A 130,150-nucleotide genomic window follows, 5' to 3' on the forward strand; every position below is an offset into this window, starting at 1 on the left:
TCATGTAGTTAGTTGTAGCCTGGTGTAACGTTTCTGTTTCAGGGGCGGGTCCACGGGGGACTTATGAGACTTCTACAAAATCTATCATTTTTTAGAATATTTTTCAAATATTTAACATTTTCAAGATAATTAGTGAATTTCAGACCGGTAGTGCCCCTAATATTGCCGTAGTGGACACCGCTAACGGCCTGGAGAAGGATATCTGCGATACAGTTCTAGATTTGTCCTTCGTGACGACGCCTTCTATTAATCATAATTTCGACCAGAGCGATGAAATACCCGCTTACAATTCCGAACAACAGATAAATCGCTATCCCCGAGTACGTGGTTAGTTCTAGAGGTCGGAACACCCCCGGCCCTCCTTCCGATGAGCCCCTGGGCCGTTCAGCCACACCGTCACAGTCCTCTCCCCACCAAATCCTTTTCAATTCGTCAATTTTCCCGCTTTCTATAAGTTCCAAAATCGCCAAATTGATCAAGTGTAAATACTTGGATTCGATGGGCAACGCGAACGCCAAGCCCGGCACGGAGCGGATATCACTGACGGCCAGACCCTCGCCGCCACAAGGCCAACCTCGTCGTTTCATGTGATACCGCAAACTGGCGCCGTTGTCTACCAGCGCGAAGGATTCGAACCCTACCCTACTCAGACCGGACTCGATAGATTTCGATAGTAGGGTCGGGTGCTCCTGCATCTTGGCGAATACGCGGCCTAGGCGACTCGTCTCGTATCTATAGGCGCCATTTCGGTGCATCTCGCTACCCGCAACCATCCCGTATCTGAGTCCGGGCACTTTATCGGCGACGATGTCGTCAAAACTGGGTATCGCGTAGGTCTTTATCCCGACCGGTTGTTCAGCTTTTATCGTGGCGTACTGATTCAGAAATACGATATAAATCGAAAAAGTAGCTACGGAAAACCCCCACCAGGTGGTCATCAGAATTCGCGTCGACCAATTCGAAGCGTGGTCGTGATTGCCTGAAAATAATAGACAAAAAGGAGTTTTGATTATTCTGTATCCTATTGCGCATGCTCATACTTTACTCAAAAATGGTAAATTTTTCAATCAGAATTGTGGTCTCTAGGGTCCAGAGGGTTAGGGTCTAAAGAGGGCCCAGAAGGTTAGGATTAGAGTTACGGGTTAGGAGAGACCCCACTAGTGCACGGGCAGCGGGTAATCCCTGGTCTAGGGTCATTGTAATAGGGTTTGTTAGGGTAAGGCCATAAATAGTGAAACCAGTGCTGTTCTGGTAGGTTGCCTCATGGCTCAGTGGGTAGAGCGTTATGCTTGCACGCCGGTGCTTTTCAGATCGAGACCCTAATTTTCACAATTCTCTTAGAATTTTCTTAGTCCAGTCGATTCGCGCATGCGCACTAGACTGGGGTACATGCAAAATATAGAATATTCTAGGATAGGCTACAACTTTTTCATGTGGCAATAGATTATGGAAATAGCGTTGTTCGTGATGGAATCTGCAAAAGTTTCATGGACTGAACTACGGGTCATAGGTGTATGAACGGGTTACATCATTTAGAGGCGTCAGAAATTTGGGTAACGCCAAAATATGGGTTGCCCTAAAGTTTAGGGTTAGTGTCGACAAGACCAATAGTTTGTAGAATTCAAATTCCATTATATTGTATTCCTATTTAGTTTTTTCTTGCCATCCACAATGTTCATTTACATACCAACACATTCATATAAACAAGTTTTGTTCAGCACTAACCATAGATCGGAGCGCTCAATGTTTTTTGCTTTACGCAAAAACAATGTCGGAAACTGCGTCATTGAATTGAAGTCAAGCGTTACTGGTCAGGCGTGTCTTATTCGCCACCGGTTACACTCATAAATGACAACAAGTATTATATATCATATCTAGTAAACAGGACACCATTTTTCACTCGAATTCCGCGACGAAGCGCCCGTTTCTAACAACAAGAAAGTAATCGTATACCTAGTAACACGTTATACCTTGCAAACTGATGCTGGACATAGCAAACCAGACGCTGTCCCTGAATCGTTGCTCTTTCTGCGTCTCATCATCGATTTTCTCTTCACCGCCGCCGTCTGCGTCGTTTTTAGAATCGGCGCCTGTCGCCGGTTTCCGCCGAGTTCCCGCGAAGTGAACGATGTACTTTAAACACGTCAGAGCCACGACGAACTACAATCGAAACGAATCGGGAAAGATTTTTTTTCAATTAATATTGAGCCGTATAACCAATAAACGAACCCAGCCCATACGACCCAGTTCCGGCACGTTATCGATCGAATAATCACCGATGGAAAGCTCGTACGATTTGGATCGTATATCGGGATCAAAATCTTTTATTTGAGAATATCGATGATTGAATTGAATTGACCGGCAACCAGTTTAACCCTCTCAAAATAGTTATCAAAATATATCAAATATAAAATAAGAGTCATGAAATATATCTAATTAGATAATATTGATGACTTAGTTTCCATCGACTCGCACAGAACCATTCATATAACGCATATTAGGTATCGATATATGTAAACATATTGTAACAATTGTTTTTTACCGGGTCAGGAAAGTCTAAAAAATGTTTCAGTTCGTCAGACTTCGTTGAAACATTTCGGACTTGACTTTTTATTACTAGCGCCTGGATTTTCTATCGCATTTCCATTTGAAATTTGAATCAAGACTTGAATGGTTCGATTCCGAGGGCGATTCAAATTACAAATATAAAAACCGGGTCGAGAGAGCTCTGTGAAAGTACTCGTGGCATAGGAGAAATTCCCAGAGTCAAGTATCGGAGCCGATTTTTTGCAGACACGTGGGAAAATATTTGACACCATGCTAAAACCTGATACCAAACGTCAGTAGCTACGTCGGTATCGTTTTTGCATTTGAGATAGAAATATGTCATCCCTGGGAATAGTGACATATTTTCACCTTAAACTATGACATTACAGAATTTGTCATCGAGATAGAAACTTACGACGAATACGGAAACCATGATCAAAACCCAAACTGTGGCCGAGAACGGTTTGAGAAAATAAAGCAGGTCGACACCGCCGCCGGAAGGGATCAGTTTTACGCGGGTCACGTAAGCTACGCTGTCCGGAAGTATGGTCTCTGTGAATTGAACGACTCGGTTGCGACGACTCGTTATATGGATCGGACCCAGGGCCATGTCCGCTTTCTAAAGAACAAAAAAGACGAGAACAAAAAAGTTAGATTCCGCTCATGTCGTTGTTGAGATTATTAGATCGCGTGTAATATCAGTTTCCGTCTATTTTTTACGTATTTGACTGTGAATTGATTGGATTCTTAGCAGATCAGGCCTGGGAAAACAACAACATACTTATATGTGAATTAAGTCATGGAATAGTCGAGGAATAGTCGGGGTAAAGGAACTCAGATTAAAGTGGCCACCCTGTTTAACTCTTATGATGAGTCAATCGTCTGCCAACTAGAATTACCTCGTTCACTATTTGACCGACCATACCGGTCCAAGTCCTGTTGACCAGTTTACCGACCTGTCCATCTGCCATCAGCTTTATCTTGTACTCGAAATTATATTTACGAGAAATCTCGTTCATAACATCGATCAGAAATCCTTTAAATCCCGCCGGCGAATCTGTCGTCTGCTCAGTCGCCATTACGAACGGTTCTTTCTATTCAAAAAAAAGTATAGCAAGATTAGGCGGTGATAATCGTTTATCCATCGAGGATAAGAAAAAAATGAAATGTGTTCTGGGATTTAAAGAGTTTTGGTCGCAGTTTCCGTTTCCGTGGTTTTCGATAAGGACTTTTAGGCGTATGACCTGCATGACTATAACTCTACATTCGAGAGAACTGTGGCCTGGTTTAGAACCCGGTCCCGCAGCTATTGTGGGTTTAAGTTGAATTAAGTCAAATGACCGTGTATCGATCTGGGCCCATAGGGTTAAATTAAACCTCAACAACTGTAGAACTGGATCCAGAGTCAAATTAAACCCATGCAACTGTGGATAGATCCAGAGTCAAATTAAAAACCCACGCAACTGTGAAACTGGGTTCAGAGTCAAATTAACCCCGCACAACTGTGGAACTGGATCCAGAGTAAAATTAAACCCACACAACTGTGGAACTGGGTGCAATAAGATATTAACAGTGGAGCTGGGCTAATTATGACACACACCCATTTAATTAAATAAGCCAAGCAAATTGATAAAGCTTGAATAAATTGACGCACGCCAATCCAATAAGTCATATTCAATAAGTTTTACTACGTGAGCAAACGTACCAAAATGGCAGTGACAGTTAGTTTCGGTATTACAGATAAATCATCTTCTTCGGCTGCTGCCGCTGCGGCTGTCGCTTCTGCAACCATTAGCGGCAATATTCCTAAAATAAGGAATTGATTAAAGCCTCTTCGCGAGATGACTGAGTGAGATGATTAGTATCTTCTCACGGCTTCGATTTATGAATAGTTGTACCACTCACCGGTGCTCGCTAACAAGACGAAAACGCAGCCGATGACAACGACGATATTGCTGTTGCCCATTTCGAACCTATTCTTTGACGCGGAGACGATAAAGTACACCGAACGATTTTGGAAATAAACAGGGATTGTCAAAGTTGGTTTCAATAGACACGTTACTCTGATATCGATAAAGTGGAAAATGATGATAATAAAATTTGATAGTGCTATAGCGCAGGTGTCCTAACAAGAGTGAGGTCAGATGCGTTCCAAATTTGGTATAACCCTCAACCTATATAGTCAGCCAGCCAATCATGGAAAATTCGACGATCACGGCATTTTTTGTTACAGCTTGGCATCCGGGCTCATTTGATAGCATAGTATCTGGGCTATCATGTGTGGTGGATGCCTTTAACAATTTTTTCGTTTTTTTGGCCTACAGGGGGCGTCAAAGTCAGACATTTTGAAATTTAAACATCTTCATTTTCATAACTCTGTTCCATGTATCGGTCATCTCTCCCACGGGAGAAGTAACATCCGAGCAGCTACTAGGCGCTTAGGATCATCTATCAGAGCAGGTACCCATTTACCACAAAAAACCCACAAACCCACGAACCCACAATAAGAAACTACTAGAAGAGATCTGACGTCCCGACTCAAATCTATATGAGCCATTTTCTAAATCTGGATAAGCTTAAAAACAGTTAGCTTATTCAAATTTTTTAGCTATTGAGTCAAGTTTCAACCATTTATAGGCCTACTCTGGAACGGGGGCCTGGTATTTCATTTTCATCGCAGAAATAAAGTCGATCTATTTCGATAAGTATAGGCCTACCAGACCCCAACTCCACAGTTCTCCTCTTAGGTTTTTTACCATGCACTCCTAAAGAGTCCTAAGTTTGACCTTAAAGTTCAAATTGGTTTACAGTGTTTCAACCGCAGAACCGACAAATCTTAACCGTGAACGGAAGTGGAATTTGTCTATTTTCAAATATTCTTCGCTGCAACTTTTGTGCTACAATAAGCGGGTCTAGTTCCGCACAGATAGGACCGAGGCTAAACCACAGAGTCATGAAATAAGACCAGCACGGGCCCGGTTAAGTCAAAAAATCGTCGCGAAAAGCTGGCTAATAGATTGGCTATACAACCAAAATGAGCTTAGACTGGTCTTAAGTTGTTAGATTAGCTATAGAACCAAAATGAGCTTAGACTGGTCTTAAGTTGTTAGATTAGCTATAGAACCAAAATGAGCTCAGACTGATGTTGTTGTTATACGTATTAGCTGGTATAGAACCAAAACTTCTAAAAGCCGCAAATGCACATTAGAGCCCAAGAATCTAACCAGAAAATCCAAAGCGACGTGTGAAAGTCTCTCCAATGTGGAACTGACTGAAATCCTCACACTTCTACTACTAAATCCGACAAACTCGAGAATATGTATCACAGATCCGAATACCTTCGTTCGATGCCGCACTATAGACGCCTATATATCATTATTTTATGATACATAATTACAAGAGAAAGTAATGCGCACCCCAAACGTTCAGATTATTAGCCTAGATACAATGTATACTTTTTGACACTAATAGATTTGTGTCAATGAACCTAAGCTTTTTACTCGTTATTTGAGGGTATAATCAAAGCATAAGTTCCCCTGTAATGAACTATTAAGTTTTTTATTTGATGTTGCCAGTGCAGGATCTCGGAAAACTAAAGCCGGTCCCTTATTTCTTGCTCGAATGGAAAATTGAAATAAAACATCTTTTTCGCTAGAATTCCCCGATGAAGTTTATTACATTGAGTGCAAATCTCAGCTGTAATATAGTTAGCATTGTTGACGAATGGTGGCAGCACTTCCTGGCAAATGTGGGAATCCATGAATCCTACTGGGACCGTCTCATAGATATGACTTAGTTATCATTATTAACGAACCGTGACAGCACCTCCTGGGTCTGGGTTTAACAGCCGATATAGCTTAGTTGGGAGAGCGTTGGAGCGAAGATCTAAAGGTCCCTGGGCGATCCCGGCAGATATATTTTCTGGCTGGGATATATTCCTGTTGAATTTTGATATCATTCTTGTCTATTTATTTCAGTTTTGTAAGTTTTGATATTTTATTGTATATGCATGTATATTGTATGAACCGCCTTAAACTTAGGGGAATAAAAGTTTAATCTAACCCAATTTCAAACTAATTCTATTTATATCTAGTCAAAATAAAGTTCTTTCTTCAAAACATAGAAATCTGTGAACCCAACCAATTTTCCATAAGGGCCATCTCTGTGGTTTGGCGACCCTTTTCTTCGTAGCTTCGGGTTTACCTGGAACATCTAAGCAAAAACAGACTCCTGGGCACGATGCCAACCGGATTGACAGTGGAATTTTAGAATACCATCTTTAAATTTCATTCCTGCGACAACCGAATAAAGTCAAACGACGAAACAATTCTAATATTTTACTTCTGATAAATTCTTTTTATTTCTCTAACACAAGATCGGATTAAATTTGAATGTTCCACAGTTCCGGTATATATCATTACCATTTCAAATCATTTTCGTCGTTACATATTCAAATAGCGTAGTCTCTTGAACGCGGCGCGTGTCGGCAACTGCCATCATTGTTGTAATAACTATATAATATAATCACATATGATTACTATGGAAACTGTAAAAAATATACACCTGTGGGGCTAGTTTCCCGAGCTGGCTGGCGCGCACGAGTGCTACGCGCATTTTTGCCAAAATACCGAATTGTGCGCAAAGATTTATGCGGTATCGACCAGCAGCTAAGACCTGCCGCACCCCTATTAGACATTTTATAAGTACTTTCTAAAACTGTTCAGTACTTCACCTCAGACATTTTTAATCGAAAATGAACTACAGGTACATGTACAAACACCAGACATTATATATTTTATCGGTACACTTTCAAAAACTGATCATCCACACTTCAATCAAAAATGGTGAATGTCTAAAGCAATGCAGCGGTTTATTGGCCGCAGATTGATCGACGCCTGCACGACACAGAACACACGTTGCACCGCTAAATACGCGTACGCAAAAAAAAACCAAACCAGCTTTTTTTCATACATATAATTTTCAATATGTACAGATACATTCTTTCGTTATTCTCAATACATTTTTACAATGTACGAAACGCGTACGTTCAGTATGTGAACATACAGGTTTAGAACGCCCAGATCTCTGCTAGCTGTACAGCCCTTCGATAGACATTCCAGGCTAAAGCCCTATCAAAAAGTTTTTAGCCCTTGGTGCGGACTTAAGCCCTCGAAAGGCTAGTCGGCTCACCAGGTAACCCGGACATCGCCTAAGGCTAGACATCATCTCGGCATGGGGCTGCAGTTGCTCAAAAGTTTGTTAGAGATAAGTGTAGTAACGGTGAACTTTTAATTGTCACGATGTCAACTATCCACTTTTGAGCGACTGCAGCCCCTGGGCCCGGTTTAATAGACTTTTAACCTGGTTTAACTAACTTTAACCTGGAGGCTAACTTAATTCATTTTCAATTGAGTTAACCCCGGGTTAAATGTAATACCTGTCTATAAAACCGAGCCCTGGATTTTTTCTCCGGGCAGCCCAGACCTCATGTACAAACACCAGACATTATACATTTTAGACCTGGATCTCTGCCGAGATCACACCTCGACCTGGGAGTCGATTTTCAGTCAAAGTTCAAAACAAAACGTTTCACAGAATACAGTTTACTTGCTACGATACATTGTACAGAATACAGTATACTGGATACAATACATTGTACGAAATACAGTATATTCAATACAATACATTGTACTGAATACAGTATACTGGATAAAACATTGTACTGAATACAGTATACTCAATACATTAACATTCTACGACTTTTAAAGGATAATCGGACATATTTTTTGTTACGGAATTTCATAGCGTTTTCATTCATTTTTTTTGGTTTGTTTTTCGTTTAAAATAATTAATTTTCTACCTCTCTACTCTCGCTACAAACTTCCGAATGACGATTGGAACATCGTTTCGTCTTCATTTTCGTATAAAATTTTTACTACAAAAAACATAACTTTGAAAAAAGGGCCAAAAAAGAACAAGTTATACCTAACACATGCCATCGAACGCGCGCATACGTACATACTACGATACGGAATCGCACAAGCAGACTGGCTTTAAAAAAAAAAACAAGAAACAACACAAAAATATATAATAATAGCGCTTGTCTCATTACAAAAACGACAGTTCAACGATTAACAAATTAAATTTCAGCTTTAGTTTCGATATTGATTAGCAGACAGTTTCGCGCAGTAGACTCAAATCTGTTACTTGGTAAAATTCTACCCCGAGTTGGTGTCAAATACAGAGTAAGAGTTTGTGAAATACAGTAGACTCTGTCTCTTACTGCGGTAAAGTTGAGACTGGTAAAATTCTACCCCGAGTCGGTGTCAAATACTGAGTAAGAGTTTGTGAAATACAGTAGACACTGTCTCTTACTGCGGTAAAGTTGAGACTGGTAAAATTCTACCCCGAGTTGGTGTCAAATACTGAGTAAGAGTTTGTGAAATACAGTAGACTCTGTCTCTTACTGCGGTTAAGTTGAGACTGGTAAAATTCTACCCCGAGTTGGTGTCGAATACCAGAAAGAGTTAAGTACAGTAGACACTGTCTCTCACTGTTGAGTCTGGTAAAACTCTACCTAAAACTAGCGCGCATACCCAACATTAGCAACTTTTTAACGCCCACCTTTTATGTCACACACGAGAAAGAAAAAATATTCAAAATTTCCATTTTTAAAAAGTATCAACGTAATAAATTCAATCACAAATTATCCAAAATTAGCACAGACTTCCAGACGCACGTAAAATAATCCGTTAAAACCCGACCGTTGAATCAAAATTACGAATCGCCAAATTTATGCGGACGCACGCTCCGAATAAGCAGTACACTTAGTAGACTCCGCTCGAGTCGGATCAGATCAACTTGGAGAGAAATGTTTTTCTCAGAGTGATAACTTTTCGACTTGGACAATCTTCGTCGTCGATGTTTTTAAACGATAATCCGAAACTTGTTTTTAGGGAAAGCTTACTTTTACGGTGCTATAATGTCTCTTACAATTCATGTTCTTACAGCGCTGACAACCTCTGAAAAGTGCTCAGTTACGAATCAATTTTTTTTCAGTAACATTTCATTGAAATATGAAAGAAAATGTTCAAATTAATTAGTAATCAACAGTAAGACTCTCATTAACGTCTTTTATATTTCTGTATTAATCAAACAAATCGAATCAGTATTTCTTGTTATAAAAGAGTAACAAAATACTAAAAATCAGTAACAGTTGCCAGCTCTGTTCTTATTGTATTTTAACAATTCTATGACCATCTATCCCCGAAATATTCTTCGAGACGCTGTACACGAAAAATACAACATCCGCCTCGATGATATCGCTCTCAAGTCGCAACGTAAGTCAGACTCGAGCGGGGAGTGTACTGGAGGAATTCAACGCCGCGTAGGTGGAATAATATTTGCAGGCGTCGACGGAGACGTATAAACCATACGCGACGACAAAAATATATAAATTTCTGAACAAATCCAAGCAGCAAACTTATTATGATTATGATTATCATATTATTACCGTTCATAAAGTGTGCGCGTAATTGTTATCATAAAAACACGAAGCTGCCTAAACTAATTTTTCGCCCGGGCTCGATAAGCAGCCTGGAACCTGCATCCCAATCAGACATAAGATATTTCATTTTCCAAATTTTTGACCATCCACACTTCAACTGCGTTCAGAACTTTGCCCAAGACATTTTGTATTGAAAATGAACTACAAGCACCGGACATTAGACATTTTATCAGCACACTTTCAAAAACTGATTGTCCACACTTCACATGTGTTCAGAACTTCAACTGAGATATTTTCAATTGAAAATGAACTATAAACGCCGGCAAAAATTCATAAAGACTAGTCTTTATGAATTTTTGACATCAGACATTTTACCAGCACATTTTCAAAAACTGTCCAAGCTTCGCACGACTTCAAAGATGAATGTCTGAATGGTGGATGGTCCCAGACTGCAGATTGATCTAGCAACATTCTACAAGTTAGATTGAAAAGCCATAAACACTCTCATACCTGAACCAAAACTTCTTACATTATATTGCTTAAAATTTCGGGGTTAACAGATGATGTTTCTGATGAAACCAACAGACTGAGGGCATTTTCTTAAACGACCGACTACAAGATTCAACATGAAGCATTATAACCCTTTCAGTGCAATTACACCTCAGTGCGGTGAATTAATCGATGTTTGACTTTGCTAGTACACCGCAACATGGTGTATTGATGAAATTTGCCATTATCTCTATTTAAAAGATGGCAGCACCAGTCTAGCAGTTAAATATTAGCAACTAACGATACACCGCACCGCGGTGTAGACGCACTTAAGCCGCATACCCATTATTCAACTCACCGGGGTGGAATTTTCAAAACTTTTCAAAACACATCTCTAGCACTTTCAGGAATTAATTAGTCAGCACTGAAAGGGTTGGCGATTTAAGAACCGATCTCGAGAAATCCGCAGACTGATTTACGAGATCTATACCGTTGTCGAGGGATCTTTTAAAATCCGAGCAAACCAGCCGCAATCCGATCGGTCTGAATGGAATAGAATTCGGATTTTCCAAACTGAATCGCTTTCGCATCGAACGAACTATCGACGTTCGCAAAAAAAGGCCGCCTTTTAATCAATAACTGGATAAATTGCTGTCTTATAATAAGCACATTCACACTGTATATCGGAACTAATAGAAATCAGTTATCGTTATATCGAGATTTTGAAGATATGAAATTTTTTTTCAACGCTCGGAATCGTCAAAAGTCATTCTAGAAATATTTACACCACGCAAACAAACCCCCCACACATTCACCCCCCCCTTTAGAAGAAGGGAAACACCCCCCTCTCTCTCATTAGCAATCACGCGTTAAAAATATCACAACATTTTATTATTATTATTATTATTATTATCATTATCATCATTAATTATCTTAATATAATAATAACTATTATTGTTATTAATCTAAATTATAATCAATAATCAAGTGGGTTGATGTAAGTAGTAATTGATGACCTATTCAATAGCTGTTTGTTTAGTCTAGTCACACGTACACAGATAATTTAAGCTGCCGGGTAAAATCACCGTTTTTTAAATCCGATTCCGTTGATTCCGTTTCCGCGCGTGCTGTCTTTTACTACAGGAACACGGCCGGACGATGGTCGAGGCCGTTTCGAGGAAACGCCGGCTAAAGAGAAAACATGCGTCCCTGTTAACCGTGATTCTCCCGAGTCCTCATCTCTCCTCGCTGAAAGGCCGCGATCACCGACTCGGCAGTGATCACTGACTCACGGCAGTCCTCTGTATTTATAAACGGACATACATCACGGACTCCCTAGAGTCCTTTGTACCTGGTAACGGGTAGCGATCACGGACGTTCATGATTCATCCGTGGCTTATTACCGGCAGCGATACGCGACTCTCAGCTGAGTCCTCGTATTTCAACACGGATATCAATCGCTGACTCCCGCGAGTCCTCTGCAGTTGATAATACGCAGCTATCACTGACTAGCGGGAGTCGTTGGTGTTTGTGAACGGACAGCGATCACTGACTCTCGATAGTCGTCTGCGTTTGCGTAGTAACCGGGTGTTTAACGGCGAGTTCTGATTGGCCGGCGGTGCTGCCACCGCCGCTCGCGCACATCTGGTTTAATGTACAGAATGCCGACCCCGCGCTCGGTTTCAAAACGAACTGACTTTGTTTCAACGGGTTAAACAACAACGGTTCTTTCACTACAGGTGGCGCTCTTCTGCAATGAAAAGAAATAAATAAATAATATATACGTACACCTGTTTATCAATAGTAGAAACTTAAAGATGAAACTTTGATGATCAATTTCAATCGGGACCCACGATGACTAGCAATGGATGATCACCAGGTGTCTCTGGTGTGCAGTAGGATATAAACTACTGCAGCAACAGAGGGTTCTAATTGTTGCAAGTAAGGATCCACCAGGTGTCACTAGTGTGTAGTAGGACATCAACTACTGCAGCAATAGAGGATTCCACTTGTATAAGTGAGGATCCACCAGGTGTCGCTAGTGTGTAGTAGGACATCAACTACTGCGGTGATAAATGATTAAATATAAGCCTGAAAAGTGGCGCCATCAGCACTTACTTTGGTTCAGTGATGATATTGACTTTTTCGCAGCCATCCGGCGGCTCACGACCAAATGAATACGACTTGTTCGGCCGCGGACTAATCGTGTGTTTTGGCAAGCTAATTAATTCGGGACTATCTCCTTCTGCTGAAAGACTTATGGGACCTGAAAATACATAGACACACAGATTAAATACCAGAAATTAGACATTTTAACAGCGCGCTTTCAAAAACTGATCGTCCACACTTCACATTTGTTCGGTACTTCACCCGAGACATTTCTATTTGTAAATGAACTACAAACACCAGGACTCAGTTCCACAGTCATGAGTTAGAGTTAACTCTGAGTTAAAGTTAGTTCATTTTCAATGTTTTTAACCCAGAGTCAAATCTTAACTCAGAACAGTGGAACTGGGCCCTGACATTAGATATTTTATCAGCTCACTATCAGAAACTGATCATGTATATAACTATTGGTTCTATACATTACCACCGTTACTACCAGTACTACCTGTGAGATCATCATGGCTCCCACTACTTTAACATCGTTTTTGAAATATTTGGAAAAGTGATATTTTTCAGTCAGTACAAAAATCCGCGGAAAACCGCTGATCGCCGCGGGGAATTCCCATCCCTGATTTATCAGTTTTTAAGTACCGGATTTTCCTCTCGGTCTCTCACGTACCTTTAGATTCAATCTCTTTCGTTTCGGTTTCGGTGTTCTCCGACGACCGGCTCGACGGACGAGACAAATCCATATGACCGGGAATAATCGGCGGGAACGACGGACTGATCGACTGCGACCGACTGCTCGTGCCGCTGTCATGGTCGACGTAGCCAGAACACGGCGTCTGAGTATCGATGCTGCGCGTGCCGCTGCCTCCGCGTATCAGTTCCAGTACGGGAGCGCGGTGTCCGTCGGGCGTTGGCTCCTGTATATGCTACAACGATACAATCAAAATAATAATAACAATAATAATATGCAATCGATCGAAGCAGCATTGCGAACGACAGGATTTACATCTGAAAGTAGTCCCCAGGCTGGTGTCATAGTCATGGCTTAGATTCAAGACACAGTCTTAGCTCCGTTTGGTTCTATAGCCAATCTAACAACTTAAGACCAGTCTTAAGCATGATTCCCACAGTTATATGAATAAAAAAATCCATTCAAGGTTTTTCCCAAGTATTTCATGGATTTCAATTTTCCCAAATGGAATGAACAGATACCATCATGCTACAGTAAACATTTTAGTGGTGACTGGTTGATAAAGGTGATTCTTAAGGGAAATCGCTGAAGAAAGTTGCCCTCTGCAAATGAAATACATGAAATGTAAATGAATTTCCCAAATATTTCCCCGATTGGAGGAAATATTCCCAAGTTTTTCCTAATTTCCCTGTTCTGTGGGAACCATGCTTAAGATTATCACGTTAGGACTTGATTTTTGACTATGGCACTGGCCCCTGATACCTAAGACTGGTTCTGTCGGATCAGCAATAGAAATACGAAGGTCTTATGCTGGTCTCAAATGTAAGCCATTACTGGGCAACTAGGCCTCGGGCCGAGTTAAGATGCGAGTCCAGAAGCGGTCTTAACTTCAAAGTTCGCTAAGTCGTTAAGATCAAATACGCTTTGGCTGCAGTTCTTAAAGCTAAGATTTATTGACCGCGTGACTTCACACCTCGGAGAATCGAGACCTTCGAAGAGATTTTTACTAGCATGAAGAAAGATAGAAACTTTAGACGGGTTCCCGACTGACACTCACCCGATCTAAATCTATGTCATCATTCCCTGAGTGACTATTCTTCAGCACCAACCTTTCTATCTCCTGGAAATAAAAAAACAGCGCCAATTCAAAAAGTTATTTCGACACAGGGCGGCATCCAGGTATCTACGAGATATCCTTAGCCGAGTCATACCATCATATTTCTGAGTGCCTCCTTAATAATTCTGATTTTGAGCATAATTTGTTTTTCATATTTTCAGGAGTGATATCCAATCTAATTTTGAGCATATTTTTCATATTTTTAAGGAGTAATAGCCTAGGGGGTCATTCATTTATTACATATGCATTAGGGGAGAGGGAGGGGTCAGTGCAATTGCGTACTGTAATGCTTAATGTATATGAAAAAATGGCCGATTTTGCGTACAGAGGGGAGGGGGGTTGAAAAATTCAAATTTTATGCGTACGTAATAAATGAATGATCCCCAATCTGATTTTGAGCATATTTCCAAAATGTTTTGTAGCAGAGCTTAACACGTTGGTTGCCAGTTCAATACGGTGTCAACTCCCTCCCTACCCCACATGTAACTAAGAATATACTCGTAGTTTGGCACCCGAGCTTTGCTCGAAATTAACCAGAGCATTGATAATGAAGCCGAATTTGTTCACATTGACATGTCTCAACAATCGACACCCCGAGTTCACAGTCAGGTATCCACAATCCCTCACCTGCGAGTACAGAATCCCCCGGATAGTCAGGTATCCACAATCCCTCACCCGCGAGTTCAGAATCCCCCGGATAGTCAGGTATCCACAATCCCTCACCCGCGAGTTCAGAATCCCCCGGATAGTCAGGTATCCACAATCCCTCACCCGCGAGTTCAGAATCCCCCGGATAGTCAGGTATCCACAATCCCTCACCCGCGAGTTCAGAATCCCCCGGATAGTCAGGTATCCACAATCCCTGAGCTGCGAGTACAGTATACTAACCTGATTAAGACCCTCCACGCTGCCGCGTATACGAGGTACCCCGGTTTTCGGAATATGCGGAACCGGTATTCCTATCGCTTTGGAAGTTGTGATGATCAGGTTCGCGGTGGCGAGCGCCAGGTGGTGTCCGTGGATCGGCGACTGTCTCTGCTGGGCCGAACTCGACTTGCTGCTCTCTTTACTTCGCTGTAACCGTTGACGATACAACTGCAACAATACAACGATAGCAGACGTCATTCGATCTGCGGGCGGAAAACGAACGCGTCGATCGCACATTTTTGAACACGAAGGAAGGTGTGGTGAGGTGACTGAACTGTTACAGAGGGTGAGGGGGGCAGACGGTCAGATTATCTTCAAATAAACACAGGGTCCCTACGGATCAGTCATTCCTAATCCTAGATATAAGGAGTTTTTTAAGGAGAAAATTTCATATTTCAAAGAAGCGTCTGCATCGCTTTCATATCACTTTTACTGTAGACTAAATCAGTACTGTTTATCTCGGTAAACTGATAATTCAGTGGTTTTTTAAACAAATTTTTATCCCTAAGACTACCTAAACTCGATTTTTTAATTTGCTAAAAATTCAGGTCCAAACATTATCGATTAAGAGATAGTCCACTCTAATACTACAAACTAGACAAAAATTTCTAATTGCCCATTTTGTAGGTAAAGGGGTTTAAATTGAAGGGGCTTCAAAGTTCAAGGAGCTTCTGGCATTTTGCTCGAATGAGTTTTTAAGGAATGACGGGTTTGTAGGGACCCTGAAAGGGATGGACGGTGTTACGAAACTCATGCGAGGAAATGGTACAGGATGGAAGCTTATTCCAAGGGATAGTTTGAGATGATGACACAGATAGTTCATTCCAAGGGATAGTTTGAGATGATGACACAGATAGTTCCACAACGATAGTTTAATAGAGTTAGTTCGAGATAGTATCAGACAGATAAGTGAAGACAGTTTCGATGTAGAATTCGGTAATTACAATCGATTATTTCCGATGGATAGTTCAGGAAAGTTAGTTCCAGAACGGCAGAAGGATTACTCCTGCCGGATGGGTGGTTGGAAAGTTAAAGAGTTAGTTCAAGATGGCAGTCACTTGAGAGGGATGGTTTCAGGTGGATAGTTTGAGATAGTTGGTATAAGGTGGATGGTATTGAGATGGATAGTTCAAAGAAGTTAGTTACAGATAGATAGTTTGGGACAGCTAGTTTCGAAGGTGGATAGTTTAGGACAGTTACTTTCAAAGGTGGATAGTTTGGGACAGTTAGTTTCGAAGGTGGATAGTTTGGGACAGTTATTTCAAAAGGTGGATATTTAGGGACAGTTATTTCAAAGGGTGGATAGTTTGGGACAGTTATTTCAAAGGTGGGTAGTTTGGGACAGTTAGTTTCAAAGGTGGATAGTTGGGGACGGTTACTTTCAAAGGTGGATAGTTGCAGAGTTAGTTTCGAAGGTGGATAGTTGCGGACAGTTAGTTCAAAGGTGGATAGTTAGGAACAGTTAGTTTCGAAGGTGGATAGTTTGAGACGGTTAGTTTTGAAGGTGGATAGTTTACGACGGTTAGTTCGAAGGTGGATAGTTGGGGACGGTTAGTTTCAAAAGGTGGATAGTTGGGGACGGTTAGTTTCGAAAGGTGGATAACGGGTACTTGACGGTTTACCGGATACCTACTAATAAAGTGATATTTTCACGGATATTACCCACCGATGCTGAGCGTTTGTGTTTCTTTTTCACTTTCTCCGAAACCGATTCCTCAAAATCCTCAGTCTACGAAAATAAACCAAAACAAACGAGAAAATTAAATTCAAGGGTCATTTCAGTATATATAGGATACCAGCAGGATACACGTCTTTGATGGGTTGGTCGATGTGCAGACATAAAATAAGCGATAGTTGTCAATAATATGTTCCTTAACCCTTTCAGTGCGTCTACACCGCAGTGCAGTGTATATAAATCAGTGATTGATTTTGCTAGTACACCGCACTGCGGTGTATTGATGTAATTAGTAATTATCTCTCTTGAAAAATGGCAGCACCTGTCAAACATAGTGAACTATTAGTAACTACCGATACACCGCACAACAGTGTAGACGCACTATAGTGGTATTCCCGTTGTTCAACACACTAGGGATGAATCTTCCAAAATTTTTAGATTATCTCCAGCACTATAGGGTATTGATTAGTCAGCACTGAAAGGGTTAACACAGGTACAATCTCCCAACTCCCAATTGTATAGTTCACTAATTCCCACACACATACATCCACTTCACATGTTACCACCGCTAAAAATGGGGTACCCGCAACACCGACTATCACGCCAGATGGCGTGCCGAGCACTACGTTGTCAAAACGGTTCATTTTCTATGAATTTTGAACTGGATCAAGACCAAATATACGATACTTTCATTCCTCTACTCAGATATCGGTCTAGTTTTCATTAATAATTACAGATTCATTCATGAGAAAAGTTCATTTAGATCTAATTGAAATGTAGCAGAAATTGAAGCGCGGAAAACCGAGTAACTACTAGTGAACCCAGTAATACTAGCGAACCTGGTGGATCCTCGCCTGCCATACGTGGAATCCTCGATTGCCACAGTAGCACCACACACAAGAGTGGGACTGCTCCTGATTGCCACAGTAGCACCACACACAAGAGTGGGACTGCTCCTGATTGCCACAGTAGCACCACACACAAGAGTGGGACTGCTCCTGATTGCCACAGTAGCACCACACACAAGAGTGGGACTGCTCCCGATTGCCACAGTAGCACCACACACAAGAGTGGGACTGCTCCTGATTGCCACAGTAGCACCACACACAAGAGTGGGACTGCTCCTGATTGCCACAGTAGCACCACACACAAGAGTGGGACTGCTCCCGATTGCCACAGTAGCACCACACACAAGAGTGGGACTGCTCCTGATTGCCACAGTAGCACCACACACAAGAGTGGGACTGCTCCTGATTGCCACAGTAGCACCACACACAAGAGTGGGACTGCTCCCGATTGCCACAGTAGCACCACACACAAGAGTGGGACTGCTCCCGATTGCCACAGTAGCACCACACACAAGAGTGGGACTGCTCCCACAGTCAGCGAAGTATTGCCGTTTCTTTTTTTGTTCGTCTTTCTTTCCAGTATCTCATAAAGCCAGTCATATTATGCTTTCCACCAAATAATTTCGAACTTGAACTTTTAGGCCTCATGTATGCTAGCCAGTAACCTAAAACCTGGCGCAATTTACCACCTTTTTGCCAGATCGCCGAGCCTACACAACAACAAAAAAATGCCCCGATTTGCGCTTCGAAGCATAAAAACAAAACGAAATTGTCGCCAAATGAATCGTAAAAACATCCCCGACTGTTTCATGTTTATTTTATACGCGTAGGGACCAGCTGTCATTCATTCGTTATATATCATTATTCAAATTCAAACAAAGTCAGATAGTCAATATATATATATATATATATATATATATCTATCGGTATATGTATTCCTGAGGCGTAAACACGCGATGAATCTACATCGTAAATTACATTATCAGCCGATCTCTTACTGCGGTCACGACGACATTGCTGACCTAACGGGCCGCATCGTTCCAAATCAAACGGAAATTCCAAATCAAAAATTCAAAAAAATCCACAAAAAAAATCGGAAAACTCGAAACGATGAGGGGCAGGGAGGGCGAAAATGGATGGTGGTGAGGGTCGTAAGAAAACGACGCTATTGTTTTCCCTGACTTGATCGACTAAGAATCCAATCAATTCACACACAGTCCAATACATTTAAGACATAGACATGAACTGTTTGATCTTATGACCCGCGATCTCAACAAATTTCCCCGACTCGCAGCTTTTCTACGGAATTCCCAGACTTTTTTCAAAGAATAATCCCTGACCATTCCCGTTTTAATACCATCAAAGGCCTTGAAAAATATTTCCGCTCCCTCCCTCCCTCCCTCCCTCCCTCCCTCCCTCCCTCCCTCCCTCCCTCCCTCCCTCCCTCCCTCCCTCCCTCCCTCCCTCCCTCCCTCCCTCCCTCCCTCCCTCCCTCCCTCCCTCCCTCGTCGGTTTCACATACCTCATGCACAATCGATCGGTTATAGCTGAATCGTGGGGTTATAATGAGCTCAACGCAACTAGAGTCACGAACATCATCCTGTTTATCGAGACCACATCATCAAAAATATATATATATATATATAAATATATATATATATATATATATATATATATATATATATATATACACACATCATAAACAGGAAAAAATGTAGGCCACGACTGATTTTTTTGTAAAATTGTTGGTTGATTTTAATATTTTCAGGCTAATATTTCGCAACCAGCAGAGTTACACGCCTAATGTTGGAGTGAGGGCTGTTTTTTATCAAGAGGCTCCTCGTGTCACTCGTCACCAGCAAGAACAACAAGACACCAAAAATTCAAATTCGCAAATCAAATTATAAGTTATCCTCACTGAGGGTCATTCTTTCTCAAAGAGGTTCCTCGTCTCACTCGTCACCAGCAAGAACAACAAGACACCAAAAATTCAAATTCGCTAATCAAATTATAAGTTATCCTCACTGAGGGTCAATCTTTCTTAAAGAGGTTCCTCGTGTCACTCGTCACCAGCAAGAACAACAAGACACCAAAAATTCAAATTCGCAAATCAAATTATAAGTTATCCTCACTGAGGGTCATTCTTTCTCAAAGAGGTTCCTCGTCTCACTCGTCACCAGCAAGAACAACAAGACACCAAAAATTCAAATTCGCTAATCAAATTATAAGTTATCCTCACTGAGGGTCAATCTTTCTTAAAGAGGTTCCTCGTGTCACTCGTCACCAGCACGAACAACAAGACACCTCAATAAATCGAAAGTCCGAGATTTCTCTGAAGAAAATACCTAGTCAGAATTCGCTGATTTTTCCCTCCGGAGACTCCCCTGGTTAAGATTGTTTTATTTTCAATGAATAAATAATAAAAAAAAAGATCCGGAAATCCCCCGATTTTTGGTAACCGGTACGAACCCTAAAACGTTGTTCGACGAGATGAGTGTGAACTCACATTATTGTCGAACTGGATCGCGTTTATTCATCGGAACGGATCCTGAGCCGCCGGGTCGACGATGAGCGTTTGTCGTCGTGTAGACAATGACACAACGCCGCTGACAGTCGACGGGTCTAAGCGTTGTACACGTCACATGTATCGATCCAACGCATACACACAACAGAGACACACGACTGATACAGGAATAAAAAACATTACACGACGCACGCGAGCCTAGATTTCTATTCCGACCCCCTGCTGTCGGAACCCCTCCCCGCCCCGACCGATAGCGAATTCATTCGGACACTCTTAAGCCCCCCCCCCCCACCGTCGAGGGCGGCGTCAAAATCGTAGGAATCTCGTCGCGACAGATTTCGCAGGGTCGAGACACGTCACGGGAGCTGCCGTAAAAAATCTCATTACAACTGATGTGTTTCAAAATTCATACGAAATTTCAATTTCCCGATCGAAATCTTAAAATATCCTGACGTAGCCCCCCCGGGTTATTTGCGCCGTATATTCCCCCAGTATAAAGCACGTCTGAAAAAACTCACTCTCCCTTTTCCCAAAGCCTCCGAACGAACCCCTCAACCCGAAACCTCCTACCTGAATTGTCTCATCACCTCGAAACATAAAACGTCGCGAGACAGCCAGGTGCGATATATATACGTCCGAAATTTCAACTGAGAAGAAAATGTGGTCGTTCCTTTCGGCGAGAGCTGCCTGCGTCTGCTGCTAATAAAATACTCAGCACCTGCAGTCGAAGCACTGCGTTTTACAGAGCTGCAAGCTGGCACCGTGCCAACGTGCATATTACAATAATGCCTACCCGATCACCCCCGTCGACGAGTGGACCGCCCCGAATTGGCTACCCGCGTAACGCCGCTCGCTCGAACGGCGAGGGATAGCAGGTGTGCCAGCGAGATATTGACCGGTTTAGAGAGAAAAAAAAAGTGTCGATTTTATTCAAGAAGTTCAATTCTGATATATTTAGGCAGGTGTCAGATCATCGCGAAAAAAAAAACAGAACCGTGTTATAGACCGCGCGATTGGAAAAAAATATCATATGAAACTTTTTAAATCGTTTTCCTGCACGAGTGGAGTGGAGAGGGAGGGGAGAGAAAGGTTGTAGCCTAATTACAGGATATTGAACCTGGGAGAGGGAAAGGGAGAGGAGAGGGGAGAGAGGAAAGAGGAGAGAAGAGGGGAAAAAGAGGGGAGGTAATGAAAGAGAAGGGGAGAGAGGGGGGAGGAGAAAGAGGGGAAGATAGGAAAGAGAGAAGGGGAGATCGAGGTTGTAATAACAGAATGTTGAACCTGGGAGAGGGGAAGAGGAGAAAAAGAATGGACGTAAGAAGAGGAGAGAGGAGAGGGGAACAGAGAATGGGAGAGAGGAGAGGGGGATCAAGGTTTCAACAACCTGGGAGGGTGAGGAGAGGAGGAGATGTTAATAACATAAATCAATACAATCTCATTTAAAACTGGTTTTGAATTTTAATTTAAAGTTTTTTTTTTTTTTTTTTTTTTTTGCAGCAGCAGCAGCAGCAGCAGAGAGCGGCAATTATAGGGTCATGCTTATCGGAGGAAACTCCCATAACTGTCGTCATAGCTTGGACGATCTTTGACCACTTTAAATCCAAATGACGAATTCATCAGAAATAAATTATTAGGACTCAAAAACAGTGAAGAGTTGAGTAATGCAAAACCTTATCCAATGAAACCTCAACAGAGTTTGATTGTAGGGGTTTAATAGCATTTATGTAACAGGGTCCCTACAGATCTGCCATTCCTGGATATACAGGGTCCCTACGGATCAGCCATTCCTGGATATACAGGGTCCCTACTGATCAGTCATTCCTGGATATACAGGGTCCCTACAGATCAGCCATTCCTGGATATACAGGGTCCCTACAGATCAGTCATTACTGGATATACAGGGTCCCTACGGATCAGCCATTACTGGATACACAGGGTCCCTACGGATCAGCCATTCCTGGATATACAGGGTCCCTACAGATCAGCCATTCCTGGATATACAGGGTTCCTACGGATCAGCCATTCCTGGATATACAGGGTCCCAACAGATCAGTCATTCCAGGATATACAGGGTCCCTACAGATCAGTCATTCCAGGATATACAGGGTCCCTACGGATCAGTCATTCCTGGATATACAGGGTCCCTACAGATCGGCCATTCCTGGATATACAGGGTCCCTACAGATCGGCCATTCCTGGATATACAGGGTCCCTACAGATCAGTCATTCCAGGATATACAGGGTCCCTACGGATCAGTCATTCCTGGATATACAGGGTCCCTACAGATCGGCCATTCCTGGATATACAGGGTCCCTACAGATCAGTCATTCCTGGATATACAGGGTCCCTACAGATCAGCCATTCCTGGATATACAGGGTTCCTACGGATCAGCCATTCCTGGATATACAGGGTCCCAACAGATCAGTCATTCCAGGATATACAGGGTCCCTACAGATCAGTCATTCCAGGATATACAGGGTCCCTACGGATCAGTCATTCCTGGATATACAGGGTCCCTACAGATCGGCCATTCCTGGATATACAGGGTCCCTACAGATCGGCCATTCCTGGATATACAGGGTCCCTACAGATCGGCCATTCCTGGATATACAGGGTCCCTACAGATCAGTCATTCCTGGATATACAGGGTCCCTACAGATCAGTCATTCCTGGATATACAGGGTCCCTACGGATCAGTCATTCCTGGATATACAGGGTCCCTACAGATCGGCCATTCCTGGATATACAGGGTCCCTACAGATCGGCCATTCCTGGATATACAGGGTCCCTACAGATCGGCCATTCCTGGATATACAGGGTCCCTACAGATCAGTCATTCCTGGATATACAGGGTCCCTACAGATCAGTCATTCCTGGATATACAGGGTCCCTACAGATCAGTCATTACTGGATATACAGGGTCCCTACGGATCAGTCATTCCTGGATATACAGGGTCCCTACAGATCAGTCATTCCTGGATTTTTTAAGGAGAAAACTTAAACTTTCAATGAAGTGTCTGCATCCCTCTCAGATTCTTATTACTGTAGACTCCTCCTAAATCGGGACTGTTTATCTCGGTAAACCGGTAATTCAGTGGTTTTGTAAACAAATTCTTCTTATCCTTTTATACAAACCTAAACTTGGTAACTAATTCAGTAACCCCCAAGTAACCGGTTAATTGGATGAAAAAAATCCTGGTCCCAACTGTACTGACTTTTATAGGGGGTAATCAACAACATGCTGTACAACAATTTCTAATTTCTTATCCAATTGATTCTATTTAATTGTTTATTTCTCAAAATCGAAGGAGTTTAAAAGGAGTTTCTGGCATAAATTTAGTTCAGTTTCAAGCGCGTTTAAAATCATTGAGTTTTTAAGGAATCAAGGAATCGATGGGACTGTTAAATAATTAGGGGGCGGCACGGGGGGGCGGAGTTTCACGACATGTAATCGGTTAATTGTAAAGAAACTGGTTCTTCGAGGGGCTTCAATAACATTAAACCCGATCGTCGTTCCATCGCATTAAATAAAACTCAATCTAGGACATATCCGAAGATCCCCCAGTTAACCCTTTCAGTGCTGACTAATTAATACCCTATGCTAGAGATAATTTGAAAATTGTAAAAAATTCCATTGAATTGAATAAAGGGAATAGCACTATAGTGCGTCTATACCGCGGTGCAGTGTATCATTTATCACTGATTTATACACCACACTGTCGTGTAGACGCACTGAAAGGGTTAAAGGACGCGCGTCGGCAATAAATTTCAGTCTTATTTAATTTTAATTTAACATCAAACGCTACTACAAATGATATAACAAACATTATCATTGTAGTTCGCTGAATGGGAGCTTCAGTTCTCTGGATAGGAGCCAAATTTCACGAGTGTATCTACTAGTAGTACACAGTCAGCGCGGCTGCTGGGTCTAACGTTTTCGTTGAGGTGTATGTGGGGAAGATTTAAAGTCAGACAAAAGCATCGATTGCATTTTTGGCCCATGCCAAATTAGGCCCGGAACAACTGTGCGTTTAAGCCTGTTTGGCCCCGGCCTATTTGGCATGCCCAAAAATGTTGGACCAGCCCTCCGATATTCACTCCAGAAACTCAGGGATGGGTCGAGGATATTCACTCCAGAAACTCAGGGACGGGTCGAGAATATTCACTCCAGAAACTCAGGGATGGGTCGAGGATATTCACTCGAGAAACTAAGGGATGGGTCGAGGATATTCACTCCAGAAACTCAGGGATGGGTCGAGGATATTCACTCCAGAAACTAAGGGATGGGTCGAGGATATTCACTCCAGAAATGCAGGGATGGGTCGAGGATATTCACTCCAGAAACTCAGGGATGGGTCGAGAATATTCATTTCAGAAACTCAGGGATGGGTCAAGGATATTCACTCCAAAAATGCAGGGATGGGTCGAGGATATTCACTCCAGAAAATCAGGGATGGGTCGAGGATATTCACTCTAGAAACTAAGGGATGGGTCGAGGATATTCACTCCAGAAATGCAGGGATGGGTTGAGAATATTCACTCCAGAAAATCAGGGATGGGTCGAGGATATTCACTCCAGAAACTAAGGGATGGGTCGAGAATATTCACTCGAGAAACTAAGGGATGGGTCGAGGATATTCACTCGAGAAACTAAGGGATGGGTCGAGAATATTCACTCGAGAAACTAAGGGATGGGTCGAGGATATTCACTCCAGAAATGCAGGGATGGGTCGAGAATATTAACTCCAGAAATGCAGGGATGGGTCGAGAATATTCATTTCAGAAACTCAGGGATGGGTCAAGGTTATTCACTCCAAAAATGCAGGGATGGGTTGAGGATATTCACTCCAGAAAATCAGGGATGGGTCGAGGATATTCACTCCAGAAACTAAGGGATGGGTCGAGGATATTCACTCCAGAAATGTAGGGATGGGTCGAGGATATTCACTCCAGAAACTAAGGGATGGGTCGAGGATATTCACTCCAGAAATGCAGGGATGGGTCGAGAATATTCACTCGCGAAACGCGGGGATCAGTCGAGGATATTCACTCTAGAAACGCGGGGACGGGTCGAGGATATTCACTCCAGAAACTCAGGGATGGGTCGAGAATATTCACTCGCGAAACGCGGGGATGGGTCGAGAATATTCACTCGCGAAACGCGGGGATGGGTCAAGGATATTTACTCTAGAAACGCGGGGATGGGTCGAGAATATTCACTCGCGAAACGCGGGGATGGGTCGAGAATATTCACTCGCGAAACGCGGGGATGGGTCGAGGATATTTACTCTAGAAACGCGGGGATGGGTCGAGAATATTCACTCGCGAAACGCGGGGATGGGTCGAGAATATTCACTCGCGAAACGCGGGGATGGGTCGAGGATATTCACTCGCGAAACGCGGGGATGGGTCGAGGATATTTACTCCAGAAACTCAGGGATGGGTCGAGGATATTTACTCCAGAAACTCAGGGATGGGTCGAGGATATTCACTCCAGAGACTCAGGGATGGGTCGAGGATATTCACTTCAGAAATGCAGGGATGGGTCGAGGATATTCACTCCAGAAACTAAGGGATGGGTCAAGGATATTCACTCCAGAAATGCAGGGATGGGTCGAGAATATTCACTCGCGAAACGCGGGGATCAGTCGAGGATATTCACTCTAGAAACGCGGGGACGGGTCGAGGATATTCACTCGCGAAACGCGGGGATGGGTCGAGGATATTCACTCCAGAAACTCAGGGATAGGTCGAGGATATTCTGATTAAAAGAGCATTTTAATTATCACATTCGTAAACGAAACCTGAGAGCACGATCAACTAACTAACTACTTCTGAATGACAACTTCCTTTCACGACATTTCGCGTAAACACTTGGATCTAGTCCAAGAATCTACACGACACCTTATAATACATTATAATTTACACTGGTTGACACCGACAATACAGAAATAGAGAATAACACCGTTAATAGAGAATATTATACCTAGACCCCCGGGAATCGCGGTAAAATGATCTCTTCTCGCTTTTCGACAAAAACAGCCGACCGACCGGATAGCACCTTTAAATTATTCTACGCTGGAGTAAGGCTGAAGGTTGCAGTCCCTAGGTTCATACTTATTTGAGTTCTTAGCCATCTAGGCCTTATTGATATTGACAGTGTCTGTAGAAGTTAGGCTCAGGTTCAAAAATGCACCTTTAAGTTACTGACCCATTCAGCGTACTGGTATCATCAGCAGGTTTGAGGTGTCTTTTATCTCTCCACACTCGAGCCCGCTATTCACAGCAGCACTTTAACCCTTTCAGTGCTGAATAATCAATACCCTATAGTGCTGGAGATAATTTGAAAATTTGAAAAAATTCCACCCTAGTGTGTTGAATAACGGGAATACCACTATAGTGCGTCTACACCGTAGCGCAGTGTATCGTTAGTTACTAGTATTTCACTATGCTTGACAGCTGCTGCCATCTTCCAAGAGAGATAATTACTAATTACATCAATACACTGCAGTGCGGTGTACTAGCAAAATCTATCACTGATTCGTACACCGCACTGCGGTGTAGACGCACTGAAAGGGTTAAGGAGTTTCAAGGTTTCTCTTTTCCCTCAATTCGCTGTGGACACTCAGGATAGGTCGCAAATTTTTCCTGCCACGAAACCGAGAGATGGACCTTTTGACCGTCAGGAAACTGCTTCCCGAATGAATCCAGGATTCCCGAGAGACCAGTAACTCAAAGACCGGTACAGTATCTCATTAGACCTCGGTTTTAAGGCATATGGTCATTAAACCCGACCGACCACTTGGTTCTAAATGAAACGCTTAGACAGGTTTTGATCCGTCTCTTCTGACATTTCAACGAAAATACGTTCAGTTGCGGAATAACACAATCGGTTATTTAACTTGATAAAAGTGCCTGATAGAGAGTTTGGTAGGTTTTGATCGGTCTCTAGCAATCAAGGAATTCTCTTCTGGGGCATTCGTTTCAACGAGAATACGCTCTACCTATTCCGGACTAACGTACTCTGTAGGCTTAAATCTGTTAGAAACAGCTGGTAGAGAGTTTGTAATCTGGAATTGCTCTAATCCTAAATCGGACTGTGTTAAATTTGAAACGTGACTTACAGTTGCAGTACGATAGAATACGCGTATTTACCTGAGTAGACTTATCGGTCATAACAAGCTGACAGTTTTGAAAACTCGGCCATTGCCCGGTGAGGTATGGGCCGGCGATGGCGTCCAACGAACCAGTGCGTTTAATATTACTGGGACTTGATCTCAATGGTTTCGGACGTTCAACTGAAATCAAACACAAATACATGAAATCAATTTTACAAGTTAGTAATGACATAAGGCTCTTCAAATCCCTGTGATGGAGGATGTGTCTAATAGGACAGGGGTTTGTACTGTGACGGGAGTCTCATGATGCCACCAGGTTCAAATCCCTGTGAAGGAGGATGTGTCTACTATGACAGGGGTTTGTACTGTAATAAGAGTCTCATGATGTCATCAGGTTCAAATCCCTGTGAGGGAGGATGTGTCTACTAGGACAGGGGTTTGTACTGTGACAGTCTCATGATGTCACCAGGTTCAAATCCCTGTGAAGGAGGATGTGTTTATTAGGACAGGGGTTTGTACTGTGACAGTCTCATGATGCCATCAGGTTCAACTCCCTACGAGGCGACTTGAAGAGCCAGGCTAGCTGATGGGCCTGCGGCCAGACAGCTAATAGAGGCCTCTTTTTGGGACTGACTTTTTTCACTATTCAGGCTCCTGAGGCTATAAGCATCAACTGAGGATATAATGGACCTATTCCTCACACAAACTCAGACCAAATAAAGTAACAAATCACTTCAGATAAAACGCAGGGTAATAGATCAGTAATGCCAGGATAGGCCTAAGGAGTTTTCAAAGAGAAAATTTCAAATTTCAAGGAAAAGAGTTTCAAAGACTTATAAAGGCATTTTTCGTTTAAAAGTTTTTCAGGAATTGAGGAGTCGTCAGAACTGTATGCCAAACTGTTCCTTACAGGCATCACTCCACTTCACCAGAAACAACCGATGTCTTGTGTTGGAGTTTTCAGATTCGTCACAATGAAAGGGGCAGACTTAGGGTAGTCTCAGGGGTCCGGACCCCTACCTTCTCTTGTCGTCAAGACAGAGATTGTTATAGACTTAACCCTTTCAGTGCTGACTTAATAATACCCTATAGTGCTAAAGATAATTTGAAAATTCCACCCCAGTGTGTTGTGGCATGCTGCTAGGCTATAGTGCGTATACATCGCCATGCGGTGTATCGTTAGTTACTAATATTTCACTATGTTTGACAGGTGCTACCTGCCATCTTTCAATGGAAAATAAAAACTAATTACATCAATACACTGCGATGCAGTGTACTAATGTCTATTTCAACCTGACTTGAGAGCATTCCGGTTGGCCTAGCTCGCTCATTTTTGGTAGTAGCCTACATACCTGATAAAAGTCTTATTAGGACCAGAATGCATTGGCAGTCGACCTAAATCATCATTTTTTAATCCATTTGAAACCGTATTGAAGGATATCCAAAAAGTCTTCACTGAAAGGGGTTAAATGAAGAGAAGTGACTCCATGATTTGAAAGTTTAACAATATGTTTCCATGCCTACGTATCAAATTTCAGTTGGTAGGCATGGAGACATATTGTTTAACTTTCAAATCATGGAGTCTCTTTTCTCTCAGGAACCCCTCTCAATGCAGATTTTTTGGATATTCTACAATACAGTTTCAAATGGATTAAAAAATGATGATTTAGGTCGACTGCCAATGCATTCTGGTCCTAATAAGACTTTTATCAGGTATGTACTACTGAAACTGACTGAGCTAGGCCACCCTGTATGCTCTCAAGTCAGGTTGAAATAGACATTAGCAAAATCATCACCGATTTATACACCACACTGCGGTGTAGACGCACTGAAAGGGTTCACCGGCAAATTCGAAACTCATCCTATTTCGAAAATTGCATATTTTCGGATTTATTTCTTGAAAATATCTAGTAATGAGTGCTGGACTCGGCAAGTATCTTAAGCAGTGGCTGCTCTAGCTGATAAATGCCTTTTCTCTTCTTCCGCACCCCAGCCTTGCAAACATCCGAGATCCATCTCAGATTGTTGGAGAATATTACCTTTGATAACGTTAGCGGGTGAACTCGAACTTCTCGACGACGATTCGACCGCAGGACCGGATGTGGCTGCTGCCGGTGAAGACGTACCACCACAGCTGCGATGATTATCCGGCGGAGATCGACGAGGCGGCTTCGCGACGCGCTCCCACGGCGAAGCCATCGTCGGCGACGACGACGGGCTGCCAACAACTACTTTTCGGCCGGCGTTATTCGTCGGGCCCGCGCGGCTCGACGTCGGGCCCGACACGCCACTGCCCTGCTGCATCAGCGAATGAAACTGAACGGTAGCTTTCATCGGACCCTGTTTACTACAGCTACCCCCAGCAGCTGATGACGACGAAGTCGACGCTGGGGACACATTTCGGCGCACTCTTTGCGTCGGTAAATTTGACATTTCTAGCGATTTAACTCCTAAAAGCGTTCGAACAAATATTCATCTACCAGTGTGAGCGATTTCGGGTCGATTCGACGAGTTTTCGGCGAGTTTTTCAGCTTTTTCGGCGCATACTTTCTCTCAATTTCTGTCGTTCTGTAGAAACTCTCAACTCTCCGGGATCCGACGAGGAATCTCGCACCGGCTCGTCACGTGTTCCCGATCCGCGTCGCTGATTCGTCGAAGCGCTCGACCTAGTTATGCAAATCAGGGAAATCCCCGCAATGACGTCGCTACTGATTACTGTCGCAATGCGGAAAAAATGAAGAACCACGTTTTTTTAGAAATTAGAAATGAATTTTTGATAATTCTCTCGATTAAAACCGTTATCCTAGTTGCCAGTATTAATTGATAATTGGGGAAAAGAACTATTGGTTTTAAAGCGAAGAATTAAATTTCATTGAGTGGAAATTTCCCGACTTGATCCACTCGATCTGCCATTCCAATTTCTTCTGAAAGAAGACAGATCTTTCTTTATTCGGCGTTTCGATGGTGTCGGAGGGTATGACACAATTCATGTTGAAATACATTTCGTTCAGTCGTACCTAGTAGTTTTGACCAACAGAGCTAAAATGTACGATTATACTACTCAAATACAGTTAAACAAAGAAATTATAATATTTGCTGTCTGCTATCCTGGCACTTTGCCAGTTTTCAATAGATGGCGGAGCTGAACTTGAATATTTATTTTGGTATAGTCTACCGTATTTAGGCCGTGTTGAGGATTGATTGCTATCATTTTTTTAAATATCGAATCAGGTCGAGTTGGTCAGTCTATCGATATCTTAAAAGATTATGCCTATGGCATTTGGTTGTGTGGGGTGGCTCCGATGACTACTCCGTCACTCAATTGCCGCTGTATGATATTTAGGAGGCCTCCGGTAGAACTTGTTATCCATCCATGCATGCTATTCGCGATTTGCTCTCCATCAAAAGAACTCTTCCTCGGCCAAATTAATACCACAGAAAGACGAAATATAATATAATTTTGAAATTATTTCAATTTTATTCTTCACAACATATTTTACAATACTATGTTCATTTCTCGGCAAAATACTAACAAAATCCAACAAAAGAAAATTCTGGTATCTGGCCAGCACCTGCCACTACAATTTTTTGAAAATTTTTTCAGTTGGCCCACTCGCAAAAAAACATCGTAAAGACTTCCAACGAAACCAAATTTACAAATACTAATTCACTGTACAACGCTCTATTTCACTAATTCTTCATCATCCCTTCTACGAGGGAAAATGATTCCCGTGAGCACATCAATTAATGCAAGTTACTTTCTACAAATCCAACATAAAACTTGTACACACGCAATGACGAGTTGAACTCCAGCAGGCCACCGTTTAAATAAGTGCGCATTACTATGTTAGCATATTATATTTACAAGAACTTGGTCAGGAATAGGTGCCGGGTTATCCTAGATACGTCCGCGGCGCCGATCTCCCGCCAAATTCGAGCCGCATGTCATATGCCAGCAACATTTATCTAATATACATCATAATATATATATATATATATGTATATTCATTATTTATAGGTATTTACAAATATTCATCGTACATATTTATACGGTTAAACAGGTCTCGAGATGATATTTATAATATTTATAACATGAAGTTCATTATCGTAATCATAATTTTAAAGAAGCTTTTTATTTCGAGAAACGTTCGATCGATCTGCCTACGACAAAAGAACCATCCGGAAAATAATTCCGATATTGAAAATAAGTATCATTCAAATTCACGTTAATTCTGAGCATCTCCCCCCCCCGATTAAAGGATGCCGTTAAAGGCAGCGGATCGATTGATTATTGATACCTGCATATTTGTCTAATTAATTCAGGTGAAACCGTTTTGAAATTTATTAGCGTGTGACCTTAGTTGCCGAGTTCGGCTCCGGCCCCTTAAAAAAGACCCCTTTTGATGATTCCTAGCCCGGCAATACTCGAATGATATTTCAACCTATAAAAAAACAAAGCCTTATTTCAAAGAGATTGTCTCTTATTACCCAATGATCGATGAAACATTCCACGATACGGGGTCAATTTTTGACACGCCCCCTAGGGGCAAGTATGCACTTTATGAACAGCCCCCCCCCCATACTGGAAATCAGAGCCGCGATCACGCCAAAACGATTTGCCCGGGACCAGACCCCGAGTCACGCCTAATTTGGGAGAAAAATAACTCGCTCATCACTGAAATGCTATTAAAACAATGCTGCGGCAAGTGAGGAATCACTTCCAGAATCAGTTAGCGATAATTCGACCTGCTCTAAAATTCGGCACGGGCCCGTTCCGAAGATCATTGCCAAATTCGGCCCGCGTCAAACAGGCACGGGCCCATTTGGCACCGGTGTGAACGGCGCGATCGCGGCTTAAACCGATCAAATTAGTTGAAGTAACTAGTTACATCGAAAAAACGGCTCGCGTAACTAGTTACTTAAATAGGGGAGGATATCTGCATTAAAAAACTAAGAGGACATCCGTCCTGCGGATACAAATACAGTATCGCCTGAAATCGGTGAAATTATCATCCCGTTTTTATCCACTTTACACGAGAGAGAATATCGTTTAGAGACCGAAAGTCAATTAACACACTAACGAAACTAACAAACTAATTAACAAAACGTTTGCTTAATTTATACATAAATATTCACTTCCTAACACATGACTATACGATCATTTTTTTACACAGCCTATTATTCCCTACAATACACTACAGCAGAAACCGGCTTAATTCGGGCCGGAAAAATTCTTCCAGTTTACGAGAAATCTTCATTAGAAGTCTTTTTCTCATAGTCAACCCCTGATATACTGCCCTCCGATATACTGCCACCCCCAGGTTTACTCAATGTACATCTCTATACAAATACATAGTAAAACACCCCCGATATAAACCGCCATACTCTCTATACTGCCAAAATCTTTCCGCGCCGATTTGGGCGGTATATCGGGGTTGACGGTACATGGATGAACGAATGGACTGCAAATAATATCCATAAGAGACCAAAATCCGGATTAAGTCTGTCCGGATTAAGTGGGTTTGACTGTATTATCGTCGTTCATCAGTGCTGCTTGCTCGCCACCATCCTGCTGCCCTAAACACAATTTGGACAGAAATTACAATTCACCGGATTTACGGATCAACGCGCCATCTTTTGAGCGAGCTCGCAATTACAGCAGAACGTCGCACTGATACTGAAACAACGGCATCATGCCCTTATCCCGCTGAGTCACCGCTTTTTTTTTTTATAAAAATGATTTCATACTGGATATAATCGACTAACAGGTCGACTGAAGTACGTTATAATGAGTTACGCAGTAGTCAAAGGCCATCTTTCTGCATCATTCAACCAAGCATCGGCGTTAGTTCGATTGAGTTTTCGTCCTTCGATAGTACTTACAAAAACAGACAAGCTCTATGAATCGAAATTTGTGCATTTCAAACATCCAAATGCGCTCCAACCCTCTAGACAAAATGATCTTAGACTGTTTTTAAAGTAAACTAAGTTCAAATGTTTAACCCTTTCAGTGCGTCTACACCGCAATGTAGAAATCGGTGATGAACTTTGCTAGTACACTGCACCATGGTGTATTGATGTTATCAATAGTTTTCATCTCAATTGGACAAGGGAAGCACCTGTCTAACAGTGGAATATTAGTTAACGATACACTGCACTGCGGTGTAAATGCACTGTAGCCACATGCCGGTTATTCAACACACTGGAGTGACATTTTCAAAAATTTAAAATCATCTTCAGCACTTTAGGGTATTAGAAGATGGGTTAGAAGTCGAATCCTTTACAGGGTGGAACTGGGTGCAGTGAGTTGGATTTAGAGTCAAAATTACTTTTTCTTTACAAATGTCTTTAAAACCCAAGAGACAAATCTCAACCAGAGATCTATGCAACTGGCTACAGAATATTTGCGGAATTTCACGTCGTTCTACAGTACACCCTAGTGCGTTCCACTGAAATGGGCGAGTTGCAAAAAACCTTCTACGTCCCTGCCGATCATGCTCGAACTGATTCTTTCTCACGTTGAAATGTTACATTCGCAAATGAAAATTAAAAAAAACAAAAAAAACATAATTTTTTAAAGGTCTGAAAGACATATGTAGATTCGAATATCTATAAAATAATAGCACATTTCATTTCTATTTTTTCAATGCGTTAAGTTTCTTTCAACCGCAACAAAATTCGTTAGTTCAAATATCAATGCCCTTTGAACTGCCTTATCAAAGGCGTCAAATCCTGCAGCTTGGGTTCGGATACTGTGGCTACATTTTTCAAAGCAAGGTTGAAGTCCAAGTTGGTGGTATTTTTAAATGAGCTTGCACCGGTCATAAGTAATTAGATCGGCTATAGAACTAAAATGAACCTAGACTGACCATGTTAAATTGGCTATAGGAATAAAATGAGCTGAGACTGGTCTCAAGTTTTTAGATTGGCTATAGAACCAAAATGAGCCTAGACTGGTGATAAGTTGTTTGATTGACTAAAGAACCAAAATGAGCCTAGACTGGTTTTAAGTTGTAAGATTAGTTATAGAACCAAAATGAGCTGAGACTGGTCTCAAGTTTTTAGATTGGCTATAGAACCAAAATGAGCTTAGACTGGTCTTAAGAGTTGTTAGATTGGCTATAGAACCAAAATGAGCCTAGACTGGTTTTAAGTTGTTAGATTGATTATAGAACCAAAATGAGCTGAGACTGGTTTTGTGTTGTAAGATTGGTTTTAGAACCAAAATGAGCTTAGACTGGTCTTAAGAGATGTTAGATTGGCTATAGAACCAAAATGACCCTAGACTGGTTTTAAGTTGCTATATAAGTTGCTATATCAAATCCAAGTCTTGGCTGCGTGCAACTGGAATCAAGGACTAGCTTTAACTACATTACAGGGGCCAGTTTAGTCGCGGCTACCTGGAACAGTAAGGACTGGTTCATCGACTGAAAAATGTAGCCCTAGTGCGATAACCCGTAAATATATATATATATAAATATATACATACATGAAATGCTACGATCATTATTATTACAAAACAGTTTCAGAGCCCTTTTTTATTTCAATTAGGCCAGTGATTTCTCACAAGCCAATATGAAATTTTGCCCAAGTTTGCCGATTGGGCAAAACCTAACCGCAGCAGACGAACATTATATATTACGCAATATACATAACATAGTACAGCTGAGCACGTTTTTTTTTTCAATGTTATTTCTACATTGCGCATCGGAGTTTTTTTCGTAACAAATTCATTTGCAACTTTCAGCGGGAATACCTTCGCAATATCTTCGAACGTTAAGGCAAGTTTCGATTGAACATATTGCAGTTTGGGAGGAATATAGCAGATCGTGACAATGACCCGTCCCTGCTCCGTCTGGCCTTGAATACGCATACGTGGGAGACGATTTATCGGCATCTCAAAACGTCTGATCAAGTGGAGTGTATTGCATCAATTCGGCATTACTAACTCTCTACCGGCCGCTTCTATCAGGTTTACAGATTACAAACTCTCTACCGGCCGCTTCTATCAGGTTTACAGATTACAAACTCTCTACCGGCCGCTTGTATCAGGTTTACAAATTATGCTATTACGTAATAGATAGAGCGTATTCTGGTCGCGCCAGTAGAGAGTCTGGAATCGGTACAGACCAATCGAAACCTGCCTTACAATCACTCGATTCAGATATCAAACCGTTTATCGGATAGGCACATGTTTCATTACAAGCAATTCAAATCTGCATAATGAAATTAACAACGGGGAAAACTCTATATATACATTTAGGCTGTCGTTGATTTAAATGCTTCAAACAAAATCTAATTAAACCCTGCCCAACGCCTATTTTCCCTGTTTATACTGGCAATCAACAAATTTGTTATAAATATAAAATCTTGTCCTTTTTATTTCATCGACAAATTTTAAAAGACGAAAAAGTTGATATTACGATTTTTCGAACGAAAAAATAATTCGTTTAAGAAAACTTTTCTCGCATTTTTTGTTTGTTTAAAGGGTAGAATCCAAACAACGTTCCGCGACTTAGTCGGTTTGCACAGTAGACCCCGACTTAATCTGGATCAGGATTTCGATCTAATCCGGAGACATTATTTACAGTTACTTTTTCTCCCTCGAACTGCATCAATTTCAACTAGTCCTGTTCCAGATTAAGCGCAGTCTTAGGCAAGATGACCCGGTTTCACGAAAAAGTTAAACTCAAATTTGCGGTTTAGCGACAACCGATGACTTAGCATTTTCAAAATATTTATACAACAATTAAAACTGTTTTTGATCTGCGGTTCCGTTGCTATCGGTTACTTCATACTTTCAGAATATCTACAACAATTTGAAACGGTTTTCAATTTTCCATTTTGTTGCTATCGGTAACTTAATTTCTCCGAAGTAATAACAACAATCGAAACTTTTTTGTTTCCGTTGCTATCGGTTACATCATATTTTCAAAATATCTACAACGATTAAAACCGTTTTCTGTTTTCGGTGCTATCGGTTACTCGGTATTTTCAAAGTATCTACAACAATCGAAATGGTTTTTTTTTTTCAAGGTTTTTTTTTTTCAAGCTCAATCTCTTTCGCGAAACCGGACCGAGCCGATCCCGAATCCTCGGAAGTATCTTCGCAGACGGTTGGAAAACTATAACGCCGCGTAGACAGCGGCGCGCTCTGTCGAACGCGGGTGTCAGCACACGGGTGGCGCCACCGGCCGGTCGCCGTCGTAGCAGCGGCAAAGGTAGCGCAGAATCTCGAGACTCACTCCGCCGGTCTCCGCGGGTCGGCTATCAGGACGTGTTGCTCGTGTCGAGGTCCATCGTTTCGGCGGAACTTCGCGCCGGGTCGAGGAATTTACTCGACGGTGAGGTAGATGATGAGTCATCTTCGTCTTCGTCCACTGAAAACAACGACAAAATCGGTTAAAATTCGAGCGTTAATTCGAATTTTCAAGATTTTGAACTCTCACAGGGTCACTAAACCGCTGAAAAATGCTAACGGTACGAATACAAATATTTCCAGAAATATTTAATCCGAAAGTGAAAGAAATGTTCTAAATATTCGGTAAGGGGTCATTCATTTATTACGTACGCATTAGGGGAGGGGGAGGGGGGTCAGTGCAATTTCGTACTGTAATGCTTAATATATATGAAAAAATGGCCGATTTTGCGTACAGGGGGAGGGGGGTTGAAAAATTCAAATTTTATGCGTACGTAATAAATGAATGATCCCTTAGCAATCATGGATAATAAGACCCTCGAAGACATTGTATGAAAATCTAAAACAACAGCTATTGTCTTTTTCGTTATGTTACGGGTTTAAAGGGGAACTGTAGTGAAAAATTTTTTGTATCTAGATGTGTTAGAAACCTTTATAAATACATTTTCAAAACAGCAGAAAAACATTTCATCCAATACTTTATCCAAAAAAGAGGGTTTTGTAAAGTGACTGGCCACCGCCATTTTCTCCAAGTAGCAGATGCTTTTCTCTCGGCTGTGATGTAGTTGCGGCCCACTTCGATACATGTTACTGCTGCTATTCATAGTGTTTTCATCACTTAAAGTTCATTAACAGTTCTAAACTGCAGCATGATGCCACATCAGCAATTATTTGGATATGTTCACACAGTGAGTGGAAAAATAAATGTAAAGTCCCCACTGGCAGCCCAGCAGGTATATTTTAATCGCAATTTTCAACTGAGATCTTCAATGAGTGTATCTATTTGTGTACACACTGGAGTGTGTGATGGTCCGGGATACGTCATCAATGTTTACATGCCTCGCTTTGGAATTAAAATATGGCGGCTCTCATCTGCCGTAAATTCTGCTGATAACAGTATCAAAATCGTTGTATACAAGTTTATTAGGAAGAATTGGAAGTTTCAACTACCATTATGCTAAACAACAACAGTAGAAATGAATGGCCAATTAAAATTTTTCGACTGCAGTTCCCCTTTAAGAGCTTATTTGAAAAAACTTTGATTATGTGCATTATTTTTTTATCAAGGGGGTTAAACCCTCAGTAACACCGTTCATATTGCTGTTCAATTTAATCAGTAATCAACAGTAAGACCCTCGGTAACATCTTTCATATTTCTGTTCAAATTAATCAGTAATCAACAGTAAAACCCTCAGTTACATCTTTCATATTTCTGTTCAAATTAATCCGTAATCAACAGTAAGACCCTCAGTAACATCTTTCATATTTCTGCTCAAATTAATCAGTAATCAACAGTAAAACCCTCAGTTACATCTTTCATATTTCTGTTCAAATTAATCAGTAATCAACAGTAAGACCCTCAGTAACATCTTTCATATTTCTGCTCAAATTAATCAGTAATCAACAGTAAGACCCTCAGTAACATCTTTCATATTTCTGCTCAAATTAATCAGTAATCAACAGTAAGACCCTCGGTAACGGCTTTCAAAGACGAGCCCGCGGGTCGACGTTGTTTAACTCACATTTCGGATTAAGCACCAGGAAATTCAGAAGATCGGACAGCGATAAAATTCCGACGACTTTTTTCTCATCGTCGACTATCACCAGACGATGTACCTGCAAAATAAAAACACATAAATACATGATCGATAACAATCTTCAACGCGGCTTTGTTTTAGCCGCATTAACTCGTTTGCGACTATAAGTGACGCCAGTCACACGTGATTTATTTTTCGCAACACGACGCGACCATCTCCCCCGGTCTAACCGGGCGGCCACTTATATTTGACTCGCTATTTCCCCGACTATTCCATGACATGCACAATACTATCCCCGCGTCTATATCGTCAAATACGACAGACATTGATGGAAACTGTTTGATCTTATGACGCGCGATCTAGTAATCTCAACAAATTTCCACGACTTTTCCCTGAATTTTAGCTTTTTCGTCAAAATTCCCCGACTATTCCCTGTGGCCCACCGATCAAGGTTTCAACGAAAGTTGCTACCATTTTTTTTCCTTCTAAAGCAACGTGCGTGCAACTCAAGATTTCAGATATTCGACGTACCTCCGCTTTGACTATTCTCTCTAACGTAGCTGCCAATGTTTCCGATAATTTGCAAACTGCCACTCCTTCGAAAGACCCCTAAAAGAAATAATTCGAAACGCGTTCAGCGTCGATGGTCATCATTCCGTTAACACAGCCGCACCTATTAATCGATTCTCATTGTTTTAAACCCATTCGGCGTACCTACGCTTAATATCAAAATTATCTCCAGGGTCCAGTTTCACAAAAAAGTTAAACTAAAATTTTTGGTGTAATTGCCATTGGTTCCTTTATGTTTTCATTGAGGACAACAATTCGAACTTAACCGTTTTAGGCTTAAACTTTTTCGTGAAACCGGGCCCAGCACTTTTAGAAGTTGATTAGTCAGCATTGGAAGGGCGGTTAATTATCACGTACCTCTTTGGAGCGATGTTGTAAGGCCTGTTTAATCGTCACGTCTAAGTTGTTATAAGTCTTTTCAGCAGCTAAATTCTGAAACGGAGTATAAATTCACCGATCAGGAAAAATCATGTTCCAAAAAGTACAAGTTTTGGCAACAGGGGTGGAAATTTTTTCTAAGTTTTAATTAACAATATGAGGACATCGATAAGTCAGCACTGAAAGGGTTTTAACTGATTACTTACAATGGTATCAAATTTTGCATAAATATCGACGACGCGTCCGTGCTCGTCGACTACGGGCAACGCTGAAACTCGCCTCGCGACGAATAAACTTAAAGCCTGGATCAATGGCATATCCGGCGTCGCCTGCAAAACCGTTAAGAGAAATAATTAAACTCTTTCCCGACGAGCAGACAGGGGATGGAATCAATTGCCGTTGAAACTAACCGTGGCGATATTTTCGTATGTTCCTATTCGAAGTTCGCCTAAAGTTTTCTGTAGAAAGTTCGGAAGCGGCAATTCGTGTATCTGCAATGAAAACGAACATTCATCGGTGTTAATCGCCAAATACAGAATGGTGTGCAGTTGGACATTGAGGATATCACTTGTGGCAATTGAGGATCCACCAGGTGTCACTAGTCTGCAGTAGGACATAGAAGATTCCACTTGTGGCAAGTGAGGATCCACCAGGTGTCACTAGTGGACAGTAGGACATAGAAGATTCACCTTGTGGCAAGTGAAGATCCACCAGGTGTCACTAGTCTGCAGTGGGACGTAGAGGAATTAACTTGTGCCAAGTGAGGATCCACCAGGTGTCACTAGTGTACAGTAGGACATAGAAGATTCATCTAGTGGCAAGTGAGGATCCACCAGGTGTCACTAGTCTGCAGTAGGACATAGAAGATTCACCTAGTGGCAAGTGAAGTTCCACCAGATGTCACTAGTCTGCAGTGGGACGTAGAAGAATTCATGTGTCAAGTGAGGATCCACCAGGTGTCACTAGTGGACAGTAGGACATAGAAGATTCACCTTGTGGCAAGTGAAGATCCACCAGGTGTCACTAGTCTGCAGTGGGACGTAGAGGAATTAACTTGTGCCAAGTGAGGATCCACCAGGTATCACTAGTGTACAGTAGGACATAGAAGATTCATCTAGTGGCAAGTGAGGATCCACCAGGTGTCACTAGTCTGCAGTAGGACATAGAAGATTCACCTAGTGGCAAGTGAGGATTCACCAGGTGTCACTAGTCTGCAGTGGGACGTAGAAGAATTCATGTGTCAAGTGAGGATCCACGTGGTGTCAATAGTCTGCAGTAGGACATAGAGGATTCCACTTGTGGCAAGTGAAGATCGAACATCGAAAATCAAGGATGACAGGCATGCTACCGAGTACTTACATAAAGATAAACAAATCTCAGAATTCGTTTGTGCGTCAACACGTAGAGGGCGTTACCGGTCACCGGGTCGATTACGGGCAGACGATGTACTTTACAGTCGATGAGTTTTTTGATGGCGTCGAATAAACAGGCGTCCGGGTGAATGTAAATAAACGGTTTCGAGTGATCCTTTAGAGCATCTGAAAATACAAACAAATAATCTATACAATACAACGCTGGGGTGGCGAAACACCTCACGCAGGGCGGTCACTTTCCACCCATTAACAAACAAAGTTCAACTGCAATCTGCATTTCCGGGAGCGTCTGCTCACGGTAATTCATAATTTCCATAAAACTGCCGCAAATAAAAAGACATCTAAACCTCACCTTTCCACGTAACGATTTTGTGTTCTTCCAATTCTTCCATTTTCACCTAAAAATAGAACGACAGATCGAAATGAAATTTCCGCAACTACAAATATCGAGACGCACAATCAATCACCGCTAAGCATAAACGGTTCCTAATCAATCAATGAATCAACGAATCAAAGAATCAGATCCGGTTATTTTTTCGCGTTCAGAAATTATCAATTTTTCTAATCGAACGGAAAAAAAAATTCAAATGAAACTTCAGCAAAATCAACAAAGCTACAAAAAACCACGACGATATCATGATAGAAGAAACAATAAGAGTCCCGATCAAGCGGAGGAGAGGGTGGGGTGGGGGTTTAACTTCTAAAACTACGAATACTTCGGGCGCAGACTTTTTTTCGGGTTATAATGGGGAACCGCAACACCTACTATCCCACCAGATGGCGTAACGAGCACTCCGTCTTTCGTTGCGAAAATAAGATCCGTCATTGATCAACTTTGATCCGAATTATTAGCTCATCATGAATCCATACGTTATTACAAGATGCACCACCAAAAATCAACATTTGAATTCCTTTTTCTACTCAGTGATTGGTAATAGTTTTTGAAATTATTCATCGATCTAAGAAAAAGGTTCATTTGATTTCAGCTGAAACGTAGACGAAATTGATCACGAAAGATCGAGCAACTACTGGCGACACCTGGCGGATCGCCGATCGCCACCTGAAGTGTTGGTGGCACCTCCTCGCAGTCATTAATCGGTAAACAGTTGTCGGAAATCTATTTCAATCGTAGCTAAGAAGAACGAAACAGCCGAACATGCACAAAAATCATTCACAGGCTACCACACAACGATATTTACCTACTACACAATTTTACCCCGGTTCATCGTTCATCATTCAGACGTGGTTACCACATTCGCAATTCCGTTCTCTTTTCACCGGGGACACGCAGAGGGTGGTATACTAGGGTTCTGATTCTGAACACTTCAAAGAGGGCGCCGGTTGAGCCGATCGCCTCTGGATTAAGCTGATCCGTATTTGACTAGCGGTAATTTCGAGATATTTTTTGCTTAGATTTGACATTTGCTGAGGCATTGATTTCAGGTATCACCCCTTGTAGGGGCGTGGGTTTTGTGCAAGTAAGGGGTGATATACATTCTGGTATTTCAGGGGGGAAACCGCGGTCGAGCTCGGATTGGTGTATGAATCATTGAGATAAAGATGAGAGATGGCCTTACCTGCCAGGGACTGCGTCCGGAGATCGCATCCGTCGTGTCAGACGCCTAAACAAAACACATCGTTAGTGACTAACCGATTGTACGGGGGAAACTACACAGCGAGGATGGGTATGTCGTCTGCTGTGTTACATCGATCCGCTGGTTCTAATAACTGTGTTTAAGCGATAATCTCGCGGGCGGGGTTTGGGGGATCGTGGGTTTCATAAAAACAATCAAATCGATTATTACGATTTAACCCTTTCAGTGCCGACTAATTAAAAGTACTGGAAATAATTTTTAAGTTTTCACAAATTCCATTCCGGTGTGTTGTATAACAGGCATACTACTTGTAGTACTCATTACACCCACTACACCGCCATGCGGCGTATCGTTAGTTACTAATATTGCACTACATTCGACAGGTGCTGCCATCTTTAAATAGAGATAAAGACTGATTACTAATATTATCAATACACCGCGGTGCAATGTACTATTACCGATATTTCATGTTTGATAGGTGCTGCCATCTTTCAATCGAGGTAAAAACTAATTACTAATAACATCGATATACAGTGATGCGATGTTTTAGCGTAGTCCATCACGGATTGTAAACATCGCGTTGCAATGTGCTAGCATAATCCATCACGGATTGTAAACACCGCGTTGCAATGTGCTAGCATAGTCCATCTTTGGTTGGAAAACCGTAGTGCGATGTACTAGTGTAGTCCATCAAAGACCGTTAACATTATAAACACTGCACTGAAAGGTTTAAATTGAACTGAATCCAGTAAAGAAATGGGTCGATTCGAGATGTTCTTTATGAAACCAGGGCCTTGGCGGCTTTTTAAAAATTGACGCCTGGCTATAGTGTCGACCAATGAACTTAATCCGGGCCAGCGTGGGTCGGACTTGCAACTGCGATTCTCTTGACCGTAACCCGCCCATATATTGCCAGTCGACCTGCGCTCGCGTCTCAAGTCCACCATTGTACAACAGCCATTTTGGTTAATGTTGTTGCCCGGTCCAAATTAACCGATCTACGATTCGTAGTTGATTTGTTATAGACGGAATTTTTCCTCAAAACATTGATTCTAGTTTCAACTCCCCGCTAAACCATGTATACACACTACACAATGAACGGCACGACACGTAACAAGGAGGGAGCACCGGAAGGCGATTATAGCTAACTAAACAACATAAGCCGCGATGAAGTTTTTTATTTTTCGGCGTAGTTATTTCGAACCAGCGAACCATATAACGAAGCAGACGCCATGATAACGAACTACAACAACTGCGGTGTATAGGTGGGGGTGATGATTATAGGGGGAGGCTGGTTTCATGGATACGGGCGCGAGGGAGGGAAGGGCAAATTAACCCCCCTGCCCATTAGGAATATATCAAGATTCTTCGAAGATATTCCAACGTAAATTGGTCGAGATATTTTGAAGGTATTTCGATAACTTCAAAACCCGTTCCATGAAACCGTTCCGCCGCCCAGGGGGCAGTTTGTCAACGATCTATCACAATTTCGATTCTAACTTTTTGCAGGAATAACGATCAGTAAACACGGAGCCCGGAGAAATAATGCTTGGATCACCAAAGCCCTGTTAAATCATCGCGTTACCTTGAGGACCAGCTATTTTCAAGAAACAATACTATAACAGGGAATGACAATACCAGCCAGCTATTCCACCAGGTGGCATGGCGAGCACTCAGTCTGACAATGCCGGAATTAGTTCAATTTAAGTTAACTTCGAACTTTTAGATTCCTGAATCAAAACATACTCGGATATAGGCATAGTTTTCATTGATATCTGATTTAAGAGAAAATTTCATTCTATTTCAACTGAAATGTGCAAGAAATTGAACGCCGAAGACCGAGTAACTACTAGCGACACCTGGTGGATCCTCACATGCCACAAGTGGGATCGGGGGTTCCCCAATGTTTTTGTGCAACGGATAATGATCGATAGCTCTTAAAAGACACAAAGTTAAAATCGAAATGGAAAATATAACTCGTCGATATTTCGTTGAAAAATTGCGACGTTTAATACGCGAGTTGGAGCTGGGTTTTTTTTTATTCCTTTTTTTACGAGTGGGTAAAGAAAAGAACGATAAAATAGATGCAGGAAAATTAACAACTACTAAAATTGAACTCAATTAGAAAACAGTGAACAACCGGAACAGAATACTACAGTAGACCGCGTTCACCTCGGAGTAGATCATCGCTCCGGTTATTGCGCGAGCTCCAGAAAAACATGATATTAATTTTCTTACTCCGATTCATTGCGACGACGACGCAAACCGCCGCAAATTCGAATCCCCGGAATTACGCGGTAACGCGCGAGATACCGAGGCAAACGCCGTCTGCCGTATTCATCAAACTCGAACCGAAACCAAATTTTCAAACTCGAACTGAAGTTAACGCAATTAGCTTTTTAACCCTTTCAGTGCTGACTAATCAATACCCTATAGTGCTGGAGATAATTTGAAAATTCTAAAAAATTCCATCCTTGTGTATTGAACAACGGGAATACCACTATAGTGTGTCTACACTGCGGTGCGGTGTACTAGCAAAATCTATCACTGATTTATACACCGCACTGCGGTGTAGACGCGCTGAAAGGGTTAAGTCATTATCAATTTGCGAGTTTTTCACTGGCTTCCTATCATGATTTCGAAGTACGATCTGCCTACACGGGTCACATCTACTCACCATAGATGAATCATAGGAGCGAACGAAATGGAAACTTTCCCAAATTTCAATTAGTTACAAAGATTCCTAATCCCACATTTAGAATATGAGTCTGAAAATTTCCGAGCTAACATTTTTTTCGACGTAAGGTTAGAAATAATTGATACCTCGTTTCTTATTTATGCCGAGCTAGAAAGTTGACCCAGTCGGCCGCCTATCTACCCCGTACATTACCTTTTTTTTTCAAAATCGAGATCAAGCTAACAGTAACAGGCCTGGCAGTTATAGAAATGAACTGACGACAAAAGTGACCCGGAAAAAGGTATCAATTTTTTTAGCCTTACGACTACATCCTTATGGTTGTCTTCAGGAATACTGGTGTGTATTAAGAGTTGAGATGTCAGACAGTAGGCAGATAGCATTCAGCAGTGAGTGTCAGACGTGAAACACAATAGCCGCCATATTTCTACATTATAAGCTGTTGTAGGCTTCGGAAGGAATGGAAACCCGACAGAGCTCACAATGCTGCTCCGTTGCAATATTGTCATCACTATTTGCGCTATAGTTGTTTCCAATTTCAGGAAAAACACAAGATCGCCATTTAAGCAGAGAAATCTAGAGTTTTGAAACATATCAGCTCTGTACTTTCCAACATGGCAGAGCCATCGGGTTCAAATCTCTGCAAGGGAGGAACGTGACCGTCTCATGATGCCAGCAGGTTCAAATCCCCGCGAGGGAGGAACGTGGCATAAACTCATCAGGTTCAAACCCCTGCGTGTTACCCTCGCTCCGAGGGAGGAACAGGGCAGAATCTAACGACGCCATCAGATTCAAACATCTTCTAAGCGGTAGGATGCAACTATCCGATGGCGTTTGGTTTTTGCCCGACGACATTTTCTAATATCTCTTCGTACTCATTCTAAACACCGACATAATTCATCGATACCTACGCGACTGGTGTACGCTCACTTACCAGGGGAGACTTGTAATATTTTTGAAGTATATTGATGAAGTCAGTGATTGTTAGCATGCCTGAAAATCAGAGACAAAAAAAATTCAATTTCACGACAATACCCGTAGGGTATTCGTCATCGATACACAGTCCGAGTCATCTATACCAGCCCCCATCACGATGGATATATTCCCCTTACTACGAATTACCCAAGTTTTCCCCGATTCTTCCGTGTTACGACAAAAACTTCCCTGAGGGAATCTTTTCCTGGTTTTAAAAATGTTATAATTCATTCATTTTTCATTGAATCACGTATTGATAAAGAAACACGCGTAGTCAAAAGCATCATCAAAATTCCCTGAGTTTTCCAGGTTTCTTTATTTTGCAAATATTGTCAAATTCCCAGATTTTTTTTCTAGATTGTTCTGATTCCTAGAGTTTTCCGGGTCAGTGGCGCCACTGATTCTTACCGACGAAGTGTTGACTCGTGCTATCCCAGAGTGGCGCGGCGCGTACGCCGTTATAGACAAGCGCAAAAAATGCTTTTTTAACCTGAAAAAAGACAAAAACGCGATTGAATTATAACCTACACGACAACCGTATATAAATGATCATCACACCGGTTCGAACCTGTTATCCCCATTTACTTATCAATAGCGATGTCAAGCAGGTTGCATGTTACTTCTGGTTAGGGGTGGTTAAGTGGGTAGTATTCACGGTGGGCGCTGTGTCTCGAGACTGCAGGGATATGTTTGAGCGATGTGTCCAGGGCTTCAGAGGTAGTTTCAGCAAATATGTCTAGGACTTTTAGAGGTCCTTTTGGGCTACCGCTTGTGTCCAGGACTTAAGAGGTACTGTTGGGCGATGTGTCCAGGGCTTCAGAGGTAGTTTCAGCGAATATGTCTAGGACTTTATAGGTACTTTTGGGCTACCGCTTGTGTCCAGGACTTTAGAGGTACTTATGGGCAATGTGTCCAGGGCTTCAGAGGTAGTTTCAGCGAATATGTCTAGGACTTTATAGGTACTTTTGGGCTACTGCTTGTGTCCAGGACTTAAGAGGTACTTTTGGGCAATGTGTCCAGGGCTTCAGAGGTACTGGTATTGGGCATCTAGGGTTTTAGACGTTCATGTACTTCGAGGAAATTCATCTGCGGCTTTCGAGGGGCTTAAGTAAGAGGTACTTATGAACAACTAGTCAATGTGCTGGTCTACTGGGGCCGGTTGTGAAGTCATGGCTTAGTCTAAGACTGACTTAGTTCTATAGCTAATCCAATAACATAAGACCACTTTCGGACTGTAGTCACGACTGCGCAACTGGCCGCGGGTGAAATGTACATCTGCCGGTGAAGACACTTACGTTTAGTTGAGTATCGAACACGACAAGTTTTGAACTGGTTGGAATTAAGTCGTAACATTTATGAGCGCGTGTGAACTTCGCGAAGACTTGCTCTAGATTTTCATCTGAAAAAAAGATGAAAAAAAATTCAACGACAAATATTCAGATCAGAAATATTTCCGATGAATTTTTCATAAAAATGTATTTTATGAAGCCTAAACTTCCGAGAGATTTGAATGACTAGACGAATTTTCACTTTTTATCGATCGTTAGATCTTTATGTGCTTCAAATTAACCCTTTCAGTGCTGACTAATTAACTAATTAAAAGCGCTGGAGATAATTTGAAAATTCCACCCTGGTATGTTGAATAACGGGTATACCGCTATAGTGTCTACACCGCAATGCGGTGTATCGTTAGTTACTAATATTTCAGTATGTTTGACAGGTGCTGCCATCTTTTAATACAGATTACAACTAATTAATAATAACATAAATACATTAATACACCGCCATGTGGTGTATTAGGAGTCAATCACTGATTTATACACCGCCACACGGTGTAGACCCGCTAAAAGGCTTAAGAGAAGTTTTCAAGGAATTGAGTAGTATTTGAATGTAGCGATGAACTGAATGGTTAAGATATTCTATTTACCGGTCAAGACCGATTAATATTTTGGATCACTTTCTCTGTAAAATTTGCTTGCGCTACGAAACTTTACAGCTTAAGTTTATAGCCATTCGAGTTAACTGTTGTGCATTCAATTTTAATTACCTAGGTCTTCGATTTCCATATTTTGCATATCTGATTCCAGGCTGCATATCTGAAATAAACGATATAAAGACAACCTTGAAATAACCAACAGGCAAACGAATAAACAATCAATCATTATAGCGCGCTGACTTATTTGGGTCAGGAACGTTTTCAATGCTCGTGGGTATCGAAGACACCTGTTTATAGATATGGGCAATTAAAATCATACGTGCCGCACGAGGAGTTGCGTACCTGCCACGTAAAGAACTGCACCAGATGGTAAGACTTACTACACGTTTTAAGGCAATGAAGGCTCCGGCAATAGAGGATTCTACTTATGACAAGTGAGGGTCCACCAGGTGTCGCCAGTGTGCAGTAGGACATCAATAACTGCGGCAATACAGAAAAGTGGCAAGTGAGGATCCACCAGGTGTCGCCAGTGTGTAGTAGGACATCAATAACTGCGGCAATACAGGATAGTGGCAAGTGAGGATCCACCATGTGTCACCAGTGTGCAGTAGGACATCAATTATTGCAGCCATAGAGGATTCCACCTGTTGCATTGAGGATCAACCAGGTTTCGCTAATTGGGTAGTTGGATATCAACTAATGTCGCAATTAGGGGAGTCCATTTGTGGTATCGGAAAGTGAAGATCCACCAGGTGTCGCCAAGATTCAAGTGCATCAGCAGTGGAAGTTTTCAGCATGGATGTGTAGCGAGGGTCCACCAGGTAGAACTAGGGAACATGAATTGTGGAAATTTCTTCTCACGATTAATATTAAAATCAAAATAGATCCATTAATTTCTCTTACTCAACAAATGACGAATAAAAATCATGCCATATTTGATTGATTATCAATGTAACCGAGTTCGCCTAAAGGGGGGCTTAATCTAGAAATAAAGAACAAACTCCGAGAGTATGTCCTACTACTGTTTGGCACGCCATCTGGTGGCACAATGATAAAACACCGACGCCAGATGAAACCGGACTTGTATCACAATGGTTAGGTCGCGTCATGATCTTACCTTATCAGGATCGCGGTATATGATATAATTCTGTCCGATCTCCCGCGCCCCTAACTGACTCGACTCCAGACTGCGGCTGTGCACTAGAGAGACATAAAACGTCGAATACATTATATTTTCATTAACGAAATCCTAAACCATCATCACCATTGCAACATTCATTAGCATACGTGCCAACGAGTCATCGGTTCCTGGTATCGTAAAAATAGCGAACCAGGAAATAACCGCAGATAAATCGATCAAACAATAGACTCGGTAAACTCTTTCATTCAATTTAGCTTTTTCAAAAAAAAAGAAAAACTTCTGGAGCCAATTCCATAGATCCGTCACCTACTATCTTAATTTTTGAAAATGTCTCATAGAAAATTGAGTCTAAACGTCGCTACTCTCCTAGTTTTGAAAACGTCTGATAAAAATTGAGTCTAAACGTAACTACTCACTCAGTTTTGGAAATGTCGCCTACGATGTCTCGTGCCATAGGGTGGCAAAGTCAAATACTTTCTCTGATCTTTTCATAGTAATGGCATTTTTTCCATCGATTAAAATTTAGGACATTCTGTAGCCTACGGCAACCGAAATAGCTATCGTAATCTGTATAGGCCTATCAGAGATCGTAGGCAATCTTAGAACTATAAATTTTATCTGCGTTATTATCTTTTTTTATCGATACAAAGTTCACCACTGCCGCGATTTGAAAACTATGTCAACATTTTAAAAATCGTGTCAACAAACGGTGCGCCCGACGATAAGAGAGCTAGAGAACCAGTGCGAGGGCGCAAGGTAAAACTCGATAAACGGGTAAGTGTTTTTTATTTAAACACAACTTACAAACATGTTTTGTTTCAAGCGGTAGTAGAGTAGCTCAGTTGAGATAAGGCGTGATGCTGTTGCATCCACTAACAGTGCCAAGTGACAAGTGGGTTCATGTCCTGCTTGCTGCTTACAGTGGACACTTCAATGATCCCATTGTGAGGTTAAATGAACAATCTAATAGGGTAGGCCTAACTTAGTCGTAAACGTAAAGCCAAAACAAACAATCCTCAAATTTGTGATCGCGTTCAAATAACGTAATGTATAACAGGATATTTTAAACCTAGATTTAGATTACCTGATTATGCCGGGCATGAATAAGGACATTAAAACCTAAGTTAATCAGATCACCAAGGGCCTGAATCAGGTTATATATAAACCTAGCTACTAAAGGTTATATGGGTTAAGATTACGTTGGCTGTAAATAAATCAGGAAATATAAATTGTGAAGATAGATCGGCGGAGTTAAAACCGCGCGAACAATTTTAGAAGAATAAATCTGTGGGTTCACTTATCAGTATTCTGAATGATATCGCAAACTGCTGCCATATGAAATTGAAAGTCAGTCAGTGGTCGGGGTGTGGTGTAGTCAGTAACCTGACTGTGGTTTAGTTGGACTGTGGAAGGAATTTTGAAGGCGGAATCTATCATGAATAAAGGTTTCCAGTGGAGAAATAACCAGGCTACAGCCGAGAAAAATAACTGGAAACTAAAATTACGCAAAATATTAGGGTTGGGCCGCGGCAATTTCGCAATTTATTTCATCATCCAAAAATCAGTCAGAGAAATCAGACTGTCTGTGGTTGTCTCACAAATTCAATCCAATACCGGTGCAGACAGACATTTCAAACATTTATCAACGCCATACATACTCAAACCGGTCAGTAAACTATCCGAGTTAGCCTGTACCATGTCCATCTAGTTTAAAAACGCCACAAATTCGCCGGAAAACCACCGAAAACAGGCGAAATAAGCGAAAATTTCGCTATATTTTGAGCTGAATTTGACAGAAATGGAGCTCAAGGTCGCCAGCCTCGTTCTAGGTGGTTTGTTTACTGATGAAGGTGAAGGTCGCCGCCGAGCACATGGCTACTCGTGGGGGCAGAATGTAAACAATAACACAATTCAATTCGCTTTTTATTGCCCCAAATAATTGACGACACGAAAACAATATTTCAAACCGCTTTGAAATTGTATGAAAGCTGGTGTGGAATATAATAGCCTAATAAATACATATTTCAAAATTACAAGGCCATATTTTCTGACAGGCTGTAATGTTTTAACAAATTGTTTTAACAAATTATAACATTCGTTATCTTACTGTATTCAAAGATTACTATGTAAGATATTGTGCTTTCTCGAGAAAATAATGAATTATTATCATCGTTATTATAATTTTTATTATATAACTATCATTATTGCCATAAAACTCACCTAATTGTCTGTGTTGAGTCCTCGGCGAGCTGGATGGGCTGATCTGTCAAAAAGAACCAAGTCAATAAAGTCAATAAAAAGTAATTACCATATGAATACGACAACAGAAACATTCATAATTTATAACGGGGTATAATAAAATAATATCGGTAACTAGCAACTAGGTCAACTTTCAGGGCATGATTTACAAATCATTTTGTTTACTTTGACAAGCTACACGCAGTGGAGCGAAATAAAGGCAGTGTATGTTTGTATATATATATAAGCATGAAATGAATTAATGTCCGTATAGTTTGTTTAAGAAAAATAATTCTAAAATTTTTCAGTTCTTCATCTATTCAGTGCTTTTTAGCGATTCAAATACGGATGGACTCCTCAAATGAATATGTCTCTCAAGGGTCGATTTTGGGGTGGACTAGTCCATCTACTTCATAATTCAGATGTCTCCTCCAAAAAGTCGGGGATATTTTTTTGGGTAAATTTCAAAGGAAAAAGTAAATCCAAATGGGTTATGATAAGGGCCAGAAAAGCCTTTTTGTCCCAATTGTTCTGCAGGAGGGCCACCAGAAGCTAGACACAAATTTTCATGCTTGCAGCCCTCGCATAGGATTGCTGAATATGCCCTTTTCAAATTAAGTTTTGCACATTCCTATATTCAGGTCCATATCCATCAAGGAATCGTAGATCCGCGCTTGACTCACGAGTTGAAATATTGAAAATTAATTAATCTTTAAACTCGAGAGTTTTTATCGAACTCGCAAAACTGCGGAACTGGGTCCAAGTACTATGAATCACTTTGCGCGAGATTGAATAATTTGTAGACAATATTCCAATCGCGATAGGCACAAAAAATTCTCAACAAACAGCCACCAAATTTTGCGAAGAAAGAAATAAAATCATATTTTTTACAATTTTGGAAAGCGTAAAATATGATAATTCAAGCGAAATTTGGCCATTGAAGAAGAAAAATTTGAAAAATTTTAATCTACGCGACCGTAGCATTTCTGTCTCCAAAAAGATTTCAGATATCAGAATTTTTAGTCTACAATCTGCGAGTGGGATTTCACCACCTTACTCATATTTCAAGTGGGGTGATTTTTTAGAATTCTTGAAAAAGAACTAGAATTCTGAAAAATCGCCCATTATTTTTTGCCGAACCAATTGCCAACCTTGAGGGCACTATTCTCTGATTTCATGTCGAATCAAGACCGAGGACCAGTCACACATTCTTCATGGCTTAGATTTAAGACTGGATATAGAACCAAAATGAGCTCGGAATGGAACAATCTAACAACTTAAAACCAGTCTGTGCTCGTTTCGGTTCTGTAGCCAATCTAGCAACTTAAAACCAGTCTAAGCTCATTTTGGTTCCATAGCCAATCTAGCAACTTAAAACCAGTCTAAACTCATTTCAGTTCAATGACCAATCTCACACCTAACAACCAATTTTAAGAGTTTAAGGCCGCCTTTTGAACTTAAGTTTAGTGGTGCGAAAGTGGTCTTAAATCTCAAGACTGGTCCAGCTATAGAACCAACACGGTCTTAGACCGGTCTTAATTCTAAACCTATCACTATCGAACCGGCCGTCGGTTCGTCAGGTTGAATGGAAAAAAAGAAGAAATACTTTTCCGAAGTGTGGAAGCCATCATTACCTCAAACCCTAGAACTACATTCACTAATAAGTCGTTAAATAATCAATATTTCGACACGGTTAATTACCCAGTCCAGGTTATATTTACTGCTTACAGTACAAAACATGAAATACTCTCACGCCAAACATAAACGCATACACTACATATCTAATCAGTTGGCTCAGCGCCAAACGGAATTGATAAATAAATTATGTTGATAAAACGAGAATATGTTTTTAAACCAAACACTACTCGACAGACTAGACACTAAAGAGCGGGCGCGGGTACTCGAGGAGGTAAAACGCACGCCGCTGCTGATAAACCTGTGATAAACCTCTTCAGAGGATTACCACAGTGATTGATGACGGAGTAAAATGTGATTCAAACGCATCCATGAAATTCTCGGGATCCGCTTCATCGACTGGCCGATCCAGGGTTCTTACGAGACCTCTTTAAGACCGTCAAAATTTCCCTATTAGCATAGGGGGCATTTTAAGCAGTCAAGGGCAAAATATTATCACTACAAAAAAAAAAGATTTCAAAACAGTGATTTCTGTAATTGGAAAACTGAGGCACAATTTTGTCGAATTTCTAGAAAATCGTATTTTCCTTTGCGAACGCCCTTTTCTCATGAAATGGCCGTACGACCCTTAGATCTCAGATCGGCGACCCTCAGATCTCGCCAGCAGGTGAATCCGGGCTTCATGGCTATTGAATCATATTAACATCATCGGTGTTATCACCAGCAACGGGTTTTAAAGGGTTAACATATATCAACAGCATGCCTGAAAACCAAGGTAAAACGAAAGTCCGTTCCGTCGGGATATTGCTAGTTATGGGTTATAAGTACGAAAAAAATTAAAAGATCTAATCCACAAGAGCTTGGAATTCAAAGTATGGGAATCTATTCGATATATCCGAGATATTTCGATCGGAAAATGACGCGCGCAATTTTTAATCGCGCGAAATTCTGAAAATCGTTCGCGTCATTTTCTAACGCCTTATCGCGACATCTCGAGTTTTCCACACATCCTCCCTCGGCAGGGATTCGAACCCGATGGCATAACTCAACTCGGCCACGACACAAAACCCTGCCTAGACAATAGACCCGGTGCGCAGCTTAGATGATGTCATTATTAGCCAATCAGATATGACGTTTTATTTGAGCCCAGGTTTTCCATTTATAGTTTATCAGTGAAATCTTCCTCAGCAATTATACAACGAGCAATCTGATTGGTGCAGCAAGTTTTCCTGCGTTTAACCTGTGCATGTACCTGTACACCCGGTCTAGTGCGGCAGGCTGAGTCTAGCAATGGTATCAGGTTTTAATCCCTGCCGAGGAGGGATGGACATTCCAATTTCCGCAAATCATTTTCAACCTTCTCCTTAATCAATAATTCATTAGAAACAGAATTTCCTTATTAACCATATTCAAAAAAAAAAGAAGAAAAGAATCAAGAAACGTAATGAGAAAATGAACTAAAAAGAAAGTAGAATAGATGTAGGGTTTAGTGATATATGATACGATATTAATATTAATCCCTATAAATCTCTCTCCGGATAAGATTATATTGAAACTTACAAAAACATCATCATCACCCTAAAAATACACACAGTTTCAAAATGAAATTTCGATGAAAATAATCATCAAATCTGACGAATCTGGGGTCATATTAACCTCTTCAGCGCGTCTACACCGCAGTGCGGTGCATGGACATTGCTAGTACACCGTATCGTGGTGTATAGGTGTAATTAGTTTCTATATCTTTTGAAAGATGGCAGCACCTTGAAACATAGTGCAATAATGGTAACGATACACCGCACCGCAGTGTAGAGGCACTAAAGCGGCATGCGAGCCTAAAATAGGTAGAAGTATTCTTCCTGGAACATCATCCTAACAGATTGTCATCGTTAACCTTTTCAATGCATCTACACCACAGTGCGGTGTATAAATTTAAAAGTGATGAATTTTTTTAATCTCCATTGAAAGGTGACAACACTGTAGAATAGTAGAGTGATGATACACCGCATAACAGTGTAGACATTCAATAGAGGTATGCCGGTGATACAACGCACTGGGGTGGAATATTTTCGGTGGTATTTCGATCTAAATAATTTAGGGGGGTATGGCAAAAGCCCTACAAGTCTATAGCCACCATCATACGGAGACAAAACTGGCTTGGATCGGCTTGGCCCGTGCTGAATTAGACGGCGCGTTCACATGTAAATCACTCACTCGATACAGAAACGCAATAATTTGACCCACGCTTAAGTTTGGCACGGACCTGGAACGACATATTTGTGGGCAAACAGGCACAGACCCATTTGGCACTCGCCTAATCTTGCACGAGTCGATAAACCTTGTGTGGTCGCAGGTCACAGAGAATACTGAATTTGGGATGTCGGGTGTGTGAGTGTCACATGCAAATCAAATTAAACATCTGTTCTTCTACTGTTTGAACCCCTATCACTATCCCGACAAACCCCTATCCATAAATAACGTTGGAACTTTGCCAGAGCGCTCTCCGTGGGCCGGCTTAATGCGATTATTATCAAATTTATGATGAAATCGAATTCTCGAGAGGGAATCTTACACTCGATGTTTGTAACGGGCTACGAAATGCTAAAGAAATCATAACACGCGATAAACGGCTGCTGTGCGCGCGGGTCGGCGATTGTCTGAAATTAATCGGAAAAGAAATTTAATTCCGCAAAATTGTGTTTCCATGGTTCAATTCAGGGGCTTTCTTTCAAATGCCATATTTTGGGCGTGTACCCGTCCCTGAATCAGACCTTATAGATCACTGTCCCTCGGCTTTCTGATTGAATACCACGCCAAGCGAGATCAATTTCAATCTATCCGATCAATAAATAAAACGATTTTCCATAAAATTTCTAAGCAATATGTAAAATAGGAATAGTCGCCAATTTTAGACCCCTCTCCCTGAGGAGGCGAACCTACATTAAGCCTCAAACCTCAATCGATAAAAAACATCGAACCCTCCCCCTCACGTGGATTACATTTCTGCTCAACTAAATCGGGAAAAATCATTACTATTTAGAATGGGCGTAAAAAATCTTCCGCCCCGTTGCCAAGCAACGCGTAGTCTGCCGCGTTGCGCAGAGATCGCCCGTATTAGGAAAGAAACGCGGCAGGTATCGTTTTTATCGACGAATACATATACAGCGACGTCGGCGGGTATGTGTGCGTTATACCGCTGCCTGATTTCACCGCTGATTCCGTCCAGCTGTCACGCCGACCCTGGCAAGCTACCGATGACAACAGTGTCGTTTACAAATGATCGATTATAATATAAAGGGAACTATATACATACATATATATATATATATATATATATATATATACACACACACACACACAAGAATTTGCATTTCCCCAGTGGGGGCAGTGTCGAGATTTCATGAGGTGCTGCTATTAATAATGAAAGTGAAATATCTAATAAGAATAACTATCTAATAAATACCTAAATCAATCAGAAGGCTAATAGTCAAGGGAAGTAAGATCAGTAATCAACAGTAAGACCCTCAGTAACTTTATATTTCTGTTGAAATAAATCAGGAACCAACAGTAAGACCCTCAGTAACATCTTTCATATTTCTGTTCAAATTTATCATTAATCAACAGTAAGACCCTCAGTAACATCTTTCATATTTCTGTTCAAGGGGGCTAAGCCCTCAGTAACACCTTTGGGTAAGACCCTCAATGATATATTTTGCATTCGTAGAAATGTCACCAGGGCACTGAACCAAAGTGTCGGTAAAAGGGTGAATTTCTTTCCAAGAAATTTTCACTACAATATTAGAGAAATGCTGAAATTAATCAGCAATCAAGGTAGGGAAGGTAACTCACTATAACTCATAACCAACTAGAAATCATTCATTTTTACAATAGGAGGAAAAACTTGTTACAACTTTGAAAAGTATACAACGATAAATCGGGAAAAACTCGAAATCATTCATCAGGGTCTAACACCTGCAGTAAAGGTCACCCTTCCACTGTGTGGCGCTAGTGTTATTAAAGGATAGTGTTATGGTTAGGATAACGTCGTACAAAACAAATAAGGGACGCCTAAACTGTAGTCGCTCCATTCATAGATATTTTCGAGGTGGTGTTGATTTCTCTGAAGTCGTCGTTCTAAAAATAATGACCGTTCTGTTCGGTGCTTGTATTCGTTATTACTCGGTGCGTGTATTCGTTATTACTTGGTGCGTGTATTCGTTATTACCAGGGGTTCCGTTTCGTAGACCGGTGGCGACATCGATCCAGGGTAATTTTCGAGAGACTTTCTCGAGTTGCACCGGTCGATGAAACCAATCCCCGGGAATGATTTCATATCCACACGAACGGGAAACTTCCCCAAATAAACATTTTAAAAAATAGCAACCGGGCCGAAAAGTCAAACCAACTATAGCCGAATGATTTAAGCTCGCTCTAAAATTTAAGCCCATTTACTTTTTAAGAGCAACCTTTAAAGCCTTTTTTTGAAAATCTATTGTGGCAAGTGAAGATCCACCAGGTGTCGCTAGTCTGCAGTAGGATATCAACTATTGCCGTAACAGAGGATTCCTTCGGTGGCAAGTTATAATCCACCAGGTGTCTCTAGTGCGCAGTAGGACATCAACTACTGTGGCAATAGAGGATTCCACCCGGTGGCGGTAATGTACATAAAGCTAACTCAATTGAAAATTGACTAAATGTAGATGGATAATGTTCTATTACTGTAAGGTGTAAGGCACGCCATCTGGTGAGATAGCTAGTATGTCCTACTGTTTTGATGCGCCATCTGGTGGTATATCTAGCAAGTATGTCCTAGTTTCGCCATCTGGCGGGATAGTTGGCGACACAGTCATCGAGAGGCCTGTCGTTCTTCGGACTAGATTAGTTTGACCGTCGGAAACGTTACTGTGGTTGGGGGTGGGGTGTACAACACACTGTGACCTACCAGATACTAAACTACTATACTGAGATACTGATATAAGATATACACACACACACACACACATATTGACACTTACCACTTCACCACTAATTGTATTAGCACGTGGCCGGTGATCGAAGAACTGCGGATTCCGATAACGCGGATCGTATAAAACATGTCCGACGCGTTCACCGGGCGATCGGTGTCCTCCTCCGCCGGGACTGTTACCCTGACTACGCGGGCTATCACCGGCGCTGAATCGCTGGTACAGCTTATCGACCGGCACGCCCATCGGACTGCGCGCGGCTTTACGCGTCGTCGCTGCGGGCGCCGCGCCGTCGACCGTTCGTCCTTCGAGTATCTGGCTCATCGGCGTCGGCGTTTTCGGACTCGTACACGGGAAGTCTAACATTTTATTCGCGCTGGTCGGACTCGGCGAGCTGCCCGCGCTGGTCGCCACGTTGTTCTTCTTGCCCCACGAGCCCGAACGCGGCCTGTGCGAACCGGCGAACTCCGGGCTGTTCATCAAATTATCGTTCTGCAAACTCAGCTTCTTTTTCGCCTTCTGACTACGAAACGAGTCGAACAGATTTTTCACCTTGTTGCCGCTCGGCGACACGATGACCTTCATCGACTCGTCCTGCGACTTGTGGCGCTGGCGATTTTTCGGCCGCACGAGGTTTTTGATGCCGCCCGAATTCGAGCGCGGGCGGTACGCGCCGTCGACGAAGTCCGCCGCCGTGTTATTTGGTTCGCCGGATGTGTCCGATTCCAATAGGGGCATAGCAAAGTGACTTAAATCCTAAAATGTAAAATTTTTTCATTATATACTCGGGTGGGTTTGTCGCCCTCTAATAAGCACCAATACGTAAATAAACCCGGTTTATTTCATTAATCCGTTAAAAACTATCAAACCATTCCCGTGTTCAGGCGATAGTGCTGCGCCCTATCGTCTAAACCTCAAACTACGAAAGTATGACCCGTTAAAATGAAAATCCAATCGCGAAAAATTAAAGGGCACTTTTATTCCTTCCACCCCCCAACTATTCCAACATACACGGAAACTGTTTGATTTTACGCCCGATTTAGCTATATCTACAAATTCCAACGACCATTCCCTGACATTAAAAAAAAAGAAGACATTTCCCAGACCTTTCCCAGATTTCCAGGTATAAGTGGCAACCCTGAAAATTATATACATACATTGATTAAACTACTAGCGCAATCTATTGTCTAAATCTATTACTAATAAACGGCAGGAACAAACACCAAATAAAGGGTTAACTACTGGGTAGATTTCCCTTGGGTAAAGCATCAACTCGAGTATATGTTGGAAATGCATCTCGAATAAGTAATAGTAATACAGGGCTGCCCAAATCATAAACGTGTTATTAGTAACGTATTGAATACAAGAAATGTTCAAATTAATCAGTAATCAACATTAAGACCCTCAGTAACATCTTTCATATTTCTGTTCGAATTAATCAGTAATCAACAGTAACACCCTCGGTAACATCTTTCATATTTCTGTTCAAATTAATCAGTAATCAACAGTAACACTCTCGGTAACATCTTTCATATTTCTGTTCAAATTAATCAGTAATCAACAGTAAGACCCTCAGTAATATTTTTCATATTTCTGTTCAAATTAATCAGTAATCAATAGTACGACCCTCAGTAACATCTTTCATATTTCTGTTCAAATTAATCAGTAATCAACAGTAAGACCCTCAGTAACATCTTTCATATTTCTGTTCAAATTAATCAGTAATCAACAGTAAGACCATCAGTAACATCTTTCATATTTCTGTTCAAATGAATCAGTAATCAACAGTAAGACCCTCAGTAACATCTTTCATATTTCTGTTCAAATTAATCAGTAATCAACAGTAAGACCATCAGTAACATCTTTCATATTTCTGTTCAAATTAATCAGTAATCAACAGTAAAACCCTCAGTAACATCTTTCATATTTCTGTTCATATGAATCAGTAATCAACAGTAAGACCCTCAGTAACATCTTTCATATTTCTGTTCAAATTAATCAGCAATCAACATTAAGACCATCAGTAACATCTTTCATATTTCTGTCCAAATTAATCAGTAATCAACAGTAAGACCATCAGCAACACCTTTCGTATTTCTCTTCATATTAATCAGTAATCAACAGTAAGACCCTCAGCAACACCTTTCATATTTCTGTTCATATTAATCAGTAATCAACAGTAAGACCCTCAGTAACACCTTTCATATTTCTGTTCATATGAATCAGTAATCAACAGTAATATCCTCAGTAACATCTTTCATATTTCTGTTCAAATTAATCAGTAATCAACAGTAAGACCCTCAGTAACATCTTTCATATTTCTGTTCAAATTAATCAGTAATCAACAGTAAGATCCTCAGTAACATCTTTCATATTTCTGTATGCATCAAACAAATCAAATCAGTATTTCTTGTTATGAAATAGTAACAAATACTGAAAACCAGGAACTTGGAAGGCATGGTAATAGTGATTGAATATCTACAGCGCCCTTATCACAGTGATACAATTTTCAACGGCACTTTTCATTAAAATCGGTATTATTACCTTATTACCCCCCCCCCTCGCCTAAAACTCTAACATGTATCAGAGTCATCTCTCACTGGGGAGAAGTAACATATGAGCAGAAGTCATCTATCAGGCCAGGTACCCATTTACTCCTGGGTGGAGAGAGGCAATGAGGATTACTGTCTTGCCCGAGGACACTACGGCAAAGTACCGGGTTCGAACTCGTGACCCGGCTTGCCACAGTCGAACGCTCTAACCACTCGCCCCACACCATTCCCTCGGAGTAAAAGGGTTAATAATCCCATGCAATATGAAATTCATAGAATGCGTGAAACTCGTAATTGCTCGAGATTATTCAAATACGAATGTGACGCTCAATTAGCGTCCGATGTTAGCAGGAACGCGGACGCAGCGCGGATTACTGTTCAAACCCCGGCCCCATTCAGCTCATCAATTCCGATACATAACGAACCATTCTCCCGGCGAGGGCGGAAAAGAATTTAATTGAGGATTTATCGTGGCAGACGCACAAACGGCGACATTAGCCCCGAGGGGGGGGGGGCTTGAGATAATCAACCAAATCCGGACGACGAGTTCCTTGCGCAATTACTCGAAATAAACGGTCAGTTCGTTCGTGAAATAGACTCTCGAGTTCGCGTTTTTCAATAGAGAAAATCTCGCGACTAGAATAAAAACGAATCGGAAATGTTTCCTCGAGTTAACAGTTAATTTCGATGTTTCGACCAGTATCCGAACGTTTCCTGAAGCTAGTAGTCCGATTTCAGCATTTAAACTAGATATCCTGATTAGCCACCTTCAGGAGTACTTATAAGTATTTTAACGAAATGATTGTAATAAAAAGAATCCAGCATTCAACCCAAAAAACTATACCCTAAAAGACATCTTCAAGAACGCTTAGAGTTGTGTAACAAAATTGTGATATTTTACAATGCAGAACAAAGGGACTATCTAAGTATTAAGATATCATACAAACTGGGAATCATATACGGCTTCGCACCATTACGAACTATTTAAAAAAAGTTTATTGCGTACTATAGTCCATTTATGAATGGATGAGACAACATTTTTTGTTTTCCCGTAAAATTTCAGGGCTACTATATGTTTTTAGGGGTGCACACCCCCTAACCCTTTACTTGGATCCGCCCATGGCTATCCGAAGTCGAGTCTGCTGTATCATTTTTCGTAATGACCTATACAGGCGCTGAGTCTTTCGTTCTTGAAACGCACGAAAACCTAATCTTTAATTCTAAAGATCTCTACAATTGTTTCAAAACAATGGCCGTGCAACATTGATGTTACGAATCGTAATAAAAATCTCTCACTTCCATGACAAAAAAAAATCAATCGCAATTTTCCCTCTGGCACTACACAAAAATCAATCCCTATGGAAACGCGTATTAACCCTTTCAGTGCGTCTACACCTCAGTGCGGTGTATGAATCAGTGATGTATTTTGCTAGTACACCGCACTGCGGTATATTGATGTAATTAGTAATTAGTTTTTATCTCTATTGAAAGATGGCAGCACCTGTCAAACATAGTGAAATACTAGTAACTAACGATACACCCCGCTGCAGTGTAAACGAACTATAGTGGTATTCCTGTTATTCAACACACTAGGGTGGAATTTTTTTTAAATTTTAAATTATCTCAAGCACTATAGGGTATTGATTAGTCAGCACTGAAAGGGTTAACAGACTATTTGATCGAAATGCACTTTAAAAAAAATTCATGACAAAGTAACAAGTGACATTGTACGATAAAAATCAATATAATTATTTTCAAAACCTAAAGTTAGAAGTGGTACACGACACTACGTGTATGGGAACATGTTTTCTCTAGCCGAAGGCTCATTTGTAAACAACGAATATAGATTTTTCGCTCGGCTATTCTGAGAAAGCGGTTTTATTAGCGACAATGTTATTGCGGTACATGCTGTCTTCATTGACCTTGTCGTATTGTGCAAAACAGACGCAAAATAACAGAAAATTTCGTCGTCGTTTGCAAAACAACACCACCTGGTGAGGGGCTACTGACAACAAATTTAGGTCTTTGAAAATGAGCATGATGTCTGATGTTTGTAGTTAATTTTCAATCAAAAACGTCTCAGGTGAAGTTCTGAACACATGTGAAGTGTGGACGATCAGTTTGAAAATTTGCTGATAAAATGTCTAAAGTCTGGTGTTTGTAGTTCATCTTCAATTAAATATGCCTCAGGTGAAGTTCTGAACACATGTGAAGTGTGGACGATCAGTTTTTGAAAGTGTGTTGATAAAATGTCTAATGTCTGGTGTTTTTAGTTTAGTTTATCTTCAATTAAAAATGTCTCAGGTGAAGAACTGAACACATGTGGAGTATGGACGATCAGTTTTTGAAAGTGTGTTGATAAAATGTCTAATATCTGATTTTTGTAGTTCGTTTTAAAATTAATATCAGTCTGACCGATGAAGTCCTGAACACAAATCAATGTAGGCCGACACATTGATATACTTATTTTCAGAATAATTCTAGCGAGACCAACCGACCGACCTCACTGACCTCGACAAACAACCAATAAAACTTCGCCCTCATTACGATGAATAAAAAAAGAAGAAAGAAAAAAAGGGCCAGCAGAGTAAAGAAATCGCGCATCAAACATTTCATCGTCATTAGATCATCAAAACAGTAAAATCGCATGGAATCCGGGAAACCCTAGACGCCTTACATTACATCGACGCGCGCACTGGAGAGTCCTGCATGTATTGCGTAAACAAGTAACGAGCATTAAAAATATGACGACCTTGGTGGTAAAAACGGTGCAATCGACGACCTAATATTCGCGCTGTTGTTATTACAGTTATTCGTTATAGTAGTGCCCTAACATTACGGTTATAGGGGGGGGGGGGGCGACAGAGGTCTCGAAACGCGAATCCAACCAACTATGTCATATTGGTGTGGTCTAATATAATAACACAAAAACAATTTATATGACTATCTAGTCTCCAGCACTGGTTGACAAACAAGCTACAATATCACGTGTGCGCGGCGCCTTCTTTATAGTAGGGGCTTAACTTTGTGTCTTGAATGCGTTCATTTACGCACAACGTATTGACCTTACCAGGCTGAGGGTGTTTGTTATGCCTTACGGTGTTATGACTTGACATGAGACTAGTTTGTTGGTCGTACAGGAACAGTCGGTCTATTCAATGCCTATGATATTTAGTGAACAATTCGACCGCATGAGAACAAACATAGCAAACTGGATCCAGCAAATCAGGGCGACCACTTGACATGCTATCCCCCCCAACGGACCCCCCTCCCCCCAATTATTCCCTGATACACACATTATTTTCCCTGACTTGATCTGCTAAGAATCCGATCAATTTACATAAATACATGAGACAAAGACAGAACTGTTCGATTATACGCATGATCTATCAATCTCAACAAATTTCCATGACTTTCCACTGATTTGTTGCTTTTTTTTTAAACAAAATTCCCTTTTAAAAGAAAAGGAATTTCCCTGGGTTATTCCTGTAAATGCATGACCTCATTTCAAAAGTCAAAACAGCAAATTGAGTATTTTCAGAGAGAGACTGGTAACAACAACAACAAGAGGGTGAAAGCACCTTGACCTTCATTTCCGCTCGTGCAAACAAATAACAAACCGCAGGGTACATAACCATAACAGACTTTTGTGTAGAGCATGACCTGATTTTCATAACTGTGGTTCTCAAATAGTAAACACTGGGAGGTTAACCCTCTCTACAACACGCCCCCCAGGTCCGCCGCACCACGCCTATTTTCTATTCGCGATATCATCCAGGTTGCGGGTGACACGTGCGCGCCAGCGCCTACCCCCACAACAACACATGGCCTGACTACTCCATCGGAACACATCTGTGACACGTGATAGAGTTGGCCACAGTCAGTAGGTCAGGAAATATAAATCCTCAGCTATCTCCATGGTATCTAAACCTTGCCTATGATATCAAAGGTATCTAAACGCTGCCTATGATATCAAAGGAGGGGGGCTGCCCTGGTTATATATATATATATATATATATATATATATATATATATATATATATATATATATATATATATATATATGAATTTGCTATATGCGCAGATGGAAATTGATATTTAAAAAAAAAGAAGATACAAACAGTATCGACATATATGTAATGAATGCGCAAAAATATCTAGGTCCCCGCATACATTAACAGCACCTGAACAGCCGTTTTCAATGGAACTATCTCCACGCTGTGCATAATGTGTAGGCAGTGACTTTTCCAACATTGTTTTACACAAGTATATGGACGTCGAGAGCTTTTTACTCTTACTCGTGAAAAAAGTTTCACCCGAAAATCGATCTAGTTTCGTACTGGCGATAGAACAACGTCTACGGCTAAAAACCCAAACCTTTGCTTTGATCTCGCTCGGTCGGTTTCCGCATGTTTTCAAACTTAACTGTTTTAAGCCGAAACGTTTTTTAACGAAACTTTCATAACAAGGATTGATACGCGGTTGAAAGCTAAGCTCAGGGGCTGAGAAGACCAAGAACAGCGGTAGTCAACTTGTGACCGTTGATTGCTGATTGTCGTCAGTCGACTCGGGCTTAGCTTAGATCTAGCTTGTGACTATTGATTGCTGATTGTCGTAAGTCGACCCGGGCTTAGCTTAGATCTAGCTAATGACCGTTGATTGCTGATTGTCGTCAGTCGATCCGGGCTTAGCTTAGATCTAGCTTGTAACTATTGATTGCTGATTGTCGTCAGTCGATCCGGGCTTAGCTTAGATCTAGCTTGTGACCGTTGATTGCTGATTGTCGTCAGTCGACTTGGGCTTAGCTTAGATCTAGCTTGTGACCGTTGATTGCTGATTATCGTCAGTTGACTTGGGCTTAGCTTAAATCTAGCTTACGATTTCGAATTTCAAACGGAAACCGACGCGATCGAAACGTTCTTTTTATCTCCAGATAAAGAGTTCATCAAGCGTTCTTCGCGCAATAAAGTACACGCGACCCGATAAATCGCTGAGCAGACGTGCAGAGAGCAACCGGGAAACTGGGGAACTGTTACGGCATCTTATCCCGATTCATACCTCACTGTTTTATTCTAGGAGAGCAAGAAATTTACATTCATAACTCATCAGTCATAATAACATAGTATATTAACACCAGTACCATGTATGTTCAGTTACTCCTGTTCTGACCCCGTGAAACCCATTCAGGGTTTCAGTGCCTTAGATTTCTAAGTACAGCCTATTGGCTCGCATTGTATCCCTCGGAACTAACATCATGTATAAATATTTAAAAAAAAAAAAAATTTGTATCGATTATCATTTATATTGTATGTACGGTTTACGAAACATGAATATCTATCTACCTAACGCCATATAACTGGACATTTTTATTTGACTTGCTCAATTCCCTGACATTTTATCTGATTCGCTTTTTCCCTGACACGCAAGTTATTTTCCCTGACTTGATCTGCTAGGAATTCAATCAATTCAAGCACAGTCAAATACGTAAGACATAGGCTAAACGATAACTGTTCGATTTTTACAAGCCATCTAGCAATCTCAACACATGGATTCTAGCAATCTTTTTATGAAATACCCCACTATTCGCTGACTTCTTAAAGAAAACTTTTCCATGGTTCCCGCAGTCATATGAATTAAAAACTCCCAAGTTTTTCCCGAGTATTTCGTGGGTGATTTTTTAATTTTCCCGAATGCAAATGAACACATATCGTCATGCTACAGTCAACATTTTAGCGGTGACTGGTTGATAAAGGTAATTTTCAAGAAAGATCGCCGAGAAAAGTTGCCCTTGGCAAATGCAATATGTGAAATGTAATGAATTTCCCTGATTTGAGGAAAATTTTTCAAATTCCCAAATATTTCCAAACCGAGAATTATTATCTCAAAAGTTTTTCCCAATTTCCCTGTTCTGTGGGAACCATGCTTTTATCTGGTTTCCAATTCAGTGGCCACCAGTCTGCTTCATTGGTAAAACCATACAATATCTAACGGTAAGATTGTATTAAGGCTGCCTTTACGATGACTAATGAAAAGATGCGCTATCACTAAACTCAGGGTTAGATTGATTAACTCTCGGAAATTTCATATAATTTTTCTCATCATTTTTCCCCACCGAGAAGCGGAACTATTACTGATCACAATCCTGACAGATTAAAGATAAAATCACTTATCAAATTTTTGAGAGCTTGTGTCCGATGAAATATATCTCAAATATATTGACGGATATTTTTCTTGAATTTTCCACAAATTTTCATGATTTTTCCAGATTTTTTCACGTCAGTTACCGATCGCGTCTGAACGGATCGAAAATAAAAAATCTCTTAAAACTTTCTCGTACATAAATTCTGATCTCTACAGTGCGTTTCATAAAAAAGGGATCGAAAAAAAACTCACTTTTCTCAAATTTTTCGTAAACTTTCATGATCTTCGCAGATTTTTCATATTTTTCTTTAAATCGATTTTTCAAAAATCTTTTTTTCTAAGCGGACATCCACATTTTTCGCGCCGATCTGACTGACTCCTATACCACAATTTCAAACGAACTACACATAGCTCTCAACACTTACCATATCGTCGGTATCCATAGGGTCTTGGTGGTGGTGATGATGATGATGGGGATGAGGATGGTAAGGAGGGGATAAACTATGACAAGGATAACTCGCTCTATGCCTGTTATGATTGTAGTAAATCGGCGTCGACGGCGGATGTCCCGGTATTCGGGGCGGGTCGCCGCGACCCGGCGCGGCGCCGTTGCTCGTCTTTTCGCCGTTGGGCGCCGCGCCGCCGCCACCACCGCCGCCGAATTTCATTTTCAACATTTTCGCCGTCGATCCAAAGGTAATCCGACGTTTTTTTTTTCGATAAAGTTCGAGGTTTAATCCGTACGAACGAATCGCCGTCGAAAACGGTCACCGGCGTCTAAAAATCCTAATCAAATCCTATCGGGAAAGAATGAAAAACGAGATCCCTACTGAACTATATATATATATATATATAGAGAGCGAAGCGCGCTGCGTTCGCGCGGACCCTGGGACAAACAATGCGAAGACAACGGTACCTACTCCTTGTCCAAACTTCGCTTGCAATAAATTTGAATAAATTTCATCGTTATCTATCCAGGTATCTACAAGCTGTGTAGCCTATGCTTAGTCGCATGCGCACGAGGACAGAGACAGCTCTAACACGATTCCTACACAACAACAAGAGGACCTCCGTTCAAAACATTCAAACTAACCAGCAGCGTACCGGTACTGTCTCTCTATACACTCCAACCGCTCGGTTAGAAATTACCGCGACTCCTGCACGACGCGCCGATCATCCGTGTATCTCGTCGGTAAAATCTCGTCACCAGAAAACAAGTCGCGACGAAGAAGACGACGACGACGAAAACATGTCACCGAAAAAAGCGATAACGCGATCAGTGCGCATCCGTATTCCGTACTAGAACCACGTGGTTGTGAGAGAGGGAGAGAGAGAGAGAGCTAGCAGCTAACACCCACTCCGCGTGCATGCGTGTATATGTAATGTTGTGTAGCGAACATGTGGCCTGATCTCTCTCTCTAGCTCTCCTACTGCTATTCATAAATAATATTATTGATTCAAGCGAACGAACCACGTGGTTTTCCAATAACAACAGTCAGCCGAGTTGAACGCGAGTTCAATGCCAAGAGTGAATAATATAACAAAACCATGTGCACAGAACTCGGCTGTCAAGCGCTGATGAACTATTTTTGATATCTGAGACCTGGCTAGGGTGACATTCACCCAGTCCTGGCAGTGGCTGTCTCCACAGTGTATCTACATTGCTCTACGATCCTGTGTAACCACCCACCCAGACACGTTCATTCAAATTCGCGTGACTTTTGCCGACACAACTACTGTCGGCATTTTTGCCTGTGTTCAAACTGTGATATCTCAGCAAATAAACAACCGATTTTGATAAATAAACTATCTACACTAACCTTATGATGTCTTACGTTTGTTCATTATATCATTTTGACGATAAATCTGATTTTAGTACGATTAAATTTAAGATACAAAAATGATGCGCTGTTTAGCGATGAGACACACATCGCTGAAGTGTCTTGTTGCTAACGAACTAGTGTTACAATGCCTAGTTTCAAAGTGAAAAAATGGTGTCATTTTTGCTATTTCTGTATTCAAATCGCATCAAGCACGGACTATGATGAAGAAACCTCCGAATGAATATAATAATAAGAAAACTGAATGTTTGAGGTTTGTAAAGAGAGTTTATTTTTCACAATCGGTTTAGTGAAACTGGATTTCTGGTGGTTTAAAGTCACAGTGATTTAAGAGTATCGAGAAAATGTCGTTCGTGTCTTAGTGTCTGTGGTACATCAGACACTAAGGTTCTTGGTGAAGGGTGACACAATTAAGAGTACAAATAACCTTAGCAGCATCAGCGTTTAGTCTATCTTGGCCTCGAGGACGCTAAGTTCTTAGAACTAGGAGTTCTTCTCGAACTAGGGGTAAAAATAATACAAGGGAACGTAACCTTAATCGGAAGCCTATGTAGCCCCAAGTCTATAGGCGAAACGTTGCTCAAAATAAATATACTCTTTTAACTCAAGAACTTTGATTCTTTGGCTGAATTATTGCGGCGTATTCACTTGTATTATTAGAAGTTTCTTACCCGAAAAATGCAGTCGGAAAAAAGATCTGCACTAGGTGTTGAATTGGATTAATGGAGCAGGGAGTGCTACTACTGAGACCCTTGGGTTATCGTTGAGATTGCGCTTTTCGTCAAGACAGATATACACGGTTAAAACCTACAAATATGACAGTCATCGCATTGGAAATTGCATCTTCCGGGAAAATATTTCTTCAAAAATATCCTACAACTGAGGGCTTCGGCCATTGTCATGGCTGTTTAATCAGAGAAATGCCTTTCATTTTCTTCAGGACCCCAGCCATCAAAATTTCCTAGATCCACCCGGCGACCCCTATGGGTGACAGTCACCAGGAAACATAAAAAACACTTCAAAACGATACACTACCAATCGACTACCTAAAACAATCGCGTTTGAAAAAGCGTCGAAAAAAATACATACGGCTGCCATGCGACGATCTAACAAACCTGCAAAATTAACCGCTTAAAATATCGCACTCGCGTTTTCTACGACATAACTAGCAAAAAAACCTACAAAACTATTTCAACGACGTTCTAAGATCGACTAACACACGCTCTAAAACTCGCTGATTAGACTAAAAATGCTTTTCGAAAAATAAATCTAAAAAATATATATTCAGAGATGTAAATTATCGTAAACCTTGTCCATCGGCGCGCTGGTATCTATAGGTTTGCTCGGCGGAAAAAATACCTACAAGAAAACGGTTTTTAGAAATGAGATTATTGAATTAGTTTATTAACAGTTACAGAGACAGGGATCCCGGGTGTTGGGGGTGTGGCAGGGAGAGATCTGAGTGTCTCGCCAAATATAACAACAACAATCCCGCAATATATTGACGACATTTCAAAGTTAATCTACATCAGACCATTTCGGGATTTATCTAAATCCCATTTTCTGAGAAACGATTATCTTTTTTGCGATTACCTTTCCGGGTAAGAGGGGATTTAGATAAATCACGGAACTCGCCGTCGAAAATGAAGGTTCACAATTTTAGGATTGTCGATAAATTGGTTTGGACCCTCGCATTTAGGCGAAATAACAGGAAAGAATCTGACACCAAGTCTGACACCTTTCCTTCGTTTTAACGAAATTGTCCCTTTTCAGATTCGTGTTTCGACAAAATCCTCTTTAAAAAAAAAATCAAGTGTTTTTTTTTTTTAATAAATGGGGCGCTCGGAATTTTGAAGGTCTTTCCGAGATCCCCAGGTACGCAATATACCTCAGTTGATATTCGCAATATGAATCAATAAGAAAAAACATAATTCTCGACGATGAGCTCCATCTATCAGAAAAATTGAAAAATACTCTCGCTCGGTGAGCTGAATACCTAATGGGGGACCGTATCAGCAATACGCATGAAAGAAAAAAGCCGTCTATTGATTTTCTAATAAAACGGATATGCGCGCTGGCGTTTAGAGCGCTAACACGAGAAATATCGATGAAATACTACATATTCATAAAAGTGCAGTTTTAGTATCCGCGCTATACACAACAGAGACTGTATTCATAACTAGATTCTCAACACTGTGGGGGTGGGGGGGGGAGGTGTTCGCTCGGGATTAGAGGACGTAGTTCGCCTGGCGAAGAAAAAATACTTCTTCAATGTCCTTAGTCCTTACAGGTCATTGCAGGGCCCGTTTTTATAGACCGGTATTACCTTTAACCCCGGGGTTGACTGAATTGATAATAGATTGAGTTAGCCCCCGGGTTAAAGGTAACACCGGTCCCTAAAACCGGGTCCTGGATATCATAAAATCCAAGACTAAAAGTTCAAGAAAAAAACAGCCCGAATGTTTCCTTGAAGTCGAAGCTTCATTTCGCATAATAGATTCCCGGAGTGATTCGCGTAGTCCCAGCTCAGATTCGAGACCAGTCTAAGACTATATATTGTTCCTAAAGCCAATCTCACAACTTAAAACCGGTCTAAGCTTACTTTGATTAAGCCAATTTAACAACTTAAGACCAGCCTAAGCTCATTTTGGTTCTATAATCAATCTAACAACTTAAAACCAGTCTAAGCTTATTTTGATTAAGCCAATTTAACAACTTAAGACCAGTCTAAGCTCATTTTGGTTCTATAATCAATCTAACAACTTAAGACCAGTTCCAAAGCTCATTTTGGTTCTACAGCCAATCTAACAACTTAAGACCAGTCTTAAGATTTAATAACACTTTTCCGACTGAAGTCATGCTTATGCAACCCAACCCCGAAGAAGACTGAATGAATTCGAAACATTGAATAAATCATTAGCTCAAGGAAACATTTCAGACTCTTTCTTTATCATCGGAGTGGGATTTTATATTACTATATTTACAACTCGGACTCAGAGTGTTCCATCAATGGTTAGAGCTCGATATGATACGGTATTCCTGACAATCAGGATATAGTCGAAACAACAAATGGATTATTAACCGATGGAAACTTTTCGGACTCATCTCCCCCTCTCTCCGTCTTTCCCTCGCTCTCACTCAACACTGTAAACTTTACTTAGGATTATGTAAACTATAAAATGCCAAATGTCAGTTCACCTGACTCGGTACGTACACAACCAACGCAAATAAAATCCTCTTTATTACCGAGATTGCGCGATAAATTAAAACCTAACGACTTGCAACGGGAAAAATATTATGAAATTCGCACACATGGTTCACATACATCGTCGCATCGAGTATATGACCAAACTGAACTCATAAACAGGAGAGATGGCTTAACTCAAATCCAAGAGGACGGGCCTAAGCTCGTTTCGGTTCTATCACCTAGCTAACAACTCAAGACACCAGTCTCAACTCATTTTAGTTGTATCACCAATCTAACAACTTGAGACCAGTTTCAACTCATTTTAGTTGTATCACCAATCTAACAACTTGAGACCAGTCTAAACTCATTTTGGTTTTATAACCAATCTAACAACTTGAGACCAGTCTAAATTCATTTTGGTTTTATAACCAATCTAACAACTTGAGACCAGTCTAAGCTCATTTTGGTTTTATAACCAATCTAACAACTTAAGACCAGTCTAAACTCATTTTGGTTTTATAACCAATCTAACAACTTGAGACCAGTCTAAACTCATTTTGGTTTTATAACCAATCTAACAACTTAAGACCAGTCTAAATTCATTTTGGTTTTATAACCAATCTAACAACTTGAGACCAGTCTAAGCTCATTTCGGTTCTATCACCAATCTAACAACTTATGACCAGTCTAAGCTCATTTCGGTTCTATCACCTAGCTAACAACTCAAGACACCAGTCTCAACTCATTTTAGTTTTATAACCAATCTAACAACTTGAGACCAGTCTCAACTCATTTTGGTTTTATAACCAATCTAACAACTTAAGACCAGTCTAAGCTGATTTTGGTTCTATAACCAATCTAACAACTTAAGACCAGTCTAAGCTGATTTTGGTTCTATAACCAATCTAACAACTTATGACCAGTCTAAACTCATTTTTGTTTTATAACCAATCTAACAACTTGAGACCAGTCTAAGCTGATTTTGGTTTTATAACCAATCTAACAACTTAAGACCAGTCTAAACTCATTTTGGTTTTATAACCAATCTAACAACTTGAGACCAGTCTAAACTCATTTTGGTTTTATAACCAATTTTAAGAACAGTCTTATCATTACCACTTTTGGATTGGAGTCACGACTGCACGTGAGACTCCCCGAGACTCCCGATACTGCACCCGACACTCCCCCAGACTCCCCGAGACTCCCGATACTGCACCCGACATTCTCCGAGACTCCCCCGAGACTCCATGAGACTCCCCGAGACTACCGATAGCACCTGTGTTTCCCTGTTTCGGAATTTCACCCGAAAACGTCATCTATAATCCTTCAGTTTCATAACAACCGTTGCTCGCACGCGCGTTACAGCATCAACCACCGCAAGAACGCCCCCCCTCGGTTTACCACCCCCGTCGGTATACCGCCCCCTCGATATACTTACATCAACGTCGCAGTGTTCCGTTACGACTATAGTTGGCGTTGGCGTCGTGTTCTCCTTTTCGGTGGTGTCGTGTCGTCGATGATGAAAAGCCATCGCATTCGAAACGCGCGAACGCCGCTCGCGAGATCGCTTTTTTCTTTCACGCGAATTCCGCCCGCGAATTCAGTCGACTTTCGAGTTTTTCGAGTTTTCAATTCGACATTTTTCGATCGGTTTTTTTTCGCGTCTTTTTCGTGCGCGACCGACGACGATCGAGATAGATCGAGATATTTCGGGCGTCTCGAAGTTTGTTTTTTTTTTTTCGTAAATTCCGCGAAAGTTTTGAAACTACGATCAACCGACGACTTACGACGGTTTGCTGTAATTCGCTTTACCCACGAATAGAGCGCGCGCGCGTGGTTATTACTCGACGAACGAGTTTTACGAAAATTCGCCGGAATTATTTCGCAAATTTACCGCGAACATCATTTTAGAAACAAACATGGATCTATACATATGTATATATATACATTACATATACGCTAAGCACGGATTATATATACATATATATATATTTATATACTAATAAAATATTGATCTTAGTAATAATAAATGTTTATCACAATGATGTCAGTACAAATATCCGGACATAAATAAACGGATCTGAACAAAGGTCTCTCTTTCTTTCTTTCCCTCTCTCTCTGTGTCTTCTCTTTTTCTTCTTTACCCGTAAGAAAGGTTTTACGAAAACCTGTTCTCTGTATATATATATATATATTTTTTATGCTGTGCGACGAATTTCTTTCTAAGCTATATATAGCGGTAGGCTGTAGACCGCTTTTCGAAGAGACCCGCTTTATTTATCTATAGGTTGACTTCGGTAATCCGGACACTGCGCGCATATTTGTACAAATACATTCTAACCTATATCTATATATATACATATATAGATATATATATATAATTATATCTGTACAGCGATAAAACGACGTAGTTTTTCTTTTTTTCTTTTTCAAACCGTCCGATCCTCTGGTCGCGCTCGCTGGGTGAGTTTCCGTCGTTTGTTTGTTCGCTCGCCCCGGGGTAGGAGGAAGGGGACGCCGCGCGGGGTCGCTAGGTCTATCCCCCGGAGTAGCTGTAACTGTGTAATTCGCCTTTGATATGCGACATCGCGATCGTTCGTTCTCGAATTTTCGATGTTAAACCGACGTCTTTTTTTATTTCGGACGAGAGATTTTCGTCGTCTCGTGTTTTTTTTTCCGCGGCGTCGGCGTCGCGTAACGATGCTAATTTCGTCGTCGTGTCCGTTGTAGTTGTTGTTGTGGTCTAACGATTTCGAAACTAATTAACATCGTTATCGTTAAAAAACCGATACACATACATATATGTATTCAGTGGAATCGGACCTGCTGAAAGACGCCTGAACCTCTATACACAGTTCCCTATGACTCGATAGTATCCTTTCTCGAACACTAAAACAAGGATATATGGGAATAACAGCGCCGAGATATAAAGACTCCCACGACCGGTATCGCGTGACTCGATCGCGAATTAATATCCTTTCTCGAACACTAATACAAGGATATAAACGTATATAGATTTATCGGACTCCTTGAACCGCTATGCACCGGTCTCGTACCTCGCGCGATTACGAATCGGTATCCTTTCTCGAACGCTAAAACGAGGATTACATATATCGGACTAACAGCGGGTACGCTGCGCTCTCGTGACTTCGAAGCCCGCGTATAGTAGATATTGTTTCGTATATACACTCTCCGCATACGCACTGCTGACTGATCGCCGAATTTGGCCGCGTTTCAATTGTGTCGTCAATTAAAATATCAGAAATATCGTTGTTGTTAACATTTATTACGACTATCCAGGGCTGTTGTATAATGATATCCGATATCTCGCGCCGGGCGCGCGCCGACTGAAATTTTTCGACACCTTCTTCGCAGATGACCGGGTCTCAATCCGTCGATACGACCCCTGAGAGCGAAACGAAACACAGCTGACGACGACGCTTAATCCGATGACCACCGATCTCGCCGGAGAATTCCGTACAGGAATCGCACGCGCGATATAGAAACTAATAAAAGCGCGGTACGCCGCTGATTGTTTTTTGTTTTTGTTGTTCGTCTAGGTGAAACCTGTTCGCTCTCTCACTCCTCTGATTCAACAACAACACGACCACCACCGCCACCGCCGCTACTATCGCAGCGTTACACGACGACCTACAACCCCTCGCTCGGCGAAATAAGACACGCCTGAAGCCCCCATAAACATTGCTGCAATGGTTTAGTTTTCGCGTAAACGGGGGTCGTCTCCAAAATATCATCGCGCTCGGATTATGTGGCGGCTTTTTGGATGCGCGGAGTCGCTCGGAATAGTAACTTTGCAGTTGATTCAACCCGTAAGAATTTTTCAGATAAAGCAACCATGTGAAAGGCCACTAGCCAGGTGACATCCCCCCACCACCGTCCTCCCCCCCCCCGCCTTAATATATACATCCTGAAAGATGCCATTTCTGAGGGGATGAGTGTCAAATTTGCAGGTTTTAACGACCTGGTCCCGGTTTCATAGACTGGGTATCAAAGTTTTATCCCTAGGGGTAAATCCTCAATTTGGGTGACAACCACGATAGTAACAATGAGAAACCATGGTTATAACTGACGAATTTCAAAATGTTTCCAGGGACTATTTTTCTTCCACATCTATGAAACCTAGCCCAGGTAAGCAAATGGGCCTTATACTGGAAAGACAGGGGCCCCGACCATACCCTCCCCCCTGAGACCAGCCCCTAAATCCACAACGGAGCAGGCTTCGACTTCACGCAGTCAAATGCTAATTATTTAGTCGATTTGACCACAAGCCAATAGGGCTAAGACTCTAAAGTCGTTGAGTAATCATTGAGTCAATTTAACAACAAGTCAAGAGGGCTAAGACTCTAAAGTCATTGAGTAATCATTGAGTCAATTCAACAATAAGTCAAGAGGGCTAAGACTCTAAAGTCATTGAGTAATCATTGAGTCAATTTAACAACAAGTCAAGAGGGCTAAGACTCTAAAGTCATTGAGTAATCATTGAGTCAATTAAACAATAAGTCAAGAGGGCTAAGACTCCCCAGTGTCAAAGTCTTAATCACATATTGAGTCGATTCAAGTCAATAAGTTGCGAGCTATAGTCAAAATTTCAATCATGACATCATTGTATTTATATGACCTCGCAGTCACAATTTTAACTCTAAGTTGAAAGGACTTCGATCGATGACTCCACGGTCATAGTCCTAATCGTTGAGTCGATAAAATAAGTGTCAGGGCTTCAAATCTGGAGTGAAAACCTAATTTACATCGGTGAATTTAACCCTATCACAGGGTGGCCACTTCTATTCTAACCATTCCACGCTGTTTTCCCTGACTATTTTCCCCGACACGCGCATTGTTTTTCCCTGACTTGATCTGCTAAGAATCCGACCCAAAAAAATGTAACGGTTCATGCGCGATCTTGCAATCTTAACAAATTTCCCTGACTTTTCCCTAATTACTGTTCTAGAAAAAAAAATTCCCTGACTAATCCTTGACATCTTCTAAAGAAAAAAATTCCCTGATTCTCAGGTTAAACTAGAAAACTGAATCAACTATCATTAGAACAAACCTTTGAATTTCATTACAAATTATAACATACATATATATATATATATATATATATATATATATATATATATATATATATATATATATATATATATATATATATATATATATATACTTCATTATAAAATGAATGGTATATTGAAGTCTCTTAAATAAAACAAACTCAATTCTTAAGCTTTCGGATATATATCTATTCCCAGCACAACAACTTTGTCCGACTAGCAGCGGGGAAAACCCCGAAAGACATGCGAAAAAAAATAAATCCGATTTTCAATTAGAAATGAGTTCATATTTACTTACGGCATTCGCAACCGTTTGGTGACGTGAGTCAAAGCGAAAAAAACATTCACGCATTGCCTCAGCTTTTTAGAAATCGATGACTTATAACAAAACGTAATAATAAGGTTATAGGTGGAATTAGGTCGCGTAGCTGGAATCGGGTCGCGGGTCGCGTAGCGGCCAATGTTTACGCAGTCTGTCAGCTGGTAGGTATTACGTAAACGCGACTTACCGCACGTATACATGTAAACAGACACAAAGCGAAACCTCGGATACAACAGAGAACTTCTAGGAATACGATTTCTAATACTCGCGACTATTTTCCACGAAAGCAGCCGCAGTTTTGTCGGGTTCAAACGGTCAGACGTGATCTGTAGCGACATAAAACAACAATTTCATGCATTGTTTTGCGGAATGTATCGATTTCTAGGAAATACCTGTTGGTCATAGCTCCGCTAATGATTTCGAGAATATTACGATAGTTTTGATATACTTAGTGTTTGCTGATAGTCGAACTCTTAAAAACGGTAAAAACTACTCTCAAAATATGTAGTCAGGAACCAGGGACCAGTTCCATAGTCATGGCTTAGGCTTAAGACCATTTTAAGACCGTCTTAGTTCTATAGCCAATCTAACAACTTAAGACCAGTCTAAGCTCATTTTGGTTCTGTAGCCAATCTAACAACTTAAGACCAGTTTCAGCTCATTTTAGTACTATTGCCAATCTTACAACTTAATACCAGTCTAAGCTCATTTTGGTTCTATAGCCAATCTAAGAACTTAAGACCAGTCTAAGCTCATTTTGGTTCTATAGCCAATCTAAGAACTTAAGACCAGTCTAAGCTCATTTTAGTTCTATAGCCAATCTAAGAACTTAAGACCAGTCTTAAGATTTAAGGCCATTTTTGGACTTAAGTCTCAACTGAGGAACCGGCCGCTAGTAGTTTAATTGAGAATGAACTAACAATTATTCCCATTTCGAGGTTATTTCCGATATTTATGATAGTACTGGTAGTGGATCTGGTAAACACTCTCCACTAGTAGCGGTAGAGTCGGGTCTCTTCGAGTTTGATCGTCAAAAACTAATTTCAACTCGGCATAGACTCGAATTGAGCCCGAGATAATCCGAGTCCGGGTCCTTATATTCTAGTTTTACAAATGTCGTCGGAAAAGACACGAATTTCTTCAATATCGACGCGTGCGAATTCTTTCCGTTTTTAACGTTTAAGCCGCAGCAGCGCGATAAAATTCATCATCACGCAGGAACAATGTCTGATTCTATAGGTTTATATACATGTGATCGGACATATGTTATTCGCGCATATTTCATGGATTGATATCATTTTTATTTTCCAATTCTATCACAAACGCGTTCGTCGCTGATATAGACCGTTCCAATTACAGCGTAATAATGGGGTATACATAAAAATGATATTGATAACTAAGGCATACGATATATAGACTAATATTACGAATATCCGTTTGTGAAAATGCCTGAAATCATCGAACACTTGAATACAAAAATATGAGCTCAAATCCGAGTAAAATTCCAGTCTCTTAAAAATGAGAATTCTAGATTAGTCAAGAAAAGCCCACGAATAGGGTTTAGCATAGCCCATAAGCAGGACCGAGCACAGACCGTGATATGGTCGAGCATAGGCAGTAGAGCCTAGCAGGACCAATCATAGACCCAAAGAAGGGCCTAGCATAGGTCATCAGTAGAGTCTAGCAGGACCATGCCGATACCTATAGAGAGGGTGATCAGTAGGATTAGAATAGCTCACAAGCAGGACCAAGCACCGGCCTGGAGAAGGGCCTACCATAGCCCATGTGATGGCCCAGCATAGCTCATGCACAAGGAATGGCATAGCCCAAGAATAGATCCAAGCATAGCCTATGAATATGGAGTATAACCCTTGAATGGACCCATAGATAGCCCACTGATAGGGCCTAGCGTAGCGTACAACCAGAGCGACAAATAGCCCATAAGGAGGGCCTAGAATAGCCCATGAGCAGGGATAGCCTAGCCCACCAATGTACCTAAGGCCATATCACCCGCAAATAGGTAATAACTTATCAGTCGTCCGATAAACTGACATTGACACAAAATCTTATCCTCAGTCAACATAAAACGTGATATTTGTCACTGATAAAACGGCGATCACTGATACACGGGTTGAAACGCTATACGAGTGAAAGTCTTGCTGTGTGTTACGCACTCTTGTTATTTAGCCTACAAAAATGCACACAGAACACTATATTGAAAAAGAGGACGAGAGGCAATCGAGGGGATGTGAGGACAGCGAGGGGCGGCAGTTAGAAAACTGAGAGAAAGGAGAATATAGAACAGGCACCAACATCATCACCCCTCCCCATATACCACCCCCCGCCCAAAAAAAATTTTCCTGAAGTTTTTTTTGCGAAATACATCGTGAAAATGTTCTCGGAGTGCTCCCGAAATTCCCAGCCCTGGTACCAGATCCATAAAAACTTGGCCCAGAATTTATAGGCCAACCTACAATCGCCAGTCGATAAAACCAGGCCCAGGTGAGGGGTTACTCCAATACCCTATCTACAAAACCAAGCCCAGGTTAAGGGTCTATCCCTAGAAGTACCTACCATAGCCAGTCAATAAAACCAGGCCCAGGTTAAGGGGTTACTCCAATACCCAATCTACAAAACCAGGCCCAGGTGAGGGGTCTCCAATACCCTATCTACAAAACCAGGCCTAGGTAGGGGTACCTCCAGCACCCTATCTACAAAACCAGGCCCAGGTTAAGGCTCTATTCTTAGAGGTACCTACCATAGCCAGTCAATAAAACCAGGCCCAGGTGAGGGGTACATCCAATACCCAGTCTATAAAACCAAGCCCAGGTTAAGGCTCTATCTATCCCTTGAGGTACCTCCAAAATCCAATCTATAAAACCAGGCCCTTAAATTTACCTGTTTATAGGATTCACTGTCTCATCTACGAACAAAAGCCTCGACTGATAAAACAACGCTCGAATATTATACACTTAACGAAACGGATTATTCAATTCTAACCGGAATCTATGCTTCTCAGAAATAAATCAGAAATTCACGATGTAGAGCAAAAAAAATTTTATTCCCGGGTCAAACCGTAGATCTGACACGGAAATTTCTAGGTTTCTAGTTCATTCAGATATTAAGTAAATCAGTCGGGATTTGACGACCCTTAAATCTGCCGTTAAAGCTAAAACGAATGTTGGTATTATGAGCGTAATACGTTGTACATGATTTTTACTAATGATATACGTAGATGAGTTTGTGTAAAGTGGATCAGTGAATAGTGTATCAATCCTCCGCTAGATGTCGCCACGTCCTAGTCGAATGCGTCGGACGACACTGTTTGTAAACATTGCATTGTTCGGCATTTCTTAAAAATTGTTTTTCATACGTAAAGGTCAATTGCGACACTATGCAGTTCCTTTGTATCAAATATGACTTATTTGTAACACAAAACTGGCTTTCTTTCGCGAGTTATGAAGCTTAAAATTCCGCGCTAAATGTACATTGATTTTGGAACAAGAATTTCAGCCCCAGTTGAACAGACGTGCAGCTCTTCCGTTTAAAAGTCCTGTTAAATCATAAAACAGGTCTTGGGTTGTAGCCTAAGATTGACCGTCGAACCAATATAGACTTCGACCGGGCTTAAATTCCAGTATGGAACTGGCCCCAGGACCGACTAACCAACCGATCCAAGCCCGTCGTTTGGTTCTATAGCCAATTTAAGACCGGTCTAAGCTTATCTCGGTTTAACAGCGAATGCACCAACTTAAAACCGCTTCAAGTTTCACAGCCAACGAATTCAAAATTGTTTAAGTCCCATAAAAAATCTAAGATTATTTTTGCATAACTGCGCAACTGCAGAACTGCAGGGCCCTGGATTGCAAACTTAACAATCATTAAAAATACAAAAGCGCTATCATATATCGGTGCACATTCTGTTCCTGTCAACTTCGCGTAGAAACTTACATTCGTTCCCTGCATCTACTCCCTCCTCTCCCTCCCTCGCTCCCTTTCGCAGCATCCCCTCCCAGCGCATCTTTCTAGCTTATCGTACTATTTGCAGTCTTCCATTTTTGCTATCACTTTTCCAGGGCCGAATATCGAAATTTCTAAAGCTACTAAATGAGTAACTCACAGGAGGCAGAATTGAACGGTTACAGTGAAAACATTATTCTAGACCTACAGCACTAACAACACACAAATTATCCAGACAATATTTCTTAACTTTCCAACGCTTTGGACACAAAACTCAAAATTTCGTAACTTTTTTTAAAACCCTGAGGAAATGATAACTAACCATCCCGTAACTTTTTCAGTGCAGCATTTCACCGCACTAGTAGTACCGGGATTTCACCGCACTAGTAGTAGCGGGATTTCATTGCACTCGTAGCGGGATTTCACCGCACTAGTAGTACCGGGATTTCCAGCACTAGTAGTACCGGGATTTCCCCGCACTAGTAGTACCTCGAATTCCCCGCACTAGTAGTACCGGGATTTCCCCGCACTAGTTAGCAGCACGACACCCGCGATCTTACCAATTTCAGTTTCTCTCGTTTGCTGTTGCAGGCGAGACGTCGTTCGTATTTCGACGGCGAATAAGTCGTCGTAGTCCGGCGTCGTCCGGCGGCGCTCGGTAATTCCTGCATCGACTGTACCAGTCGTCTGCCCGTCGACCGCACGATGGCAGACGCCGTCGTCGTCGTCAATGACATATTACGATCCATTTTTACGACGAAAAAAGCTTCCATCTCGACGAATCCAATAAATCCATTATATCCTAAAAACCGTTCGTCCAAAGGGTGTCGTTGTTGTTTTTGCCTGATAAGACTTCTGTTTACACGGTTAACTTCAATTGCGACGGCGTATCCTACATATTCGCAGTAAACATTAAAGCATAATAAACCAATAGCCATAAACTTCCTGCACATGTCCTAGTTCCTAATAAAGACTAAAGAGAGTAGGTCATCATATATATCTGATGAACCTGAAAAAAGCGTTTATCGATTCGGATATCACGCCAGGGGCTACGGCATCTCGATTATCGACTTTATTCCCCGCTCATCGGATTCGTTCTAAATATAGACGCCCGGATTTTCGACGTCGCGGCTAAGACTCTTAAATATCGCTTGTCACACGCGCGCAGGGGCCTCGTACGCGCACCTCGGGAAAAACCGGATGCGCAGTTTTGAAAAATGTCGTGATTGTCGTAATCACAAAATTCTATAGGACTGAATTGGTTTTAATCGAGGAAGTTAGTTACATTATTGGGCTATATTGCGGTGAAGACTTTTTATACAGATCCTAATGAAATCGCTTATATCAGAATAGATGACAAACTTCCATTCATCCTTTAAGTCATTAAGCGCTTGCGTTTCCATATCTATCTAGGAAGCCACCAGGTCTATAGGTCGCGTAATTCATGAATATATCTAGTTATAGAATAGTTCAAAGTTTTGAGTTGTTGGATAGATTGAAGAACCAACATGAGCTGAGACTGGCCTTAAGTTGCATGATAAGTTATAGAACCAACATGAGCTTAGACTGGTTTTAAGTTGTTAGTTTGGTTATAGAACCAAAATGAGCTTAGACTGGCCTTAAGTTGTATGATAAGTTATAGAACCAACATGAGCTTAGACTGGTTTTAAGTTTGTAGATTGGTTATAGAACCTAGACTGGTCTTGAATTGTAAGATAGGATGTAAACCCCAGATGGGCTAAGCAACTGGTAGATGGTCTTAGATCCCAAACTTCGCAAATAAACCCGGGGCCTGGTATTTATCGACTGGTATTATCTTTAACCCGGGGGGCTAACTCAATTCATTATCAATTAAGTTAGCCCCGGGTTAAAGGTAATACCAGTCTATAAAACCGGGCCCAGGACTATAAGAAAAACAAATGAAACACCGAACTTTTGCCTATTTCTATTTTTCAAGTGGCCCTTAGGAGGTTAAATAGATAACGCGAAAACATTTCCGGGTCAAAACACATGAATTTGATACCGATAGAATCATGACCGTTCGATAACGGCTCAGTTTCTTAAAGTCCCGCAGTTTTTGAACCTCTGAAAATCTAAATTGCGTATTTGCGGCCAAGTGCGTTTTATCAATCAGTTCTTTTGGCAGACGTAATCTATATGGTTCGCACAGACACTCGAACCAGAGATAGAGCCAAGTAGAGAACCAATCTAATCGCGACAACCAATGCCGTGCAATCAGCGAAAAACAAATCAGATTTGGCAGTTCTTAAAACTGAACTTCAGATAACGTCAGCCTCGCTCGGGTTTATCAGTGATTTATATCGAGCAAAGTTTGAAAGTTCTTTAAGTCTTTTGACGATTGCCTAGTTGTTTGTTTAGTGTTACAAAAATCCGATAGATGGCGAACTGGTGCACAGTTCTGAGTTAAATTTGATTCATAATTAAAACATCGAAAATGAACTGATTTTAACTCAGTCTACTTTAACCAGTTAAATTTAACCCACAACTGTGGAACTGGATCCTGAGTTCAGAGTTAACTCGAACCCACAACTGTGGAACTGGATCCCGGATCCAGTTTACAGCGTTGAGACTTGCAAGCGTCTTGAGAAGAATGAGTTCATTTTCAACTCCCAAATGTGGAACTAGGTTCTGAGTTGGACCAGTCGTGGTCCGACGTTTTCATTTGAAACTACGGGCTCCAGTCGACTTGCCCCCCTCCTCTCCGATCTAACGGCTAATGAGAAGAGTAAAATTCCAAAAATGCTTGGCGATGGAAATCAAGAACGCGGCGGCTGCTTTTTTTCTAAATTCGACTGACGTCACTAGTTTCAGTTAAAACAAGACTAGCCTTTCTTCATCAATCAGTGTCATGAATCGGGTATAGACTATACTACTCCGGCAGCTTACCGCCGGCGTATACAGCCTATATAGCCTCACGCGAAACTGCTTTCTCGTTTTAAATAATCGTTTAAATAAAATATCTCGGCCGATTTACCGATCGGCACGAATCAGGCGCGATCGACGGATCGGAGACTTTATCTACGCGAATTCAGCAACACACAAGGGAAGACAATACGCACGCGCGCGGGCGCATGTCGGGGGTAAAACGGGCCTTGATTTTGATAAACGATTAATGTGGTTACAACGAACATTTAAATAGAAATGGAAAACTTATAGAATTTTACGCGATAGAAATTATCGAAATGAAAATAGCCGTGATCGAACCGCGAGGTAATTTGGCCTGGGCCATGCCCGAGTCAAATTTGGCTCTGGCACGGATCAGGCCGGTCGTTCATACATAAACCACTCACTCGATACTATACAATGTTTAAACGAAGCGAAATGAGTCACCCCAGAATCAGTTAACACGTAATAATTGGACCTCTGCTAAAATACGGGTCGGGCCTGGTCGGACATTTTGCATCCCCACCCCGCCCCCCAGTCCATTTGGCACCTGTGTTAACAGTTCTTCCGGGCCTAATTCGGCGTGAGCCAAAAACGCTCGCGACTAATATTTCAGTTATTTACTATCAAACACGGGCGGGGCTCGATGATTTCGACGATCGCGGTAACCTCGCCCGGGTAGTAGATTTATCGTCGTGGATACCGACGATCGAAACGTAAACTATCCCGACGGGAAACAAGAAACGTCTGCGCTCACGATCGACATTATCACATTATCTCAAAGACTTCATCAAGCAAAAATATCGTACGGGAGAGCGTCGGTTAGAAACTTAAAACGCGAGATTTACCGGGCAGGTTTCCGGTTCGAGCAAAAAATAATGATGGCTTCCGTTTTAAACCGAGAAAATATTAAGCGAATCAAAAGAATTTGAAAATAACAGAAGAGGTTTGGAAAATTTCTCTCTTATACATTTTCGTTTGAAAAAAAAAGCACTGAAAATTAAAACGCGATTTGAATCCTGTACGCAGAGGTTTTTATAAAAACAGTTGAACAGCGGCAAGCGGAAATATGAAACCTCAGACGTTATACGCAGATAAGCATTCGAAAGTTTATAAACACAAATGATAAGTAAATAAATAGGTGATAAGCAAAGGTGAGATAAGCGTTTAAACGATTATATTCTTAAAGCTAGGCGCACACTATGATAGTTATTACATGTATCATATATAAGTGATGAGATATATGTATAAACATATCTATGGGGGAGATAGCTTTACGCGACTAGTGCAGTGCACCCTCTAGTGGTCTGTATTTAAACTAGATTTGTTTATTCGAACTCGTAAGACAAATATATATCATTTCTAATCGCTTGCAATGCGTCTGCGGCAATTGAGGAATCTACACGTGAAATGAATCAAACTTGCGAATGCAAATATTATCAATCGACACTTTTCTACTCTCAGTGTTTGGTGACACCTGGTGGATCATCACTTGCCACCAGTGGAATTCTCCATTGCCACATTAGATGATGTCCTACTGTGCACTAGCGACACCTGGTGGATCATCACTTGCCACCAGAGGAATTCTCCATTGCCACATTAGATGATGTCCTACTGTGCACTAGCGACACCTGGTGGATCATCACTTGCCACAAGTGGAATCTTCTATATTGCCGCAGTTGTTGCTATCCTACTGCACACTAGTGACACCTGGTGAATCCTCACTTACCACAGCAGCGTAAACAAGCCCCATTATTGATATATGAAAGCCGAGCAACGATATTTGAGAGACGGAGGAATAAACCGCACGTGAATTTAAAATAAGATTAACTCTTACCTCTCCGCCTCCTACCGACATCGGACGGTCGTGTTGAATGCCGAGTTTGCGTCGCAGCAGCTTCGGCGTCCACTGTCTGATCACACTCTGCTTCGGAATATCGATCGCTTTCATCGCTCCGGTCGGCGACGGCAGCGAGACGCCGCGCCGGCCGATCCGCGGCGACGCGTTGCGTTTGAGCGGCGGCGGCGACGTGGCGCCGGCGGGCGTCGAGTCGCCGCGACGCAGCAACAAAGGCGACGGTTGAGGTATTTTGATGTGATTGACGTTGCTGTAAGCGTTCGGGTGACCGTAGCCGTTATCGTGCCGGTGATTGTGGTGATGGTGGAGTTTCGGGCTGTCGGGCAGCCCGTCCATTTGAAATATCTCGGCCATTTTGTCGTCTCTAACGAATCATGAATTCCGATTTACGAGATTCACAGTATCCCGGGAAAAACTTCGGTCTTCAGTCTTCAGCGGAGTAAAATTTTCTGGAAAAAAGATAATATTTCAAGATTTTCATGATGATATTGTAAAATAAATTGCCCATGGGCAAAGTGTGGTTTACCTTGAAAGCTAGAGGTTGTTTGGGGTAAGGGCATTGCTTGAAAAATCTTTTTAATTCGTGACTTCAAAGTTCTACAAGTTTAAATATCTTTCTTAAAGGATTATTTTGTAGTCAAAAGACCAAAGATATACATTTGTTTACGATCCCCACCAAAAATTTCATAGGGTACAGGTAGGCGCGGCATGGAAACTATTTTATATTTTCAAAGAAATAATTTTCATAATATGAAAAAATATTCAAATGAAATTCATATGATGTCACATATCAGAGGGTGGCTGCATGTATGGCCGCGGAAGCTAAAATACCGGTGCAGTAAGAAATCGGCGTATTAGATCGTTTTAAATCCTGGAATTAACCACTTCAATATTCAGACCTCGACCTATACCTATAGTTTGCTGCTTAGTATTTTCAGATCACAAGAAATAACAATTTATTACAAATTCTATCAAACAGAAAACACAGCGCTCATCTTCTGCTGATTAAATGTCAAATGCGCCAGCAAGCAGCGTTACAGTATCACTATAGTAGTGTATACTGTACGCGCGTGTGTTTGTGTGCGCAACAGTCTAATCTTCTTGTGATATCCGCGCACACGTGGAGGCCTTGTGTAAGTGAATGTTCGCTACACTTCAATGTCAATCAAATCAATCACCGGGTATTAAAATGAAACAATACCTATTGAAATTCGCACATATACGGCACCTAGTCCAATGAAACGTTTGCCATTCCATGGCTTCCCCATAATTATTTTAGTAGCGCCGGAATTCCCCGTAAATCCCAAAAACAGCCAATCACATTTTCTCGTAGAGACAACGCCTCCCAATCGAGGTCATTGCAATTTTATACGTAAGAGCTAAGAATTTTCCCGCCAAAAACAGTTTTTCGTAGAATTTTAACTCAGTTGACCATGTCATCGACGGAGGTTCGCCATGTCTTCAATCGCATCGATTATACGTCGTTTAAGCCGAGAACCAATGAAACAAATGCTCACATAAAAAAACGTACCGCGATTTTACATGAATTGGCTCAATGCCAACATCATATCGCTGACAAAGGTAAACCAAAAAGTCTAGATGGCTACGAATAATGTGATTTAGATATTCTCGGAGCCACCCTTATCGGATGCATTCGTGAAATCCGAACCACGGTTTCAAATTATGATAATACCTGTACAACTTTAGTTAGCAATACCTGGAGCCACCCATTTATATATGTGACTGCTCTGATTTTGATATCATCGGAGCCCCCCCTATTGGATACACACGCGAAAACTAAAATGGTGGCTTCATCGCGCTTCATAATTGATTTTGAACTGACAATTGAATCGATCATACTGATTTGCGAATGATTTTAATCATCTACGATGAACTCGATCTGAAGAATATTCACATCGATACAAACCGCGACCGAAGAGTGAAGGCTAAACAGTGACATAGCTCTTAATAAAAAAAATGCGTCTTGCCCAAATATAGGCAAACTTCTTTTGCCCATTGAAAATTTAACAGTGACTAAAGCGGCGATCACACACAGATTTGGCCTGGGCCAAATTGGCACGGATCAGGCCCGAGACGAATTAGGCCCGTGCCCAATTAGACACCGTAAACCATTCGATACTAAACAATGCTCAAATAAAGCAAAGTGATTAATTTCCGGTACCAGTTGCAACTAAACACAATTATTTGACTCGTGGTAAAATTTGGCTCGGGACTGGTCCGACGTTTTTGGTCGGGCAAAAACAGGCACCGGCCAAATTAACACCGGTGTGAATAGTTCTTCCGGGCCAAAAATGCTCGTGTGGTGAGCGCAGCTAAGGTTAGTGACGGGGGTGGGGAACATTGCTTTCATTTCCGCTGTCGCATTTAAAATGATAAACATTATGACGGTCGTGAAAATGGAAATTTTAATCGCAATTTATCATGTAGCGTAACGATAACATAAATCAACTCAAATAAAACAGCACGAAAGAGGAAAACCGGATTCTATTTCATTTTTTTCGTTCGTCTATTTTCGTATGGAATCGCGATAAATCAAACGCGACGGGACGCGCGACGATTATCAACCAGTCTCTTCGGTGAGGGGAGTTTAGGCCTTTTTTAAATAAATAGCTTGGTTTACGGGGAAGACCTATTGAAGTATCATTTCGGAGGAAATTAAAATTTAAAAAGAAATTTCCTCGGTGAGATAAAAAATCAGTTTTCGAAGGAAGATGGAACTGTCGATTGGGCAATATACGTACGCCAAAACAAATGATTCTCGGAAACATCTAATTCAGCACACTGCGATCAAAAAGGACCTTGCGTTTTTCAATTTTTTCATAATTAAAACCAGGATTCTCATCGTGCGGAGGGGAAAACCATTTTTTTGCTCATTTTTTCACCGAATTGGTTCCACGTACGGAAATTTAAAAAAAAACATTTATTCTTTTTTGATTTTTCTTCAAATTTCCATAAACCAAGCAAACAGAGAAAAAGGCCTTAGAGCGAGAGCGGGATACAACCGAGGATTTCTTCACCTGTCGATAGATCATCGAATACTTTAAATCAAACCTGGTGAGATATCAACCGGTATCTTACTGTCTGACGCTCGTGGGGTGAACGCGCACCGTTTCACATTGTTAAGACTCCCCCCCCTGGTAGAAATTCTTGCTACGTTTTCTTTCTGCGTCTTTCGTGAATGTTTTTCATTTTCCTATCAGTCCAAATGAGTAGATATTCTACTGGTACAGACTTTATCCTGAGTAAGAGATAATATCGAATTCTCACTCGGTACTTGATACTCTCAACTTAACCGCAGTAAGAGACAGAGTCAACTGTATTTCACAAACTCTTACTCAGTATTTGACACCAACTCGGGGTAGAATTTTACCGGTCTCAACTTTACCGCAGTAAGAGACAGAGTCTACTGTATATCACTAACTCTTATTCAGTATTTGACACCAACTCGGGGTAGAATTTTACCGGTCTCAACTTTACCGCAGTAAGAGACAGAGTCTACTGTATTTCACAAACTCTTACTCAGTATTTGACACCAACTCGGGGTAGAATTTTACCGGTCTCAACTTAACCGCAGTAAGAGACAGAGTCTACTGTATTTCACAAACTCTTACTCAGTATTTGACACCAACTCGGGGTAGAATTTTACCGGTCTCAACTTAACCGCAGTAAGAGACAGAGTCTACTGTATTTCACAAACTCTTACTCAGTATTTGACACCAACTCGGGGTAGAATTTTACCGGTCTCAACTTAACCGCAGTAAGAGACAGAGTCTACTGTATTTCACAAACTCTTACTCAGTATTTGACACCAACTCGGGGTAGAATTTACCGGTCTCAACTTAACCGCAGTAAGAGACAGAGTCTACTGTATTTCACAAACTCTTACTCTGTATTTGACACCAACTCGGGGTAGAATTTTACCGGTCTCAACTTTACCGCAGTAAGAGACAGAGTCTACTGTATTTCACAAACTCTTACTCAGTATTTGACACCGACTCGGGGTAGAATTTTACCAGTCTCAACTATAGCGCAGTAAGAGACAGAGTCTACTGTACTTCACAAATTCTTACTCAGCATTTGACACAAACTCGCGGTAGAATTTTACCAGTCTTAACTTAACCGCAGTATGAGACAGATAGGCCTATCACAAACTCCTACTCAGTGGATTTATTTGAGTGATAGTCTTCAGACACCACAGAGTTGACAAAGAAAATACGAATCTATTTCGGAACATGTATTTGCCTTGGTACGGTAGTGTACTTAGTACTTCGCAAACTCTGTCTCGTTTCTACAAAGAGGGATTTGTTTCAGCTCTAGGTGTGCGCGACAGACAGACAGTCAGTATGTCACATGGAATGGTATAACCGTTGTCTATGTATAATGCTTTAAACAGATGACGCAATCTCAACATATGTTCATGTATGAATACAATACATCATAGACATATCATACCATATATATCCGCCCAACGGATATTACTTCAGTTCAATATGGGGAATAAGAAAGACATAAAACATTCTGTGGACCCAGTTCCACAGTTATAGGGGTTTAACTTGGCTCTCAACCCAATTTCACAGTTGTGTGGGTTTAATTTGACTCTGAACCCCCAGTTGCACAGTTGTGTGGGTTTGATTTGACTCTGGACTAGTTGCACAGTTGTGCGGGTTTAATTTGACTCTAGACCCGCAGTTCCACAGTTGTGGGGATTTGATTTGACTCTGAACTCAGTTCCAGTGGAGTGGGTTTGACTCTGGATCCAGTTCCACAGTTGTGTGGGTTTAATTTGACTCTGGACCCGCAGTACCACACTTGTGGGGATTTGATTTGATTCTGAACTCAGTTCCACAGTGGAGTGGGTTTGACTCTGGTTCCAGTTACACAGTTGTGTGGGTTTAATTTGACTCTGGACCCGCAGTTCCACAGTTGTGGGGATTTGATTTGACTCTGAACTCAGTTCCACAGTGGAGTGGGTTTGACTCTGGTTCCAGTTCCAGTTCCGCGGTACCGTGGGCTAAATCTGGTTTTTTTAAAGCTAAATTGTTGCTATGCCGACGCGTTCATTCATCAATTAAGTAGAGACATTATCAAGAAATGACAATCAGCCGTTAAATGACACGGACTGTAGTATCTATGTATTTAATACATGTCGAGGGATAAATTACTTTTAATTCATCGCATTGTACATAATGAACTCGACCTATTAGACTGACACAGCGAGCCATACTCTGCATGATAACGATGATATTCAAAAAAGCATTAACGGCTTTATTTTTAAGCATTGTAGTATATGAATTAGATTTGAAAACTTCGAAATCTTCAAAATTCTTGTTTTGGATCGGTTATGTATTTAAGCTAATTCTACCGAGTTCCCTGATTCTGAACTCAGTGAAATATTTATGGTCCCAACAAAGTTACCGAGTTCCCTGATTCTATAGCAATCTGTCGCATTCTCTCCCTGATTTGAATACCGTTGTCAGGTACTACAGTTTACTAGGTATGTGTTTTAAGTTGACACCGAACTATTCAAAAGCAAACAGATACATAAATATATATATATATATATATATATATATATATATATATATATATATATATATATATATATATATATATATATATATATATATATATATATTACCTAACAGACACGATTTGCGAGGCAGAGTTGCATAAAATCCGTAAAACAACCAAGTCCAAATTCAAAACTATTCGCTTTAGAGTCCTGAAGGTATATTATTTACGATGTGTGGACGTACGCCTTTATAATGCTTTCGCATCTCTGCGCGGTTATGATATTGAAGAATGGCTCTCGCCGTCGCGCGCGTCAATAATCACCATTTTATAGCCTTATTTATGATGTTACCACGTCTATAACGGGCTGATGGACGAAATGGCCTAATTACGTTATCTATCTCGAATGGAGAGAAGACGTTTTCACATCGTTCATAATTGAAACCCGTCGGCCACGAATCTATCTACAAATGTATCTACGCATGATGATAACACTTTTTCAATAACGTCGAAAGGTAAACAGGACACGTGTTAGATATGAAGTGCTCGGGTACCTGAATAAATCATATCCGAATGGTTTACTTTTTATTTTCCAAAGAAAAACATCAGGGGCCGGTTGCATAGTCATGGCTTAGACTTAAGACCAGTCTAAGACCAACTATAGCCAATCTAACAACTTAAGACCAGTCTTAAGATTTAAGACCATTTTTTGACTTAAGTCACGACTGTGCAACTGGCCCCTGGACTCAGTTCCAGTCATTAGTTAGCGTTAACTCCGAGTTAAAGTTGTTCGTTTTCGATGAGTTAACTCAAGAGTTAAATCTTAACTCACAACTGTGGAACTGGGTCCAAAATTGTATCGAGATTTCGAAAAGAAAAAAAATCTTGATAAAAAAGTTTTCAACACCAACTTTTCGAAGGACACTTTGGAATTTTAGGGGGTACGATAGACTCGAAGTAGAGCCGTAGTGAACGCACTTGACCGCTGATTGCCGATTTATTCGTCGCGCGATCTTAAGTTCACGAAGGTCGACTACTACTCGATAATTGCCGAGTCATGCGACGCTTCACTCGTATGAACTCGTTCTATCCTCAATACGCAATATTCCACATCTACTATAATCATCGCCCTGTAAAAAGACTTCGGTCGAGTTGAATTCTCGTTCAGAAGTCCGAGAAAATAAATTGCCCACGGGCGAAGCGGTTCGCCTCGAAAACAGGAGCTCGTTCGCCGAGGACTTTTCCGCTTGAGAGTTTTCAGCATTCGAAGTTCTATCGATTTTTCAGCTTTTTTTATGAATGAATGAATTCATTTAAAAAAAAAAACGGACATCACGAATATTCAAACAACAGACTCTACGTTTTTCCGACGGCCATCTGTTGCACGTGCCTTTCAAAAAACGGCTTTTACGCAAAAAACTATCGAGAAACCAGGTGTTTTTCGCCTACATATATATATATATATATATATATATATATATATATGATAATGTATATGTGATATATGCATATATATGTACATATATATATGTACACATACATACAACAACTGAACCGACAACCCGCACAGAACGCGCTAAGAGGCTATAACCAGCCTGGCGCTGACATCTCGTTTTCGCTGCGCCGTCTACGTGACTGGTGTCAGCCGCACAGATATCGTCTGCCCGAGACAATTTCTATTAATTCTCTCCGGTTTAAATACGATACCTCGCCGCAGACCTGGAAACGTATCTTCAGGGTGTGGCTATCTTCGCTTAACGTCTAGATATAAACATCGGTCATTCTGTAGACAATGACGGTTTCTACTGACCCTCTTCCATAGAAACGCCAGTCTTCTAGAACTAATCACATAATTGAAGACACAGCTCGAGCCATTTCGGTTTTCCGCCTATCTGAAACGGTTCTATAGCCAATATAACAACTTAAGACCAGTCAAAGCTCATTTTGGTTCTATAGCCAATTTGACAACTTACGACCAGTCTAAGCTCAGACAAGTCTCAGATGATATATAGGACTATTTTTAGTCTTGAGTCACGACTTTACAACTGGGCTGAGAGTTTGTACCAGAACTCCGACAAACTCTGATTCTATACGAAGTTAAACCGGGCCTTGAAAACAATCCGTATCAATTCTAGGATTTCCGAACTGCTAAAATTCCAAGAAATCGCGCACCATAAAATGGATTTTCATTTCAGCCATTTTTCTAAAACGCGCTGATCACAACCTAACCGTAAGCCTGTTTCCGCCTTAATACGAGTACATTCGAAGGAATTCAGGCGTTCGTGACGCCGTTCTTAACAGCCAGCGATCATCAGCGTTGGTTAACGAGAATAAACCATTATTTAACCGGAACAATGCGTAAGAACAAGCGCGATTAAACACTTTAACTCTTTCAGTGCGTCTACACCACAGTGCGGTGTATAAATCAGTGATGGATTTTGCTAGTACACCGCACGGTGTATTGATGTAATTAGTAATTATCTCTCTTAAAAAATGGCAGCACTTGTCAGACACAGTGAAATACTAGTAACTAAGGATACACCGCGCCGCGGTGTAGACGCACTATAGTGCTATTCCCATTATTCAACACACTAGGGTGGAATTTTTTAAAATTTTCAAATTATCTCTAGCACTATAGGGTATTAACTAGTCAGCACTGAAAGGGTTAAACACCGAAACAGCAAATAGACTGTGATGATGACGATGCAAGACAAATTTCAAGACAGATTTAGTCCTAATTGTAGTTACGCTGGGTTAAGCACAGTCGTTGGTCAAGTCATCGTAGGTTACGTTGTCTGAAGTCATCACCACCATTCGTCTTATTTCTAGGTCAATTTATTAAGTCATCATTTGGATAAGCCGTCAAAATGATGATCGTACCAACTACCACGACTCGGGCGAGTTCGATAAACTAGAACTTTAGACAGGCTTCGATCGGCCTTCATTGATTCTGTTATTATATTTATATTGTCAAAAAGGGAAAGTATCCGCGCAGAGCAAGAAACCAGTACGAGGTCTGGACAATTTTGAACTTTCAGCGCATTTTCAACGCGATTTCCAGGCACTTGAAAGACTTGACAATGTATGAATACTGAATAGTGATAAACGTGCGAGCCATAGGTTCTTGGGCTCAGGTTCAAACTCGAACTCAGAAATTATAATGCTTTATTTACAATTGCATTTTATAGTCAGTTGTATCTAGGTCCAATAGCTAAATCTTGTCACGACAATTTTTTGAATTTCGACCCCGTTCCCCAGTTATGAGGTCGCCTTCGAGGTCATGTCGCTGAAAAAGTTTTCAGTGCCTAGTTCTGCCGCTAGGTGGAGCGCTGGGCCCATTCTTTGCGCTGTGCATACCCATATTAACACTGAAACCGAGTTTCATCGAGGACCCACTATTAACAAAGCTAAGTAGCTGAAAGACCCGTGGACTGTATGAGAATATAAGTAGTTCATGAAAGGCTGAGTGCTATGCAACAGCCTACCGTTCGACCAATGTGGGCAGAAAAAATGCTGCCATATTTTAAAGGAAAATTCGCAATCGGATCTGCGCCCGTAATTGCTCAATCGCGGTGTCCGGCGTGACGGATAAAGTGCCCTTCAAAAATTTACGCGTCTCCTTACAATGTCAACCTGATAGAACCCGCTAACGAGAAGAGGTATCTGTATCGAAATATAGAAGTATCAGATTCGAATCCGTATCGAAATAACAATACACTTACCACCTACCGAACATATATCTCTCTCATACAAACAAACGCATGCACCACGCACAACAACACTGGTTTTAATCTGTGCTTTAGAATTATATACATTTATCTCTTTACTATTGTTATGGGTTTAAAGTTCGATAGCGATTCATTGTTATCGGTTAACCTTGATCGTAACGTATGGCGGTATAGGGCGGATATTCCCGTGACGCCGCGCCAATTCGCATCCATCGAAACTGCAACTGCGGGGACGACGGACACGCGCCTAAACGCCGGTTTTACTACTCAAGAATGCCAAGCGCCATTTTTCGAAAAATTTCATTTTTTCAAAACTTACCAGGGTTCCTGTTATCAGTGGTCTTCGATTTTCCATACGTTTTACCGCGGTCAAATATACGAATTCTATACCTCTATACCTACTTAATCAGGAAGTCATTTACTTTTCAATAGTGATAGTCAGGGATGAAAACGGCCCATATTGAAAAAGTCGGAAAATATTTTCAAAAAAAAGAATTTTTTGCGAACAAAAATCAGTAACTTTTAGCCAAAAAACTTACTTCCTTTTGGTTAAAATGTTAATAGTTTGGGCTTGAATTAGAGCCGCTTTTTGAATGAGACACCATATTGGTTTCTCCGACTCCATAGTTGCGCTAACAACTGCCGAAAACCGTCTTAAGGAGCACTCCTAACTACGGAGCGCTCCAATGTGACGCCCGCGATTTCGGTGATTAAAGCGATTGTGGTGATTTACACTGTTCTCAGGAATAAAGAAAATGTTAGAAAAGGTCGGAAATCCGTCTATGGTCGGAAGATTTTCATCCCTGGATAGTTCATGACAAACAAATACTGGGCCTACGGTATTGATACGGCGAGAAAGAATTATCCTAATCTAAAATTGGGGCGCTAGGGACGGAGGGAGGGAGGGGTAACAGATTATGTGGGAGTATAGTGAAATGTAAGGTATGAGGCTATGGGAGGGGGATACACTTATAAAACATGCTCAGTCATTCATCATAACCGTTTCCACCGAGATAGCGCACGCACGCACGGGAATAAACATAGGAAATACCGCACGTTAGAGGAAGAGTTAGAGGAGGCGTTAGAGGAATGACTTAGGAAGTCTTTATCAGTAATTTCTACGCAATGGTTTAATTGACGCAGCCGGAATAGACCCCCACCTCCCCCCGCAGAATTAAGACCACATTCAAAGCGGCATACCGAACTACAGTCTATAGGAAAGAAATTACTGCTAACAGGAAATACTGTGAATTACAATTGATCCGGATTGTTCTAATCTGGATAGCGAGGGTTTCGGTTAGTTGAACACTTAGTTAACCACATCGGATGAACCGACAAATAAAACACCGCATTTCTACCCATGACAATGGGATATACAGACAGCGCTGATATAACGAGCGCAATTCCTGCCGGAATCCACCGGGTGTCGCTAGTGAACGGTGCGTCGATGATGCTGCCCTTCCAGTGCATCTACATCGCAGTGCGGTGTATTCGTAAACTTAGTAATCAGTTTTTATCTTTATTGAAAGATGGCAGCACCAGTAAAACATTGGGTAAAAGTGCAGATCCGCACCGCTCGGCGTAAATGGTTCAATCATTGTTTCAGATTCAAAATGTCATCAGCAATTCAGTACATTGCGATTGCCATTGGTTAAGTTTTAAGATATCTTCACTAGAAAGATTTTAGCCCGGATTCTGTCATTCAGCAGATTGCGTCAATCACGAGAGGTGCAGATCTGCACTTTTACCAAATATTGGACACCGCACTGCACTATAGACGCACTACAGCCGTTGTATTACGAACTGGGGCGTAATTCTTTTTAAATTTTCTGATCATCTCCAGCTCTTTCATGGTTTTAATTAGTCAGCACTGAAAGAGTTGACAGTCTGAGGATCCTGCAAGTCGTTAATCAAAAATCAACTGCTTTTGATCGAGCACGTCTGATATCTTAGTGGCGCCATCTGACGGGATAGCTGGCCACAACTACATCATTCGATCCATCAGTTAACATGTCGCCCAATGGCGCGTCGATGGTTAACAAATTCTTAACCACTGAGTAGCAATAAGCGTTTCAATTGCCACTATGTCAGTTATCCACGTGTTAGAAGATCCACCCAAATCCACATTACAGTCCAATTTACTGAGTACTACGTATATTCCTGCCATTCAAAATTATTTTCAAATCGTAAAAAATTACGATTTGTAGGCATGGAAACACGTCAGGACATGTCGTTATAATCCAAAAATTGGCCGATCTTTTCTCCTTTCATCACGAGAAAACGACGACTTTTTAGCAATCCTTTTATACGCTGTAAAATGAAATTAAAAACGATTTCAGACAGCACAGTTTCACCGGTTGTAACAGGACCAAATTACCGTACGGGTTCAAAAGATTAAGAGCAATATATCCCCAAAAAAATTGATGAGTGACAAAAATAAATCGACTTTAGTAGAAATGATTTCTAAAGCGGGATTTCTTCATCGGATCAACCGCGATAACCGGATTTACCGGAGCGACACCCCGGTACAGGCGCCCCCGCTTAAACGGCTGAAAATTTTTCAGACCAAATCAAAAAGATATCAAGGACAGCTTTTATCTATAAGACCAACTTTCCATCGGGCGAAGACTAAGCCGAATTCGACGAACAGGTTTTTTGACAAAGGCGTTAATTTGAACGTGTTAACCTCCTTAGGAAGCCGTGTGGAGGTTCAATGACTCATAAATAAATCGGCTTTAGACAATGAAAGCTGTGAATGGGACAAATTAAACATCGTCAAAAAATGAGGTCACATGGTTTTGTATTGAAATATCGCGGCAATGGAGAAAGTAAATAGCAACATACAACACTGGATATAGCGGTAGTGGAGTACAATACAGTCATCAGTCCGGAACCACCCTCTCACACAATCTATAGGCTGGAACCACCCTCTCATACAATCTATAGCACGGAACCACCCTCTCATACAATCTATAGCACGGAGCCACCCTCTCACACAATCTATAGCACGGAACCACCCTCTCATACAATCGATAGCCTGGAACCACCCTCTCATACAATCTGGCACGGAACCACCCTCTCATATAATCTATAGCCCGGAACCACCCTCTCATACAATCTATAGCCCAGAACCACCCTCTCACACAATCTATAGCACGGAACCACCCTCTCACACAATCTATAGCCTGGAACCACCCTCTCACACAATCTATAGCACGGAACCACCCTCTCACACAATCTATAGCCTGGAACCACCCTCTCATACAATCTGGCACGGAACCACCCTCTCATATAATCTATAGCCCGGAACCACCCTCTCATACAATCTATAGCCCAGAACCACCCTCTCACACAATCTATAGCACGGAACCACCCTCTCACACAATCTATAGCCTGGAACCACCCTCTCACACAATCTATAGCACGGAACCACCCTCTCACACAATCTATAGCCTGGAACCACCCGCTCATACAATCTATAGCCTGGAACCACCCTCTCATACAATCTATAGCCTGGAACCACCCTCTCATACAATCTATAGCCTGGAACCACCCCTCAAGACATTCAGCATCGTACTGTAAAGTGTGGACGATCAGTTTTGCTGATGATCAGTGTGCTGATAAAATGTCTAATGTCTGGTTTGTACTTCATTTTCAATTAAAGATGTCTTAAAGGTGAAATGAATGGCCCCCTTTCGATAGGTCAAGTGTGCTGATCAGCCGATCAATCTATGTGCTGTGTTTGCAGTTTATTTTTCAAGATTTTCCATCATGAATTCCGGAGATCAGAAAACACGAAAATTAAGCTTGAGCGGGTGTATATTCCTATCAGTCAGTCTAGTCATTAGAAAATATCAGTATTATACAAATTCAATCATGCATTAGAAATCAACAGAATTCTGTCTGCCCTCACGGGAACCGCCACGCTTAAATAGATATATTTTTACATTCTGAAAGAAAGTTTGACCTAGTTAATACAATATGTCTGAGCCTACTTTTCACAAAGGGACAGCTGGCAAATATCGATTGATGTTCATTCATCATTTTCCCCGCTGGTGACATGGATTACGTCAATTTCATAGACCGTATATACGCCCTCTGTCTCTATCTATCCTCCTCTCCGTTCCGCAATGACCTATTCGATCGTTGCTAGAGAGAGAGTGTGAATCGTAAAATTACTTTTTTAGTGTCGACCAGTAAGGCTTTTACGCGTATGTCAGATACGATATTCTAGTCTATAGCACACGTTCATATTGAATAGATGAAAGGAAATATATCAGTGGTTTTTAGATGCTTTAAGGGTCCTATGAGTGGGACCCATGGTTGGAGCTGAGGTGAACGCTATACAATAGACTCTGTACCCGTATTTGGTAGCATCAGGATTGAAAATTCATTTTCAACCGATGGTTTAGAATCAGGGAACTCGATGAGGCAATCATTGAGACTGCTGTAAATATTTCAACAGACACCTGAGTTAAGAATCGGGGCGATTGAAGGTTTTCGCCCGAGCAAAATTCGCCGATCGTTCCGTAAATGAGGAATCTGAGATTTCAGCGGAAAACTGAGGCCACAATTTTCCGCTGAAATCAGCGTGCAGCATCGCCGAGGGGTTTCTACTACTGAAATAGTGGGAGGGAGGCAAGGAGAACTGCTGCTCGTCAGGAGTTATGAGTCAACGAACTTTAACGCGATGATAATAATTATAATAACGAAAACTCTGAGGGATCATCGCACAATCAAACCAACGCACAAAGAAAGATCCCGAAAAAACCCCGTATCGACGATATACTTTACACACGTACCTTCTGATGTTTATTGCTATTGTCTCCGCGATGATAAAAAATCCTCCGACAAATCCTTCGACGAAAAGAAAAAACGCGAATAATTCCTTAGAGAACTTCGTCTTGATTATAATTCCCGATTCGATGTCGTCATCGTAAAAACTCGCGGAGAGATGAATGGTAGGGGATAGATTGAATGAATGTTCGTCGGTCTATACTAGTTTTCAAGAGCGTATGAGGCAGCTCTGTCTACTGTTAGTGTGTGAGGCGTATATATGCTAATAACGCGTGCAGCGCGCGCGTATTCATTCTAATAATCTGAAAAAATCTGATGCAGGCAGCCCTGGCTCTTGTCCTACATGAAGATCTGTCTGTAGTTTGGCATTTGTATGATGATATGATTAATGGTGAATGTATTTTTCCTATTTCTTACTGTTCTCCCCTGAATCTGTCAACAGAAATTCTACCGTCAATGTCCGCAGTGAACGACAGTCAAAAAATGTCAACAGCTAATGTTGGACAATTTGGAGAAAAGATTAACCCTTTCAGTGCGTCTACACCGCAGTGCGGTGTACGAATCAGTGAAGGATTTTGCTAGTACACCGCACTGCAGTGTATTGGTGTAATAAGTGATTAGTTTTTATCTCTATTGAAAGATGGCAGCACCTGTCAAACATAGTGAAATATTAGTATCTAACGATACACCGCGCCGCGGTGTAGACGCACTATAGTGGTATTCCCGTTGTTCAACACACTAGGGTGGAATTTTTCAGAATTTTCAAATTATCTTCAGCACTATAGGGTATTAATTAGCCAGCACTAAAAGGGTTAAGGTTTAAACCCACTTTTCAAAATCAACCCCCCCTGTTTCACTCCTGGCAGGTGTGGTGGGTTCGCAACTACCGCGGGTTTGGACACACCGAATGAAAACAAATCAAACCAAATCCACCAATCAAAGATAAGAGATGGACGACCTTCCATATTTTAAGATTGAAAAGAACGGCGTTACAGAATTTCAGGGATGAGAAGTTTCTGCAAATTTACATTTTCGCATTGCTATCTTTTCCACTTTTCATATTTCTTCACACCAAAATACACAATTTTTCACATTTTTTGGACACCAAATCCATAATTTTTCGCACTTAAGAGACACAAACCTAACGCGATTTCTTCATTTTCGATGAGGTTTTTGCTAGATCCGCATAGTTAAACATGTTTTTAAGACAATATACAGCTATTCTAACCAGTAAATCGGGTATAGAAATCAATAACTGACTCTAGACTATGAACATGTACATGTACTATGAACTAGGTATCATCAAAGTTGGGGATAAAACAACATATACCGCCTGTCAGGAAAACTACATAAACTTTCTGGCGACAAAAATTTTCGTAAATTTTACATTCACTTTTCAGAAACGTGCACGTTTTTTTTTTCACATTTTCCGTGCGCATCTAATGCCTGCAATCTAGAAAAAAATTGACGTCTTCAAGAATTAAAATCAGACGAATCACATTTCGGATCGTCTCCCTCAGCAAGACCATCAATTTAAGTGTCACACCCAACGATGGTCAGTTAATCATTCGATCTCATTACGATAGAGCAGTTCACGGACCACAATTCTGCGAAATATATACATTATTTGTAATAAATTGAACCTTCAATACACCCGGGTGTAACAACTGTCGAGAGCAGAGGTGAAAAGTTCATCATTTTCAATGACGACGATGCTGATGATATTTCGAAACAATAATTACCTCTGAGATCAATAAAGAGCTATTCAATGAGAATCTGTTAAATTACTGATATATTTCGGCTTTATCAAATTTGATAAAGCTGAAATTATTTATACTTCCAGCAATTACACTAAACGCCACATAGTTGAGTCTGCCCTAATTACTCGTCACTCAGATATTAGTACCAATTTAAACAATGGCTTTTCTCCGCATAATTCCCTTCTTTCTAAGTATATTACTTCATGCCTTGCCAAACACTAATTATTTACTCACTCACCAATTTACTCAATTAACCTGTTCTCCTCTGTATATATACCCCCGTTTTCAATCTTAATCTCACACCTGACGATGATCTCTAGGGTGAGATCGAAACGTCGTGTCTTTTATATATTTTTGATTGAATAAATAAATTCTGGTTTTTAAATTCTTTTAATCTGTAAATAGTGGGATTTTATCTTGTTATCCGTTCACCACGTTTGAGTGTGGTTATCGTTCCATAGTGTTTTCATTTTCAACACGTTGACCTCTCTCAGTCACTCATAAACCTCACCTCGTAACGAATACCTCGTTCCCTCAACACGAAAGAGTACTTGAAGGTGTTCTCTATTTCTATATCAGCACGAACTCAATCTTGACAATACTAGGTCCGTAAGGCTAAAAAAATTAATACCTCGTTTCTCCAATCTGCCGAGCTTAAAACTTGACCCGGACGGCCGCCTATCAACCCAGTACATTACTTTTTTTAAAATTATAATCAATTTTACCATAACAGAAATATAAAAATGAACTCGATTAAAAATTTCACTAGATTTTACAAAAATGACCCGGCCGCTGCGGAGAAACAGGGTATCGTTTGTTTAGCCTAAATAGGTTTTGTTATATATCGTAAAGCCTTGAAGACTCTTATTTCGAACAACGACGACAACGCTATGTAACAATAGTATTGAAATTGAGCTAAGTGCAATAGATCGGCCCTCGCATCGAGGGAATCCAGGGTAAACTTTTTTCAGCGCCCTTTTTCATTTTGTCAACAAACAAATAAAAAAGCTATTTTGCCGACATCTATGTTTATCAAAATATAAACCTTTAAGGTTCGGGTAGGGTAAGAGTCTGAAGGGTCCAGAGGGTTAGGGTTAGGATCAGGTTCGGTTTTAAAGCAAAGCTAGGGATAAGGAATTTTCAAAGTTGTGCACCTCCATGAAAAATTAGCCGATCTCAGTATATATCAATGTATATCACAGGATATCAGAATCATGTGGCTCAACCAAAAACACAAGGACAACACATTACAGAGGCTCGTATCGGAGTTGTAGGTAGTGTCAAAACGATATCTGTTAATTCAGTGTCTACAATGTATATAAAATAACAAGGGGGCCAACGACAACGCTATAACAAACTACTCAAATTCAGTCGCTTACTGTTTCATTATTTCTCATCTGATTTCAATAATCCAGGCATGAAATCAAAGCTAACAGCTTTCTGTTTCTGACGAATCTAAATTTGATATTCCGATGAATCGTTCGTGAATTATCTGTTTTAGAACACAAAATTAGGGCCGAAATTTCCTCGACCGAAACTGCTGCGACACCAGTTTTTGCCGATTTTGAAATCAAAAACGTTAAATTCGACCAGAAATCGTTCTATTCTACAACTCGATCAACAAATATAGGGTTGGATCCAGCCTACCAGCTACTACCGCTTGAGTGGCACTCACGATTGTAGAAGTCCCTTCTATTTTTCAAATTCTGGTAGAATCAATTAAAATAGTCAATATGAATAATTGAAAATGGGTAAACTTATTTTTTCATGAATGATGTATCTTTAACATGTCATATTTTGTGGATGCAGAGAAGGATTTGATGCCCCAAATTGACTTGGATTTTGCCCGAGAGCAACTAAAAATTCAAAAATTTCTACAACAAAGGTGCCCTGCCACAGCTGAGCAGTACTCAGAAACCTAGGCTAGATCCGCCCCTGACAATACGAGCCCCCTATCCCTCTACTCTGTGTGTGTGTGTGTGTGTGTGGTTTGGTTGTTGACACATTTTCAGTGTCACTGACACTGACTGACACTGACAGTGGACTCGGACTGTGAAGTTGTTGTGCCTCAACAAGTTTGAGAAACGGGTTACTACCTGTAACAGCAGCCAATTAATGTAACAAATCCATCGTCGTCTCAGCCATAAACACTTGTCATCAATCGAGAGAGCAGATATATGTCCGAATTTCAGAAAATATTGATTCAGCCTCACGCGCCATTACGACGACCTTGAGGTGGATACGGACCGGCGGCGGCCATCATCACTCGCTTACCGCAGTAACCTCCATTAATTCAATTCAGCCTTTATTCAGTAAACAAAAATACAACGCGTTCAACCCGGATTTGAAATTTACACAAATGATAATACGTAATACAATGACAATACGTAATACAAAGATACGTATTGTAGTGACACAAACACCAAGTTACATAAAAGGTTACATAGAAATAAGCAGTTCAAAGCTGATAGCCTTCTGTTTATAGGAGATAGAAATAATCTTAGAAGTTGAAATGTGTTTCTTCACAGACGCACTCCTCTTGGAGGAGTTGTCGTTGAGAATCAATTAATCTATTTTATATGGCCTTAAGAACATATTGTTCAGCTGGCTACTGGGCGCGTGTTCAACCCAGTGGAACCTTCGATAAGCTCTCAATGTAGGCAAATCAATTTATTCATCATAAAAAACAGATAAGTTTGTTGATGATAGATGAATTAAAGGATTACAATATGACACATTTAACATGATAAAATATGGATTATATACATAATGAAAAACCGACGTAATACTTTCAAATGAGGTTAACGCAAAGAACAATTTACATTATCATTATCATTATCAATCAGATGTTGACATTTCTACGAGTCGTATTAATATGACACTACTGTTTAATTGATTATTTAATACATTGATTGGTGTATTTCGCCACATTCAGTAAATCACCACCAGTACTTATTTGGTTATTAAAAACAGCTGACAATTCTTCAAGATTATTTATGTTTATCATATACATATCACGTTGAATGGAAAATTTATTGCACCTAAACAGGAAATGTTCTTCATTTTCTACTAATTGACAACTTGCACAAAGACGATCGTTGGGCTCTAGACCTAAATGTCTCCCTTTTTCAATCATAAGTCCATGCGAAGAAGTCCTCAATTTGCAAACAGATGATCTCATAGAAAAGCAGTGCACCCTCGGTAGGCAATCCACCAGGGGCAAGCGCTAGAAAGCCCTGTTAGTGTTAACCGTGGAATAAACTGTGGTTAGGCGCAAATGGGCGCAGGAAATCTCTCGTATAGCACCAAATCAAACTCTTGTTAAGCTAACTGTTAATCAGACAGCACCACATCGTGGTAAGGCTAATAGGGTTTTCCTGCACCCATCACAGGTTGGTTGGTCGGTCTACTGCTGCCACTTTCAAAGAAGTCAGGTGGCGTTGGGTCTTCAGTTGACCTCGGCGTCGGCTTCTCAGGTCGGCTCCACTCAAGGTCTGTGTTTGACATAATTACTTTAGTTTTTGATTCAATTTATTGGCATAAAAGATTATTACAAAGTTTCCGTAGTTTTAGATTCAATGTGTATTCGTTATACAGGAAGAACAGAGAAGAGATGGTCATATCATCAAGTACACCCATTCAGACGGTTCGCTCCAACCTTTCTTGCCCAACACTGCAGCCTACAATGAAATATTGAAGCTGAAATATTTTCTCGGGTCAAAACCTTTAAAAAAATGGATTCTATTGACATCCAATTTACTTCGTTTACTGCAAATTCTCAATGGGGCAAACATTTCTTGGAGAACACACGCGAACACAGGAATGTCTAAAACATTACGCTCAAAGGCTAGTTTTCACAAGCGCTTTCTAGCTAGCTTCTCGATGCAAACACTAGAATCGGTTGGCGTAGTGGTTAGAGCGTTCGACTCTGGGTTCAAGTCGCGGGTACGTGCCCCGTACTTCACCGTTAGGTACTCAGGTAGGGATTGGCAAACAGATATAAAGTTGGGAGATCTATTTTTGTCCACCACCGTCACTAAGAACCTTGGTGTCTGATGGGGAACCTAGGATCGTAGAGTAACGAAGATCACTGTGTACACAGCCGGACTTCTAGGACTGGGCTGGGGGTAAATATTTTTGACGAAAAAAAGCCATTTAATAGTCTCAGTCTTTTTAATCATTTGCATAAACTTACTCGACATCCGTAATGAGTACTCGATGCATCATCCGAAATATCGATAACAAATTTATCTTCCTTGATATCCCAAAAACGAATCGTCAGTTCGTCTGGAACATCAGTACCTCCTGTTGTCGCTCCGCATTCCAAAGCGCGTTTAGAAATGGTCCCGAATCGCGATCGAAAAAAGGCCTCGTACTGACCGCTACCCAGTTGCTTCACCGAGAGGTTGACGTACGGAAGACCTGGAAAACAATGTAATCAAGAAGATTCAGACTCTACTTAAAAGGATGTTAGGCTTGAATGAAAATAAAATGACATCTCGTTTCTCCTAATCGGCTGTGTGATCGTTATGTAAACTGCAATAACATTTGTAATCAGTTCATGCCGGGTCTATCATGGTTACTAAGCTTGATCGTGATTTTAAAAAGAAGTAATGTACCGGGAAGATAGACGACTGACTGGGTGAAATGAGAAACGTACACATCTTTTAGCCTTATGCAAATACAACGTGAACCGTTGGACAAATGGACTAGTTCTATCGGCCTGCTTAATAGCGCGCTTGCTTTCCATGTACCAAACCCAGGTTCGGTCCCCAGTGCTTGGAGTAGTCATGGACCCCAAACTCCTAAATTTAGACTGAAAGCTATGAAAAGGGACTCTAAATCTCTTCCTTTTTGAGCCCATATCTAGTAATCTGGGAGTAATTGGGGTAAGCACGTTATATCAATGTCCAATGCTCATGATTTCATAGCTGTGCACCACAACATTCGGGCACGATGACCATTCGCACAGCCATCACATATTTCAAGATTGAAGAACGCATGCGTGCTAATTATATTTCAGCCGTCATTCTCATTCAGGACCTTTTTGTAGGACAAAATTGTACCGATTTTTGTAAAAACTGCAAAATCGTCCTCGGTTTCATAATTCGAACACAATTTGAAAAGAAAACACGTCTGTATACGTGTAGAACTGATATGTATTTACTTGTTTCGGCAGTTGTAAAGTATTTTGGTTCCGACATTTCACTTTCACCGGCCTTATTCACCCATTTGTATTTCAATTCGTAACGAGTGTTCGGTGGCAAGTTGTCGATCTTTACTTCGGACGAATAGGCCGTCGACATGCGCAGGTCGTACCCGTAGGTGACGTCCTCCATACGATACCAGTACGCGCTGAGTTCTCCGTTGCGATCCGCACAGGCGGCGATATCGTGAAACCTAACCGTGACGTACGTCGTCTCTTTGATGACGTCATCGGGGAGTGCTTCCAGTTGAACATCGGCGGGCGGAGGAGACCCAATAGGAGCTGTAAGTAATAAAACATAGATATCCACGGATATCCTTTATTCATTTTCAATTTAGTTATTAGCCCCGGGTTAAAGGTAAACCAATCTATAAAACCGGGCCTAGCTTTATTTTCATCAGAGGTGGATCCTACGCTCTCAGAACAAAGGTTTCTGTCGTAAAGCCGTAAGAGGTTTTTAGGCTAGTTACTCAAGCAGAACCATCAAAGGTTTTAGGATGAAACCTTTTTTGCATAGCTCTTCAAAGCAAAGAATCGATGGAAAAGGTTCTTTGAAAAAACACGTTGTCCGCAGAATTCATTGGAATACCCTTTTACAATATCCTCGGATGGTTCTGTTTTATTTCAAGGAATCGAGAGTGGTCTCACAGAAGTGTAACCCTGATATTCATGCTTCGAATGAGCACTTTGATTTTCTTACTTGATTCCCCGGTCACGGTATTCACGGCGAATTTGTTCCATATCTTCACTGTGCTGTTATTCGGTTCCGTGACGCGCGCTTCGATCCTGAACACGTAACGCGTATTACCGTACAAATCGACCAATTGCAAATGAGGTTTTCTAATTGCGAACGGTGTCCGTTGGAGAGTGTTTTTCCAATGTCGGCCTTTGCACTGCATGTGTTTAACCTTGTGGTACAAGACATAGTATTCTATTCGGGCGCCCGATTCTGCCAATTCGCTGGCCCGTGTATTGTTCCATTCCAAAATGATTCCACCTCGAGACGCCGTGTCATTCACATAAGTCGCTAGAAAAAGATGAAAATAACGGCGGTTATTGTCATCAGCCGATTCTTTCCTTTTCAGTCTTGTTTCTAGTTTCACCGAGAACAGGACTGGGTGAACGCTAGGATCGCAGAGCGATGGAGATCACTGTGGAGACAGCCACACTACAGGACTGGGTGAAGTTTCCATTGCGACCTTCTTGCACGTTTTGTTCGTGGCTCCAGTGCCGCGTAATTCCTCTTAAGTATAGCCCTCAAGGCTCACAAATGAAGAAGTACCACGATTCGAATCTTTTACGATATAATTTATCAAAATGGAGTGGACTGACATTCCACCTGATGATAGCGTTTAGTCAACAGCCAAACGTTGTGGTTTCATTTTAATGAAATGAAATTCGAATTGTGGGATTTCTTCGTTTATCGACAGTTTACGGGCATTATAGCGTTTTTCATAATGTTTATTCATCTTTGTAATCTATCAAAGACCAGGTTTAAAAAGTATCTATTCAATCATTAGATTTTATAGGATGTACCACTATAATTGTAAACGACAGATATGACGTGATCGATTTCATTGAATACAGGGATTCGAACCGTAATCAACCAATCGCGTAACGTGTAAATGGCCTGATTTGCATATGGATTTGCATATTGAGCTCCACGACCTTCCGATTCGGGCGACTTTGGGTTCGAATCCCAATGAATATAGAATACAATTCGACTTAATTGACGAAAAAGTACATTTCAAGCACAGATCACAATTTGTTAAATACCTGGAGAATCGGTTTTCATATTCACAACCGGCCCAAATACCACTTCGGTATCGGGATTCTTTACTCCTATCTTTATTTCTAGCTCGTTTCCGTTGCCCATCAGTGCATAATCATCAATTATCGAGGTTTGCTCCGGTGATGCGGCGTCGGGCGAACTCTCAACACGTTCCAGTTCAATATGGCGCCATCGATCCATCGTCGTGGTTTTGTAGTACACGTAGTAGACCGCGGTCGATTCGGAGCAACGCAATTCGGAGATATCGATCGGCTGAGGAAGTTCAAAGAGAATAGCCGTTTTAGACGGCGTAAAAACCGTTACAATCATTTTTTTTTTTTTTATACATTGATAACTACTATCCGTTATTTGGAAGGGGTTCTGTGTGAGTCGATGTGCACTACGTCATCAATATTGGCGTTTCAAAATAACAATTACAATTGCGAATTTAGGCGTTTATTCAGTATTTGGTTAAATTTCGTGATTCTTATTTTTTGATTAGTGACTTTTCATGCGCTTCTGATTTGATAGTACATGTAAATCAATATTTTACGGTTACGTTATTTTTCGGGACGTCACTCAATATGGCCAAACAAAATTGATACCTTGCTTCTCCTATTCAACCAGGTCACCTTTGTATACCGCAATTTAAAACTTAAGTCAACTTGTGAGCTCAGCAGAAATGAAAAACAAGGTATCCATTTTTTAGCCTTAACGTCCAACAAACACCAACCCTCCCATGCATATTTCAACAGCCGAAAAAGACAGCTTAAGAATTCAAAGGCATTTTCTAAAAATCTGACGGTGTATCTTTACAATAAAAGACTTTCATTTACCTGCCACGTGACGGAAAGTCTGCTTGTAAGGTAAAGATTAGTAATCGACGGTGCATTCGTCGGTTCTGAAAATATATCGAGGCGATTAACACGAAAAGCAAGCTTCGAAGAAACCGGGATCTGGCTTCACAATTCTTTGAGTTGAGATTTTAATGAACGTCGAGTCGTTGAAGCACGAATTTGAACTCAGAAATAGCTCTAACTCATAACTGTGACCTGGGGTCCACAGCTTTGCATGCATCGATAGAATTTACGTTGCGTAGATTTACCTAAGCAGGACGTCTTCACTTGTAGACTATTACTCAAATACTTCGACGTGGAATTCCATTTTCGAAGTCGCGTGGCAATTGCGTAACTGGTGAACGGCCGTAATTGGCCGATTTCAAACCGCGTCTCATTCGTCTGACCGGCTATCGTCCAATCAGAATCGTTATCGCTTATCGATCGGTAGATTATCTGGTATTCTGGATAGACAGGACCTCTTCCGGAATCTACAAATTTCTGAGCGCTTAAGTCCATCAGTCCGACGACGATTCTATCGTTGTATGTTTTCAGTTCCTCTGGTGCCGGGCTCAACCTAAATTCTGGATGAAACAAGCATACTATATTCATATATATCCATATTTCATTTACGAAATGATTAAACGAGTACAAAATAAAATACAAAATGCTTTCAAAATAAATTGCTTGATGACTGGTGAAGTTAATAGATGACTTACAACCTTAAGCTAGAAAATTGATACCCTGTTTCTCATTTTGCTGAGCTTTGAAGTGGACCTGGCTACCGGTCTACTTTGTACATTGCTTTCTTTCAAAATCACCGTGAACCTAACCAAAACAGACCCGGCAGCTATAGAAATGAACCTAACAGACCCAGCCGATAAGGAGAAACATGGTATCATTTTTTAGCCTAGCCCTGCGTATCAATACTGAATTTTTGAAAGCTAAGATCCAGATCCCTCAATAAAAAATGGACTCTGTGACTTTTAACTATCAATTCAATCAATCATTTGTCAACTAACTTGATTGGCAATTATTCCCGATCAGGTTTGGAGAGCATCCCTTTGAACAAGCTCCACTCAGATAGTCAACCCGGTTATCAGCTACAGACGTATCACATTGATCTGACGTCATACAACCGTACGTGTTTGGTACGCTGCAGTCGGCCGGGTCTACAACATGAGAAAAAAGAGGAAGTAAAATTGGGTAAACAGAAAGGAAGGGTTTTCTTATTCGCAACGAGTGAAATTGTGAAATCATTGGGAAAATAAGAGAGAGTGAGACAGATAAGGTGAATGGGAATTGCCAACGTTGTGTCGAGCGAGGAATCATTCCACTTATGGTGAGCGAGGATCCTCCATCTTCCGGCCACAGCTTCATCTACATTTCAGTTGGAATCTAATGAACTTTTCTTTTGTTAAACAAATCAGTCATTAATGAAAACCATATGCTGATTGCTGAGTAGAAAAATGAATTCAATATTTATTTGGTAAGTCCTGTGATGAATGTAAGTGACTCGGCCCGGTAAAACGTCAAACCCGACGCTCGACAATGTTCAATATGATCCTTACCTATGTAGCGAAATCCGGTAACCTCGATTTCGTAGAATGCCATGGTTGTTCGTCGTAGGCTTTTGTATTGGAGGGTAACGTATTTACCGACCAGTGGAGTTCGGCAGGTGATTCGAAAAAATGGAAGAGAACTGCTACATAGGAGTGACAGTTTACTAGTACTTATATTCTTGCAAAGCGGGTTATCCTCGATGTTTAGACTGTCACCGACACGGATTTCTAGATAACGATTAGGCATTCCTGAAATCAAGAGTTTCTATCAATTTCATTGCAGGTATTGAGGTACGCTATGGAAGGTATACGGCTATATAAGGTTTTGGTATTAGCCCGTATTTGCATAATTTATGCAAAGCTATATAACGTTCCGCCGCATCAATTAAGTATTCCCAATGATTGCACCCATCATGTAGTCCTTACACATACACTAGTTATTTTTCCAAAAGGTGCCATCATTTCTTTAGAAATGATCTTCTTGTTTTAGGTTTTGGCAGATATCGATTGGTCTCTATCGATTCCAGAATTCTCTTCTAGCACGTTCGTTTCGACTAGAATCCGCTCTAACTACTCCGGAATAGTATAATCTGTAAACTTGATAGAAGCGGCCCGTGGAGAATTTGGTAGGTTTAGATTGGTCTCTATCGATTCTCTTCTGGCGCATTCGTTTCGACCAGAGACTACGCTCTAGCTATTCTGGATTAGCATGATCTGTGTAAACTTGATAGAAGTGGCCGGTAGAGAGTTTGGTAGGGTTTTGATTCCGGAATTCTTTTCGCGCGCGTTTGTAATCCGAAACTGGGCTCTTCCTAAATCGCTTTACGTTCAATAAGACTTTGTTTTTCTCTGCTTATTTTACCTGCACGATCCAGTGAACTGCAGTTTTCTCCGTACGACACAGAAACAGACTGGACAACGTATTGCGATGCGAGGTTTGCACGAAACCACGGAAAACGTTCGTATCGAGTTTGACATTTTTTCGTTCTCAACGATCCGTCTAAACATCGGTACGCTTTCCGGTACCTGTCGAACAACGACGACATCGAAGCCTCTTTACCTGCGGCTATATTACCTAAAACAAACAGAGAGTAAGATCGAATGAAGATCCAGAGTATATTGCGCTGGGTATATCCATTTATCTTGTTGTAAAGTTGAGGTCTAGATGGGGTCTTAATTCGTTGGCTGCGACAACGAACACAGATAATTCAGTAAAGCCAATGAAAAGGAACTAGATGGATGTAGGTAATTTGAGTAAGACAGACGACACGGATACGACTAGTTATGTAAGGGATCTAGATGGATGTAGGTCATTTGCGGGTTGGCAAAGACATCAGCACAGATACACCCAGTCCAGTTTGGGACGTATAGATGGAGGTAGTTCCTTTGTGGGTTGGCTAAGACATCGGTACAGATACACCAAGTGCAGTTGGGGTCCTAGATGGATGTAGGTTCTTAGGGTTGGCTACGGCACAGATACATGGACATGGAATACCATCGATTGCGTAGCTGGGGTCAAGATTGATGTAGATTCGTTGGCTACCGCAGCAATCACAGATACATCCATTAAAGCTAAGGAACTAGAAGGATGTAGCTTCTTTGAGTTGGTTACGACAGACGCGGAGGTGCATCTAGTAATGAAAGGGACCATATGGATGTAGGTTCTTTGGGTTAGCTACACAGATAGACCACACAGATACATGTTTAGCAAAACAAAATGACATGAATAGTTTGTTTAGCTCACTTAGTTGACAAATCAATAGTTCAGTCAGTTTGTTGTTATTTATATGTCTAGGAGCAAAGACCTGTCTGACACTAATTAGTGTAATAAACAGTTTTGAGAAACATTAGTCTGTAGTGAAGAATGTATAAATGTAACATCTTTAAAGTAAAGAACAGTCTGTGTTTGGAGTTCCTACTAAAAGGACATTCTGCCAACCGGACAATATTCAGCAAGTTGAAAATGAATACGTAAATCTCATGAACGAAAGCTTTTGGAGTTCTGATCGGAGTATTCTACGGTAAATACTGAAGCGAGTTTACAGTTATTAAACATGGAATACCACCGATCGCGTACTGCGAAACAAAAACAATCGAAATTTCTGCTGGCTTTTGTACGAGGCTATAACCTCTGTAGTCCTATTTTTTTCTCGATTAGATGTGACCTAGACCTGAGCCAAAACGTTTTTGCAAATAATTGACCAATTGGTATACACGATTATATTATTTTCGATAATAATAAAATAGTATTTTATGGCCTACGCCTATGCGTATGTACAAAGTAATTGCTATGTTATAAAACTAATGTGCGCGATACTTACCGATCTGACAACCCGGTCCGCTCCATCTCGGAAATCTAGAATCATCATAGGGTATCCGCATACAATGGGACGTCGAAGGTGGACAAGTCAAATCACCGTCTTCAGTTTGGTTTTGTATCGGGCAGGCGGTATAAGCGTCATACTCGTCGGTACAACGACACATCCATCCATCACAACTCTGTCCAAAACATGAACCTAACCACGAATACATTTCAACAGCTTGGGTTAGCATATCTACAATTACGAAGGCTCCCTCAAACCAGTTCCTAGCCCGGTCACACCCATTGCAGCCATATTTGACAAAAACGTTTAACATTTCCTCCACGTTTATGCTTCATTCTAGGCTCGATTTATACATACTAGCAAAAATTCATAAATAATTTTTGATACTAGGAAGTACCTTGTCGAGATACAAGTCCTGTGTCAAAGTTTGGTCTGCCTGTAAGTTTCTATCAAGCAAAGTATTGAATCAAACATCTTCCAATAGTGAAATTAGAAATGTCTGTCTGGATAGTTCTATTTCAATGTTTTTGTATCCCAACCAAAAATTTAGTACCCTCAGGATACCGCCAAAATCGAGCCCCGTTCATCGTTCGGATATAGGCCTAAGAGTCTGCTGCTCACAACGAATCGACATTTGAAACTTTGGATTTTCATACTGCATCTCTGACAAGGGACCTGAAGAAGTACATTTAAAAAACACGACAATAATGATGAAACCAGAAATTATAAATTCTCATTTGAATGAATTCTGAAGTTAGGAAGAAGGAATCTTCCTAAAACGTCAGGAAAACAGAATTTATACTTATCGTTTTCATCATTAGGATGAAATGATATCTTGTTTCTCCTCATCGCCCGGTTCAATTTTGTCGACTGCGATAAAAATTCGTGATTGGTTCATTTCTATAGCTGCCGGGTCTGTTAGCTTGATCGCGATTTTTGAAAAGAGTAACGTGCAGGGTTTATAGGCAGCAGGTCAGTCAACTTTATCAAGGTATCACCTTTTTTCTGCCTTTTTAGTAAGTTTTTAAAAATATTCCACCACCCCTTAGGCTGCAACTATTCTAAACTAAATATCGACCTGTTGGAGTCTTGATAATACGTCTTTTTTTAGGTAAAATGGACGTCTGTCGATAGGCGCAAGCAGCAGATAGATGCAGGTCGAGTCGAGTATCATAACAACAGCAGTCTATTAACAAGTTGTGGAATGAAATGTGATAAGAACGTTTGTCCGTAGTCCAAGTCCCATAATACCTATCTCGGGTAGATTGCGGACTTACCTTCTACAGGTGATAAGGATGTCGTAAATGTAGCTGCAATCACAGCTAGCGCGACAAAGCCGTAGCCACCAGCTGCCAACTCAAACATAACGACTAGTTATGAATGAAATAGTTCCGTGCGAGCGTAAAACGCGTTTAGTCGAACCGGGTCAAATATGATTATCCAAGGGACCATGCAGTCTCCATGACCACAATATCATTGAATGAATTTCAAGGACTTTTTTGACCGCGATCCCAGGACACAGGCTTCGAAATTTTAGACCCTGGTAGCTAACAAGAAACCGCTGTTGTTCTACTTATCGTTATATGAATGTTAAAAGTTTATGGTTTGTAAATACTATTTATGTAAATGTCACTCTGTACATCTCGATCTAAAAGGTACATTTAGTACAATAAAGAGATTATTGAATTGAGTTGTGTGGTTGTCATGCCGGAGATCTTGAGAAATCTATATTTGCCATCCATTCTATCGGTAAATTTTAAAGGAGTTAAAACTTGCATTTTGGGTCTGCAGTTGATAACTAATGACTGAGTGTGTATATGGTATGTGCATATTGTAATTTCATCCTATGATCCTGTAATTATGTAACAATTCATTTTGCAAAATAAAAATTCAATTCGATTCTATTCAAGGAACATGGCTATGATTGGAGGATTCTGGGGCCGATTGCATGATACTCGAGACCTTGAATTGCACCATGTGTGTCTGCACGCTGTGAATATCATGTATCAACCAGAAAACGTGACAAGTCGACAGTTTATTACAAACAACACTAATATCTTTATTACATCTATATGTATCATCAGTTATCAATTATCACAATCTATTATCATTCATCATATATTCAACATTATTAATTAAACTTTCTTTTCAATGATACTGAACGTTCATAGTGACTGTTAGTACAGTTATCAGCAGTACCTTATCATCGATGCCTATTTTCATCATGTAACGTTGTAACCTATGATGGGATACATACTAACTACAGTAGACTTCGCTTAGGTCGGATCTTTTGGGACCGTAAAATGTGTCCGATTGAATGTTATATATTTCATATATAGTGTCACAAAAAATATTTCAACAAAAACCCGAATTGAATGGTTATCTCCGAGTTGATTGGATCCGACTTGGGCGGAGTCTAAATGTAAATCACAATATATCATCGTCGGGCAGTGCTACTGTCCGTTCGATTGCGACACATCCACGGACCTAACTATGCACTGTATATTAGAAACACAAAACTGCCCAAAAACTTCTACTTTTAAGCAAAATCCAGCACGAGATGCGATGTACGAACTGCACCGCTTGACGGAGAAACCCATCCTCATTGGAGCTGCACCGTCGATGTCATACAACTGCACTTCCGATATACCAGAAAATGAACTACATCTAGTTTGTACACCAATTTTAAAGATGCCACAGTTAATCTAGGGAAGGTGTTACACCGGTTTAATGATCTTCTAATTTCTAGCTTGACACAAATCGAATAGATTCTAAAGCTATCTAGGTAAGGTGTAATATCTGTTTAATGATCTGCTCCTGGCTTGCACGCCAATTCAAAGAAGCTTCATCTATCAAGAAGAGATGGTATATCCGTTCAATGGACTTTCGCAAAATGAAAAGAAGCCAAAACAATCTAGGGAGTTACACTTGTTTAATGATCTACTAACTTCTAGCTTGACACCAATTACATAAATTCTAAAGCTAAATAGGAAGGGTGTTATATCTGTTTATGAACTACAACGACTAGTTCGTATGCCAATTACAAAAAAGCCACAACTATCTAGGGAAGGTGCCATATCTGTCTAATGAACTACTAAAGTCTATTTTGTATGCCAATTACAAAGAAGCCACAACTATCTAGGGAAGGTGCTATATCTGTCTAATGAACTAATAACGTCTATTTTGTATGCCAATTACATAGAAGCCACAACTATCTAGGGAAGGTGCTATATCTGTCTAATGAACTAATAACGTCTATTTTGTATGCCAATTACAAAGAAGCCACAACTATCTAGGGAAGGTGCTATATCTGTCTAATGAACTAATAACGTCTATTTTGCATGCCAATTACAAAGAAGCCACAACTATCTAGGGAAGGTGCTATATCTGTCTAATGAACTAATAACGTCTATTTTGTATGCCAATTACAAAGAAGCCACAACTATCTAGGGAAGGTGCTATATCTGTCTAAGGAACTAATAACGTCTATTTTGTATGCCAATTACAAAGAAGCCACAACTATCTAGGGAAGGTGCTATATCTGTCTAATGAACTAATAACGTCTTTTTTGTATGCCAATTTCAAAGAAGCCACAACTATCTAGGAAAGGTGCTATATCTGTCTAATGAACTAATAACGTCTATTTTGTATGCCAATTACAAAGAAGCCACAACTATCTAGGGAAGGTGCAGTCTACAATCATGGGAGCAAAACTACGTTGCTATAGCAGGAAATATCTTTCCCCACACACTAAAACCTTGAAACATTTCTGGAATGCATAAGTCGAACACTGTAGTTTCACACATTTTTCGGAACACATTATCTTAGAACATATTTAGAAATTAAAATGTGCTCTGAACACTTGCACAGAACATGGTTGGAACGGATTTGGAACGCTTCTAAAATACAATCCTCAAGCTTTGGAACACATCCACCATGACGCAGGGAACATATCAACCGTAATAACTGACTTTGATTGTAGAACAAATCCAGCATCCATCAACAGCAGAGTAGCTGTCACTAAAATAGCGGGTAGAAAGATTGCCATGTTTCTTAAACACAATTGGCCAGCATTCAGGGAAGGCTACGTGTTGGCCTCACAGGCCAGCATTCAAGGAAGGCCGACATGTAGCCCCACTGGCCAGCATTCAGCGAAGTGTTCGGAGAAAACAAAAATATATTTCTTGAACAGAACCGAACATCAAAAGTGTTCATCTGAAGTGTTGCGGGGTGCATGGGGATCTTGCCACGGTTGAGAAGTTATCAGGCGCGAATCTTTTTAAGTTTAGCCATAAGATCAATCGACGAGAATGTATATAATATTGGATTCATAGAGGAATTTATCGGCAGGATAACGATAGCGATTACAGCCGACCACATAAGCGGTACGGGCACGCCAAATACCGGTAACGTACCGGCCACGATCACCGGTAGCCAGCACGCAATGTGGGCCAGAAATATGGGCATAATTCTTCGGGCGAGTAACAACTCGGTTTCCAGCTGGCGACCCGCGTTGATACGGGATTCCTTCACAAACCTATAGATGCCGATGTAAATTACGATGAGAACGAAAATAGCCAGACCGTTGAGGCAGGCGAAAATTCCGAAAGAATACACTATCGATGACTTCGCGTACCGGCGTAGCGTTAGGGGTAAACAGACATCGTTATGCCCGGTGACATCCTGTCCGAATAGAAGAGGCCCCAAAACCAAAATAGACGAAATCAACCAAACAGCCAGAGATGCTAACGCCGCCGCGCGTTTCGAAAAGGCGGAGCCCTTTAACCCAGCTCGGATCGTCAGAGCGCGTTCGATAGAAATCGTCAGAATAAAGGCCAGAGAACATTCCGAGGAAAGCACGAGCACGAACCCAGCGAATTTACACAGGAAACTCTGTACCCAGGTATCGGCGTAGATGTTATAGTGCGTACGGTACTGGAAATCCTTGACGGCGATGATCAGCAAATACATACCCATCAGCATATCGGATACGCCAAGATTTATCGTTAAAATTATGACGGCTTGTTTTTCCGAAGTGCTTATTATACGCCATACGATAACTAATGCGTTAGCGACCAGCGAAGTAACGCCCATCACCCAAACGGCTACTCGGAGAATATCGCTGTCGATCATCTCGTTGCACGAGGAGAATTCGTTCGGACCCGGGATGCAAATCGACGCCTGAGGAGTCAGACAGCATAGACGATGAGAGTCGGCCGTCAGTTGCCGAAGAAGCGGTACGTGATCGAACGTCGATAACGAGAAGTACTTGATACGGTTATCGCGAAGATCGAGGCGGGCCAAATGTGTGATGTTGGCAAACGCCAGCGGCTCGATAGTTTCAACTGAGCTGTTGCTTAGATTTATGAATTCGATCGATTGCAAACCGCTGAAAGTGAAATCTACCAAAATCCGTAGCGAATGACCGGTCAAATCCAAGCGCGCTAGATTTGTCAGTCCGACGAACGCCGCGCGACCAAGCGCATTCAACGAATTGCCCTTCAGGTGTAGCATCTTCATGTTTAGGAGTCCACTGAAAATTCCGCTATTCAAAGTCGTCAATCGGTTGTCGGAGAGGTCCAGTTCGAATAGGTTGATTAAACTGTCGAATATTCTTGGCACGAGGCGTCGTAGCCTGTTATTCGAAATGTCTAATCTACCAAGCAGATGAAACTTCGAGATATTACTCGTGACCAAATCGAATCGTGAATTTCTTAGAAACAAAGCTTTGATCGTGCGAGGTAAACCTTCTAATGCAGGGGACATCGTAAAGGTGTCGCTACAATCGACGCTGTGTCCGATACAAGTGCAGTTGTTCGGGCAACTGTTTTGCATATCGCAATGAAGCTCGTCCTCGCCTGTCGCCGGGCAATGAACGAAACCGTCGCAGATTTCGAACCAGCTGACGCATGCGCGCGAGTGCCGGCATCGCAGACGGCCGGTGCAGTTGAAATCGTGACAGTTTTGCTCGTCGTGTCCGTCGATACAGTCCCACGTACCGTCGCAGACTTTATAACCGGGAATACAGTACGATCGGGGACATTTGTACAATCCTGGGCAGACGAAATCTTCACAGTCGTTCAAATGGTCGAATCTGGTGCAGACATCTTTATTCAACCAATCCAGCTCGTAGACACAGCGTTTATTTCTTGGGTAACACTGGCGCGTTTGAGAACAGGGTAGAGTATCAGAATCTGGACATACGGTGTCTCCTAAAACTAGAGGACTCCCTGTTTCATCCCGTTGTATTCCAGGACAATCTGCTATTCCGTCGTTTACGACACGCGCACTAAGACACGTTCCGTCGTAACATTGGAACCCCCGGCAGTAAGAAGTACAGTCTCGCTCGTCCAGTTCGTCGGAGCAATCTGGAAAGCCGTCACAGACGGCCATCCGAGCGATACAACGCGCGTTCGTGCATCGAAATTCATTTTCGCCGCAAGCTTCGAAAACGCATCGTTCCTCGTCGCTTCCGTCGTCGCAATCGCTGACGTGGTCGCAATAGGAACTGATCGAAATACAACCACCGCTCGAGGAGCAGTTGAAATGATCTCGTCCGCACGTACAGTTCAGTTCATCTTCGCCTACGACGGGACAATCTCTGACGCCGTCGCAAACCCTGTGCGCTTGAATGCACGAACCGTCGCCGAAACAGGTGAAGTGATCCAGCTCGCAAGCGAACCAACCCTTCGTGCAAACCACCGCGAGCGGGGAGTGACCGTAGTACTCGGACACTTGGTTGTACTGTAACGTTGTGACAGCTGTGCCGTTTGAAACGAAACAGTCACGATGATTCTGCTGGGCTGCGTAGATGAACGATTTCGCGGGTATAATCGTCTTCAAATACTTTTCAACATCGTTGGATTCGTTGCTGGGCCTCTTCGAATAAAGCTTACCAGCCTGAGAGTTAAAGCAAATATAGTCGCCAATTTCTTGAGAAAATTCTCCGAAAACGTCGTCACCATTGATATCTATCGGCTTGACACAACGTCGACCGATTCGAGTCCAATTGTCGGGGCATCTTTTGTCGTGCAAAGACACGAACGAATTAGTCTTTCCCGTCATCGGTATAGTCCCATTTTCTCGAAGGGACGATTTCACCTCGCAGAAATATACGGATTTAAACTTGGCCTGACACGGGATTCGAGCCCAATTCGCTTTGCCATGAGGAGAGGATAGCAGCATAACCGTGCACAACATCTGGGCCTCGGACGAAGGTTGTTTTCTGTCTTTGGGAATAAACAACGCCAACGTTTCGTGGATCGTGTCGTTACGAGATGGTTGATACCATTCTGTGAAGGTCATTGGGGATCCGTCCGTCCAGTGGTGTCGGTCTGCCTAAAAAATCAGAAATGAAAGTCAATAGCGAATGTTGTAGAGGAATTGTGAAAGTGCTTCGATATAAAATCTCGCGCTAAGGCTAGGAGTATTGTTACCCTCATTTCTGTTGAGTTTAAAATTGACCTGGCTGGCCACCTGTACATTAATTGTTCTTTAAAATCATGATCAAGCTAACAATAACAGACTCGACAGTTATAGAAATGAACTGATTATTTTACTGATTACTGATGGAATTTAACTGCAGTAGGTTATGAAAATTACCCGGCCGATTGGGCGAAACAATAAAGGTGTCATTATTTTTGTTCAGCCTAATGGAGAACAGAGTCCGCAATGTTTCCTTGAATACCGTTTGGCTTACTAGTGTTATTATCCTGAATTATATCATTGTCTTGGTACAGTCTAACGTTGCAAAACCGTGCCAATTTATCGTTCCCTGATACCAAATACGTACCGTATGTGAGAGAACGGCATTTCCCGATCTTCTTAATGTGAAAAAGTCGAAACGTTGAAAAAAAACTAGTGGCTCAATGAAACATTTCAGACTCCGTTTCTTAACGTGGGATTTAGTTTTTCCCCCATTACAACACGGTGTGTTTCAGCAGTAATTATCAATTCGAACTATACACAGCCAACCCCTCATTTTCCGCACTTACGGTTTTGTTGAAGATCAGACCAATGAATATAACGGCCGGGTTGAATTTGTAAACGATCGTCTGCGTGTGTTGTCTGACCAGACGTTTGAAGCCGTCCATTTTACGTTTAGACGTCAGATGTAGTAGTCTGGCGCCCTCGTTGCGACAAGTGGCGTCCGCCTCGATCCAGGATGTGTTTTTTAAATCGTCTATCACCCGTACGCAGGTGGCGGCGGCGCCGGTGTAGCTAAGCGGCATGTATCCGACCGGACAAGAACTCGCGGGACGATCGTCTGCGAATGTTTCGTACACGACCTGGTACCTGACGCGAAGGATCTGCTCGTGTATCGAATCGACATGCTCGAGTTTTATTTCAAGACTTACGCTTTGCGTTATCGAATAGACCACGGTCGGCGTTGCCTGACTCGCCCAAATACCACAAAACCGATTTTGAAACCGAGTCGTCACGTCATTGGTTCTACCGGACGAACAGGCTACGACATTTTCCGTCATTACCATACTAGAGCTTGAGCAGTCGGCCAGTTTGAAGATTTCGAACGTGAAACGATAGGTCGATCTTACCATGCCTGCCTTGTACGGGCTGCATGTGTCGTCATACGAGGCGAACAGATCAAACCTACAGTACCGGTGAATACTTTCAGAATTCATTGAGATCAAACCACACCTTTCGGAAAGTTCATAAAGATACGACGAAACTTTTGGAGAGCCGTTCTCACAGCCGGTCTGAAAAAAAACACAAATCGCATGCAAAATATTTAACAGGCGCGGATCCAAGAGCAGGGTTAAGGGGGTGTGCGTCCCCTCTTAAAAAAAGTCAAAATGCCCTGGAATTCTACAGGAAAATGAAAAATAGTGAACTGATGGCAAACAGTTTAAATTCCTAAGCTTATTCGTTGTATTTCTAAAATTGAAATTAATGCTTTTTCGGGTGCCCTTATAATTGTATGATATGAATTGAATAGACTTAATCGGACTTTAGATCGGCCGGTGTAATGAGTTTCCAACCTTACCACACTACTCAGTTCCACAAAGGCCCGAATATCCTCGGAGTAGGTATCGTATCTGATAATACCAACCTTTATCCCGAAAATCCAAGCAATCGCACACGCCATATATATGAGTAGATTAACGGGGGCCTTATGGGTCTTTTCAGAAGATCCTTTAAAATTGAGTAAAATTCCAAAGTGTCCTCTTACTATCTACCTTCCGAATATGTTTCGAGCACATTGTTAAGTAAATTCCATGCTATTTGTACACATTGTATCTCCACGTGTTTTAGATTTTTTTTCGTATGACTCTTCAGAAAAATTCCTTTTAAGAATTGGAAGACTATATCAGATAATAAAATAAAACCCACAGTGGATGTATATAGACAAGTTTATTTTCTAACAGTTTCTGGGTTACTTCTAACTAAAAAAGATCCTAGTTTCTCTGATGGGGTTTAGAAGTAACCTCGAAATTGTTAGAAACATTTCTATAAAAGCGCAAAGGCATTTCTATAAAGGTATTTGAAAATAAACATTCGGCCGGAAATAGCAATTATAGGGTTCGATGTATTGAGAAATGTGGCGGACGATTTTGTTAAAAGATCACATATTGAGCATATCTTGTAGATTGTTTGAAATTGAAACGATTGTTTATTTACATAAAACACTTTCATCTATCTCTGGTATAAGTTTGGTGTATCTATCTTAAAAATGAAAGTAGCGAGAGCGATTATTTTTTGAATAGTAATTTCTTGGGCACCCTGTTATATTATCATAACTCTGCACTTGCACCCTTGCACTCTAGGCACCTAGGTGTAGTGACCTGTACAGCCCCTAAGGCTCTCATTGTAACCTTCATTTAACTTTACTCATTTTTTCTTTATTGTCATCATTCGTGGAAATGTAAGTTAAATGAAAAATGAATTATTATCCTCGAACAGAATTTAATTAATAACCCTTACCTGCGTGGTCGAACATTGAGTGACGAGGACCAGTTTCCACTGACCCACCCCGACAAAACCATCCAGCGTTATGTAATAAGCGTGATTACTAAGTCGACATCCGTCGGTTGAATTTCGGTCGGTCGCGTTCGTCGAACACGCCCATCTTTCAAATTTCAAGCCTTTCGTCGCGCAGACCCCCGCAGAACGACACATGGGACTCAGGTAATGGACTGTGGCGCGTCCTCTAAGGTAACTAGCCAATTCGGATACTATTAGATTCGCCTGGCTTTTGTGATAAAGCCTGATATCTTTGTTGAGTCTGAGCGGAACATCAGGAGTGAAGTGCAGACTTTGCACGACGACACAATTGTCCGAATCTTTTATTTCCAGTTCGTACCACCAGGGGTCGTAATATCTACTAGGTAGACGTATACCTCTGCAATGAGTTGTTTTTCGGGTGATTTCAAATCCAAATCTTTCACCGTAGGTATAGGTCAACAGGTAAACAGTATTCGTAGTGGAAACTAGATCGATTTTAGGCCAGCCGCCGAACGAGGAACTGTAACACGACGGACCTACCATACTCGAATTGAATACATCAGCGCCATCTATTATATATATGCCGAAATGGTCGCACGAAACTTTGGAACGCGTGATATGATCGATCTTAATGTCGAGAAAATCGGTCGTTTGAAATGCGGACAATTTCCTCAAACAAATAGTTATGGTTCGACCTGCTAGCGCTATCTGTGTTAAACGTTTATCATGGCCGTGCATTCCGAGGCACCCAGCAGTCATTAAAGCCGCCAGCTGGCGGTGAATTACGCTGTAAGTTGCGCTGATAATTCTTTCTGGTTTTTTGCGCGTTAAACGCGGAACCTTTACGGCTACAAGCAATCGAAATCCGTCAGTTTCGTAAAAACACCCAGAAATCGAGTTGCAGACCATCGAGTTCTCAACTCGCATGACGAGCGGGTTTACTTCGATTTCTTTTTCCGCCATATAGACGGCGCTGGTCGGGCGGTCGCTGATCAGACGGACTCTCACTTTGAAACGAGGGTCTGTCGTCAAAATGAACGCGTATATCAGGTCTTCGTCCGTTTCAACCATCGGTTTCGAAGTTGTCGAAATGAAGAACTGCTTCTCGCTAATTCCCGCTTCTAGTCGATCGACAGTCGCCGAGATCTGGCGCCATGTTCGCTTCGGCAAAACGCCGACAGTCGCCCGAAAATCGAAAATCTCGTCGCCGGCGCATAGCGGAAACAGCGACACGTTGAAAACTAATTGATCGGCGACGAAACTTTGTGGCTCTACCAGTCCGGTAAGTCGGGCCAGTTTGACGCCTGCGCCGTCGTAAACGTCCATGTACGACTCGGCGCTAAGCTTCGCCGTAGTCGGACACATTTTGAAAAATTCCAACGTTACGTTCAAACTTTCCCGATCCGGATTCGAAGGCGTAAGCCTGAACGTCCCGGTGGTCAGAAACCGGAACCGCATTCTCTTCAAAATGAATTCGATGTGGTCCGGGCCGAATTCGAATAACTGGTGCAAAGGATTTGAAAGGACGCATCGATCTAGGTTGTATATGCTTTCCGTGTATCTGACCAGTATCGTCACTTGTCGTCTGTGGGTCGCTTGCACATGGACGTCACATCTGGACAATACTTCGCCATGTTCATAAAATTTAATGTCCATAAGCGCCGCCTGGCGTTCATCCCACGAAATTGTTCTTAGTCGCACCAACGGAACCGGCGATGTGGACGCGTCATCGGTGATGATCGTCACCTTCGTGACGTAATTCGACAGCGCTCTGAAATGTCGCAAACAGCCCGTGTCGTTTTGACGGTAGAACGAACCATCCAAGTTTTCAATTAGTACCGTTACGCCGCACGAGGGGTCAGCACTGTACAACAAGTCCGATGATCCCCACGATGCACCGACGAGATACCACAATAACACCAACAAAACGTTCATATCTTCTGGAAAAAGCAGACATCACACAGTATTATGGACTAACATAGTATTGCAAAAATGACCTTCTCACTAGGACAAATCTTAAGTCCGCCAGAAAACAGAGAACAACTCCCCTGCACGGGCATCATTCAAATCAACGAAATATTTTACACAATGTAATTTTGCTCCGATTTCGTCAATTCGCTGGATTTCTGGCGAACCGTCGAATATGCACTTTATCGAAACTGAGAAAAATCAATTTGGAATTTTGAAATTTTCTGTCACTCTGGTTTCCGATATCAGGTTAATTTTTCTTGTAGTCAGCCAGCCAACTTCCAGAAACTATCCTAAAATTCGACGATCACGGCATTTTTTAGTTACAGCTTGCCCCCCCCCCCCCCCCGGCTCAATTAATAGCCGGGTATGTGGGCTATCATGTGTGGTGGATGCCTTTTAGAGATCTTTCTTTTTTTGGCCTACAGGGGGCGTTAAAGTCGGACATTTTGAAATTACAACATCTTCATTTTCATTTGGCAAGGAAATACACTTTAAACTTCTTTTGCAAAATGATTCGAATATCTCATCTTAGGTTTGGTGTAATTTTACAATCTAAACATTCTGTATTGATGGATTGCAGCGCATATATGCATATACATTGATTATAAAGGTAATACCAGTTTATAAAACCGGGCCCTGCAGATTGAAATTTCAAAAGATATCAGCTTGTTTTCGACCAGTAAAGTTTGTAAGGAGCCATTGAACGTCCTCAGTTGGTTTTTAACGGGATAATTAATATTCGGGGCCAACTGAAAATCAAGAAGGTAACACAGGTCTGCGCTTGGACATTGTTGTAATAATATATAAACACAAATCTTTTCCAAAAAAGTAAACTTGCTTTCAATCTGAAGCAGGTGCCTGTTCTCTGCAATGACGTCACGTTTTTTACTCACACTCTCTCCACACGTGCCTGCTTTCAGGCGTATTCATAAATAAAACGATTATCTTGCCACTTAATGACCACTTATATTATCAAGGCTCCAATTTTGTCATTTTATTCCAAGTTTTGTGCAATCTTTATATTCGCGATTTTCTTTTTTTCATAAAAATAATAGTAGCCCCTGGCCATATTTATGAAGGGTAAAAGATCATTTGTTTTACGTCACAATGCAGGTTGAAAATAAATGTGAAAAGTAGGAAAAAAGTAACAAATGAAGTTTGACGGCTGCCAGTGCGCGTGGCTAAAACTAAAAACAAACATTGACTTCAGACAGAGCTAGCGCTACGAGAAACCATATCAGTTCATGATATGTTTGTAAGTCAAGATTCTCCTAAAACCTGGGAACGGCTTTATTCTTTTTTCGTTTAATACCAGAAAGCGGCGACATAAGCCGCGTTCGCGTTACAACTAGTTAGACCGTTCCGAATAGGTCCGTACCTAAAACGGGCCAAATTCAAGACGGACCAAATCAGAGTGAGCTTGTTGATTTCGCTGCAGATAGTTATCACCGGTCCCGCAAGATGTCGCCATATTTCACCCCGAAATTAATGATAGATTTATGATTTCCCAAAATTCAGAATGGACCTCTGGATCGGTCGATTAGGTATGATCGAAATTTGAACGGTCTTAAATGGAACGGACCAATCTGGAACAAGTGTGAACATTTGGTCCGTTCCAAAATGAAACAGGGCCAAATTTAGACCGTTTTTAATAACAAAGTGTAAACTTGCCTACAGAAGGAAAGGGCTATATAATCATTATAATTATCATTTTTCAAATTATATTATCATAATCATTATTATGGCACTCATTTTTAACATGGTCATCTATGACATTTTTGCTTATTTTATCGTATATGGTTTAAAATCTCTTTGGAATCTTAAGCCGCGACCACACGGAGACGATTTGGCCCGGACGCGTATCAGGCCCGAGTCACGGAGGACGAATTTGGCCTGTGCCTAATAAGAAAGCGCGTTCACACGTAAACAACTCACTCGATACAAAACAATGCTTGAAGTAAATGTACCTTATGTGTTCGGTGCCATCTCTTTTTTTAGTGGGTGGCTTTAGTTAATTCGGTTTAGTTAATTCGATGATTAAATCCGTTCATAAACGTGAATTAGTGTAAAATTAATTCGGATTATCTCTGAAGTTATTTCCAATTTAGCTAATCCCATAATCTGTTAGTCCTGAACAAAAAAATTCATTCATAAAATGCTCTACGTCGCTCGTAACAATGATGGGAATTTTGGTGGAGTGGTGAAACACAATTTGATCGTATCGTAGTTTCTTTTGAATTCTCTCTCTCCAATGAGATTTTCAAAAATTCTAAAAATCTACCTTTTTCGAAATTTAGATACAATTTTTTTTTTAAATTGTCATTGCAAATTATTCATTCTTAAATGATTTATTCAGGTACCCGGGCACTTCGTATTTAAGATCTGTTCTTTCAAAAGGAAAGCGCCCCATGTCGTGGTAAAAAGAGCTCTTTCTCTCGAAATAGAACTGCCCCTTAAAATCTCGGTACGGGCCTGTTTGTATGTACTAAGGCAGTTCATTAAATTAACTAATAAGAAAAATCCTTACCTTTCAAACTGGCGTTAGAAATAATTGAAGACTCTCCCTCGATATCAACGTACTTCGTATCCAACGTTGGCTTCAAATTTGTTGACGCCCCGACGCGCCGGGCGACGATGAAAACCTTTATTACTTTCGAAATTGATGATATCTGAATCAGCGGTTGTACCAGCGGTGTTGGCAGATAAAAGATTGTCAGCGGGTTTCCCGGTTCAACGTTATGTCGCGCGTTCCATCCGGTCTCAGTGTGAGGGTCTTAATACACGTATATATCCGAATAACCATTGAAGCAATAACACTAAAAACCTCATTTTCTTATGAGTAAATACAGTTTATTAACACGTACGTTTTCGGGATCATATCCCCTCATCAGGTGAAATACAAGTGAATCAAATGATTAAACTACAGGTTTATATACAACATAAGTTACAAAATTACAAGTGCTAAATTCTAAGCTAATTACAAACCAAGTATTTAATTACAAGGTAATTATTTGAATACATTTAAGATAAAAGATGAGCCGTTTTGGAATAATTGTTGATTTAAAGAGGGTCGTTGTTGCGCTTTAATAAACAGGGCCTCCCTAATTTTACAGTCGAGATCAGATGAGCCTTTGTCTAGAATTTTGAATTTGTTATCATTAGAAAATGAGGTTTTTAGTGTTATCGCTTCTATGGTTACTCGGATACTTGAGAACTATCTTCCAAAGATCTACTTCTACACGTATATATAATTGTGTTTGGTTCGTACAAGACGAAGACGTATATATGCTTTCGCTCTGTTTTATACGCGGCGTATTGTAATCAACACGAAACTCTTCGTCTTCACGAGTCAAATCGATGAACTCGTGTGAACTGCCACTTTTTCGCAACAAAATTACCAAGATTTTTCACATTAAAGTTCCAAAAATCCATTTCGCATTTTTTAGAATCCTTACAATTTATTCTTTTCGCATCTTTTTACAATAAAATATCTGGATTTTTCATGTTTCTTTTTTACATACTGACAATATTGGCTTTTTCGATTTTGTTCAAACCCTGTACCGCCTTTTTTATTTTCACTAAGTTTCTCTCTACGGCAAATGGTTTTAAATGTTGGTATATGACTTGAAGTTGTCACTTTAAACTGATTGATAGCCTTCTACCGAAATCGAGATTTTTGAATTGAAGCGCGTTCGGTACCGAGTAGACTGGTACCCAGTGCGCGAATTCAGAGGCCTTTTTATGAACACTCGATTAGTATATTCGAGTATGCAAAACGTTTTTATGAGCATGGATTATGTCATAATCTGTCATTTTTATGAACATTGGTTATCATAATCGATTAGCATACTCAGCATACTCGCTCGGCGAGCAAGTATGCCGATTATCTAATCCAACCGATATGGTGTTCTCGGTAGAAGTCGCTACTGAGTAGGCCATAATTGAATAATTTCTACCTGGCGTTTTTATCAACCAACATACCCGGTTATGCTAATTGACACTAATCGGCTATATAATCTAAATAGCTAATCTATTTCGATTTTGCTGGTTCATAAAAAGGCCTCAGGTGGCGCAAGTTCGATCGGCAACCAGTCTAACGCGGTGGTTTCGCACGGAATGCTCGCCTGCCACAGTAGCGTTACAAAGTTTACTGGAGATAATATACAGTGTCTTTAAAAACCGTCTGATGGTTGTAGATTGTTAGAATATCAAACGAAACCAGAATTTCCACCAATTATGTACTTCGATATACCGTTCGTTCATACAAGTGATATTTTTAACCAAAACATACATGTATATCCTTTTTTTAAAAATGTTTGGATGTGTGTGAAATTTCACGTGAGAATCTTGAAAAAAAACATTTGTTTCCAAATCCATTTCATATCATTGACTCTCAGCTGAGGACTAGGGACCCCGCCCCACGCCTCCGTGGGGTTTGATACTTATCTCTATTCTCGCCACAGTCGGTTCCTTGATTAACAATTACTTTTACAAACTAATTTACGGACTGCATGTTGGCCATTTTTCTGTGCGCCTGGAAATCATTGTCTATTTTACCAAGCTCAAAATACGGCCATTTCGAAAAAAGAATAATTTGTTTCATTTCTATAGAGAAATAAACCGCATTAAATCTTTTAGAACCGGTAAAATATATCATCATAAAAGGTCTAAAAAGCAATATGAAACATCCGAAAGTACGTAACCTGGGTGTGAAGTTGAGTGAACAGCGAGGAATAAATATCTCTTCGCTTTCGTCATAACCAGCGCTTATAGGCTACCTGCCCCATCATCCAGCGATGATCCTACTGTTTAACGGTTCAGGGATGTGAAGTTAAAAGCCCGAGCCT

At 41.2% G+C, this 130,150-nt stretch overlaps 4 protein-coding genes across 13 annotated transcripts; all 4 read right to left on the minus strand.

Annotated features, from left to right (window-relative positions):
- Positions 1-215: 215 nt before the first annotated feature.
- On the minus strand, positions 216-1,992 carry LOC141911581 (glutamate receptor U1-like). Its single transcript, XM_074802567.1, has 2 exons — positions 1,971-1,992; positions 216-979 (listed from the first exon to the last, which is right to left on the minus strand). The coding sequence occupies exons 1-2, from the start codon at positions 1,990-1,992 to the stop codon at positions 216-218; spliced, it is 786 nt and encodes a 261-aa protein (XP_074658668.1).
- A 9,544-nt stretch (positions 1,993-11,536) lies between these two features.
- LOC141911945 (protein FAM117B-like) lies at positions 11,537-30,146 on the minus strand. Of its 2 annotated transcripts, none has more exons than XM_074803067.1 (8): positions 29,600-30,146; positions 27,598-27,740; positions 17,060-17,122; positions 15,355-15,561; positions 14,407-14,469; positions 13,329-13,584; positions 12,662-12,809; positions 11,537-12,293 (listed from the first exon to the last, which is right to left on the minus strand). In XM_074803067.1, exons 1-8 carry the CDS (start codon positions 29,991-29,993, stop codon positions 12,089-12,091), a joined length of 1,479 nt encoding a protein of 492 aa, XP_074659168.1. In that variant the 5' UTR covers positions 29,994-30,146; the 3' UTR covers positions 11,537-12,088. The 2 variants fall into 2 exon arrangements, with proteins under 2 accessions (XP_074659168.1, XP_074659167.1); XM_074803066.1 differs by having other exon boundaries at positions 17,027-17,122.
- An 869-nt stretch (positions 30,147-31,015) lies between these two features.
- LOC141911886 (5'-AMP-activated protein kinase subunit gamma-2-like) lies at positions 31,016-103,879 on the minus strand. 9 transcript variants are annotated; one of them, XR_012620092.1, is made up of 20 exons: positions 103,767-103,879; positions 85,833-86,302; positions 58,068-58,772; positions 54,613-54,630; positions 51,400-51,442; positions 49,156-49,238; positions 48,150-48,198; positions 47,398-47,501; positions 46,511-46,592; positions 46,062-46,120; positions 42,415-42,459; positions 41,190-41,235; positions 40,824-41,002; positions 39,875-39,955; positions 39,671-39,793; positions 39,444-39,518; positions 39,048-39,125; positions 38,502-38,595; positions 34,650-36,940; positions 31,016-34,508 (listed from the first exon to the last, which is right to left on the minus strand). XR_012620092.1 is itself a non-coding variant. In XM_074802968.1 (19 exons), the coding sequence occupies exons 2-19, from the start codon at positions 86,205-86,207 to the stop codon at positions 36,831-36,833; spliced, it is 2,349 nt and encodes a 782-aa protein (XP_074659069.1). In that variant the 5' UTR covers positions 86,208-86,302; positions 103,767-103,879; the 3' UTR covers positions 31,016-36,830. The 9 variants fall into 9 exon arrangements, 8 of the variants coding, with proteins under 8 accessions (XP_074659069.1, XP_074659070.1, XP_074659071.1 ...); XM_074802968.1 differs by having other exon boundaries at positions 31,016-36,940; XM_074802969.1 differs by lacking the exon at positions 103,767-103,879 and adding an exon at positions 99,916-100,050 and having other exon boundaries at positions 31,016-36,940.
- A 1,049-nt stretch (positions 103,880-104,928) lies between these two features.
- LOC141911582 (uncharacterized) lies at positions 104,929-114,734 on the minus strand. The gene is made up of 12 exons (XM_074802568.1): positions 114,647-114,734; positions 113,367-113,561; positions 111,908-112,120; positions 111,055-111,294; positions 110,506-110,655; positions 109,753-110,067; positions 109,484-109,548; positions 108,653-108,920; positions 107,577-107,903; positions 106,838-107,158; positions 105,866-106,092; positions 104,929-105,350 (listed from the first exon to the last, which is right to left on the minus strand). The coding sequence occupies exons 1-12, from the start codon at positions 114,732-114,734 to the stop codon at positions 105,288-105,290; spliced, it is 2,472 nt and encodes an 823-aa protein (XP_074658669.1). The 3' UTR covers positions 104,929-105,287.
- Between the last annotated feature and the right edge of the window lie 15,416 nt (positions 114,735-130,150).

This window comes from Tubulanus polymorphus, chromosome 10 (assembly GCF_964204645.1).
Source record: "Tubulanus polymorphus chromosome 10, tnTubPoly1.2, whole genome shotgun sequence".
Classification (NCBI taxonomy): domain Eukaryota; kingdom Metazoa; phylum Nemertea; class Palaeonemertea; order Tubulaniformes; family Tubulanidae; genus Tubulanus; species Tubulanus polymorphus.

Bases quoted from the DNA above. Each gene is read 5' to 3' on its own strand.
- LOC141911582 (XM_074802568.1), bottom strand. From the start codon at position 114,734: ATGTTTGAGTTGGCAGCTGGTGGCTACGGCTTTGTCGCGCTAGCTGTG. The intron at 113,562-114,646 runs GTAAGTCCGCAA...ATTCGTGGTTAG, and splicing joins ATCCTTATCACCTGTAGAAG to GTTCATGTTTTGGACAGAGT. The intron at 110,656-111,054 runs GTAAGGATCATA...CTCATGTTGTAG, and splicing joins TACCGGATTTCGCTACATAG to ACCCGGCCGACTGCAGCGTA.
- LOC141911886 (XM_074802968.1), bottom strand. From the start codon at position 86,207: ATGGCCGAGATATTTCAAATGGACGGGCTGCCCGACAGCCCGAAACTC. The intron at 46,593-47,397 runs GTAAGTGTCTTC...GTCTTTTTTCAG, and splicing joins TGTTCGATACTCAACTAAAC to GTTAAAAAAGCATTTTTTGC. The intron at 38,596-39,047 runs GTACGTCGAATA...TTTATTTTGCAG, and splicing joins AGAGAATAGTCAAAGCGGAG to GTACATCGTCTGGTGATAGT.
- LOC141911581 (XM_074802567.1), bottom strand. From the start codon at position 1,992: ATGTCCAGCATCAGTTTGCAAG. The intron at 980-1,970 runs GTATAACGTGTT...TATTATTTTCAG, and splicing joins GTCCAGCATCAGTTTGCAAG to GCAATCACGACCACGCTTCG.
- LOC141911945 (XM_074803066.1), bottom strand. From the start codon at position 29,993: ATGTCAAATTTACCGACGCAAAGAGTGCGCCGAAATGTGTCCCCAGCG. The intron at 14,470-15,354 runs GTTAGTATACTG...TTTTATTTCCAG, and splicing joins GCGTGGAGGGTCTTAATCAG to GAGATAGAAAGGTTGGTGCT. The intron at 12,294-12,661 runs GTAAGTGCTGAT...TTTTCATTGCAG, and splicing joins AATATCATCACTGAACCAAA to AAGAGCGCCACCTGTAGTGA.